This window comes from Antedon bifida, chromosome 4 (assembly GCF_963402885.1).
Source record: "Antedon bifida chromosome 4, ecAntBifi1.1, whole genome shotgun sequence".
In the NCBI taxonomy this organism is placed as follows: Eukaryota; Metazoa; Echinodermata; class Crinoidea; order Comatulida; family Antedonidae; genus Antedon; species Antedon bifida.
The window spans coordinates 9665290-9807562 of NC_136229.1; the positions used below are offsets into that span (position 1 = coordinate 9665290).

Consider the following 142273-nt stretch of genomic DNA (forward strand, 5'->3'; position numbering starts at 1 on the left):
AAAATTTCAAACGCCGTTTACGCGCGCACTTTCTAATGTTACAAAATTAGGTAGCGATAAAACAGTTTATAATAACAATAGGTGATCATTTTATTCTAAATGATCACCTAATTATAGTAATAGTATCTTCGGTGATGATGTCATGGATCCAGCAGCCATTTATCTCTCGCGACAGACTGGGAATTCCAGTAGAATAATGTTGTCTCTACGTTCCAGGCAGCATACTTGATTACGTCACCTCTGTAGTTATTGTGACAGAAACAGATACTGTTGGATTTAAAACCTAACAAGTAACACAATTGTATAAATGTGCTTTATTACTACCGAACAGAAGAGAGTTACGGTCGTATTTTGGATCTAGAAACCATCAAAAGTGTATTAAGGTGGGGAGTGAGGAAACACCTCCCAATATCCCTGCATGCACACAGTAACAACTTTTGGAATATGAAGAGATGTTTCATTTGTTATTACTTTGCTTTATTGACTATGTGCATTGAATCTTATAAACAATATTGTATTGAATTTTTTTAATCTTAGGAACACACATACATTTGTAGTCTTTCCTCCCATTAGGTCCCCTCCCCTCCTCCAAAAAAAACCAAACAAATTAATAAAAAAAACACACAAACAAGGAAAAAAAAACACAAAACCAACAAAATAACGACGATATCTATGTTTTATTGGTTCAGTTTAATCATATGACAAGAAACAGTGTAATTTAATTCAATCTCTTATTTTGGAATCTCTAATCCATAGAAAATACACTTAATTACGTATAAATTACCAAACTTATGATTCACATAGATATAATTATATATATTTATAATTATTTATTTATATCCATTAATAAATTATTTCACTTATTAAATTTAATTTGATTTAATTTTATATATTTGAATGAAATGAAGATTTAAATATTTACTTAATTTATTATAATTTAAATAAAAACAATCGAATTCTATAATCACTTACGACCTAGTATGCTTTATTTATTTTTTGTTTTATAGAATTGATGACTTTATCAATTATTCTCTTTATTTTACTCTCTTTTGGCTTTCCCAAACATCAGTTTTTCCATACTAGCAAATGGTCCTTCCACAAGTATTGACATTACAAAGGCTGCAGCGTACGATAGCACAATGTTCGAAATGTAGAAAATAGACTGAAACACAAGCAATACAAAATCAGGAATAAAAACCGGGCATCGTAACATTGATTGAACATGCGCACACTTATTTTTTGACACAAAGGCTCGATATTGGCGTGTTGTGACTCGAATATCATGTACAGTAAGGTATAGTATGCAATATGTGTTTATTTTACGAAAATCCAAGTGGGAGAGATATTGAGAAGAATAGTTAGTAAAAAAAAGGGCAACGACAAATTGCTTTTTTAAAAAAATGTTTGTCAGTGTTGAGATATGAATAGGGTGTGGTTCATGAAATCTTTAATCTTCTTTACGGAAAAACGCCTATTGCTGAACTATGATTTAGATGCATAACTGTGCCTAATTTTTGTCAACAAATACGGTAACACATCAATGTTTTTCAGTTTAGGTCTACTATATTATTAAGATGAATCAGAAAATAATAATCAGTGCGTAGTTTCGATAAAGTTCCAAACAATAACTATTTGAAGCCAATTTGCAACTTGTTATTGGCATTTAGGACAATCTGTGTATCATAACGTTCTAAGATAAAAACAAAAGTATACTTTTGTTCTTCAGCTTGAGTCTTATTATTACCTAAACTAGTATTATACTTACAAGATTAGGAATTGTCAAATGCATTTCAGTCTTCCAGGTAAGTATAACGGCGTATATAACGATAGGATGAAAGAGGTAAGCACCAAATGAAAGCCGTGCTAGTGGTGACCAAACACCCCACGATAGTAGATTATTTACAAAGCCTCGAATAAAAAATGAGAGTGTAATCAGATTTAGCTACATTGATCTAATATACCAGTATACTTGTCTTAGGCTTATTGAAATATTAGAACAGATTTGCTATGCTTACTCGGACCATGGACCTATAAATTAGATTTATAGGACCATGCTCGGAAAAGGGCTGAACGTATTATTTTCTCAGCATAGTAATAAACAAAACGCGTAATTTAAGTGGCAGAACGTTGTGAATTACGATTTGGTTGGACGAAAATCAATTTCTGGTCAGGGAATAATAATAAAACTCCCAAAAGTTATTTTTAAACATTTGGCCTAATTAGGTAAAGTAGGTTAATTTTGATTTTGATACATTTGTTAATATTTAAAATTGAGGTCAAAAATTAAAATATTTGTGGAATAATAATTATATACTTGAAAATTCCTACCTCCATAACCGGTAACACATGCAAAGATCACCCATGCTACTGCTACCGACCAAGCGAATCGTGATAAAGTATTGTAAACAACTGCAGATGCTTGTGGAAGCTGTTCACCCTTGTGCGAATTCCACAGTCCATATACCACAGCAAGGCCGGTGGCAATGGCTGCGCACCAGCCTAGAAGAATAGCTACCTGCAACAAAAAAAGACTCGACTCGTCATTTATCTTGCAAAGGCAATTTACGGTACTGAACGAAAACATGAATGAATAAGTAACATTGACTCAGCTGGTGCAGTGCAGTGCAGTATTTTCACAATTTCTACAAATCTCATGATTCATCACAAGAACTCCAATGAAAAAAGACATGCCTTAGATAGATAATTTGTTTATAACTGCTCCTAAATGTTTTCAAATGTTGCGAAACAACGCACACGTCTACCAGATACACTTGTATCATTTTCAGCGAAATAAACAGCTTACAGTATCGATTCTGCTGACAGCAGCATACATCCCATGTGAACTACTGTAGCGTCGCCCTACACTACATACGTTTCCTTTTTTGTTATAATGACGTGTTTCTGCTAGCCCGATTGATTCATTCAATACTAATCAAATAAATGAACTTTCCCTTATTCTAAAGACAAGTTTTCTTCACTGATTTGTTTGGAAATTCTGTATACAATTTGTGTTGGATAACAAAAAATACCTTTGGAATTCTCAGCTTCTTTTTATCAATTTTGTACAAGATGTAACCAAGAGAAACGCCAACCAAATAAGCTGGAATCCGACAGTAAGGCTTTCCGTAGATTCTGTCGCCATCCGGGTACTCCGACTCATATGTTCGATTGTTGTATTTGCTATGGGAATTAAAAATGTATACTGAATTAGGGCCTCGGTGTATAGTGATGGTTTGCAATCATTCTTGTTTTCATCTGAATTATTATATAAAATTGTTTGTGTTGAATTGGACCTCGATTAAACAATTATGGCGAATGGTTAGGAATCAAACGGCATATACAAAAAAATAAAACAGCATAAAACAGCTTTCTATCTAAAGACTCATTCTGTTCTATGAATCAGAAGTTTGTTCCGTATATTAATTTGGACAAAATAACAAAAATTGTTATGACCAATTATGACAGCACCTCTGTAAACACTAATAAAACTAGTTTGGTAGTGATATGACATCATCGTGTCCTTTATGGTCACATCAATTTTTTGGACATACAGTTTGATAGTGTAGATAGAGCAGGTTTGAAACAGAGCAGCACTAATTTTGTTTTAATTTTACAGCTGAAGTACGGTTTTCCAGTTCTGCTGTTTGATGAGATATCGTGACACACATAATGCTTTGCATCTCCGAACTTTCCAACGCCTTTTTTATAGATTAACCTTTTATAGCAATTAGCATTGCTATAAGTATCTCGAATTTTCGGTTATTACATAATTAGTAAATTATCATTAATTTAACATGAGTTTCTTTTCTCTTCTTGTTTAGGCTCCTATGTGCTTTAAATTTCCATAAATGATTTTACGTTATTCTATAACCTAACTGTTGTAATTTATGTTTTAAATTAAATATTGATCTAAAAATACATACGCATTGTCCCAAGAACCATCCGCTGGTAAACCCCAATACTTAGTGATAGAAGCAGTGGCAGCAAATGACAATACACATAAGCTAGATATGGAGGCAAATCCCGCCTTCCAATTCCTGTAAATAGTATATATAAATAGTTAAATTACAAAAGATAAATTAAAAAATTCAGCTCTGTTATATAATTATTAGTATGTCCATGTCGTGACGACGGAACTAACATATACAAATGTTTCTTTGTATCATCTAACCCCACATATATGTTAGGAAAACTAGGAAAATACTTTCTTCCACGTATATATAATACTTATCGCAATTTAAAGAACATTTTTCGGAAATCATAACTGGTATCATTTGATATAAAATTCAACATTTAATTTAAACAATTAGGCTCTAGGACCCAATATTCAAAATACTAAAGCCACGGAGTACTATCCAGAAGTTACAATACCACGAATCAGAAGTTGGGAAAATCATGTCAGACAGATATTCTATTTGAATACTTACTTCCATAATAGTAAGAATATCAAAGGACTGATTGCGAAAAACTGCATATCATTAGCAAGGTACCAACTCCATGACAAGCACTAATAACGGTAAATATAAATTTAGTTAGTTAGTATTATTGTAATCGTTGTTCATTGGTAATTATATTATAGTCATACGTGGATGTTACATTTAAAGAAACATAAGAAAGTTAGAAGTTGTCAAACCATAGTTGAAGTTACGTAATCGCGCTTTATTACAAAGAATATAGCCTTTGCGCATGTGCTGATGAAAAGCGCGCAAGTTTATACGTGGGTTACTTGGTTACGTATGTTTACTGCGTATGTTATATTATTTCACATTTCACTTTTCTCTTTTGATGAACAAACGTATTGCTATAATTATCTATTTGCTAAAAATGCTCTGCTGTAGGGAGAACGCTACTACTGTCCACTTGGTAAGTTGATAGTTAAATTATTGTTAATGTAGTTCCAGATGAGATATTATTTATTCAAAAATTAACGGTAATTAGTCGTTCAAAAAGAAACATTTGATGCTAGCCCTGGGTGCCGAGAGATCCTCTCTTGTTTTCTTTCGTTGCTCAGTGAGAACATCTGCGCGCTCGCGATACTTGTTTACGCGAAGCCCTTTCTCTTTTATGTAACTAAGAGGCCTAGGTCTTCGTCTGGGAATGTGAATCTACAGATAGTTATAATAAAAACAAACACATTTTTAATTATTTGTAATAATAAAAATTTTTTTTTCAGCCAAACAAAAAATAAAGGAAAGATAATAATAGAATTAGGCCTAGAGCCAAGCTAGCTAATTAAGTAAAAACATAAGACCGGCTAATAATAATAAACTGCTTTCGCGTTGTTGCTACGCATTGACAAATATCTTTTTTTGATAATTTAAAAGTACAGATCATGCAATTTTTTAGAATAATTTCCAATGAATTATACTATCATTCTTTACTTGGTTCAAGATTATTTAAAAGTCGATTAATAAAATATTGATAATGTCACATTGATAATTTCGTATTGATTGAACGTAACATGGATGGATGGCAAAATATAAGAAAGTTGACGTCACATTACTCTCACAAAACGACGATTAGCTTGAGCGCGCGCGCATGATGCACCGATTGACAACGCGCATTTGTTACCTGGTTACGTCGTTTGTTTACTCTGCATTATTATTTTTATTGCTGATGAAACAAACTTATCTTGTTGTTTATGAATCTTTTGCTACTGAATAATGCTCTGTTGCACAAACAATTCCGCAAATGTCCACTTGGTAAGTTAATAATAATTAAATATATTTAATGCAGTACCAGAGCAGATATTAATATAATTGATAAATTAACGGTATTTTCGACTATAAGTCAAGTTTGAGGCTAGCTAGGCCCGACAGTTGTCTCTATTTACTAGCTCTTATCACGGAAGGCGCAGAATCTCAGAGCGGCGCACTTGATTTTGTTACGCGAAATCCTTGCGCAAATGGTGTTGGATTAGATTAGACTACGATTAGGAACGTAGCCTAGGCTAAACCTGCTGCTGGTGTTTTTAAACAATAAATAATAGGCCGCCCTAGCCTAATTTTCAAATTGGTGTGAATTATTATTGTAATATTTATATATTTTCAACCAAGAAACACTAGAGGCCTAGCCTAGTAGGCCTCTATAGCCTACCCTATAATAATATCATCACATTTGTTTGTGCGTTGCTATACGACGAGTCGAGTGAAAGATTTTAACAAAACTACTACTAGGCCTATGACTATGTACGTACAGCCGAACCTGCTTTCTTTGCCATTTGTATAAATATTTGTTTATGGTCATATTCGCCTATATTGGCTAGATATTTTCAGATCAAAACTAAACAACACTACTGGTAAACTATCTTTATTTTGTATAAATATATTTAATTCATAATTGTTTGTTTGATTGTTCTGATTTTGAGTGAATTGTTAATTTTGTTTTGTTTCTTGTAGTTGTATAGTAATTGAAGCTTTTCTTTTGTTGTGTTTGAACGTTTAAGATATATTAATACGCATTATCTTTAATTGTCATTGAATATAGTGTAGTTACATAATAGTAATAAAGTATTACTTTTTACTGCATTTTCTATTGTTGTTGTAATAAACTAAACTTTGTGTTGCTGTGTATATTTATATTTGTGTGTTTATTGTTATATTTTTCTTTTTCTCTTTAATGTTACTGTTTTAATAATAATCATAATTATCCAAGTGTATTTGTTTTGGTTTAATACAACTAACAAAACTATAATTGTCAATGTTGTGTTTGTTATTTGTTGTATGTTTTCATAATTAAACTTACATAACAGTTTGTATTTGATTTTTTCTTAATTGGTGATAAAGCATTTATTTCAAGTAACTAATGATAAACTGAATCTTACATTTTTAATAAAGTATTCTTATAATTAAAACTATTTAAATTAAATTTAAATAGTATTATTGGTCTTATTGTTTGAATGAATTGTTTGTTTATTATGTACAATGATATTAATTAACTAGTTTATTATACGTAAACAGCGGATTACTAAACGCTTAAATTGATTAAACTTGATTAAATGATGAGTTATAAATTAATTTTATAGGTGATACCAGTGGCCCCTGCACCTGCCACCAGCGCTACAGATGTACCTGCCACCAGCGCTACAGATGTACCTGCCACCAACACTGCATTTGCCACCAACTTTGCTGCTGCTTTGGCAGCTATTGGTCATGGTTACGACCAAGAGTTGACTTTGGCAACTGCAAGTGAAGCTGAAAAAAGGCTTAAAATGTTCTACGATGGATATGCTCAAAAGGTATGAACAAATAATAATAATTAGGCCTAACAATTTCCTCTCAGAATGTTTATAATTTTCTTATGCCTGGTAAGTATTATCAATAACTTTATATTTTCTTTGCATTATAGTCAAGTGCTCTCACAAGCATTGACACAACGAGTACGCTGACTAATCCATACCTAATGAAAGGAGTTGATAACAAGGAGAATAAAAAGAAGAAGAAGAAGCAGCAAGAAAAGGACGAAAAGAAAGAAAAGAAAGAGGTGGATAAGAAGGAAAAGAAAGATGATGAGAAGAAGCAGAAGAAAGAGGTGGAGAAGAAGGAAAAGAATGAGAAGAAGGAAAAGAAAGATGAGAAGAAGAAGGAAAAGAAAGAAAAAAAGAAAGAAGAGAAAGTGCAGAATAACACGGTAATTAATAATTATATTAATAGAGTATTAGGCCCTATTAACATAATTATTACTTATTCATTTATTATAATATCAATTTAATTACAGTTGAAAATAACTGAAGTGGCAGGCCATATTATTAATGTGATACCAATCGAAAAATTTGATGAGGAGGAGGAAAACGAAGAAGAAGATGAGAGGGGAGGGAAGGAGGAAAAGAACAAAAAAGAGGAGAGGAAAGCAAAGAAGAAAGACAAGAAGGAAAAGAAAGATGAGGAGATTAGCGAAAATAAAGAAAAAAAGAAAGAACAAAAAAACACGGTAATTAGTACTGTACTACTCTGGCTTTCATTAATTTTCTATAGTAATTTCATTACATATGAACATAACCATTGTTTTTATTACTTATTAAAGTCTGAAGCAGCAAACATTATAATTACTGTTACACCAATCCAACGATTTTGTGAGGAGGAGGAAGACGAGGAGGAAATTGAAGAGGAGAAGAATGGAAAGAACAAAAAAGAAGAGAGGAAAGAAAAAAAGGAGAAAGAAAAAGAGAAGAAGGAAAAGAAAGACGAAGAAAAGAAGGAGAAGAAAGAGAAAGAAAAAGGACAAAAGAACACTGTAATTATTACTATTATTAGTACTACTTTGGCTTTTATAATTGGTAATTTAATTACAGATGAACATAACCATTTTGTTTACTTATTAAAGTCCGAATCAGCAGACAATATCATTACCTTAACACCAATCCAAAGGTTTGTTGAGGAGGAGGAAGACGAGGAAGAAGAGAAGGTGAAAAAAGGAAAGAACAAAAAAGAAGAGAAGAAAGAAAAAAAGAAGAAAGAAAAAGAAAGGAAAAAAGAGAAGAAGGAAAAAAAAAGACAAGGAGAAGAAGAAAAAGAAAGAAAAAAAGAAAGAACAGAAGAAGGAAAAGATGGAGAAGAAGATAGAGGAAAAGAATAGGAAAAAAGAAATGAAGAAGCAAAAGGGGAAGAAAAAAGAGGGAAAAGGTATGATGATAGTATTATTCATCTCTTAAATCAATTATAGTTATGATTTTTATAGTGAATAACAATATTAATAGAAATTACATAACTTACAACTAAAATATTTAATTATCAATGCTATTCAGATTCTAAACAAGAGTCGGATGGACAATCATCTACTGCACAACCTGGCCGAGAAGGAGCAGCACGTAATGCATGGGTAGGGAACGAGGAAGTGAAGGAGATTGTATTACCAAAAACTAATTTCTTCAATGCATTAAGAGGAAAACTAGGATTTAAAGACAACAAAACCAACACTATCGAATTTACAGTAAGTATACAATAAAAAAAGTTGTTGATATAGAACTTATTGATTTAAAATGATGACCTAATTAATGGTAAAAATAATGTTGCTTATTATACAGTTTTGTTTTACTTATTCTATTTAGGCTGACTTTGATGATATATTTAATGAAGAGGAGACCCGCCATGTAGTCTTAAAACCTCCTACAACACCTGTAAACCAAAGAGACACGGTGGGCAACTTCATTCTAGGGGTAGATCTAGCTATCCCTGGAATGTTCTAAGTTTTTAGTTAAGGTGAGACATCTTGAAGTTGTGAAAAATGAATGTTAAATTGTTATGACTTTAATTGGTCAGTAGTATTGATATTATCTTATTTTGAAAGTTTAGAGGTTGATAACGACTAATTTTAAAAAGTTGTATTTGCTTATCTTTGCAGGAATGGTTTTTGTGTGGCTTAATGGCGGTTGGTTTGTGGGGGGAGATAAGTGTGTTTATTTTCGGTAGGTGAATTTTGAAATTATTCAATGACTCTTTTTTTCAACTTTTGACATATTTGTTGTATTGTTGTGCGGTTTGCAACATGGTTTATGTTATTTGTTTTGGGGTATGACTGCTGGGTTTGGTGGTGTTTTTATTAACTTACTTTTGCTGAAATAGGGATGTGAAACATTGCAAATTATATGAAGGAAATTACATCTAATTGGAGAGAGTAAAAAAGGTGTCTTTAATATCATAACATGCCATAGAAGGCATAATGCAGAATTAGGCATATTGGCAATGGTTTTTTAAGGTATTAATGCAGACATGTACAACATCATGCAGTGCATATCATCATCATGTTAGTTAACAACTATACAAATCTGTTTTACCATGTGAACTTAAGATAGTACAACATTAGTATATTTTATAAAAAAAAGAAATCTCATCATTGTATGGGTCATAGTGGCAAATCGTAGGCAGTCTGTGACGACAAAGGTTATTTGCCATTGCGGATGAATGCACTGAGAAGAGCTACCATCCATCAGTGGGTGTGCCCATATGGAAGCGAATGGTCTATAACCCAATGTGCAGGCATGCGCAGTGTCAATCCGATGTCATCACAGACTGTTTGCTTTTTGCTATGAATTCGCTACGGTACATCTTTGAATTTGACATACAATGATGGGGTTAAAATCTTGCAGAGTTCAAACTGAGATTGCCTTTCTGACTTATGGTACTGGTACTTAACATCAACGTGACGTACTGTGCACAAACAGTGAAAAAAATACATGTAGGCCTATTTATTGCCAAACTTGAAATAGAAAGAGTTTTAAAACATCAACTAAATTCGAACGAAAATTAACTAATAAAACAATCATCATTGTTTTTCTGCTTAATAACATGTAATCAAATAACATCAATTGATGTCTTATAGACAGTTTGTCCTTTTGCTCTGAGCTCTCTTACCGAATGATTTGCTTTTTTTCACACCCCTACTAAGCAATTGTGTGTTGATAACTGACCATTAAGCCCATCGGCCTGCTCATTCATTTAATGTGATTTATGTGAATTTCCAAGCTTCTTGTCTCGGATATTGTCGGAGGGAGATTAATCGATAATTTGTTGTGCTAAACTGAAACATGCCGTTATATTCATACGAGTTAAACCCACTTTACCTTATTTATATATTTAAAGCCACACGTCATTGAATAAATTATTATATATTTTATTTGAAAGTGTCCGTATTTCGTTAGTGTTTTTAGTACCATTATGTATATGAGAATACGCCTACTTAGAGACGTATGACATAGGACAGACCGACATACCGTAGATTGACAGACAGACCAGCATAACCGACATAAATTCTAGTAGATTTGAAGTAGAAAACAATAGATCCTGTGACGAGAATGATCTTGCCTGAAATGGAGCTTTTAATTATAAATTAATTACCACAAAAACAAACAAAAAACTAATTTATAAAACACATGAATAATTGTTATGTGTGAGTTTTAATTAATTTAATTAATGTAATAATGTACATTGTTGGATGTCAACAAAATAAATATTTCACAAACATAAGCAACATAGCGTTTTTGTTTATTTATTTTTTTTGCATTAGCTGTTTCAAATATTTTCCCATGTATGTAGGGAATAGTTTATATTGATATGTCTGAAACTACAACGTAATTTTTTTTTCAGAAGGGTTAGAAAACTATAGTGTCAAATTCCTAATCAATTTCAATTTTTAATAGTATATGTACGAAGGGCACGGCTACATGTTGGTGAGTGTTTTTGCAGCAGCTATATCATTTTCGATTACCGCGTGAAAACTCTTTCCATGGTCCTCCGTCACATCATGAATATTCATGTTTGGTTTCTGCCTTAACCTAATTAATAGGAAAAAAATAATGTAGACCGGATCCCAGTCCGGAGAAAAATCCGTGCTATTTACGTTTCCAGGGCTCACATACGCACGTATTGCACGACGGAATCCGTGGCCTTGGGTCAGCTGTACATAGGGAATAAGCTCAACACTGATTGGTCAGAGCGAAAAATCCGTACGATTTAAAAGAAGAAATGGCTCTCAGATCCATTGCTCCAAATCCGTGCGCCGGATCAAATCCGTGCGGTGTGCGTTAGTGTGAACGCTTCTATTCTTTAACACTAAACCCATTTCCACGATTTTTTCTCCGGCCACCGAACCGGAATCCGCGCTCAGTGTGAACGTAGCTTAACTCTAGTAAGTGTGGACACAGCTAAAGGCCGGTGCACACTGAATATAACACACGAGGCGACACGCGGCAAGCGTCAAATCGAAGCAACAAGATGCCCAAGAAGCAACTCAAACGAATTCACCGCGTTGAAGTTAAGTTAAAACAAACTGACGCCTAAACGTCTATACACTGACATCGTTTGTCGCGTCAAAATTGTTCAGTACGGTGTGCACCGGCCTTAATGAGAAATTCTTACCTGCTCACCGAGATTTCCTGGAAAGGGTACAAGGTTGTTAATGTACAGCAGATTTGTCCACCAGTATTTCTCACAAGCATAGTGCATATATTCAGCAAATCCAATCATTGACAAACCCTTTCCAAAGTACACGAACAGATTTGCGTGTATCGCAATCGCAATCATGTATAAAGGTGTTATTCTCCAATATCGATGGAAATAAAACAAAGCCCAATTCATACGACCGTTGGTTTTATTCAAATGTTTGAAAGTGTGATAGGTAAGAAGAAGACCACTGAAAAAATAAAACAACATACCGCGAATTATTGAAAGATGTGAAATATCAATTTTAATTATTATTTTACTATTTTTTACCAAAAAAAGTAGAACAGTGATTTCTATTGTAAAAATGGATAATAAATTACGTCTAACTGTCTTACAGAAAACAGGCTAATCATTATGTATTGTTTTTCTTCATTAAATAATAATTCTTGATAAACAATTATGTGACTTTTTGAAATGGCAAAATCAACAAACAATTTGTTAAACTACCGGTATTTTTTAAACGCACAAGATGTCAGTAATTAATTGGCAGGCGGAATGGGTATTTAAATCTGATGGCGCTAGTAACAATCCGTTATGCTTGAATAAATACTAATGAATGACGTAAAATGCATAAATGTGTGTCCATGACGAGTACGGATTATAGTCCGGACGTGTGCATCATGCTATTGCTACCATGTTGTACATAAAACTGATTGGTTTTATTTCGTTTTTTAAACTAACTTACCTTAGGACAAAAAATGAGTCAACAGAAAATGACGCATTCGTAATTGCTTGAAAGGTAAATGATTGTCCAATCATTCTGTCAATGTACGCATAATCATCTAAAAATGATAAATTAAATTGCTCATTTACTTACAAAGTACTTAAAATTACAAATGAAAAACAAAACCAAAGTTAGATATGAAAACAACATGTTCAATTTAGTAAACGCTCCATTTCATTTAATGGCGTACTGAAAAATAAGACGATGATTCTGGAGTAAATTTGATTTTTACTTTTATTAAGCTATGTTTATACTATCAAACTAGTTTGATGAAAGGTGTGATGTGCCCAAATATGGTAGTGATAACCCCAAACATGGTAGTGATATGACATCATCATGTACGCACGCTTACAGTGTGGCCATACAACACAACATAAATTGAATTTGCCAATCAAACACACAATATAAATAATGTAATGTTTTAGAGTATTTGCAACTTACTGATTTGCATACATTACCAAAATGTGGTCATGACATTTATGTTATATATAACTAAATTATAACAATGAAAAACCTAAATAATAATTATAATAATGATGGTAGGTCTATAACAAAATAAACAATCTGTTTTTTAACTTACCTATGTGGCCTAATATAAAGAGAAGTGAATGTCCAAGAATCACCCACCACATACTTAAGACTCGGATACCGTTTAAGCAATTTAACTGTCCTCCAGAATTACTGACATTTAAAACTTTTGTTCCATTTGTTGTTGCAGAGAAACACATCAAGAATTTGGTAATGAACTCTAAAAAAAAATAATACAACAAATTGTATATATTTTCAAAGCCTGGACTTACGCTTTGGATTGTACAATTATATCCTTGTCTTTTATATTTGTTTGTATTTGACAGAAATGTTAATAAGTAAAATAAAAGGGCATACTTTCACATGACGTGTTTTGACGTAATGCAGGTTGAACAACTTCCATGCGTATAGCCGTAGTGTCATCAACTTTTCGGTCATCTGAAAGCGTTTCTGAATCAGTGCCAATACCAGAAGATGTCTCACTGCTGCGATGCTTGTAGTCGTCGTCAAGCTCAAACCCATCTTTAGCCTTCACTATTTCTTCTGATTCTTTCGGTAAATCGTCGTCTTTTGTGTAAGCATGATTTGTAATAGGCTGAGCGTTAGGGTTTGGTTTTCCTGTTGGTAGTTGAGGTTCTTGTTGAAACCACCCTCTTCCCATTTCGAAACTTGTTCCAACAATCACAAGAGCAGCTAGAACTGATATGATTGTCCTTAGAGATATATAATATTGCTTTATAATTATATAGATTTGAGTATATGGACTGCAAACTTGTGTATTTGTATTATACACAAAACAAATGTGTGTAAGTGGATCTCTATGGAGATTGGATTCATTGGTTATTAGTCATCTTAAGATTAAAGCTAAATTGAGGAATAAAATGGCGAATTTAATTTGGTTTATTTTAGTCCATTCAATCTGTCCTGTACGTGCCATACACTACTTAGTATATGTAACAGAAGATAAAAAATCAAGATAAAGCCTAAAGTACAGAAATATACAAAGGCACGATATAAATATACAGTACTGTATATAAATAAGACTTTTTTAATTTAGAACAATCTCTGATAAAGAGAAACCGTTGTCCTGTCAATATAAATGTCGTCTATATTGCCCTCGTTCGTTTCACGGAAAAGTGTCCCCTTAATAGAGAATCCCATTGAATGGTGGTGTCACAAATGATCACTTCTATTTAAGACATTAGTATATACAGCAACTTACATTGATACAATTGCACCAGCCGACCAAGGAACCGTGTCAATACATTCGTAATATCCGTTCTTCTTTATCTCCAACAAATCCGGCAAAGGACGCTCGTCGATTACTGAAAAGGTATACAAAGAATATAATAATTATATTTGATTATTTTTCTCCAGCACCAATTATGGTTACATTTTCAATTAAAAAGTATACATTTTAAACCTCACTACTATTGTACCATTCAAGTTTATGCTTATACAGTATTTTAGATTTATATAAAATGCATATATTCTACATCTGAATTTATGGATTATTTTAGGTGTATTTAACTTACCGGCTATCGTAAGAAGTCTGACATCTGCTTTGCTACATGATGCTGGGACACAGATTGCCGTCTTTGTAGGCTAAAATAAAAATGAAGATTAAAAAAGGCTTGAATGAATATTGGTATCAAAGTCTTTAAAAACACTGTTTTCGTGTAGGCCTTTACAATTGAAAACAGTTAACGATTGTCTCGACAAGAGGATTCATACTTCATCCAGAAGTACAAAATATAACGTAAGAACTAGTTATTTAGTACACGAGCATGAGTATTCAATCTTTCGAATTCATTTAAAATCGTGTTTTACAGTAAAAACATTTTGAACAGTAGGCCCGATAACAGTATGAATTAGGGCGTGCAACCTTTGTTTTGTATCTGGTCTGCTAATGTATTGTTTCCATGGTTAGTCAGATAAATTGTGATGTAACACCTTTATGCATTGTCAATATCATAATTAGAAATATTCTTTACAACTTACGACATAAAAAGGAATACCAATGGCACACTGCTTGGTCTTAAATGGTGCATTGGCATATTCATACACATTAGTACACAGTTCATAGTTGCCCCAATTAGCAAAGTTAAACCTGTAGAGATTCCTCATAAAATCTCGGTCACCATTAGAGTAATACACTAAAATAAAATGAAACAGGATATGCTTAACGAACATTGTGTGTAAGTCGTTTATTTTATATAATGTATTGTTTTGTAAGGCTACATTAGTTCTATTTTCAAGCTGAAAGTCCACGAAGTTACATTCTGTATGCCTATGCCTACTGTAGCAATAGTAACAGATACAGAAGGTAATGGCCACTCTAGACATTTTAAATACCATAATTAAGACTGTCATAAAAACGAATTAGGGGAAGATACTGGTAAATTAAAATTGTGGCGGTATATTATCATGAATCATATGTATTCTACTTGCATTCTTGAGCTTAGCTTATCAAATTATCAATTTGATAAGATAATTTCAAATCGTAAGAGTTACGGTATCTAGTATAAACTAAATAGGTAAAATCACAGGGAATCATCCCAATAACTGATAACTGAACTGATTTGTATTCACTCGTATAAAATAATACAATATCAATTACCGGTAAATTAAATATTTCTGGTCCATAGAAAATAAAGATTTTGTATAAATTAACAAATTAAAACAAGATGTATGGGTTACTAGTACAGCAAGTATATAACAAGTACCGAAAGCAAGAAGAAGCTTGTAGATCACCGGTTTAAATACAAAAAAATAAATGATAAAATAAGCCTAGGCCTAGGTTCTTACTTCTGTTTGCATAATCTTCGTCATTCTGTTTATCTTCAATGTAAGTCAGAAAATTGTCTTTACACTCTTCCGATACACCTTTTGCATTCTTGATGGCGTCTATGTAATCTGGCGCGAGTAGCCTTGCTAAAATATCTTTCAAAATACCAGTCATGTGGGTGACATTTCTCTCAACTTGTCCGATGTCCAATCTACCGAAATCCTTAAACATCTGTCTTGCCTCCGGTGGCAAGAAAGCAATTTCAGCCGTGGACACGGTATACGTTGGTAGGGCCAACATACAGGCTACAAATAGTAGCAGATAGCTGCTGTTTCCAACCATTCTTTAAAATGGATAAAAACAGCCAAGACTAATAGTTCGCCGCAGATGATGAGCGACCGATCCCGTTGAATGCGGTATTCAAAATGATCGCTGGAAACGTAAAGCCTCATATAAAACTTCAGAAGAATGTTTGTCTTTGTCAAAATAAACTAATAGATTATCAAACAGATTGTATGCTACATGGTGTTTGTGATGATCGGTCATAAGGTTATTACTGTACCGTTTTACCAATATCATAATCATTATTGATAAGATAACACAACCGTAATCATTATGCAATTAGAATTAGGGATTCACTGCTTATAACGGTATCAAGCACAATGTCAAATATTAACTGGGGTCGTGCACCAACTGTTATTAACACAGTGCTATATGTGCAATGGATTTAACCAAAACAACAAGTTGTTATCGCCACCCCCCGGATGTATAATTCACATTTATAATTTTGTTAGTGATATCATCAATATCATCAACCAATAAATTGATATATAGAACAGAATATGTCTGATCTATCTATACAGTATATCAATTTTAAAATATTATTTGTTAACTCACATATACTTTATGACTACTGGACATTTAAGGTCAAGAATGAAACAAACAAATTAACAAATATGGATGAACAATATATAAATATGTAACACTATAATAAACATGCACAAAACAAAATACAGTGTATAAGCATGGAGCTATAACATTTTAGTATAAGCCGCCCTGGCCTACTGATAAAGTTGAGGACATTTGCGACAATGAGAACATAACTATGAATGTTGAACTCAATTGGAAACAAACATTTCAGATTCAATATTCATGTCAGACACCATTCCAGCTCAGTTTTAAATTCAGTTTCTTCCCTGTACAATCCCGGTCATGTTGGTAACCATGTATATGGATGCGTGCAGTAACCAGTAGCAAACAAACAAACGTAAAAACGCTTATCTAAATATTAATTACCTCTTTTATTGCATTTCATTTAAGGAGACAACAAGTCATTTCAATATGACAGAGGGAGCAAAGTCTGTATTTCTTATTAAAAAACATACATTAGGTGCACTTGATTTATAATAAGCGCAGCAACTTTATTTGTGTGATATATCATAGGCGACAGACAGTTGCCTCTCCAAATACTGAATAACTCTCTGAAGACTGGAACTCTCCCAAAACTAGACTTTTCTTTTTAATTAAAAACTCTTTCCGAATTTTTGGAAGATATATTAGGCCAGCCTAAGTGTGTATTGTATTGTGAGTGTTGGCTGCATTAAATTGTAGTATTAAACATTTCGATACAACCAGATTAGCTGTGTGAATCATACACTAATAATAATATAATGGTAGAACAAAATTAAACATTTTCGACATCAGAATATCTCTGTGAAAATACTATTGTTTTGGGGTAAATATGATTTTTCAAAGTGTCAAAGGTCCTTCTGTATCAATAGCGACATACAGTTGATGGTCATGCGAATAACAGATTGTGTCGTTGGTCGTGTCAATACGTGTTTAATAAGTATTTCCAAGATCATACACTAATAATATGTTGACATCATAACCCGTCAAGATTAACATCAAATATTTTTACAGAACAGTCCCTACTACAGCTAGCAAGTTGAAGCCAGTTCTTGCTTCCATCATCGTTCAGAACCTTGTGTCCAGCTCGTCCCACCTTAGGTCTCCATCGTAAGCGTTTGACAGTAAGTGAATGGCACAAGCTGCATAAGTAATTAATTACATATGTTTAAAAAAAGTGAATGAAATGTAATGTTTTTAAAAGTAAGAGCAATAAAGATGGATGTGTGGTGTTAAGTTTAAAGAAAGAGTGAACAAGCGATCTCATTTAATAAAACATTTAGATCAGGGCACAATTGTAGAATAGTAAGAGGAATGCTTGGGAATGAAATGGAAAACTTTTCAAATATAATAGAGAGATAGTGGTGGTTAGTAATGACTTTTAATGGCAAACAAATTAACTTGAAAGTGGTATTAGTGAGTGCATAAAATTGAGGGAAAACTTATTGCATTAAATTTATATATGCATTATATATAAGAATTAAATAGTATTATAAAAATTGTTTAGTATGGTTAATGAAATTTATTAGATTACCTTTGGTTGAAATCCAAGCAGAGTGTCCATTCCATTGTTTTCAGATGCCATTTGTACAGTTTTATTAATCCCAATTCAGTACCAATACTTAATATATAACTGAATTAAAAATAGAAAGAAAATAAATATTATAACTAAATAGAATCATCATTAGTATTTATCAGTCAATAATTATTTTATTTCAGAATACATTTGATCAAATATTTAAATAGCAACAAATAGCCACAATACCTTCCATCTTGAGCAAAGACAGGGGCAAATGCAACGGCAGTAGCTGAATCCTTGATGTCAAGAGGTACAGAACATGCTTTATAGTCACCAAGGCAACTTTCAGTTGTAGGAGGAGGGCCTTTTCCCCATACTATTACCTTTATAAAATACAATATAAAATACTCTTTTTCAGAAGTGTTGTGTCTTTTTTGCAAGCCAGCTCATTGGCTGATTGGTTAGTACTTTAGCTTTCAGACTGGTGGATTTTTTAGTTAGAGATTATTTTAGGGTAAAGTTTGATACTGTATCCTATAACACAGGGTGTGTGGCGCAGTGTGTTGGACGTTGGAAAACTGATCATGAAATCATGGGTTCGAATCTAACGCTCGTCACATTGCTTGTATTCATGAGCAAGACACGTGACTTTACTTACGTTTGGCTCTCTCCACTCAGTTGTACAAATGGGTACCTAGCTAGGTCACTACACAACTTTGCGCTGATTACTAGCTGCATTATGTGAGTATGTTTCCATACGTATTTGATCCAAAAATGACTTGGTTAATAATATTATGTATGGCGCTTAGAGGTTTCACAAATATATTTATTTGAGATTTTGGATTTATAAATCCAGGATATTATTATTATTAATAATATTCAAATAAAAATAAAGCATGACCTTAATAAATACAAATTCATTTCATACCTTCTTATCTCTTGAAGCAGTAACAAAAAATAGGTCATCATGTGACCAGGAACACGCCCAGATGATACGGCCATGTATCATTGTCTTTTTATCTGTAAATGCAATCCTACTGTACAATGGGCCATCTTGTGGGGAATCTTGGTTACGCTTGAACAGTGACCACGTTCTGTCACGTGATACAGATAGCAAGAGGTTGCCATTGTGAGAGAAAGCAAGCTGTGTAATAGTTAATGAATGTGAGTGGAGTTGGCACTGTTTCTTCCATGTAGAGGTATCCCATAATATGATAGCAGCATGTTCAGGTCTTGTAGCCTGAATTAGTAAATGCATGGAGATAATACAAATTCAGATCAAAACATCTTTATTAAACGACAGTTATAAACATACATACATGTTTCAGGAAACACTTCTGTCTTCAGTGGGAAGTTATATTACATGGTGCGTTTATTTTTAAACATTATAAACATTTGCAACGGTATTTAAATGAAGTTATTCATAAATGAATATTTATTCAAAAACGTTATAGTGTAGTAAGCTGCTATGAAAATTAATTGAAAAGAGATTCATGCTCATAAGAACATAAATACTTAAATTTATGAGTATTTATTTAATCCCAATTCCTGATCTAGTTATACATGTGTTGGGCCCAAAAGCCCAGTCTGAACATATTAGGTTGGCAGATTAGAGGCTATTAGCTGGTAGTACTTCCATTGCCACCTCAACCTTTTCTAGAGGACTTTTTGGCCATAATCTGCCCAGCTATATAGTATACAGGCTAGCTGATTATCAGTTAGAAACAACATCATAAATCTCCCCTTTTTCAACTACTCATAATGTATCTTCCTATGTAATTTCCTGAACCCTGAACTACATTGTGCCATTTAGGCCTGGAATTAGTTTTAAACCAGCAATTGTAAAAAAAAATATTTTACCTTGCAGGCAGAAGCCACCAATGTCCCTGCTGGATGGCTGGCTAGACAGAATATTTCAAATCCATGTCCATACAGCTTTTGTGTTTCAGGCCAGAGGCTATTTTGCAGTAGATGTTCCTCAGTTGGAGGTTCTAGAAATATAGAAATATGTTTAAAGTCTAAAATACCACAATTCAAACATTTTTATTGCAAAATAAGCGAGTATAAATTAATATCATCATAATAATAATATTTTCCCAGTATCATAGGAATATTTGGTAATACAACATCTAATTTGTATCACATGTAGTGCCTCTATCATGTAGGGTTAGGTTAAAGGTTAATGTCATAAATCATAATAAATGATCTTAGTTGATACATGTGAAAAACATACAGTATTACCAAATATTCCTATAATACTGGAGAAAACTAAGGACCAAGAAGGGAAGGAAAATTATATAATAAATTAACTCACTCTTTAAGTTGACAGATGAGAAGTATATCTCTGTATACAGCTCACTGGGATGGTTAATTTCTCTGTCTGATTCTGGTGCCGTGGATTCACCTTTGTATACAGCCTTGTTAGAAAGACCAAGAGCAGGAACGCTGGCACCCATTGGAGCATTTGTAGCAGACTATAAAAGACAACAAGATTAAAGGCTAAAAATATACCGTCATAAAAAATTTCAAAAATAACGTAAAATGCAGGGCCCCAATGGAAACCAGTTTTTAACTGTTTGGGCTACCTGGGTAAATAAATGTAATAACTAAATAAATATAAATAAATAAAGGAACATGCCAATTTTACACTCATTGTAATGGATATAACCGTTAAAAAAATTTAAAACATCATTATATTTAGGCTTCTTAGTGGCAAATCTACTGGTTTTAGACTGTTCACAACACGATATGAATGTATATGCTTTGAAACTATTGGGAGTTCAAAATATTTTGTTTACACACTGTATTATATTTATAACGAATTTACCTTTTCAAATTCATCTGCTGAAAGCTCAATCTTTGATAAATGTGAGAAATTCCTTAGAAAATTCATTGGTGCATCAAATACACGAACAACCTTAAAAAATTAGAAATAAAGCTACATTTTCCAAAAACTATGCATTACGTAGCAGACCTCCCAATTTATTAATCGCAGGAGTTTCCTAATAATGTGTTGCTTTGCTTACTTTCTCATCAGCACCCGATACAAATCTATTGCTAGAAACCATTGACAAACACTGCATATCGTAGCCATGTACTTGAGGGCGTGCTAACTCATGCCAACTGATCTGAGATAAGAAGACAAATGCAAGTGAAAAGACTGTACATATTATATTTTCAGATCTTAGATATGGCTATACATACATACATTATGGTAGGTAATGTACAGTATATGTAGCACAGTATTGGTCTAGATTTTGACTATTACAGGAAATCGACAATTTACCTATGCAGTCTAAACAGGTCATGCTAATCTTTACCTGGCTCAGCCCGGTATCACAAGGTAGAGGGTATCGCCTGGTAGGGATTTATGATATAAATGATGTCAAGTACATGTTATTAAGATGCTTTAAGGCCCATTTACACTAGGACGATAACGATTGACGATAAATAGATAAGCATGCATTTTTCTTACATTAAACAAAAGACATTAGAAAGGTTTTCGTTCTAGAGCTATAGGATAATCATTTATGCTGTCTTTGATAAAAATGATATTTTTTAAAACTCAACCAAATGTTGTCATGATTAATAAAAACTATAAAATCGTTGTATTGTCACGATATTATTGGGTATAAAAACTTAGATTTCTTTTGTTTTATAATGATAAGTACATGCTTATCTATTTATCGTCGATCGTTATCGTTTTAGTGTAAATGGGCCATTAGTTGTAAATTTAACTTATATATATATATTTTTCTTTCCAGAAACAAGTTAAAATCAGTTCAAATATTGTTAAACATTTCATTCGTCACAACGTGTCAACAAAACATCACTTATCACAGAGGGCGGTCATGAGTTTTGGAAAAAACAACATATTTTGACAATTTGTTATATTATTTAAAAAAAATTAAATTAATTAAATATCACAATAACATTAAATATTATGTTAGCATGTACTTGATAACATTTTATCTCATAAAACCCTACCGGGTGATACCGGGTGAAGATTAGCATGACATCTCTAAACTACATAATTAATAAACACACTACATTGTGTATCTAGCTTGTTTATTTAAAAATATTTACCTTCAAAATCTAAAAGATATATGTTTCATGTATTGCATGACTAATAGTCAGTCAATTGTGTGTAACAATGTAACTGAAAAAATAAACATGGGCAATATACACAGGTGAGCGGTAATGGTAACCGGTAATAGTAACCGGAAAACAAATATATAGAGTCTATGTTATTTCTTATGAACATTTACACAAAACGCTGGAGCGGCCGGGCGGTTCAGATCAGGATGGATACAGATTTTATGTGGGACAAGTATTTTACTTACCGATACTGCTCATGTGTGCAAATTGGCCTTAATATGTGTAGCGTTGCAATTATTAGAAAAATCAAATGTTAATCAGTGCAATCTAATTTGTATTGTAGCAGATTTTAAATCTCTTATTTGTATTTATTGGATAGTTTTTTTTCTCTTTTATTGGGATCACCCACTTTTATTTCTTGGATAAAAAATCCATATTTTTATAAAACATCAATAATTAATACAGTGGAATACTGTTTAATATGAACGGTAAAATATATAAAAATAATAAAATAAACGATACATTATCTTATACATCAATTATAACTTTATATAGTAAATTTATACTTTATCTTTATATTTTATTTTCTTCATCTTTTATGGGATATATTTAATTTTCTATAGTTATCTAACATTACGTATTTAAAGTGTGTCATACATAAAAACAAAAATAACTTACTAAATTATCTTGTACCCATGGTGCATGTAATCTAGTAGTCTGGTCTGAACCAACACTCAGTAAAAAGTTTCCATTCTGAGAATCCCAATCAAGATCTTCAACTGACCCAAAATGACCACTAACAACCACACCTGGTGACCATTTATTATCACACTATGGGAAAAAAAGTATTCATTTTTATTATCTATATATTAATGCTACTAAATTATTCGTGTAATTTTACGTATCTCCTCCGAAACCACTGAATGGTAAGTGCTCATATGTGGCACACTGATGTTTCTTGATGGGTCGAACATGATAGGCTATATCACTTTTCTGCATTTTAAGGATAAAAACTAAAAAATTAACAGTAATTTGACATTACGTCACTATGCAACCTCCTTGATTGTGTACCGCCATGGCCGGATCTACAAATACCATGCCAACCCGCCAAATAAAAACAGTCTTTAGTCTCGGCAGCCGGCCAACCATATTGACTGATCGTGTCGTTGAAGTTTGAATTAATTACACCTATCCTTTGAACAGAATGAATTTTGTAAATCACGGCTAGCTCAGTGAGTAAAACGTCGTGGCCATTGATATAAATGCTTAGTACGTGCTTAGTGTAGTTTAATTCCACAAAATGTGTAAAAGTGTAAATAATAAGTATCACCACTTCAAGTAAAAATAATATAAGACCACAATTAAATTATAAAAGTGACAACTCAACCACACAAAAAAAACAAAATGGCAAAAACCATTAAAAAAATGTAAATGACTAAAAAGAAAGACAAACAAAAAAAAACAAATCCAAATGGTTTGGTTGATATATTGTTGAAAAAAAACCAAATTATCACCACAATTACAGAAAACAGAAAAGTGTTTAGGTAGTGTTTCCACAGCAACATCCACTTTTTTATTCTATCATGTCACTCAGTCATCCATCACTGGTTTACTTACTTCTAAACCTTCCTTGTGCCAAAGATGGAATGCTCCTTGGAATCCATGCCCTAGTATTGCATCACCACTAGGACTAAACTGGCATCCATACAGGCCTAGAGTATTCCCTCCAACCTCACCAACACGTACCTGTACACAAAGCAGTGTACAAAAAAATATGAAAGGAAACATTTTTATTATCCACATTCAACAGCAAGTACAGTAAGTTGCCCATTAAACAGGGTGAATAAACTAAACTAAGTCTCACTTGGGAGTGGAATATGGCAAAATTACAACCCTGGTACTGTAGTGAAATACCCCTCCGTAAAATGGTCCAGTCCACCGAGTGACCCGAGGTCATGTATGTCGTCCTGAGGAGACCAGCGCTCTCTTGAGATTTGGACGATATAGAATACACACCGTGTTCAATATCAAGACATACATAGCATACTGTATACTATACTATACATACTATTGGCAATTGTTGGGCAATGAACTCCCAAGAGACCAGCCCACAACGACAGGTAAGCCACACTACTTTCTGCTAGTTTGGTTATATTCTCGGCCGTTTTACAACATTGGCGCTGCGAGCAAAAACGTAATCGATTTCCTGAGACACCTGTGGGCGGATTCCGTACATTCCATTGATCTCATTTGCATATCGTTTTGTGTTTAGCAACTGTGATACATTTTAATTACTATTGTTTTTTAGAAATAGACTTTATTTTAAAGCTTGTTTTATTATGATATATTTTACCACTACATTTTACGTATACTCTTTGTACATTGGGATACATTTCTGTGTGTGTAAAATAGGTATAATCACCGTAGTCAATATACAATTTGAATCCCTATTGATATAACACTCTGATTTACTTTAAATTATTATTATTATTATAGTGTATTTAATTAAATAAATAATATGCCTCCAAAAGCTAGACTTATTTCTATAAATTTCTGTGACGTTACAGACCTACTCCTGGTGCCTGGTATAGGTGCTGCACGTGCCCAGAAATTGATAGATTGGAGAGGCCGTTATGGGAATATCACCCCGGGGACTCCACGATTCACCGTGAGCCTCGGGGAGATGAACGGGACTTACTTCCCTGCCAGCCCGGGACCGGGACACGAATTGAGACCACCTACACTTTCGGAGGTTCCACTACGTTCCGAGGTTGGGGAAGGACGCCCTCTTTACGATGGCAATGGTTCAACATCTAACCCGTTTTTATGTAGCCCGGAGGGAGTTGTCCCATCCAATACGCCCGGTCAATACTCCTATGTAGATTCTTGGGGGGAACCAGAATATCGGGACACCCCTCCTACACTTTCATCTCACGGTACACAGGTAACATCTACTGTTAGTCCTGGAATTACGCCAGTGTATTCCAGGGCCCAGGCTACTCTTCAGGCTGAACAGTCTAATATGGGGGGTAACACTCCCGTGGTTACTGCTAGCACCACATCAGCGTATACCCGGCCGCACACTCCCGTCTCTCATAGGTCCCAATACTATAACAGAGGGGGTGTCACAAGTGATTTAATTTTTGTTCCATTGTACCGTATGAGGGGGTCATTCATGCGTAGCGGCCTCTTATTGGATGATGGGTTGGTATATAAAGTGTGTGCGGGGGTCACCCACCAGCAAGGCGGTCATCTAGAGAGGTACCTCAGAGACGCCATGTTGACTGGGCTTATGAAAACAATGACCGTACGTATTACGACGGCAGCGAGAGTGAGGGGGAATATACCCAACCATCATTTCACACCGAACACGATGAATTCTTAGCGTCTTTTAGAGAGTTCTTATGAACCACCAAGCGCAGGGCCCCTAGACGACAACAACCACATTTTAGGTCAAAGGACATTCCTAAAAATCTGTCGTTTAGCGGGAGGGACAATTGGGTTTTATTTAAGCAGCGTTTCCTCAACTATGCTGACGAATATGGCCTCAGTGATAGGGGAATGCGCGATGCTTTTCAATGGTGCGTTACAGGTATTGCGGCAGATTAATTCATTAACCTAACTCATATGAACTGAGATTTATCTTTCAGGCATATTATAGGAGCTTTCGACGAGCGCTTCAAGGCTGAGGAATTACCTGAGGTCTTGCAAGTGAAGTTGGAGGCGGCCAGTCAAGAGGAAGGTGGATCAATTGAGGATTGGAGCGACCGAGTACTCACCCTAACGAGGAAAGCTTTCCGTGAACTTCCTAAAGACTGGATTCATCGGAGAGCAGTCGTGAAATTCTGCGTGGGTTGTCTCGATGCCGAGGCCGGTCAGTATATCCTACACCAGAACCATACTACTTTGGTGAGAGCACTGGCAGCCTACGAAAAATACATTGGCTATAGGGAACTTTGCATTCGGGGAAGGAAGGGGCGACCAAGAGAGCAGGTGAGGCTGCATGTACGTTTCGCAGCCGTGCCTGACCAACGACATCACAGGTCGCCACCCTCATATGCAATAGAATCTTCTGAAAGTGGGGAGGAGGTAGAGGTCCGACAGGTTGGTAAGTTTGGAAAGGGTTGGACTCGCCCCGCGAGCCCCGAGAAACCGGTCTTCCCTGGGCCTGTGGATAGGAAGGATCAACACGATCGCAAGATTCCTCCACGGGCGACTCCACCCTGCACCGAGACCAGGATGGAAGCGGTCGAACGACAAGTGGGGCAACTGAACACGAACGTCGACCAGTTGACGACCAACGTCGGCCATTTGATGACCAGGTTCGACAGTCTATTAACGGCCTTGCATCCAACACCTACATCACCGGGTAGACGGTACTCAACCTCGCCCCCGAGAGTGTGTTTTGAGTGTCGAGAGCCAGGTCATTTCAGGAAGGACTGTCCTAAGTTAGCCCGACAAGTTCGACAAATTGAGTCGGAAGGTGACCAGTCGTCAAACTAGACCAGGTTGGAAGCGCAGCCCAGCTTCCCAACCTGTCACCTCGTCCGGGCTCAGGTCTTGTGAAAGGTAACAAAAGTAAATATAATGGTAATAATAATCATGGTAAAAATAATAATAGTAATGTCAATAACCGTGATAATAGTGATAACAATAATAGAAATATTAGTCACAATAACACGGATCAAGATAATACTAATAATTCTTTCATTATTATGAGTAATTTTTCAGAGACGACGCTGCAACCAGACCTGCTTCCAGGTAGCGAAGATCCACCCGTGGACACTACTTCGACGACCAACGAACCGTTGGAACCTCAGGGTGCTGCGGGGTGAACTCAGCCAGTGGAAGCAGCGGACGAAACTGAAAGACCAATCGTTATCAACAGAGTACGATCCAACCGAGCCTTATACACCACAGTCTACGTAAATCAGACTGAAGTAACAGCTGTTGTGGACACGGCTGCGGACCGGACAATACTCTCAGATAACGTATATTCTCGTTTGGTTCCTAAACCACCTATTGTGGCCAAGCTTAACTTTACCCTAGCGGGTAGAGGGACATCGATGCCCGGTTACAAGGTGGGACCTATTCATTTTAGGCTAGGGTCGGAATCCTACACTAAATTTTTCTATGTAGCACCGATTCACGACTGCTCTCCGATGAATCCAGTCTTTAGGAAGTTCACGGAAAGCTTTCCTCGTTAAGGTAAGTACCCGGTCGCTCCAATCCTCAATTGATTCACCTTCCTGTTAGGAATGCTAACCTTAAACTAAAACCCAAAAAGTGTGTTTTTTTTCAGAGAAAGGTAGAGTCTCTTGGACGTGTCGTCGGTGACAACTCCCTAACAGTTTCCGACACGGATGTAGAAGCCGTCCAGAACTGGCCTACGCCAACCAACCTGCGAGAAGTACAACAGTTTCTTGGTCTGGCTAACTATCACCGAGAATTCATCAACTCCTTCGTCAACCTGGCTGTCCCGTTGTACCGTCTGACTGAGAAGGGGGTCCAATTTGTGTGGGGAGAGGACCAGCAGATCGCTTTCGAATCTCTCAAGAACGCATTGGTTCAACCTCCTGTCCTGACGTTGCCAAACATCCGGGATGAATTCATACTAGATGTGGACGAATCAGACCACGCATCTACTGCGGATGCAAGAGGGTAAGGAACGAGTAATCGCCTACGCTAGCATCCGGCTCACCGCCGAACAACGCAACTACTGCACAACCCGTAAGGAGTTGCTGGCCATTGTGTATATGATCAGGCACTTCCGCCACTACCTGCTGGGCCAGCCTTTCCGGGTAAGAACCGACCACAGCAGTCTAACTTGGCTCCTTAATTTCAAGGGTCCCCAAGGACAACTAGCTCGTTGGATGGAGGAGCTCAGCCAGTACACCATGGTAGTCGAGCATCGGCAGGGTAGATTACACACCAATGCTGACGCACTTTCCCGTCTTGGGGGATGAGAGCGCGGCGCCATCACTCCGGACGACCTGCCCTGTGAAGGTTGTACCTACTACCGTAGGACACACACAAAATGGGCACGGTTCCGGGAGGATGTCGACGTCATACCCATCTCCCAGATTTGACAGGCGAATAGAGGAGTGGGTAGTGAGGGGTTTGTGTGGGACCCGGTTGGCCGAGCGACCTTGGAAGTAACCCGGGCCCCCAATGGATTAACTAATATTTGTATTTTACAGGATGGAGATATGGTCACATCGATTCAGCCGGAGACACCGACCGCCCGATGTTGGGGGTACTCTGTCAGCGAACTCCAGGACCAACAACGCAAGGATGCTGATCTCCAGCCTATCCTGCGGTGGTTGGAGCGCAAAGACGACCCCTCAACTAATGAGCTGTTCCTTTTCAGCCCGAGCACAAAGTTCTTTTGGTTGAATCGACCGTCTTCATCTGTCCGACGACGGCATTCTGTTCCTGAAACACAAAACGTCTGGCGAGCGCCTTTTGGTACTGCCAAGGAACTTGCAGCTAGTCGCCTTGCGACTACACCACGACCTCCCTTCGGCCGGACACCAAGGCATCGCCCGAACCTGTTTGCGTCTTAAGGAAAAGTTCTTTTGGTATGGTATGTCCAGGGATATCGAAAGGTATGTAGCCAACTGTGAAGTGTGTAGCCGCAATAAGAAAACCGGCCGTAAAGCCCGGTACCCTTTAACAAACATTCATGCAGGTACACCCATGGAACGGGTACATATCGAATTCCTTGGGCCCTTGCCTAAAACCAACATGGGCAATGTATACATTCTCATGATGGTGGACCAATTCACTAAATGGGTTGAAGCTAGCCCACTTCCTTGTCAGACAGCGGTGACGGCCCGAGCCGTGGTAGGGAATTTCTTCTCCCGGTTCGGTATGCCTTTGGAACTCCACTCTGATCAGGGGAGTAATTTTGAAAGTGAATTATTTAGTTCTTTATGTTAAGTTTTACGTGCCCTGTCGGTCGAGTAGCAGGAGGAAACCTGGCGACGGCTACTCGCATCTGAACCTACCCCAGCACCAACGGCGGAGGTCAGCGGAGACACGACCGGTGTAGATACTGCCCTCAAGTCAACGCCGGAACCACCACCATCACTCCCAACATGCTGATGCTCGGACGAGAGATCAACCTTCCTGCCGATCTCATGTTTACAGCTAGCGACCCTCCAACTGCACGGGCACCCGATAGCTACGTGGCCGCTCTTACACAGTCAACAACAGTCAGCGACGCATGAAGAGAGACTACGACTTCCGTGTCCTCTCACGCCCCTACAACCGTGGGGATAAGGTATATGTGCTAGATAATAGCCAACCGAAGGGTAAATGCAAGAAGCTGTGTCCTCCTTGGAAGGGACCCGGCATCATCATCCAAGTTATCTCTCCGGGACTGTTCCGGGTCAAGCTGAGGAACAAAGTGATGGGTTTGAACCACGACAAGCTCAAGCCCTGTCACGACCGGCAGCTCCCTGGGTGGATAACTAACTATCATGTATCTCTTTCAGATCCGAGCGATGAGAACGTCGACGATACGCCTGGAACGCTATACTGTTCCTGCCAGAAACCCTGAGCTGGGTCATTCATGATTCAGTGCGACTACTGCGACGTTTGGTACCATGGCGCCTGCGTGAATGTCTCACCTTTAGACGCTCTGAACATCGACCGCTACAAATGCGCTAACTGCAGAGACTGAGAAGTCCAAGCTGAAGCGATTGTAGGGTACCGTTATTTAATTATCTTGTGTTTTTGTATCTCCATAGGTTGATTTCGGCGCAACAGACATCCGTTTAACACAACGGCAAGTCGATGGACGGTGGCGTGCCCTGTCGGTCGAGTAGCAGGAGGAAACCTGGCGACGGCTACTCGCATCTGAACCTACCCCAGCACCAACGGCGGAGGTCAGCGGAGACACGACCGGTGTAGATACTGCCCTCGAGTCAACGCCGGAACCACCACCATCCAGCGCGCCGACCGAGGATTCACACCCACGACGTAAAAACCCGTGCGTGTTTCCAGGATGTGAATTCGAGGCTGTGCACAACATGAGGAGGCACGTGTGGTCCCACCACCTCCCCTCATGTTTTAAATTACCATCAACTCCGCAGAAGACACAGACCAAGCTCTGCCTGCTGCGGAAGTACGCCGTCGAAATACTGGGTAGGCCGGAGTACACTTTGGACAACCTGGTCACCCATCTGAATGCTGAAGGGGCTGTTGGTCCTGTGATGGGTTTGTCACACGGAAGTGAGCCCTCTAGAGTAAAAGAGAGGAGATGAATAAAGATGGACGACAACTACAACGTGTTTTGTTATGTTCTTATTGTTGGTTTCAGCCTAACGAGCGAGCCCGTAACAAATTGGGGGTCATCCGTGAACAAAGTGCGGAATTGTAGTTGTAGATCGAACTGATGGTAATTTTTGTTGATTATTCTAAGCTGGTTTTAGGTTTAGAGGCGTTTTATAACGAACGAGGTTTGGCGGTCGTCGAGCCAGTACACTGTGTTGTTGTTTTAGGCTTGTGTAGGCTTACCTGTGATACTAGAAGTCGGTTTGGCTTTGATTTTAGGGGTCTAGTTATTGAGACCATGGCGCACGGTAGGTTTAATACTGTGTGGGCTTGGCAGGTAATTTATTACTGGTGCCTTAATTATCGTCATATTGGTTATTATTTTAACCTGTGTTTTTGTTTGTTTGTTTCAAATCGAAACTATGTCAGAAAGTGATTTTGACGAGGAATTTTTGGATAGCATGTCCATTGAGGTGGTAGCTCAGCTATCAGGGGAGCGTTTGCGACTCCTAGGTACTAGGGTTGGAGCATCTATAAATGATTCCATGAATAAATATGACTTGATAAATGTGATTGGAAATCATGTTGGTTTAATTACTCATGAATCCGTAAAAACTGCGGGGAATGAGGTCGAGTTGGCTAGAATTGAGTTGGAACGTGAAAAATTAATTTTTGAAAGAAGAAAAATAGAGATGCAAACTCAAAGGGAAATGGAGAAAGAAAAACATGAATTTGAGTTAAGGAAATTAGAATTAGCTAACCAAATGGGTCACACCACACAGGTTTCTACACCTAATGATTCAGAGATTACTCAGAATATTAAATGGGTTCCCAAGTTTAATGAGGACGAGGTAGAGACATATTTTTTAGCTTTTGAGAAAATTGCTAATAGATTAAAGTGGCCTGCTAGACACTGGACTGTGTTGTTACAAACTGCTCTTGTGGGTAAAGCCCAAGAGGTATTTTCTGCATTGGCTGATGATCAATGTGAAAGCTATGATGCGGTTAAAACTGCTGTTTTGTCAGCTTATGAGTTAGTTCCAGAGGTGTATCGTCAGAAATTTAGGAACTTAGGTAAACCTTATGATCAAACGTTTACAGAATCTGCACGTAAGAAGCAGATTCTTTTTGATAGATGGTGTAGTTCGGAAGGAGTAAACGGTGAATTTGGAAAGCTTCGCGAGCTTATGTTAGTTGAGGAGTTTAAATCTTGTTCCCCTACTGAAGTTCGTACACATCTAGAGGAGCAGAAAGTTGATAATTTAATGAAAGTGGCTTCTGTTGCCGATAATTATGTGCTCACGCACAAGGTGGTGGATACCAAATCGGTTTCAAAATCTGTTGATGATTCTAAGGTCCAAAGTCAGAAAACTACAGTTAATAGTAGTAGTAAATTTGTCAGAACTTGTTTTTACTGCAAGAAAAAGGGTCATATAAAGGCAGATTGCTGGCTGTTTCAAAGTTAAAGGGGATAATAAGAAACCCCAATCACTTCCAAACACGTTGGTTAATACAGTCCCGTTGAAAGTGACAGCGAGTCATGACGTTGATGAAAGTGAGAAGTTGATCCAATCTTCAGATCCGGAAAAAGTGCGAAAGCTATTTAAGCCTTTCCTCTCTACTGGTTCTGTAGCATTGATCAACGATGTGAATCTGAGTAAAGTTCGTGTCTTAAGAGACACAGGGGCGTCACAATCCCTGATATTAGAATCGGCATTGTCATTTTCGGACGAGTCTTCTGCTGGAGCAAGTGTGCTCATTCAAGGTGTTGAAGGGGTTATAAGGAAGTCCCACTTCATGTAATTCGAATTGAAACAGATATTGTTAGCGGACATTTTGTTATCGGTGTCGTTCCGAGTCTTCCAGTATGGGGTGTCACACTCCTTTTGGGGAATGATTTGGCCGGAGACAGAGTGACAGTAGAACCGGTTGTGTGCAAGAGTCCTGTTGAAGACGAAAGCACGGTGTGTTTAGAGAAAGAGTTATCACATGTGTTTCCATCATGTGCGGTAACGCGATCTATGGCAAATAAAACCATAGATGAGGATGAGAGTATTGACTTATGTGATAGTTTTTACGGAGACATTACAGATCGCGTTTCCCAAGAGGCTGTCTGCTCAGGTCCCGAGTTACACACTGCCCAGGCTGAACAACAGCACCCAAAAGTGTGTGATTTCGGTCCGACAGTTCTCAATCGGTCTAGGTTAGTGGAAGAGCAGAGTAATGATCCTGATTTGTTGTCATTTGGTCAGCAAGCTCTTTCTGTAGAGGAAATGTCTATTGTTCCTGTTTGTTATTTTATAAAGGATGGCATACTTATGCGTAAGTGGAGGCCACCAGATATTCCAAGTAGTGAAGTTTGGAATGAGATTCACCAGATTGTTATTCCTAGGGGATACCGTCAGGATATTATTGGTATTGCGCATGATGATCCTCTTTTAGGTCATTTAGGTGTCAATAAAACGGTAGACAAAATTCTCAGGCATTTCTTTTGGCCAGGGCTTAGAAAAGATGTGTCTAACTATTGTAAATCCTGTCATGCGTGTCAGGTAGTGGGGAAGCCTAATCAAAAGGTTCCAGTAGCCCCACTTAAGCCTATTCCTGCATTCGGTGAACCATTTTCAAGGGTTATTGTTGATTGTGTGGGACCACTACCACGTACTAAAAATGGAAATGAGTATCTATTAACAATAATGTGTGCATCAAGTAGGTTTCCAGAAGCGATTCCTCTTAGGCGTATTACAGCTAAGAATGTTGTTAAAGCATTGGTAAAATTCTTTACATGGGTAGGATTGCCTAAAGCTGTTCAGTCCGATCAAGGATCAAATTTCATGTCAAAGATATTTAAACAAGTCTTAGAGCAGTTAGGTGTTGCCCATATAAGTTCAAGTGCTTACCATCCACAGTCTCAAGGGGCACTTGAGAGATTTCATCAAACACTTAAGAATATGCTTAAAACCTATTGTTTTCAATGTGAAAAGGAATGGGATGAGGGAGTTCCCTTATTGTTATTCGCTGTTCGTGAAACAGTGCAAGAGTCCTTAGGGTTTAGCCCATTTGAGTTGGTGTATGGTCATTCTTAAAATAGTCAAAGAAAGGCTGTTAGGGAATGCAGAAAAGTCTGTATCGATACTAGATTATGTGTCTGAATTTCGTGATCGATTAAATCGTGCTCGTGAGATGGCTAGAAAGAATCTTGTGAAGGCTCAGGGTAAAATGAAGAGATTGTTTGATAGGAAATCAGAAAAGAGAAGCTTTAGTTCAGGTGATGAAGTTTTAGTTATGTTGCCTCTTCCCAGTCAACCATTATCTGCAAGATTTGCTGGTCCTTACAAAGTATTAGAAAGAGTAGGAGAAGTTGACTATGTGTTAGATACTCCAGATAGGCGTAAGAAGAAGCGACTGTGTCATATAAACATGTTGAAACCATACACAGCGAGAAATAATAGTGATACCTGTACGTCAACACCAGTTACGTGTGTTGTTGAAGAGAATTCTGAAGAGTTTGGGGATCCTGATACATGTGTTAAGTTCAGTAATTCAGATGTCCTTGCAAACATTGAAGAGAAAGTTGGTCATTTATCTCGTGATCGTAAGGTTGAAATTGTTAGTCTGATATTTGGAAATCTGCAGTTGTTTTCGGATGTTCCTGGTCGAACGAACTTAGTGGAGCATGATGTTAAGACAGCTGATTGTTTACCAATAAAACAAAATCCATATAGAGCAAATCCGTTCAAGATGAAGATACTACAAAATGAGATTGATTACATGATTAAGAATGATATCATCGAGCCTAGTTGCAGTGCTTGTAGTTCTCCATGTATATTAGTTCCGAAGCCAGATAAATCGTATCGTTTTTGTACTGATTATCGGAAGGTTAATGCCAAATCTACTACAGATTCATATCCCATACCGAGGATAGACGACTGTATTGATCGTGTGGGTAGTGCTAAGTTTGTCAGTAAATTTGATCTTCTAAAGGGTTACTGGCAAATTCCTTTAACAGAGCGTGCGAAAGAAGTGTCAGCTTTTGTAACTCCCATGGGTCTTTATCAGTATAAGGTCATGCCTTTCGGTTTAAAAAACGCACCAGCCACGTTCCAGAGATTGGTTAATGGTATAATTTCAGGGTTGGAGGGCTGTGAAGCTTATATAGATGATTTGGTTGTTTATAGTGATACATGGGATGTTCATGTGCAGAGAATTAAGGCATTGTTTGAGAGGTTGACCGCTGCAAAGTTGACAGTAAATTTGGTGAAAAGCGAGTTTTCCTGTGCTGAAATTGTGTTCTTAGGTCATAAAGTTGGTTGCGGAAAAGTGAAACCATTAAGTGCTAAGATTAAGGCAGTCTGTGATTTCCCAGTTCCAAAGAGTAAACAGGAGTTAATGCGGTTCCTGGGAATGGCTGGGTTTTATCGACGTTTTTGCAGAAGTTTCTCAACGCTTGTAGCTCCATTAACGAATCTGTTGAAAAAGAATGCGAGCTTTGTGTGGTTGGAGGAATGCAGTGATGCGTTCAATAAAGTTAAAGCAATGATATCAAACGAACCGGTGTTGATGGCTCCACAATTTGATAAACAGTTCTCGTTAATGATTGATGCCAGTGATGTTGGTTCTGGTGCTGTGTTGGCGCAAACAGATGAGAATGGTGTTTACAAGCCTGTGTGTTTCTACTCGAGAAAATTCAACCAGCATGAAAAGCGTTATTCTACTGAGAAGGAGACATTAGCTTTGATGTCAGCGTTAAAGCACTTTGAGGTGTATCTTGGATCCACTCCGTTTCCAATTGTAGTTTGGACTGACCACAACCCATTAACGTTCTTGGCAAGAATGAAGGACAAGAATCAACGCTTGTTGAGATGGAGTTTAGCAGTTCAAGAAATGAATCTTGAAATTCATCATATCAGAGGAAAAGACAATGTTGTAGCTGACGCTTTGTCAAGAGTTTAGATAAAACATGTATGAAATGATTTTAAAAGTTTTGTTAATTTTAAAAGTGTTTATTTAATTATAATATGTTAGTTGTGATAGAGTGATGCATTAATGGCATACACGGATTTAAAGTACAGTAATTAGAACATGTGGAATTTTAAAGAAGCAGTTGAGGTAAATTCATATCAACGACCTGTTAAAATAACTATAAGAAAAGATTTAAGATGTTATATACAGTTACAGTATAAGTTTAATCATATCAAACTTTCTTTAAGTGGGGGTGTGATGGGTTTGTCACACGGAAGTGAGCCCTCTAGAGTAAAAGAGAGGAGATGAATAAAGATGGACGACAACTACAACGTGTTTTGTTATGTTCTTATTGTTGGTTTCAGCCTAACGAGCGAGCCCGTAACAGTCCGCATCATCGACCAGAAGACACTAGAGATGATGTTCAAGCTACAAGCGTCGATCGAAGCGGCAACCATCCAGCGGCCCTAATCCACTGGCGTTACATGGTAGCGATGGCCCAGCGGATGAATCACACCAAGATGAGCCAGCTAGCCGCCGAAGCTGAGGCCGAGAATCCCCTCGCCCAGCCCACCTCTGCCGAAGCCGACTGAAGGCCTTGGTGCGCTCCGGCGCTACCCGGGTGCTCGGGGAGATTGACTTGGACCACTCCGTTCCGGTAGCTGACTGGTTTAGGCAGGAAGAGATGCTGCGTTGCCTTCTGGCACAGGCTTTCTCACCTCGACACCATCTGACGATTTGCCTGCACCTAAGAGGCAGCCGCAACGACCCGACGGCGGAGACGTGTTATCAAAACTGCCTCAACATCCTGCAGATAGCACGGATTCCGAGATGCGTACGCATTCTACTGCATAATTTCTCATCGACTGTGCTAATGGCCGATAGGTTTAGGCGCATTTTCCCCCTGACCTATTTCAGCTTTACACGGTCGGTGGAGAGTTTCAACGAAGAGCAAAAGGAAGCGTGCAGGCACATTTTTCGAACGGATGACCGCCGCCTATTGCTGGAATCAGATGGGCCTCACTTCGCTCCCCCGGGGCAACGAGAGGGTGCACCACATCTGTTCCATCCCACCGCAGAGGCAGTTGGAAAGATCTTGGGCCAAGATGCCGAGCAAGTTTTAGACTTGACCCGGAAGAATGGCCAAGATCTGTTCCTTATGGTGTAGAGCCGACCATTCCGGCGGCCTACCAGAAGTTTTAAGTTATTCTATTATGTTATTTTTCTAAGGTGCTAGGAGATGCACTGGTTTCAGTTATTTTAGAGTTAACCAGAAGTTATTGTTTTATTTTACAGCATGACCACCCGAGCATCGGCCCTGGCCTTATAAAATCGGGGGAAGTGTAGTGAAATACCCCTCCGTAAAATGGTCCAGTCCACCGAGTGACCCGAGGTCATGTGTGTCGTCCTGAGGAGACCAGTGCTCTCTTGAGATTTGGACGATATAGAATACACACGGAATATAGACACCGCACATCGGAAGTATACTGAGTGTTTTACCGTGTTCAATATCAAGACATCAAAGCATACTGTAGTATTTACTATTGGCAATTGTTGGGCAATGAACTCCCAAGAGACCAGCCAACGACAGGTAATCCACACTACTTTCTGCTAGTTTGGTTATATTCTCGGCCATTTTACAACAGTACTACTGTAGGTCAGGATTAAAAGGCAAACATTTAAATATTTCACTTTTGATGTTTATTTTTATATATCTACATACCTGTATTTTTTGTAAATCCAAGCAATTCACTTTTGCCTTATCTTAATGTAGATATTGATTAATTTATATTGAAAGTGGGAAGTGTTTTGGATTAAAGCAAGGCTATGTGTACGGATTATGGATGGTACCCACTGGTGTCTTCTACTAAACATTTCAGGAAGCCAATTGGCCAACCAAAAGTAACTGATCGTAACTAGAGGTTACTCTTTGATCTGGCCAAGCTCAGTGTCCTGGGGCGGATTGCAATATAAAGACTTTGTCTCCCCTCGCGAAAGTCTTAGTTAAGCCTCTCAGCAAAGTCGATTTCAATATAGCGGTCTTAACTGAGACTTTATTAGTAAAGAATTTCAAACAATCAAACCAGCCTATAGTTACCGACAAATGAGGGCGCTATACCAACAAGTGCAACAAAGCCATATATATAAAGAGTTACGACATTGGATTATAGTCACGTGATATGCAGATAAATTTTTGTCAAACTTGTCTCCGTTAATGCATGTAAAGTATAGGAGCAAGAAAATACTTTAAACTTTTTCTTATATTTAAAAAAATGTAATTGCACATTTTACTGTGAAATATCGATGTGCACAGCGTACAGAAGTACTTGCAGCAAAGAATACTGCGCGCGCGTGCGCTAGTACATTATAAAGTTCGATTGATTGATTTTGGAACGAAACATCCAATACCTACGTCCTATTAATAACAATTATGTAATATTTTCAATCCATAATGCATGCTTTGATGACTAAATAAAAATATAAAGTGTCGTGGATATATTTGTTAATATATTGAATAGGGTATGAACAATATTAAAATAATAAAGGCGAATTATTACAAATAAAATGATGAACGAGTCTCTGAAAGTTTGTGTCAAAAACACACAGAGAGCCATATACTGTATAAAAATGGGGGTGAAATTGTGTGTTTTTTGTATTGGTTCATGCTTTGATGTATCCTGACTTGCATGTAGGCTCTAGCATTTATTCTTTTGTTATTATAGACACAATATATATATGTTACCAAATTAATACCATTAAAAAAATTAAATGCTAAAATAAAAACGGAATATAAGCGTTATTTCATAGACAAAAAAATTCTAAAAATAACACATGAACTACAGGAAAACGCTATGCAAAATAGACCCGCGCGCCCTCAGCGTGCGAATTCTTTGACACAAAAATGGCTTCTAATTTTCAATGTCGTAACTCTTTATATATATGGCTCTGAAGTGCAAATAGAGTTACGTAAATACTAGGAGATTTTAGCAAATAATTAAAAATATTGGCAACAAATTTGTATGTAATTTGATAGTAAGTATTGGTTAATTAATACATTAATACATTCTTAAAGTTTACAAACAAATATTTCAAAAAAATAAATTTTAAATATGCTCCTATATGCAGTCTTTTTCTTAGTCAAAATAGTGTAGCGCTAGGGCCGCGTATGGACAATATGCGTACAGCTTGTTGGTGCGGTTGTGGACCGCTAATAGTAATTGATGGTCAGGTAGGTGTGGGCCTATAAGATTTTATCTATTGAAACAATTGGTAGATAAAAATAATAATAATACACATGTCTTATAGTTCAATACCCCTTTTCTACACTAGTATCATAAAATCAATTCACAGCAGTATTTAAAGAAGTTAGTTTCGCCATGATATTACTAGCTAGCCTAGGAGCGCTCGCGTCGCGCGGTTAGCGTAAGCCTGCCTGGAGGAGGCTTAGAATCTAAGACCACGGCACTGAAATTCTAAGGCTAAGACTTCTTATTGCAATGGTCTTAAATCTAAGACCATCGTTGCTAAGGGTTTCATCTTGGGCTTAAGTCTAAGACCACGGTTAAGACCTTTATTGCAATCCACCCCTGTTGTTAGATTGCCTTGATTTAACCAAGCAACAGCTCCATTAACAGGCATGTACAGTATATTTCTTAGTTATTTAATAAAACAATTATTTATAATCCTTACACTGTCCATCCAAATTCCTGAATCAGTATCAAGTTTCCAGATGATCATTGTTTTGTCCATCGACGCAGACACTAAATGCATAGGTTGGTGGCGCACTCCATCTTTATAATTAGATTGAAAGCAATAAATATATGAATGAATAGCCTATGAGGCTATTATAGCAGCATAATTGTAATTTGAGGGGTTTTCTGAATAAATACGTTATTGTCACGATTTACAGTAAATGTATTACATTATATTATTAGAAATGAATCCCGATTAAAGGAAACATGTTACTATGCATTTGTCAATATGGAGTTTTCAGTTTGTGATGACGGACACATGTTAATCAACTATGCGCATCTGGGATATTTGGACACATTTCCCTGCTCTCTACTTTGACACAGATGATGATGATTTCTAGGTCCACACGACAAACTGATGACACATTGATTGACCTGACCTATGAAAGGTCGTTGGTCTTCAAATTTAAAGCTCCCTAATACCTTGAAATTCCGCAGACCTCCAGTGGATATCATACACCCAGTTTTCATGGCCTACCAGCACAGATTCCAATGATACCATGAACTCTTTGGTCTTGTCTAAAAAAATGTTAAAAAACACTTTTTTCAAATACATACATTGTTTGAAGGTTTGCATGACGAAATCAATACGATGATATAAAGTTTGCGGTACACCATGTATATTAGTCTTAAAAAGAATTGTTGAGTTTCTTGACGTTTCTATTGTTTATGAGAAACAATGCTCTTGTATTGCTAGTTTCAATCCCTCCCACTGTAAAGCTTGCTATTGTTTTAGCTTTTACACCAATCCCACTCAATTTCACTTATATTCCAAGTTTTCTGGTCTTTCTGCATTCTCACTCCCGAGGATGACCAAAGTATATTGATCAAAACGTCGAGAAACTCAACAGTTCTAATATACACGGTGTACAAACTCAGAACAATACCATAACGCTAAAATGTTTAGTGAAAATATAATTGATTTATATCATTATCGATAACATCACCATCCTACATTGATGAGCTTATCACACCATATTGTCCTCCTACCCAAAATAACCATAATGTTTCAAAACTGGCCATTGTTTTTATGGCAAGAGATCATTTATTTCTTCTTCTGCTCGTGGCAACATCAACATCTTTATACTTCTTATATTGGTATGATTGGATAGACATGCCTTTTTACTTGAGTTCCTGTGAATTCTGTTCCGGCGAGCTCTCATATGGGAGTGGGGTAAATGGTTCCTTCTTCTTCATTTTTGTCTTAAGATATTTATTGGATCATTTTTGTGTGTAAAGCACTTAAATTAAATTTGAATTAGGTGCTATATAAGACTACCATTATTATTAACACACTTATCTTCGATTTGTATTTTAAATATATACCTTGACAAGTAACAGAGAATCTGTTTCCCTGTATTTTTATTTTTTCATTTTGCTTTTGTAAAGTGTCATCTTTTTCAGGCGATATCCTCCACAGACGAATAAAACAATCTTGCCCACAACTAGCCAACAATAAATCACCTTCATCTAAAAAATATTTTGAAATTTGGTAGTGCTTTTTTATACAATGTTTTCATAGTAGTCCTTCATTTTCAGAAATCAAAGACTATGCAGCTATTAAGTCTAACAGTTCTACATATAGCCAAAGGTGATCTGGAGACTATAATAAGGACTTTTAGATTTTCATGTCGACTGTGAATAGTCGACAGCTACCCGATTACGTCATTTTTATGATATGCGCATGCTCTAGGCGTCTGGTATGTCGACTGGCAAATTGGGTCTAGGTCTTATCACTAGGATGCCAGCCTTCTTCTTCTGCCAGGATCTTGGCTGGGCCTAAGCTACACACTTAGCCGGGCCTAAACTACACACTTAGCCTGGCCTAAGCCTGTGTACTTCCACCGGCCCAGCACGGTGGAATAGCACCATGGATGAGTGCTACTTCAGAGATTACAAGGTCAGATCCTAAGGTCATACCATCGTGTGCACATTCACTCAATCTAAAAGTCCCTACTATATTCAGGAGAACCAACTTCAGACGCTTTCTTAGGACACAAGTTAGTAATACAACCTACCTGTAGTAACCACTTGTACAGCTCTTACCCAGTCTTCATGTCCTCGCATTGTATTTACTAAAACAAATTGTGCATTATTCTCAACATACAACAGTATGTTACAGTCATCATCACCAACTGCTAGGATTGGAGCTGTAAACAAATTTAGAGAAAAATGTGTGACGATATTAAATTGGTATTATCATATAGCTGGCAATACAAAGGCTAACAACAACAAGATATACCCTTAAAGGGGGATTCTGGGTTTAAAATTGCTTTTAAATATCGTTTATTTATTAAATAAAAAATATTATAACAATATAGACATGTCAGAATGAAGAAGTAATAACGAGAAATTAAAAAATTAAATTTCATATACATTTTAGGGTAAATTCATGGAAAGTCTGTTTTTCAGCAGCTTAGGGAAGCTCATTAATATTCATGAGATATTCACAAAGGCACGTCATCAGTGGATTCCAAACTCGCGACGTCATGTACGTTGTGTTTGTCAACTAATTTACATCTCTCTCCCCTGTCAAACCACGACCACCCGATCATTGTGAAATACATTTTTTGTAGATTTTCTAAGCTAGGCCTAAAGTTTAATAATAACAGTAGTAGCATATATTTATTTGACATTTAATGAAATACAAAATTTAGTACAGATTACTCCATGGTACAGATTATATATAGATTGTATACAGTTATACTATTTTTATACCTCGAATAGTTCAGATCGTATTATCGGCTTCAAGTACTAAATCATTTTTTGTCATGGGTGAGAGCCATTCTGACTAGGGATTCCATGCCACGATGGCTACCCTACGTTTTAAAACATTGGGGCCCATCATGGGCCTAGCTAGCCTACTACTAAACGATTGGCCCATAAATAACAAAACTCAGTGGATCCAAACCCATCCTATCAACCAAACTCCTAAACAATCTAAACCTACAACGTTCTACAAAATCGGCTGTAAATATTGAGGCAAAACAAGGTCCGATCGCCGTCCGCACGTATGGTGTCCCGATCGTCTAAGTAGGCCTAAAATAGGCCTAGTTTACTCTCCAAAAAAGCGGATACTGCATCAAGCAAGTAGACCAGGTAGTAGGAAGGAGACCTGGCCGATCCGGCCCAGTTAAAAATTGAGCTAGCTAGTGTAGTAGACCCTATGCGAATTGATACTACCAGGCCTTTTACTATAGGCTACACTTGTTAAAATTAGCAATACTTATGTTTACAAATATTCCAACTCTCTCATTCGAGCTATGTTATCTATACCATTCCGGTAGGTCGAGTCGACCTTCAATCAAATACTGTACATCGTTTATGTTGTGATTATAAACGGGGTATACTCGACCCGACCAGTTTGGTATTGTATACTGTATCTGCTTATCACGTGACGATGCCAAGCATGGGGGGGAGAGAGCACGTGTATCATCGTCTCGCTCTCCTCGCTCAGCAGGAATGTATACGTTACGCTTCATTGATTTTGAAGGCTTTCCCTAAGTCAGTGCGAAAATCGGCAAACGTAAAGTGCAAACATATCTAAGTTTTCACTGTTTTGATAAATGTTCATAGAAAATTGACTTCATAAATGGGAAGACCGACTAAAATTACATCAGATAAGTATAATTTTACAAAAGTAATTGATATGGTTAATGATAACGAGTCGTCGGAAGATTGACCATTTCACAAATTTCCTATTCTGTAACACAGTGTCATATCGCCGTAGCTGCACTTGTAATCTGGCCTCATTTCACAGCCTTCGTTCTGCTTCACTGGGCGCTTATATAAATTGAAACTTTTACCGTTCAAGAGACAAACAAATATATTTTACATTTTTTACTATTCATTTTAAACCCGGAACCCCCCTTTAATTTGGTGTCCTCTTATTGGGGATGTCCCAATGAATATAGGTGTTTCAAAAGAGGGTTTTTTTTCATATAATATAACTGCATCTTACTGTTTGTATTTGGTAATTCACTCCAACCTAAACATAAAGCAAAGCCTTTATGACGAGATATAGTCTGTAGAAGTTTAAATTCATTTCCATCTTGTTCCCTTTCCCATATCTTGATGGTCGAATCAGTTGATGTTGATGCGATCAAAGTTCTAGGGGTAGACGATGGGTCCTGCTCATCTGAAGGTAGATAAATGGCGTCAACTATGGTCACTATCCCATCATGGCCTTCTAATGTTGATATAACATTATACTGTGAAAATAAATCATTTCCATCAAAATAATTATTATTAAGTACTGTAGTAACAAGTATTTTGATTGTTTTTTATTACTATTTGAAGTTACAGAAGACATAGCCACCAATCACACAGATATTTTCTAAGATTTAATAGAAAACTAAAAATTTAACTGAAATCAATAAAATGATTTTTTAAACTTTACTTTTAGAGATTTGTTTGTATTATTTTAAGGGTGTTTGGTGTGAATGGTTAGTAATGATGAATTTGAAATTATTTTTAATAAGAGAGGAAGGGATGGGGATAAAATAAAGATAATTAATAATAAAGTGCTGACGTTAATTTAATTCGATATTCAGATTTAGCCTTTATGTTCTCTTTGTTTCAGACTTTATTCTGGTACTATTTTAATTAATTTATAATACCTGGTTTCTCTTTACTTTCCAAACTTTTACAGTTTTGTCTGAAGAAGCTGATATTAACTCATCCACACAGTCTGTCTGTCTGACCTGTGGTTTTTGTTGTATCCATTTTACAGAGTTTACTCGATCAGTGTGACCGTGTAAAACTGATATCACTTTCCCTGTTGTAAATTTTGACTGCAATTAAAACAATGTGTTGTAGTAAATTTTTAATAAATTGTACAAAAAAAATGGTCTTACTTACTGTACTAAATACTGGCCGATACCTCACAAAAGTCTAGAGGGCAAAAAGGGTTTAGGCCAACTGGCAACTTTACTTTTGGTAAATTTAGACACATTAGTAAATAAACAGAAATACGAAAAAGTGTTTAGTAGGTTTCGTGTGGTACCAGGGGGTAACATGTGTTAATGTTATAATGACCCCACTAGCCAACAAACTTTTTATTTTTACCAAGTAGTAGGCCATGGCCTGAATTCGATCCAACCCGGCCCTAAACCGTCTCGGCCAAAGTCAAGTCGGCCCCTAGTCACATCGGCCCCAAGTCAAGTCGGCCCCACGTCAACTCGGCCTCAAGTCAACTCAGCCATAAGTCATTTCGGCCTCACGTTCAACTCGGCCAAAAACTAATCGGTCAACTCGGCCCCAATAAAGTATGGAACGCAAAAAGCGAAGCGAATTGATAAAAGAATAAAATAATTTTAAATATATTATTTTTTATAAAAAACATTTTTATTTTACTGTTATCTAATACGTTATGGCTAAAGATACGGTACCGTATTCATACTTTTAAAAACTAAAGGTACGGTAATTATAGAGGGCGCTATGTAATGTGGATGTTAATCAAATAGGTTATTGCATTGGTTTTCTGCAAGCCAGCTGTGTAGCCTAGTGGGCATGTGATGAGGCTTTGGCTTAAGGGGTTGGAGGTTCGATACTCTTCTTGACGTCTTTTTTTTATTTTTTTTTTAGTTTTTAATTTAAGAGAGATTATTTAGAGGGTTAGGTTTTTAATATTTAGGAAGGAGTTTAATATTTAGGAACGAGTTTTATATTTAGGAACGAATTTTATATTTAGGTACGAGTTTTAGGAATGCAATTAGGAATGTACTTTTAGCAAACGGAAGTGCCCTCTATAATTACCGTATCTTTAGTTTTTAAAAGCATGGATACGGTACCGTATCTTTAGCAACGGCGTATCTAATAATATCTATTTAGGCCTAATATATCTAAGAATATTTCGATTCATTCTGGAAACATCCTTGTAAATGTATCAAAATATATAACCTAGGCCTAGGCCTAAACTAACAAATACATACTGAAACTATACATCACAACTATTAATATTGAATTTTCCGTTTTATTTTGTCTAGGCCTATGTTGTGGCCTAACCTTACTAATCCTGCCATTAATATTTACTATTACCACTTTTAGCGTTCCATACTTTAATGTGGCCGAGTTGACCGATTAGTTTTTGGCCGAGTTGACGTGAGGCCGAGATGACTCGAGGCCGAGTTGACGTGGGGCCGACTTGACGTGGGGCCGAGACGGTTTAGGACCGAGTTAACCTGCACCCCCATAATGGCCTACATCTACATAATATATACACAATCAGTGAAACAGTGTTCCTGTTGCTGTTAAATTCTGGATTTTAAATTTCTAATGTAACAATTTAATTTAATTATACAAAGTACAATTAAGTTCAATACTAAACTTTACTTTACGATCTCTTGGAAACGGCCTTAACTAGAGGACGGTTATTTTAAGCCGTAGGAGGCATCATAGCCTAATAGGCCTTAAGGCCTAGTTCAAATTCCTCAGAATCCAGGCAATAATTACACCACCACGTACGTAATCAATGAATGATCAATCTACAAAGAAACATGTTTTGATGGGCCTACAAACTAGGTTAACAATATGTCGTAGATTATGATGAGATACACTTACCCCTGGGTCATATAGAATGATATTTATATTCGAACCATAAGCTACAACATTTTGACGGCCCCAATTCACACAATGCGGCACACGATTACATCCAGCAGCCACATAACATGTTTCAACACATTTGGCAATGGAGGCTGCCATTTTGTTTAATCTCACATAGGACTATTGGGGGCAGCAGATACAATATGGAACCACGAAATAAAGAAATTGTCACTCTAAATTTGCTGTTGTTGAATATGCCATTTTAATGTAACATAATAGTTATTCACTTTGACCAAAAACTGGATCGAAAAAAAATATATCTTCCTGAAAAAATTGTAATTTAAAGCAAAAATAAAAACCTAAATTGTTTGTCAGAAATGGTTTTTAGTTAAAATTAACCGTTTCTTTTGTCTTTTTATAAGGAAATACATATTTTTGTTGATTTTTCTCTACAGAAGTGAATAACTTTATTAAAACTGCAAAATGGCCTAATAAAAATTGTATTAATCTCTATTTTGCATGGGGGTCATACATATTTAAGGATAGTAGCCTACCCTTTATAAAATAGGAGTGTACGTTGAATAGGGAACCTTATAATAATAGGGTTAAAAGAAAAGTGTCCTCTACTGTAGGAGTGTCCCTTGAATAGGAGTGTCCCCCGAAAGAAGGCGTTTTTAAAGGAGGAGGTTTTTGTCGTTGCTGGTTTAAATTCATCTCCCTAAATCTAACGTGAGCATGGTTAAAAGATAATTGAGCCGGGCCTAGGGCCAATCAAAGCGGGTGTTTAAAACAAAATAAGATTTGGCTGGACCAAACTTAAAGTTCAAATGTGTGGAAAACATTGCATATAGAGTGTAGGTGCAGAAGAAACACTTAATCAGCTTAATAATTTAGCTGGTAGAAAAATGTAAACTATAAGAAGTGTATTATAAGAAATTTGCATTTTTCCAAAACTATTAAACTTATCACGCATTCATATAATACTAGTGTTATAGTATAGGCCTAGTAGGAAGTCGAATATGGCCTAATAATATCATATATGGCAACAGTCTGTTTCTGTAGTGTTTACCAACAAAGCAATACAAAAGACTGTGCAATAACAATTGAGAAACATTTTCTTCTACAAAACACCATAACGCTACACAAATATGGGTATGGAAACAATCATTCCTATTACAATAGCCTGTTGTCCGAAATTCAGTGCCCCAAAATGTGATATATAGTCCTTGTATTCTGGTTTACTATTAATCGTGTGTTTTCGTTGTTTTTATCAATAGTTAAAGCTATGATATAACTATCGGTAGTTAAAGTAGCCTACTATAGTGTTTATGTTGATGATTACGAAGTAAACACACCCTTACTCCCGGCCCACACCAGGAATAGAAATAAAATTAAATATTTAATTTAAATAAATGTTATTAAAACTTAGCAGATTTCTCTTAATTTTAAGGTTAAGTGTTTCCCTTAGCCTGAGTGTGAATGGTGAATATACAGCTACAGGGGTCGATATTTAGTCGATATTCTTATGTCTGCTATTCAAAATATTTTTGTCTTTGTTTTTATATAAGAAGGCGTAATTACATATAATAATACTACAATAAGAGTAGCATTTTGTGTCAATTGTGTCAAGCGTGTGATGTATATACCGTGTGTTCTTATATTTCAACTGAGTATAGCCGATTTGTAATTAATTTGATTTGTTTGTTATCAGTTTAAAAAAGATTGATCATCAACTTCTCGTGCCTAATACAGTACTTCTTATTAAATAAAGCTAATAAAGAATTTAAAGAAGGTATGTCTAATGCTTAGGCCTATCCTTGTAATCAAAGATTTTTAAATTCATAGATTTATATTTTTATAGATAATAATATTTATAAGAATAACGAAAGAGTAATGATAATGTGTGAATCAAATAGAAAAATAATTTTCAATATTATATTAACCATCAAATATTGATTTTGCCCTGTAAAAGTATGAAATTAAATTCTTCATTTTTTTGCAGCTTCAGAGATTTCAACAACATAGTCGATTACAACAGCTAGACACTGAAAAGTATACTTAAAATACAAACATCTTACATTGTAAATATTATTTCAATGTATAGCCTAATATACAGTATGTTTGTGATGAAATAAATTAAATTATAACTTCTAATCATTGATGTTTTAAGTAGCCCACCCCGTTATACTAAATAAAACGTTGAAATCTATAGTTTGTGGTGACAGGTCCATTAAAACACAATTTACAACATTACAAGTAGAGAGATTTTTAAAGTTGAAATCATTTCCAAATGAAATTAGCAGGTAAACGTTATTAAATCACACATTAACTGAAGTAGGTAGCAATATTCAGATGCGATTGTTTTTATTTCAAGAAAATTGTAAAGAAGCAACTCGTTATGGCAACCTGTGGGAAGAGCAATATACGCAGGAGTGCCAATTGAACACATAAACTAATTGAATTTAGCTGACTTAGCAAATGTGAAGTGCCCAACACAAGGATACGGACAGTAAGTTCCCCCGCTGAACCATTGTCACGCCGCACAGCTGTCGCCTACCCTGGTCAACAGGTATACAACAAGTGGAGATAAGTATACAATTTGACGCATGTAATACAACAGCGAACCCTTAAATTGAAACTCAAAATCACAGAGGCGATAATTGTACAATAGATACACGAGCGAAAAGTTGTAACCGATTAATTAATAGGATATTAAGCTTAAGTTTTGATTTTGGTAGAACTACGGCTAGATTACTGGGAATATTTTTGTAGTGTTTCGCTCAGGGACCAGAAATGGTTTGCCGCTTGGTCTTAGAATGCTATTTAGCAATTCTAATATTTTCAATAGCCAAAGCACAAACGTGAGTAAAATTAGTAATATTTTAATTTAAAATAATTAAATTATATAGTTTTTAGTTTAACTTGTTTTTTTTTCATTTTGCGTAATGATCTGTTTTCCTCCACCATTTTCTCCTTTTTTCATCCTATTTATATCCGTCATTCACAAATTCGATCACCCATACATCTACTACATTTACTATTGTATTATGTCATCAAAATCATTCATTAATTCTTTCTTTATTCAATCATTCATTCGTTCTTACTTTCTTCCTTCCTTCCACTCATTCATTGCCACCATTTATTAATTTAGTTCACTCGCTCAATCAGGCATGCATTCATTCATTCTTACATTATACCATTTTTAGTCGTTTATCCTTTCATTCATTCGTTTCTTTCATATATCTTTGTGCATTCACTCATTCAATTTATCAATAAACGATGATTTTCAAAGATTATCAGAACATCATTTAAGTTCCGTAATATAGAAATTGTACAACATAAAATTGCTCATTATCATTATGAATTATTATTTCCTTAATAGTATATTCACATTCATATTCATATTCACTGGTTCTAATCATTGTCATTAGTTATTATTATTATTCGTTTGAATTGATTCCATTCTTATTACAATTCATTTCCTATTGAAATTATCAAGCATATTATTTCTGAAATCATTATAATATATTGCAATATCTATTGTAACTTATCATAATTGTTTTCATTTTGATGTTCAAAAGAAAATGAAAAGTATATCGTTCTATCATTGCAAACCGCCTGGCTAAAACCACAGATAACTAACTATTTGTTGCTATTCCCTTTTGTAGGACACATTTTTGCGATGAAATTCTGAAGGGTACACAACAAATAGAATCATCGCCTCGTTTGAACTTAACCGTCAACTGTGCTACCGTGCAGGCGTTTGAGAAAAATGGATTCCAATTAGATATTGATGCCTACGAGGCAAACGTTCAAACTGAAGATTGTCCAATTTTCAAGTAAGTTATACTATTATTATATAGGTCTAGGGTACGCTTTTTTAAATGCTAAAATCACATGCAGGTTAAGTAGCCTACAACGAACAAAAACAAAGAGCACAAATAGGCTGGAATGTTTATATAAGAGCAGGAACAATCACGTAACTATGCCTATTAAAAAAAAAGTTGTTGCATCGTAAAGTTTACCGAATACTCAATCTATTAAAGTAAGGTGTCCTTTCTCTTCACAATTTGTTGCAAAATACGGAATAGTTATGTGCAAAATTACTTTTAAGTTTAATGAAACATATTTTATTTTTTATCCGATGCCAATATTTTTAATGTCAATAATTCTGATAATATTTGTAATTGTCATTTGATCAAACCATTGTTATTAATATTAAATAATTAATAACCGTATAATGAAAATAGTTTAGAAATAAAACATTTTAAGGTTAAAAGAAAGAAATAAATAAATTAATAACATAAATAAATAGATTATATATAATTCATGTCTTCCAAAAAAAAAATTAATAAATAAATATTAAAAACTGTATTCTATGGCTACTGGTTAAATTGAGTCATTTAAAAAAAAAAATATTTATAATTGATTCCAAATTCCTTCACTTCACTGGCTAGTGTTGCCCGAAAGCTCTGCTAACTTTTCTGGCTGTTTTACTTTATCGTTTTGATTTAGCTTTTCGCTTTTTTTTTGTATCTCCATTGAGATCCAGTCACTGATACCCACAGCATTGTCATTTTTTCAGTAATTTGCCTTTGGATTTATAATTGATTCCATATACATTTGTTTCAAACCAGTATAAATGCCATATGAAAGAAAGTTAACATGTTCCAATTAGACTGTACATGTTAATATAGGCCTACAAATAAACAATATTAGTGTGATTTCATATTGTAATATTTCTAATGGAAAGGTCCTTATTGAAGACATGTAAAATATTTACGTTTATATCGGCATATAGACAACTTTGCTATCAGAATAATTCGATTGATTAATTTGAAGCAATATTCATTATTTATTCCGAAAATTATCACTTGTTGATGAGGTGAGACTTAAATTGAATCATAGTAAATGATTTTATTATTTTTGTAAAATTGAATAACTTTATTAAAACCACACATTTACCTATATTCAAAATTTGATTGTATTCATCTTATTATTTCATGTTTTGATGGACAATGCATCTGTTCCTGTGTTTATCATATTCCTAATGATGTTCGATCGATCACGTTGTTTTGGAGTTTTATTTTTGTACAGGCCTATTGATATGAATCTATACGTCATTATAATGGTTTCCAAAATCTAATATTCCTATTTTTAAAAGCCATGGTTTTTATTTGAGCTATTTACTTAGGTAAGTAAATACTTACCGCACACCTTAAGGTGTTACTATTGTGGTAAACAATTAGAGATAATCCATGCTGCTTTGTTTTCAGACAAACGTTCTTTTAAACAAAAGGTTCATGTATATTATTGGCACAACCTGTTCATTATGACGCAAAAACACATGCTCATATGTTGAAAATTTCCTAAATCTGTCTTTCAAAAAGTTGGATATATATAATTATGTCAAACACTATGCGCACTGTATAGGCTAATTCATGCATTTCCTTGTTCAATACCAATTATAGCTAATACCGTCAGTGTATTTATTTTACACATCCCTGAACATTTCGCGTCATGGTAATTTTCGTGTAAAATTCGAAATATTTTGGAATATTAATCCATTGTTGATCAAACCATTGACCAAAAATTCGATCGAAAAAAAGTATTTACCTGCTAAAACCGTAATAAAAAAAATCGGAGCCCATTGTCTGTCTGGTTAAATTTAATAATTTTTTTAAATAAGTGAAATCTTGTTTTTTCATTTAAAATATGTAGAAGTCTCTTGTTTTAATGTTTTTTTGGGAAAATACAAGTTTATTAAATAATAGACATTACAGTTGTTTAAGCATTGACAACGTCGACAAAATAAAAACAATGGTACTGTATAAAAATAATTTTCAGATGGTCCTATAATAATCTTTACAATCGCAAGATGGTTAATACATATTACAGTTGGATCTAATGTGAAACATTCAAATTTTAATGAATATGATATTGTTATATAATCTGAGCTGTATATAAAACTATATAATAATCCACAGACAGTCAGATATTGTATTCCTGCCTTTGTTACCCATTCTATTATTTATAGCGTAACCGAATACCATATTCCCCCATATATATTATCAACCAAGAAATTTGAAACGGATTCGTTATCGCAGCTGCTGTGGAAAAAACTATACATCCAATGCCATGGAAACTGGATGTTTACGTAACCATAGTATTGTCTGTATTTGTGAATGTAACAAGAGTAAATAGATATTTCCAAATATCGTATCATTTTAATACATTTTAAGTTATGGAATAAAACCGAGGAATATTCTAATAGCGTAATTAAAACTACACACCTATATTTTGATTTATATGTAGCAACTGAACCACAAATAATTTATATATACATACATCATTTGTAAGTTATATCAATGCAATAGAATAGCTGAAGCCAAACTAATTATAAAGGGCAGTAATAACAACATGCAATTTCAAATGTAAAATAATTCTTTCGATTTTTTTATTTTTGTAACATTTATTTCTTGTTGTAAAAACGCTAATAGTAAATACGAGAGACTTAACTTAAAAGTGTGATTAGTAGTGTACGTTTATTTGGCCTTATTTATAGCCTGAATGTTTAGGCCTAACTCAAAATGATACTGTATCTTTTATTATTTTATTAATAGTCACATGTCACAGAGGCCTATATCATATCTGTAAATTGCACATGGTTTACAAAGTGATATAAAACAACATACACACAGGAAAAAACCACTCAAGAAGTAGGAATAGGCCTACTGCCGCAAAGAAATTAAGAATTAAGGAGCTCGATAAAAAAAAGGCATGGGACTATAATATAAGCAAATCACTTAGTTTTCATCTTATTGTGAATTTGAATTTGTTAGCATTCTACCATGGCATTCAAATCTAAAAAGTGGAATAATATGTGCAGTTCTGGTACGGCACTGATCCACTCTTCTATCAAATAAACGGTTAAGACGGTTAAAAGGTGACTGAGCTGCCACCACCATTGTGTTTTAAGAATCATATTACATTGTTTTTACATTTTTTAGGCCTGCCATCTACGAATATGTCGAGGTATTCGATTTTGTCAAGACATGTTGCGAAGGGTATCAAGGCGAACTATGTACAATACGTAAGTACATATAAAAAATGAAATCTTATTCCATATAAGTTATTTATTAAGTCTTATTAATACATTAATAATATTGTCAGTAAAAATAATAATGACTAATGATCGGGATGATAATAATATTCTGATCATTCATTATTGTATATGACTATTACGTTAATTTTCTTACATATATCAAATTATATCATAAAAAAATAAATAACAACAAATATCAAAATGTCAGTATACTTCTACTTTCTGATTTTTATTTCTATTCTGTTTGTTAAATATAGCAATATGCTCATTGCCATGTGAGAATGGAGGTATTTGTCTAGAGCCTAACAAGTGTGATTGTCCAACCAACTTTTTCGGAGACCAGTGTAACTTACTGGAACGTAAGTAGAAAACATGACTTGATATGTTTCTTGACCCACTATGTCAATGTTGACTCGTCCCAGGAATTTGTAGACTTTTTGTAAAATGTAACCATTCTGAGAAAGCTACCTGCCCAACCTTTATTTTTCTGAATTCTCTTAAGCTCTGTCTATACTATCAAACTTTAATACGTGCCCATACATGGAAATGACGATGTCATATCACTACCATATTTGGACATATCACTACCATTTGGGCGCGGAACACTTTTTCGTCAAAATAGTTTGATAGCGTAGACAGAGCTTAAAACATAACACTATTTTATATTAACACAGATTTTATTTAATTTTATAACAATACATGTATATGGTTTTAAACATATCATATTATCTTTTTCTTGTTTTAGCTGAAAACGTGACAAGCACAACAGAGAGCTTACTCCCATTCGCGACATGTGTGTTTTGGGGAACCGAACATTTCCGAACATTTGACGGTCTTCGATATAACTTCCTCGGAGGTTGTGAATACATCTTAGCGGCTGATATCGATGAAACGTGGAGTGTGCTAGTGCGGAATATTGACTGTACCGACCCACTCTTGTGTAGAAAGGTGAGTAAATGCAACAGCAGGCATAACAATTCCTGCCATTTCCGCCTAATATCATGTTATACGGTGCCATGTAAATACATTTTCAAAAACATTTGTTTTATATCTGTTGGTGTTAGGTACTTACAATATGAAAACAAGTTTTAATACGATTGTACATCACAAACAATTCAGTTTTTTTACTGCCGTTTGTGATTTTAATAAATCAAATGAAATATAATTGGTCGAACGCTAGTGCTTTAAAACAACATATTTTATGAGAAATATCAAATAAATTCTCTCTTTCTTTCCAACATACAATTTTAATATTTATGAATATATAAATCAATATATATAATAATAGTAACCACAAACAAATATGGATTAAACAATGAAGTTTTTATTTACCAAATTCAGGTATTCGACATCATCCAAAAACAATTGTTATATATGTATATATATTTAAGATATTTGTTTCTTATTAGCTTTTCTTATTGATCAACATAATGTAAGCTTCTCAAAAAAATTCATCTGGTTTCAAATGGATATTTAAAAAATAACAACTGGTTTAACAAAAAAGTTAACATTTATTTTTTAAATAATGTAAGCTCTTTGATTATATTTTAGCGTTTGATGATTCAACTTGGACTGGTAGATAGTCTTATTATAGATGGTGATTCGATTAACTTCAATGGCGAGGAGGTTACACAATTACCGTTTGCTGCTAAAGGTAACATACAATCATTATTATGCAAATTATATTAACAAACATTTCACTGATGAATGTAGTAAAAGATTATCTCAATGTAAAGTATATCACTTTCCATTTATATTATTAATAAAAGTAATACCAGTAATAATGTTTTATGTATACAAAATTTGTGCCCATTTATTTCAATATAGGTGCCAGTATTTGGAAAGACGGTGATTTTCATTTCTTGGAGACTGGCATAAATATACGAGCAAAATGGGACAATGAGTTCAGGATATACATTACGCTAGAACAACAGCTCCAAGGCCTCACAGAGGGTCTGTGTGGAAACTATAATGGGGATCAGTCAGGTAAGATTGAACTTCGAAGATGGAAGTTGGCAGTGGTGATGATGATGACAAAGATGATGATGACGATGATGATGACGATCTATTAGGTTGATATGATCATGATGATGCTGACAATTTTAATGATAGTTATATCATATCATTTATTTCAACAAATAAAAATATTGCCCGAACAGAATGTTAAACAATGAGGCAGGATTAACCAAATGTTATTTAAAAAACAGGCTCTCCATTCATTCATAATATTCATGTTGATTTTAAAAATACCGATTATATTGATAATGTTTCTATGTCGACGAATAAGAAGTGCTTATGATATAGATGTTGATTTTATGATGTTATGAAGTACAAGCTTCAGAATAAATCATGAACGTATGACCGTGATTACGGTATGAAATGACGATGACGAAAGACGCTGGTGTCAACACTTATAATGACGACTGGGATACCGTTTGCTAATTACAAACGTAAACTGTATAGTTATTACCAAAAGGGCGATTTTGAATCACAATACATCCATAATGATGTTAATGCTGACCATATTAAATATTTATTTGGTAGCTAGAAACATAACTATATACAGTAACAATATGTTTCGATAGACCTCTTACCTTCATCAGTTTATGAACTTGATAAGTACATGGTCATGTGTTTGTTCTACTCTTACCTAATTTGTACTCGAACCCACGACCCGAGTCCCACCCGAGAATTTCTTCGAACGTATTCTCAATGGACTTAGTATAAAGTACAAACTACGTCAGAGTAGGGCAAACATTTGACCAATTACTCAACACCCTGACGCAAAGCTACTCCATAGTAGTTACAAACAATTACAGTCCTCTTAATACAGTTACAGTTATGATTACAATCAAAAACGTTTTCTTCGATGTATGGTTATTGTTATTATAAATAATATTTTAATTGTATACTATTCTCACCAGACGATATGACAATGAGGAACGGACTACAGACGCGTTTTACGTCATCACTTGGTAACTCATGGAAGTCTCTCTCATTTAGAGAGGTAAGCGTACAAGAATAATTATCCTTTCGAAAAACAATGTGTAGCAATGCTAAATATATATATTCGTGTATTTCTACTAACATTTGACATGTTGGCACTATTATTAGGTATGTAACGATGTACCCGATATTGAGCATCCATGTTTCACCTATCCTGAACTTGCTGATTACGCCAGGATGGAATGCAACAACCTTAGGCGAGATATATTTGCACCATGTCATGAACATGTGAGTATATTCATTGTCTTTTTGTTGACTGTATGTCATGAGGAGATTTCCCGAATGATCGAAATAAAAACGGTACTGGTTTTGGTCTACTAGCGTTCCTGCTCCCAACCCATCCAAAAATAATAATTAGACCTTAGGGTTAACATTGTATTTCAAAAGTAGTTTTTTTTTAATTTCATTACTGTAACGTTTATTTTCCGCTTTGTCAGTTAAATGTCTACCGTAATCTAGGAAATGTATGAATAACATTGCTCATAATAACTAATTTGGTTCGCTAGCCAACATGTATGCGTTCAGTCACATGTGATACTTGTAGGCCTAGTATAGGCAGTTTAATCTAATAAAGTATTATATAGATATTGACTGCTTAGAGGTGTATTATAACATTTGAGATTTCTACTATCGCCTTTAAATCTGCCTTGCCGTATTTTCTTTCAAATTGAGCTCTCTCTTGATCACTTACTGCTGGAGTATTGGCGCATTACAAATTCGTATTACTATTATTATTAGTATTTACATAGGCTATGTAATGATAATAATAATTTGACACATATTTTATTAAAGGTTGATCCAAGTTTCTATCACGATAACTGTATGCGTGACTTGTGTTCATTGGGCATCGAATCTGAATCGTCTCTTTGTAACGTCTTGACGTCATACGCAAGAGAATGTTCCAGCAACAATGTAGCGTTACAGTGGAGATCTGAAGACTTTTGTCGTAAGTTTCACTTTAAAGTATGTTAAGTGACGTATTTTATTGCAAAACTCTGCCTACACATCGTCGTGGCCAAAAAAGGGTTCTCCACAAAGTTTTCGGCAAGTTGTCAACTGTTATTAGGCCGGCTAAATATTTTATTGCAAATCTCTGTCGACATCGTCGTGGTCAAAAAAAGGGTTCTCCACAAATTGTTGTCGACGAGTTGTTGTGTTCACTATAGGGTGAACGTGTTTAATTTTAAGGAAAATATTTTTTCATAGTCAGCAAAATTTGTGTAATATTTAATTTTTCTTGTGCATGTGTCGGGTCATTGAATGGCTTTGTATTTATAATTTTAGCAATATGCCTACTATTTGAAATTATTTATTATTATAGCTAAAACATGTCCCGGTAAGCAAGTATACACCGAATGCAAGTCTAGTTGTAAAAACACATGCGCTTCAGCAAACTACAATCTTGAGCAGTACTGCCCTACCACGTGTCTTCCCGGTTGCCAATGTCCAGAAGGAACGTATCTGGAAGAGGGTGAATGTATAGAGAGGGAGTTGTGTCCATGTATATATAACAGGGAAAAGTACTACAATGGATCTTCTATTATGCAGGAGTGTAATCAATGGTAAGTCATCTTATAGCTATATAGTATAATACATATAATATAAACACTTTGTAAGTATGTAAGACATGTTTTATTAACTTGTTGTTTCACGGAGGTGTCACTTTCAATGCATACAATACAAGATATGCTCGCGACAATCAATTAGGCCTAGGTAAACTCCTTTCAGTAGCGCAGTAGGCCTATACTTTCAGATGGTACACATACATTGGTATTTAATTATCGCCTTGTACTTGTTCTGACTTCCAAGATGTTCATATTATGAGTGACTATACTCTATACACTTAGCACCAGGATGTATAAAACATTATGGTTTGAAACTCTAAACTCATCGTGAGAATATTAGAATGAACAGACTTAAGTTTGGAGTACACTCCGTGTAAACTTTACCACAAACCTAACTGTGTATTCGCCAAGCAAACCTTTAAACCATATACCTCTTCATAGAATGCTGTAAATCAACACTTCTACCCTTTTACAATCTATTTCAAAATGGCTTATTATTTACTTTCTTTATTTCAGTACTTGTCTGAATGGCAAGTGGTCATGTGAATCTGAAATATGTACTGGATCTTGCTCAATCACTGGAGCAGGTCATATCACCACAATAGATAAGAAGGACTACACTTTCCACGGATTGTGCTCATACATGCTTCTCGAGGTAAGATACTTCATTACGGCATAAAACCAATAATTGTTATATCTATTTCTCACGAAAGCGTGGTTCCAACTAGCGACGCAACGTAACGCAATCTACGACGTATTGACGCACTGTGCTGTATTGCGTAATCACAAGTGGGAACCGACAACGCAACAGTGCTGCAAACATCGCAGGTTTGATTTCACGCAGGAGGGGGCATTATTGAAAGGGCATTTTCTTACGTTGCGTAGGTTGCGTTACGTTTCGTCGCTAGTGGGAACCAAGCTTTAAAGACGCAATGGCGTAGATGCAACGCAAGCTAGTTGACCAATCGCAAGCTACAGTTTGGATGATCCTATGTGTGTGAATTGTCAAGTTGCGCTTGTTCTTGCGTTGATCTCTGTGGGAACCAAGCTTTAGGTTTTTTATAATAATTTTATAATTTTACATTCGTCTTAAGCGTATATGCATCGATATATTTCGTCCTAAATATATGTAGTTGCATTTTAAGTACAACATTCGATGATGTTCTTCTAATTTTTATCCTTTAAAGGAATTTATAAGCAAGAAGTTTCACGTGTCAGCTAAATTTGAGGATTGCGGTAGTGACGGATCACTGGTGTGTATCAACTCATTGTCGCTAACTGTTGACGATACAATACTCAAGCTTGGTCCAGGATACCAGGTCTCAGTCAACGGAGAAGTCGCTTCGTTGCCGTATAAGAACACCGATATGCACGTACACTTTGGCTCTTCAATGTTCATTATTGTGGAAACTTTCGGGCTAACAGTAACTTACGATGGAGGAAGACGAGTTTACCTAAATGTTAACCCTGTCTATATGTACTCTGTAAGTTGAGATTTTTGCTTTTGTAATTATAAGTTTGTAGATTATAGTATTGCTTTACATCTCATAGCAAAGATGTAAACTTATCTGTAGCCGAAGCTAAAAAGTTTAGACCTTCGATTATGAATTTGATTAGGCTATTACACATTCGATAACAGTTATAACTTTATAAAAAATATTATACTTTTAGGTCCGTGGTCTTTGTGGAACCTACGACGGTGTTGAAGAGAACGACTTCACTACACGTGATATGGACATCGAGGCCAGTGTTGCTCTCTTTGCCGCTGGTTACGTTCTTGAGAATGAAGACTGTCCAGAGCTTGTTGACCGTTTGACGTATGAATCATGTAGTATCAACGCCCGTAATGTAATCAGAGCTGAGAACGATTGTAGCTTTCTAAAGTCTTCAGTTTTCGAAGCTTGTCATGGTTTGGTTGAGGTTGATCTTTACTATGATAACTGTATGCATGACGTATGTGGTGGGAATGACCATGACGTAGATCTATGTGGATCAATAGCGTCTTATGCTAGAGAATGTGCTCTTGCCGGTAAACCAGTACAGGACTGGAGGCTCCATGAGGACCTCAGCGAAAGCAATTGTGGTAATTTGAAAACATGCTTCCTTTATTCGAAATATGCTGTTGAAATTCTTGCTTAATTCATTCACATTAATAAACGCATATAATTATTGTACTTATATCTAATATTCGTAGAAATGACATGTTCTGTTGGCGGACAAGAGTACCAAGAGTGTGGCAATGCTTGTGAACATTCATGCGCAGATCTTACATACAAATCAGATTGTTCATACAAACAATGTGTGGCTGGTTGCAACTGTCAAGAAGGCAAAGTATTAGACTCCACTGGACAGTGCGTACCGCATCACGCATGTAGCTGCGTATATAATGGGAAGACATATCCATCAAGGAGTGTAATCGAACACCCATGCCAGAATTGGTACGTATCGTTAATCATATATTTAACTCAAGAATAGCAAATTAGAACATTTAACCTGTGCAAGGTATCTAGATATCACATCACTTAAGATACCACTAACCTTTTTAGAAGAAGGTAACAAACAAGATATGTTCGTTTGTTAAAAGTTACAATACAATTACTATACAAACCATGTTGTTCCTGTCGGGCCGTTCCAAATTTCATGTGTGGACACAGCATTTGGGTCGTCGACCGGTCTGCAGTCATTAGCTGTTGTCGATTGACGCACTGTAGTACATTTGACATTATGATTATTTGAGGCTAAATAATAATAAGAACATCTGCGAAAGAGGAAAATATACAATTATGAATGTTGGCCTACTTAATATAATTTACAACAACGATTTTCTTTATTAAAATTATTTTATAGCACGTGTCTGAACGGAACATTCGAATGCGACTACAATGATTGTGACGTAGATGTAGTATGTCCAAAAAATCAAGTTTTCCAGCAATTCACAACTCAATGTCCAAAGACGTGTGAAAACTTTAACTTGGAACCCACCTGCAGATTATCATACACACCTGGTTGCACCTGTCCAGAAGGCCTTGTCCTTGATGTAAGTATCATGAGGAGGAATGATAGAATGATGTCAATATTTGATAATTGATATTTTTGATATTAGAGATTTATTTTATGTGTGAAGGTTTGAAACATTTAATACCGCTTTTTGGTATGTTCTGGCTTTGTTGGAATGGCAACAGGAGCATTCTGTCTCGTTTGTCATTTAATACTAAAATACAACTGTGTTGTTACTATTTGCCGAAATAAAATAATAAGTAAAAAAAGTATACAAAGTAAATATATATGTTGTAAAAGAAGATGATGATCTTTCAAAATATTTGTGTGACCCATAACCTAAGATAACTGTCTGAGGGGCAGTACAGGTATAAACTAAACAGATTTGAACATGTGACCTGTCAGTTATAGGAAAATCGTCTATGGATATTACAATATTACCATTATGTATTCATATATTTAAAAACATACTTACATTTTATAGGATGATATATGCGTTGAACCACATAAATGTTCATGTAGGCATAACGGTTTGAGATATGAAAATGGAGAAAAAATAAGAAAAGATTGCAATGAATGGTAAGTTTTTCTTGTATTTAATATTGATTTGAACTGATTTATTTATCACAATTTATCAATCACCTTTACGAACAATCGACCATTCCATTTTGTCACTCCAACGATCATTCCTCTGTAATGAAAACTGATCAGAATAAGAATTTTGAGTTGTGACTTGATACTGTCCATTGTTGATGATTTTCTAATGTTTATTGTTACCAGAGCGAAGATTCAACAATACTGAAAGACCAAAATCTACCCAAATTAAACAAATTTTGCTTCTCAGAATGTTAAAATTCGACTACACACTACACTACCTTTTTTTCATTTAGCATTATTATTTTTACTTTCGTCATTAATATGCTAATGTATTGGTTTGTTCAACAGCGTTTGCGGTGGACGTCACTGGGATTGTACAAAACATAAATGTTCAGGTAAATACTACTTTACTGATATGCTAAAACCTGTGTTTTTTATTTTTGTTTATATCATAAAACTAATGCTACTAATGAAGGATTCTATTCATATTGTTTTTTCTTTCTTTATTTTAGGAACATGTATTGCCACTGGTGATCCTCATTACATCACATTTGACGGCAAAAAATACTCCTTTATGGGTAATTGTCGATATGTATTGGCAAAAGAGGTAGACAATGCATTTATTGTTACTGCTGAAAACGTACCATGTGGTGCTGCAGGTGTTACTTGCACAAAGTCAGTCCACGCCACTATCGGGTCCGTTACAGTTGACCTTCTTAGAGGAAGAGAGGTTATGGTGAATGACCTAGGCGTACAGCTACCAAAGGTTTACAATAGTCTGAGGTTGGACTACTCTGGAATGTACGTTATTTTGCGTTCAGATATTGGTTTGGATATCATGTGGGATGGAGGTAGGTTCTTTATTCTTATTGATCAGTTTTAAAAAGTGCATACTGTATTGTCGCTAACCTAACACCTAACCTAGCCTTTGTTTGAATGGAAACATTTGAAGAGTAATGGTAGTATACACAGCCAACACAGCAAAATACATCACTGCACTTTGAATGTACACTGCTGTTTTAGGCAGACAAATAGAACAAGAACATTATCTTATTACTGATTTATTTCAAACCCGTCCAATATTACAAAGCAATTAAGAAACTAACCACATTATAAAGATATTGTTGTTTCTGGGATCAAAACTAGAAGAACAACAAAGAAGTAGTAATATACACATTCTCACTCCTGAGGACGATCAAAGCATATTGTACGAAACGTCGACAAACTCAACAGTTCTTTTCAGAACTAGTATGCGTGGTGTACCGCAAACTTTATATCAACATAGAAGTAGTAAACCTGATGACTCTCCTGTCCACATGAGACATTCGATTTAATATAAACGGAAAGGTTATGAAAATAAACATTTACGTTTAGGTGTTTTAAGCCTATGAAGGAAAAATAAACTTGTTAGAGTGTATTACCATTTCATAATTTATTTTCAGCTACAAGACTGTACATTACAATTCAACCCGAGTATAACGGTAAAGTAGAAGGTCTATGTGGTAACTACGATGGAATTGCCCACAATGATTTCCTTAGCCAGGACGGTGTTATTGAAGCTAGGGCTGATAACTTTGCTAATTCATGGAAGGTTTCAGAGAATATGTGCATTGATGTGAATTCCGATATTATCCCTGACCCTTGTGAGGTAGGTCGGGAACTTATGGCTTTTTCGTGTAATGCGATAAGATAAGATACGATAATAAGATTTATAAAGTGCACATATCCACAAAGTGCTCAAGGCGCTTGTGAAAACCATGACAAATACTAAACTTGATACAGATTTGTAGGCGCGAGACAATTAACTATTACGTATTTTTTCTGGAAAACGTATTTTCAAAAGTATACTGACAGAAAGCTGTATCCAATTGTTAAGCTCATTTAAACATTTTTTTGTTGTTGTGAAAACGCGGGTTTGTTTCATATATTTATATAAACTATTACGCCTACTAAATAAGTTTATTTAATTTTCTCGTGTATCTTTTTATGGATATCATTTTTGTTTTGTAGGTAAATCGCAACAGGCTCACTTGGGCCCAAAAGAGTTGTGATATCATGAGACATGACCTCTTTCAACCGTGCCATACCGCAGTCGATCCAGAAATATTCATTAGATGGTGTGAATACGATGCATGCGCGTAAGTATAATATCATTATAATTATTATATGGAAAGTGAAAAGACCGGTACAATCATATCACATCTGATTCATTAACATAGAAAACCAAACTAAAACACATACATCGTAAATGAATTAGATTATAAACATGTAGTAAAGTTTTACACAATTTGTGCTGACAGTTTCACATGTCTTGTTATGTATTGCACGTTTGTCCTGACTTCATGTTGTTTGTAGGCCTAATGTTGTTTGTAGGCCTAATGTTACTGAACTAATTAGTGACCGGCAAACGAGCTTCGCTCTTATGGTTATCCACCCAAATAAGTTGTTTATCTTCTAGATTCAGTAATTGGAATGGTAAAATAAATTGAAACTGAAAACTGAAAGAAGTGTCATATTTCCAGAGCCATACATATATATGGCTCTGCATATTTCAATTGTAGTGCGCCCTCTATATCGACACACGTTTTGGTTGTTGTAAATTTGAAGCTAGATATTTCTGTTGATATTAATCATTTTATCCTCAAAATGCATTCATAGTCTACACATTTACACAATGTGTAAATATTCAATGTTTACTTTTAGAACGAACGGAACGAATCTGTCATACCTTTTGAAACCTTGTTTTGTAGTGCGCCCTCTATATCGACACACGTTTTAGTTTCAATGGATTAATATGCCTTGTAAAATGTATGTCTCTTTTATGATTATTGAACATTTTCACGAAATATATTCACAATTTTAAACCTAAACAAATCTTTGCTTTTAGCTGTACGTTTGGCGGAGATTGTGAATGTTTGTGTACGGCTATTGCTGCATATGCTGAACAGTGTAACAAACATGGTATTTACATTAGATGGAGATCACAGGATCTATGTCGTAAGTTTGAATGTGCTTGGTTATTGTTTTTTTTTTATTAGCAACCAAAGGGTTATAACAAACAAAGATGATATGTAGGCCCACTATTTTCTGATCAGTAAGATCACATGGAATCTATACGTTAGGCTTATTATCAGAGGTCTATTATCTTCTTTTATAATTGATATTTATAATTATAACTAAATATCAGTATAATGTTCAAGATCAAAGAGTGCCAATAAATTTGGTACCGGTATAGGCGTCCTATTGTATACTGACTTAACTACAATGTTTATATTCATAAATAAACACCTACTTATCTATAGCTATGCAATGTGATTACGGTACAACATACATGGCATGTGGGCCTGTGTGTCAGGAGAAGTGTGACGAAAGACATCCAATCCCAGAGGAGTATTGTACTGGATGTGTTGAGGGTTGTTTCTGCCCAAGTGGAATGATACTACGAGGTAAGCAAGCTTATTGGAAACATGCAAAGTGATTTCCTAAAGAAGCAATCATAATGTTATATAGAATTGAAATAACTACGTTCATTCCGACATCACTGAATAGATTAGCAATGCAACACGAGCGCTTCATTCTCGGTGTCAAACATCCATTGTATACTTTTTATTTTTTCCCATTATTATATCCATAATCAAACATTCTAAAAAAAAAAAAACAATTAACCAACCAAGTTCCGCGAGATAGTTTAAAGAAACAAATGGTTTAAGTCTACTATACTGAATATATTACTTACTTACAATTGAGTATATTATTACAATGCATACAATTTATTATGACTGCAAAAAACACAAGTATTTCATTGAATTATGCTTTTAAATTGCCAGGCCAAGAATGTGTTCCTGCTGAAGAATGCCCATGTGAACACAACAATGTTATTTATCCCACCGGAAGTTCATTTTCAATCAATTGTAAAAACTGGTAAGTAGGCCTAGGCCTAATTATCTCCGACATGATCATGTGTGTATAATGACAATAGAACTTAAACTCAGAATTTCATAAATCAAGTGAATTGCTTTGCTTTAGTTTTTAACACTATAGGTTTATTAATTAATTGTTTGTTTTTTTCCCAAATTAAATATTTACAGCACTTGCATGAATGGCAACATAACATGTCTTGGAGATCCATGTTTCGGTAAGTTGGACTTGGATTCTGTGGAATGTTCATACAATAAGATAAGCTTTTAGTATGTGACTTTGATAGAAAACAGAATACCTTTTTCTAATCATTCTCCATTATTGTTGAAACAATTATTTGCTTCAGTATTTGTACGTGTATATACTATGGTTCATATTATATTTGTTATTGTAGGAATCGAGACATGTGCTCCTGATGAGTTCAGTTGTGACAATGGTAAATGCATCCCTGTTGAATGGACTTGTGATGCTGCTGAAGATTGTGGGGATTCTAGTGATGAAACTGATTGCGGTAAGGTTACTTTTGATCAAAAACAATATTTTAATGACGTCTGGATCAATAAGAACAATAATTAACATCATTTCAATCGCTGAGCTCGCCTTTCCAAGATAAGAACTCACACTTTTATCTTATGTCTGGCTGCGAAAAATACCAACAGTACTGTACTATGTACATATATTCAACCCATTTGATCTTTGCGATTGTATTGCTCCTACTCATCATGACGTCATTTGATTGGACGTGTGGACATAATTGATATTGTTATCAAAATCAGCATAAATGTTTATTCTTTAGTTAGTTCTAGGATGAACATTTCTTTTGTTTTATGTAGGAAAAATGTATGTTACAGATACAGATTCCTTTTATTATCCTATATAATGGAAATTAAAGTGCTCATATCTTGGCTTGCCTAAAATAAAATTTATTTCCCTTATATTTAATATAAGGGAAAAAATAGTAAGAGACAACTTTTATTTAATCAAGGAAGATTCCGGTATTATTATATAGACCTACACAGAAACAATACCCAACGTAATAGAAACACCATTATATGTGCAGGCTTTATGTACCTTTTTTAAAGGAGACATAGTTGTAGTCAGTAATTGGCTTATTGAATACGGTAGAACCCATCATTTGGGACACCTGATACAATGGACAACCCTAAGCGGACACTTTTTCATGAAACGAACTATAAGCATTATAATTATCTTTTAACATTAAGGACAACCTCTATTCAGTGAAAATGTTAATGTAAATGTTTTACTGTTTCCCACACCCCCTCCTCCCGAAAATTACTAGTGTAGTCCTACCAAAGAGGTTTGAATTATATTAATGTGTAATTGTAATGATTAATGTAATGTTAATATTTGACTTTGTTGTTTTTTAGTCTACAACTGTACAGTTAATGAATTCACGTGTAGAAATGGACATTGCATAAACATTAATTTCAAATGCGATGGAATGCCGGATTGTACAGATGAATCAGATGAGTTCCAATGTGGTAAGTTGTGTCATTGTGTTCTTTTTTCCCAAATCATGACAAATAAGATGAACCTACTTTAAACTTTAAATATATTCACTTTTGCCAAACAAAAATAAAGACACGACAATGATTTTGTTTAAAAAGACAAAATAACAGTTTCTAACCAGAAACCTATTAACTGTAAGACAATTAGCTTGAATACTTTTCATTTCCCATCTAATTTGTGTTATTTAAAAGTTAAACACCATTATGTGAAATTTAAATGGCCTAGGCCTATTTAAAATAATCATTATATCTATCTAAAAGAAACTAAATAAATGTGATTTTGAAACAGTTTAATTAGACCAATATTAATTAACTGTACACAATTATTATTATTCATAAAGGGACGTACAGTTATAGGATTAGGGTTAGGTTTAGGGCGCTGTACAGTTAAGTTTTATAGCGCCCTCTTTAGGGTTACTTTTATTGAAACTTGAGACCAAAACAAAAAGTTTTGTTTAGTGCCAAAATATGTCAGATTTTATTTACTTTATAGTGAGTATCTGTGCTATAAAATAGTAATTTAGGTTTTGGCCGGAACATTTAGTACTGTTTTAATAAAGTATGTACTTATTACACAATTTTTACAAATGTAAAGATGTAAATAAACATCTAATTACTTCACTTTCTTGGCTAGGCCTGAGTTAAACTAGAGAGTCGTCAAAGTTGAGACTTCCTCCTCCGCCGATAGAGTGAATTTTCGTAGCTACTGAGCTATTTTAGGCTAGGCCTAGGGTATTAAATCGGAACACGCTAATCAACAGCGGTCGAATGTGACCCTGAGTCTAGTCAGATACAATATGGTACAGTAGATTATATCCTAGAGGAGTATTATTATTAATTGACATGTCATTTGTGGTGTTGTTATTTATATATGTTTGTAGTGTAAAACATTCTTTCAATCTGATTTCAGGTCCCAATACATGTGATGACGACACAGAATTCCTGTGTAGCAATGGTGTATGTATTCCACATACGTTTGTTTGCGACGGTGAACATGATTGTGGATTCGGCGACAATTCTGATGAAGAGTCATGCGGTAAGTGCTAGGAGATTTAGCAGTATATAGTCTTGCTGCCAAATGATTAGGTGCAAATGTTTATTATTATATTATTTCAGCTTCATCAAAATGAAACTGTTACTAACCTCAACAATATTTATTCTTAGATTTCCGTGGACAAAACATACTGTAACATATCATACCACTCATCCAGCCATTAAGCTCTATCAAATACACGACAGAATGCAAGTAATTTGACCAATTAGAAGCAAACATGTGCATGTGATTGGTCAAATTGCTTGTGTTTCACATATTTTGTGCCCAATTTATTTAGTTTGGTTTATGTAGTTTATACTACCTACAAAATACATCATTCTTTAGAGACGCAGTAAATTTTTACTTACTAATATAATATGTTTTGTTTTTCTCTTTTGTAGAAGAACCAACCTGTGCACCCACTGAATTTAGCTGTAACACGCAAGGCACCTGCATTCCACTGCCACAGCTCTGTGATAAGCACGATGACTGTGGAGATGGTAGTGATGAGATTGGCTGTGATGGTAAGTAGTAATCACTCAAAAAAGGAATTGTCCTTGTACAGTATTGTCATTTTGAATTTGGTTCAATTCATATGTACTGTACTGTTTTTGCCAGTGTCAAATCTGTACCATGTTAAATGGCATTAGGATACAAGAAAATGTTCTTCATCTGTTAATGTGTCTTAAATTATTAAGATTATTATCTGTGGAGAGTCTAATTATTATGTACCATAATTTTACGTACATTATATTTATTGTGAGGATAGTCTAAAATGTTAAATTGTAAAAACATTTTAGGTTACATTAAGGAATTCTAAATACTGTATTAACTTACTCTGCTATCTTATGCAGATTTCTATAATATGGTACTGTACTGTACTTGTGTGAGTGACTAGCTTTTGATTATTGTTTATCTAATTCTAAACAACACTGTCATAATGATTGGTCAACTATTGTTAATTAATTTAAATAACAAAAAGCATTGTTGTTATATACATCAGGTTCCAAGTTTCTATAATTTGCTTCTAAAAATATGTTATGCAGCAAACTTCATGATTTTTATATTTTATTGGAATTTCAAAATGATATCACAACCACCATCTATATTATGCCATGTTACCATTTTCATATTACAAATTGTTCACATCAAATTATTAATATTTTTGAATAGGTTCCTGTCCTGATGAGTGTACTTGTTATGTTGACTGTGATGGCAACTTTGTAGATGGTGAATGTGAAAGTGATTACCCAATGTGCGCTAGTTGCTTTTGTGATGACAACGCAGTAAAGGCCGAGGATGGTGGAATGTGCCTGGTTCACCCTCAAGACTGCTTCAAGAGTATGTATACCATAGCTTATTCTCACAGAATCTAAAGCATTATTTACATGTAGTGATCCTACAGATGGAATGTAGGACAATAACCACCCATTATGGACTGTACCATTGTTAGAGTTGGGGGTGTATGACAATGTTAGGTGATGATGCAGGGAACATTTTTGCCATTGTAACATAGTCAAATTCTACAAAATTCCTACTGTACCTACATATTTATTAATGGTATAGCCAGAAACGCAATACAAAACAATGTTTCCTACTACAAATTCAGATTGATCAGTTGTTTTGGCTAATCACATTTTCTTAATGAAAATTTACCTGTAATAAGTAATATTTTATTGTCTCTATCTTTAATTTTTATGAATTATAAAAGTAATGATCTATGAGAGTGAGCCGACACACACATTATTTAAACTGTTTTAACCTATTTTCAACATTATTTAGATGTTTTCATTTTATAAACTCACTATTATTACCCAATATTTGGGATTATGATTTTTTGTGTTGTTGGCAAAATTGGACACATTGCACTATATAATAATAATAATATTCCGTTTCTTTTTTTTTTAGTCAACTTTCCTAATATCAAACTTTCTGAAAACTGCAAACTCTCTGAAAACTAGAATATTCTTGAGATTGTCCAAAAGTTCACAAATGTGCTTTACCATTACAAACACATTTAGAATACCAAACATTAGGCCAGCCCAAGGATGTTTAGTATTGGTAGATTTGACTGTAGTACGAACAAAATCGGCTCCTTTTGTACTTCACATGAGATTTCTAGTTTTCAAGTCAAGTCCTACTGTAGAGTCTGTTAATATGACTATTTTATGTTTTTTTTTTTTTTTTTTGATCACAGCGACCACACCCTACATTGGTTGTGATTTGAATGAATGGCAGTGTTTGGAATTCCATGAGTGTATACCAATCGAGGAAAGATGTGACGGCATTTACGATTGCTTTGATCAGAGTGATGAACAGTCCTGTTCTTCGGTTAAACCACTCACGAAAGTTCGTAAGTATTTAGATAAGTTACTAGATTGATTAAAGTGGGTAATGTGTGATTAAGAGTTGATTAACCCATTTTTACTCAGTACTTTAAAACTATCAATGTTTTTACTGAGGTGACACTGTATGAATAACATATTTTCAACATATCTAAATAATATTTAATCTTTTTTCCTATAGTTGTTTGTGATCAAGATATCCCTGTTGCTGATTCCGTACCTGACTTTGTCTTAGTGGACAGTGCAGGACCTGGCTGGAGTCCAACTGAGGATGGTCCCATGCTTGACATCCCACTAGAATATCTGAGCACAGTCACAGGATTGGTTGTAATGGGTGGGGGACAAGGAAGCAATGCATATGTGGAGAATATACAGATTATGTACCTAACAGAAGATGGTAATATTCCATCTGTCATAATCAGTGAGACACAACAAAATGTAAGTTTAAATTTACATGCTCTGTCTACACTATCACATTTTATGTGACGAAAACATGCGATGGACACAATGACCTCATATCACTACCATATTTGGGCACATCATACTTTGTTTGTCAAACTAGTTTGATAGTGTAGACAGAACTTTAAATAAAGAATTTCACTTTTATACTTGTGTAAATTTAGTGCACCTTCTGAAATATGGAAACATTTTTTCACCAATTATTTTTCTCAGTTTATTAAAACAGCTCCACTCCTAAAGACTTTTGTACAGTATATGTTGCGAACAGGATTGGCACCTTTCTTCACTGTGTACACTATCAAACTAGTTGACAAAAAAAGTATGACGTACCCAAATATGGTAGTGATGACATCATCATGTCCATATATGGGCACATTTGAGGAGCTTTAAGGAGGGTGAATTATGGTTATCCTTAGAAATTTGTCTAAAAAAAAAAAACAGCAACAAATAAAAATTAATGCTTTTAACTGTAGGGTGAAGGCAGTTTTATGTCTCAAATCAGGTAAAATTAATATTAAAACAAATTCTTTTTTTCTAGTTCTTTGCTGCTAATTTCGATGATTCAACACCAGTGCTCATTGAGTTTCCTGTTCCTCAACGAACAGCAAAGCTTATGATTCGAGTTCTTCAGCAAGTTACTCCAGTTGAACTTAAAATCAAAGTTATTGGCTGTGAACAAGTTGGTAAGTATCATGCAAGCATTCGTAACAAACAAAATATTTAGATGTGATATTTTGATTTGTTCCAGACGGAAAAATAAAATATTGTAAGGAAATATAAAGGAGTTTAAGACAATTTAAAATAAAAACAATCTATATCATCAATTCTGTACTAAAATCAGATATATGATAACAGTATTGTATTTATTTCTAAGTACGTAGAAAAGAAAAAAAAAATGAAATCAAATTATGGAAACAAATCCAAAGGCAAGTTACTGAAAAAATGACAATGCTGTGGGTATCAAATAAAATAAGCAAAAAGCTAAATCAAAACAGCCACAAAAATTTGCAGAGCAACAATAGTCTTTCATCAGTAGAATTGACAATATAAAGCAGACAAACGCTGCCTGAGTGGTCAGGAATAAAAGAAATAAAAACAAAGGAGGCACATGCTGGTGAATAGCGGGTGGAAAGTAAGAGTAGAAAACAATGAAAATATCTTGCTAGATATAAACAATTTCGCAACGGAGAACTATAAAACAACGCAAATACATAATTTGATATGTATTTAATTTTCTTTTTTTTTCAGGACAATTTACTACACCTATACCAACTACAGCTGTACTTGCTACAACAGGTAACAAATCACCCTTTTTATTACATATAAAGATATTGTTGATATTATTTATTTGTTTTGTATATCTCAGAGCAAACATAATGTTCCACATAATGTATATGTATATTTTATATGCAAATGACAATAAATAGATGTTTTCCACTGATGAATGAATGACATAGTTTTTCTACTATATTCTAATCTAATATTAAAAATTTATTTATTTTTTAAAATTAATAATAAAAATTAAATCTGTTTTATTCCCAGGATATTGTAGCAAGACTCTAGACTTTGATGCACCAGATAAGTTACATTTTGTCAGTGCACCAGACGCCGATGGTATTTATGGCTGGGCACCCAGTATTCTAGATAACTCTGTAGAATTAATATTTGCGGAACCAGTTCGAATCACAGGCCTAAATATTCTTGGTGGTGGATCTAACACTGGCGAGTTCTCTGAACGTCTCCAGATTTCTTCTATTGAGATTGGAAGTGACAGAGAGGTTTATGTAATGGATGACAGTGGTTTTCTTCCAAAGGTACATTTACTATTATTATTTGCTTTTCTATATAAATTATAATATTTCATCTGAAATATTTTAAAATTATGTCGTCCTGAACTACATGACAAAATCTAGTGCCGTTTTCCCCATTTGGTTAATAGCTATGTTATGTTGTCAAATTATTTATTATTAATGTCATTCTATACAATATGCAATTATTATTTCACAATAACTGCAGTACAGCTGACTCAAAGAGACTCAACCCTTGCTCATTGAACCTATATATTTTAATTTAGAGTTATTCTGATTGACGTATCAGAATCGGTTATGATCGAATGGACTTAAACCTAATTTTTCAGCAATTGTTTAAAGAAATTGGTTAAATTTTTATTTTAGGAAGGAGAGAATTCAATATTATTTAAAGATTTTCTTTGCATTTAAGTTATTTGAAGGAAATGTTGATGACACAAATGTAGCTGTCTTGACTTTACCTGATGTTATCATTACCGAAAAGCTGATTATTCACGTTGGTCTGCAAGAGAGGCTTGCACGTCTACGAGTTCAAGTTCTTGGATGTTATGAACGAGGTAAGTTTACTGCAGCTAAAGATATTCTTAAATCATCATGCAGTAGAACTAAACTCAATTCATGCAAAGTGTGTCAACCTATTTCTCACAAATGTCATCATGCTTCAGGTTCACTTAAGTTACTTTAAATGCTTCATTTAGCTTGAATAACTTGGGTAGTAAAAGTAAAAAAAGAGGAAAAAGAGAACAGTTTGACCAACAAATGTCAATAAAAATATCTTTATTTTTATCCTTTTGATTAACTTTCTGTATATAAGTTAACCAAAGTGTGTATGTTTCTCCAAGCTGTATGTGTCACTGACATTGTTACTGAGATTAGATGCAATTACAGTATCCATTGCAAAAGTGACCAAAACCTAACATTCAAAATGTAAATAAGAAGATAGAAGTGCTACATGGGATTTGGGGTCATAAGAGTAAAAACAATACTATAAACTAAATGTTTGTTTTCATTAGATTTTCTTTTTTCCAATCTTCCAATGTCTTATTTAGACTATACAGTCTATACAGGTAGGTATCTCACTCATAGACTACCAACACCACTATTGGTTTGTGTAATTTAGCAATCTCACAGTTTACAGTATATATATTATTAAATGTGGTTGTATCTTTTAGTTACTACAACAGCTCAACCACAGAGCACACAGCCACATATTGTGACTGTCACTCCAACAGGACCTGTTGGCTCAACCACAATCCCTGCTGCACCAAGCACCGAACAACCAGAACAAACAACACCACGTAAGTAACAATGTAAAGTAATTATGGTAGTTTATTTTAATTTAATCAAACAATTTAAGGGAATGTCTGGCTAATATAAACCTAGGTTCTAGACCGTGATTCTGCTTAGCAATGGTGAAGATATAAATATTTTTGCACATATGGCGTTTCATATGTATACTTGAGATGGAATTACCTTGGACAAAATTGTCAAAACGTGATTGTCTGCTGGTGACGCTTGCCACTAATACTAACAAAATGAAAAAGACAACAACTAGAGACTTGGACAAGACTAGGCCGAGACTTGCATATACATACACATAGTGTGTGAGTTTTCTGAATAATACAGTAGTCTGTAACAACTATGTTACTATCCTTATGGAAGTTACAGTAATAATAACATAATTGTGAACAGTTCAGTTTTCTTTTATTAAATACACTACTTCTATATAGTCTTTTCTATTACATACATATTTATTTTTTAGATGTCTGCCAGAAGATCTTACCTCTTGATTTGCCAGAAGAATCCAAGCTGCCATTTGAAAGCTCACCAGATGCAGAAGGTGTTTATGGTTGGGCTCCAGCAAGTGATGAGTTAACGCTCCTGAAAGTTGACCTTTTGGAACCAATGATTGTGACTGGTTTAAATATTGTGGGAGGAGGTGATGGAACTAATGCATTTGTGGAGAGTTTAGCTATTATGTATGTTTCACCATCAATGCCTGGAGTAAACTTACCAGTTAGCTCACCAGAAGGACAATTGGTAATTATTGTATAACTAATTAATGTTTATTATTAAGCCTACTACTTATGTAGACAAATTAATAAACTGGAGAAAACTAGTAAATAGTTAGACACTAATTGTTGTCAGATGGAAAATAAAATTTAATCCAACCCCATTTTGCAGTAATTTGATATTAACTATATTAAACAATTACATTTTTGTAGAGTTACCCTGGAAATGATGATGCTTCTACTGTAAAAACAGTGATTTTGTCAACACCAGTGTATGCATCATCATTGACTATCAGAGTTATCAATACCGATAATAAAAACATCAGACTAAGACTTCAAGTACTGGGTTGTGAACACGAGGGTTAGTTAATCTTTACTTTCTTTTCAATGAATTAACAAAGATTTTTATAGAATACTATATGTGCTTATTGTGAATGAATGTGTTTGTCTCTTTTTATCATATTAACCATATACCATACATTTAAAACAAGGAATTACATTGTCTTATGGTTTAACACAATGTTTATACAAATGCTGTTGATTTTTATGCATTATTTTTATAAAACCTCAAAATTTAAGATAAAGTGTCTTTAATATAATAGCTGTTGTATTGATTTTATTCATACCATACATTATATATTGAGACTTAACATAATGAAATTCAACTTAAAAATTTTGTTAGATTGAGGAAAATAATCTCACTCATAATATTGGCTTTACCAGACTGACCCGGGTATAAGCACTTATGAAGTGACAGCTTTTTTGTACGAAACTGATTCACCCTTCAATCTTGACCAACTTCCCATGTTAATGTTTTCTCATAATCCTAGATAACAGTGCATCGATACTCTATGTTTAACTAATTTATTCAATACTGACACTTTTTTTCCCTGAACTTATTGTGTTTAATTTGTAAAAATCTTTAGTAACAACATCTGTACCAAGAACAACATCAAGTGCAGTACAAACTGAAGGACCAACAACTCCACGTAAATATTTTAAAATATTTATATAATAATAGTTCTGAAATCCTAAACACAATATTTATTACAAAATGCTGTTTTGGGAATCTTAAAAACAATGCAATATACTTTCTATGGTGGTTATATCGCAGACGTATTTGACTTCTTGGGTCATTCTATTTTCAATTGTATACTTTTATCTTTGTCATGTACATATCATTTATTTAAAGATTTTCAATGGGCAGTTTAGATATTTCTTCTTGAAGAGAAAAAAGAATAACATATGTCTTTGTAATACATTTTTAAAAAGACACTTTGATATCTAAATCTGTTTAATTGTTGTATTTATATTTTTTCCAGATGTTTGTAAAGAGATTATTCCACTCGATTTGCCAGAAGACTCCAAGCTGCCATTTGATAGCTCACCAGATGCAGAAGGTGTTTATGGTTGGGCTCCAGCAAGTGATGAGTTAAACCTCTTGAAGGTGAACCTTTTGGAACCAATGATTGTGACTGGTTTAAATATTTTGGGAGGAGGTGCAGATTCTGATGAATTTGTGGAGAGTTTAGTTATTATGTATGTTTCACCATCAATGCCTGGAGTAAACTTACCAGTTAGCTCACCAGAAGGACAATTGGTAATTATTGTATAATTAATTAATGTTTATTATTAAGCCTACTACTTATGTAGACAAATGTCCATGGACAAATTAATAAACTGCAGAAAACTAGTAAATAGTTAAACATTTAATTGTTGTCAGATGGAAAATAAAATTTAATCCAACCCCATTTTGCAGTAATTTGATATTAACTATATTAAACAATTTAATTTTTGTAGAGTTACCCTGGAAATGATGATGCTTCAACTGTAAAAACAGTGATTTTGTCAACACCAGTGTATGCATCATCATTGACTATCAGAGTTATCAATACCGATAATAAAAACATCAGACTAAGACTTCAAGTACTGGGTTGTGAACACGAGGGTTAGTTAATCTTTACTTTCTTTTCAATGAAGTACTGTTATAAAGATTTTTATAGAATACTATATGGGCCTTTTGTGAATGAATGTGTTTTTCTCTTTTTATCATAATAACCGTATACTGTACATTTAAAACAAGGGATTATCTTGTTTTATGGTTTAACACAATATTTATACAAATGCTGTTGATTTAATATTTTTAAAGTAATTATGCATTATTTTTTTAAAACCTCAAAAATTTAACATAAAGTGTCCTTAATATAATAGCTGTTGTATTGATGTTATTCATACCATACATTATATATTGAGACTTAATATAATGAAATTCAATTTTTAAAATTGTGTTAGATTGAGGAAAATGATACTCTATTATGTTTAACTAATTTATTCAATACTGACACCTTTTTTCCCTGAACTTATTGTGTTTAATTTTTAAATCTTTAGTAACAACATCTGTACCAAGAACAACATCAAGTGCAGTACAAACTGAAGGACCAACAACTCCACGTAAATATTTTAACATATTTATATAATACTGTATAATAGTTCTGAAATCCTAAACACAATATTTAGTAAAATTAATTTTTGTATATATATTTTTTTCCAGATGTTTGTAAAGAGATCATTCCACTCGATTTGCCAGAAGATTCCAAGCTGCCATTTGATAGTTCACCAGATGCAGAAGGTGTTTATGGTTGGGCCCCAGCAAGTGATGAGTTAAACCTCTTGAAGGTGGACCTTTTGGAACCAATGATTGTGACTGGTTTAAATATTTTGGGAGGAGGTGCAGATTCTGATGCATTTGTGGAGAGTTTAGTTATTATGTATGTTTCACCATCAATGCCTGGAATAAACCAACAAGTTAGCTCACCGGAAGGACAATTGGTAATTATTATAATTTCTTTCTTTTGTGTAGTAGATTAATATTATATTTCTTCAATTATTGTTTTACGTTAACATATACAACACATAGTAATAAGTTAGTTTTACTCATGTTTTTGCAGAGTTACCCTGGAAATGATGATGCTTCAACCGTCAAAACTGTTATGTTATCAGAACCAGTATATGCGTTATCATTGACTCTCAGAGTTTTCAATAACGATAATAATAACATCAGACTAAGACTTGAGGTTCTTGGTTGTGCACATGAAGGTAATTTGTTTGATTTAATATACTTTTCCAATAACCTGAAAAACATTAGTATAAGTGAACTTTTGGATAGATACATACGCTGCATACAGAAACAATATTTATTTATTTATTCAGGTATAATATAAAGAATTTACAAAAAGCAGACATAAGTCTGAAAATACTGTAGTACAAAGATTGAAACATTAAAATGATGGACCAAAAATAGACAAATTCACAGCAAAGCTACACAAAAATTCAACATACAAAAAAAAACATATATATATATATAATAAAAAAAACATTAAAATGTAACAATATTGCAAGGTTACTAATTATACTGTAAAGCAAACAAACATTGTTTGGAGGAACAAGTACCAATTTACTCTTTTATTTTATTCTATGTTTAAATAGAATAGCGTAACAAATCTTTAAGAAGAGATTAATGAACAGGTTTCTAATAGAAATAGAAAGCTGTGAGCCTAGATTACAAAATATGCTGTAATTAGAAAAAGAGAGGTCTGTTTAGTTTCTAAGAGTTTTTAAAATGTGTTCTTTAGGAACAACAGTAAGACCTGTTATGACTACACTACCGAACATCCAGGTGACTACTGGGGCAGAACTAACAACTCCACGTAAGTGCTATTTTTATCTATATCTCCGGTCATATTTTAAAGCACTACTAATAAGAAATATACTAAATTGAAAAAATAATCCTATTATTATTCATTATTTATAAAGCGCCTTTTCAGAATATCAAAGCGCTTTACAGAGAGATTAACAGAAACCATAAAGAAAAAAAAAATGTAATTAGTGCTTGCTATTTCTGTCTATTCTGGATTTTCACTTCAAATATGTGGGGTTTTTTTTCAGATGTTTGTAAAGAGGTCATTCCACTCGATTTGCCAGAAGACTCCAAGCTGCCATTTGATAGCTCACCAGATGCAGAAGGTGTTTATGGTTGGGCTCCAGCAAGTGATGTAAACCTCTTGAAGGTTGACCTTTTGGAACCAATGATTGTGACTGGTTTAAATATTTTGGGAGGAGGTGCAGATTCTGATGAATTTGTGGAGAGTTTAGTTATTATGTATGTTTCACCATCAATGCCTGGAATAAACCAACAAGTTACCTCACCAGAAGGACAATTGGTAATTATTATAATTCCATTGCTTTATGAAATAGATTAATAATTTAATTATATGATTTACTTTCTTTATGTGTTACATACACACAATCTAATGAATACATTTTACTTCTGTTGTTTTAGAGTTACCCTGGAAATGATGATGCTTCAACTGTCAAAACTGTTATGTTATCAGAACCAGTATATGCGTCATCATTGACTCTCAGAGTTTTCAATACCGATAATAATAACATCAGACTAAGACTTGAGGTTCTTGGTTGTGCACATGAAGGTAAGTTATTTATTACTCTGTCTATTTCATACAGTATCTACACAATTCTACACAAGACATTATTTTCAGAATAAATACCTCTCAAAGGTATAATAAAACTGTCTTGTGAACTATGTTGTAACATACAGTAGTGCTATTAATAAAACCGGTAGATAATCAATTTGGTTATACATTTCATTCAGGAACAACAGTCAGACCTGCCACGATTGAACCTATTAAAAGTACAACAGGTCCAGCTGCACCTAGTACTAAAGGACCAGCTGCTCCTAGTACTACAGGACCAGCTCCTGGTACAACAGGACCAGCTTCTGGGACTACAGGTGCAGCTCTTAGTACCACAGGACCACCAGAGATTCCAACCACCATAGCAGGTGCTCCAAGCACGGCACAACCTGTAGGCTCAACCACACCACGTAAGTATTTTGATTTTGCTGGTTTTATAGCAAGTAAAATGTATTGAATAATTTAACTGTTGAGCTTTCACCAACATTAAATGATGTTACAAACTGATTGCTCCATTAGATGTCTGCCAGGAAATCCTTCCGCTCGATTTGCCAGAAGACTCCATGCTGCCATTTGAAAGCTCACCAGATGCAGAAGGTGTTTATGGTTGGGCTCCAGCAAGTGCAGGTTTCGACCTCTTGAAAGTTGACCTTTTGGAACCAATGATTGTGACTGGTTTAAATATTTTGGGAGGAGGAGATGGAACTAATGCATTTGTGGAGAATTTCTTAGTTATGTATGTTTCGCCATCAAAGCCTGGAGAAGCTTTGCAAGTCAGCCCACCAGAAGGACAATCGGTAATTTTTTTTTCTTTAATAAATTAACGATAAGCATAAGTTGAAGTTAAAATACACTTTTTTATGAAGGTTACATTCAGCAGTGGATTGCAGTCATAGGATAAAAGTATTCATTAACAAGATTTAGCATCGGCATATTAGTATTCACTAATATCATGTAGGAAATAATGGAAAAGGACTTTATTGTGAGGTGGCTGCTTAACAAAGGCAACTTTAGTTTTCTTAATATATTTTTTCATTCTATTATTTTAGAGTTACCCTGGTAATGATGATGATTCCACTGTTAAAACCGTCATTTTGTCAACACCTGTTGTGGCAACCTCGCTGACAATTCGAATCTTAAATACAAATAATAAAGATGTAAGGCTAAGGCTTCAAGTTCTTGGCTGTGAACATGAAGGTAATTTATTTTTTTTACTTTACATTTGAGCTGTTTTAATTTCATCTTTTATTTTAACAAAATAAAATACATGCATATATGTTTCGGGAAGCACTTCCCATCATCAGTGTAAAGATATATTACACGATGCGTTTATTTATACTGATTATTTTTTTTTAAAAGATGTTAAGAAAATGAATTTAAATTGTTCAATATTTATAGGTACAACTTCAGCAAAACCAGAGGTAACTACACCAGCAGAAGGAACAACTCCCAGAAATCCAGTAGTGACCTCTATGAAACCAAAAACTCCAAATGCAACACCACATGTACCAGTAACATCAGTCACTCCAAGTAAATTATTGTTTATATTAATTTTTTAAAGTTTGTGGTTTTACTTGTTGTACTCTGCCTAGTATTCACTAATTTGCTTCATTTAAAAAATGTATCTAAATAGATAGTACTAATCAAAACAATTGATATTAGAATATGATATTTAACAACATAAGGTCTGCACCCTGTGTAACATTGCACAAGGACTATTATATATATACAGCTAACTCCCTTTAAGCTAATAAAAGTAAAAGAAAACAAATGAAATAAAGCTCTAAATTACTCATATTTGTGTAATATATAGGTGTATGTGACAAGCCATTAGAGTTATCCGCTGACACAGATCCTAAGCTGTTAATTGATAGTTCTCCAGACCAGTCAGGCATATACGGATGGACACCTGTAAATGGGGACACACTAGTTTCACTAGAACTTGCATCTCCTGAGACTGTAACTGCTATAATATTGATGGGAGGAGGAGCCAACTCTATTGCCTTTGTGGAAATGTTCACCATGATGTACAGCACACCAGATGCACCAGGGGCACTTCATACTATTCCTGGGGTAAATGCAGTAGTTGACTTTACTCACTATTGATTGCAATGTTAATGAACATAAAAGATGTGAATGTGTGAGAAATACATGCATTCTATTCTAATAAAGAAATTAAAATTAACCACTGCTACACAAGAATTAAAGGCTCATTTTATAACACCTTGACACTCACATTTGGAATCAGCCTGCTTTTCAAAATCTATAATTCAAATTATTAATTAATTCAAACTACTCAATGAAAATAATATATATAATAAGATGCTTGCAAAGGCAGATATCAATTTTTTTATTGGAAACTGTTTGGTGTAATTCCTAAATTCAGTATATCAAATCATTATGTTGAGCAACACACATTTTTTATTGGATACTCAGATGGGTCTTTAACCCATGATATTCAAATTTCCAGTCTTGTTATTCTTACCTCTAGACTACTAAGTTTGTGATTACTTTAGTATTCTAATGCACATCACAGTATGGCAAAACATCTGACCAATTAACATAGCTCTCTGATGCAAACATAATTGGTAGTACAGTAGTACTTATTACCTATAATTCTTTTTATTACTTATAGGAAATTGTCTTAACTATTCATTATATGTTTTATTAGTTATTTACTGGAAACACAGATGGTAACACACCTGTCACTGTATCCTTACCGAGTCCAGTGTATGCATCAGTGATCATGATTCGAATTATCAACATTGAACAGGTTATACGGCTTAGAGTACAGCTACTTGGATGTTCAGGTAAAACAACATTATCCCCATTGTTTTTAGACATTCACTCTTTACTGAAATCTTTTATATTTAAATAAAATATCTACAACTATTAAAGGAAATGTATACCTTTAATTCAATGAAATAATATGATGACGACATAATCATATGTACATCAAAAGGTTATGTAGTTCCTACATTACTAATTTGCCATTATTTATTGCAATTACCTTTGGTTCCACAACATAAAAAAATACATGGCCTAATTTATTTTATTTAAATTTCAGGTCCAACAACTGCACCACCACAAGGTATGTAACATTTTTCAAATATTAATTAAATGTTGACTTTCTGTAAATTTATATTTTTACTTCATACTTTTTTAGTTTGAAATGTTTTTCTATATCCATGAAAATATAATATGCCTCACTGTAAGGAACGTTGGTGTTTGCAAAGCTGAGATAGATTATGACTAAGTTTGAAATCTGCAGCTATAACATTTTAGAATATGTATTTTATTTCAATTGCTATTTAATGTAACTAATACCTGTAATACCTAATCATTACTAATTTACTTATTCAGTTTGCCAAGAAGCCCTACCATTCCAGACAATCAATCCAGAAGCATATCTTGATGGCACACCAGATGCTAACAACGTTTATGGATGGACTCCAACAGATGTACCTTTCATTGTTGCACAATTGGCTACAGAATCTTACGTAACAGCTATCCTTATACAGGGTGGTGGACCATCTTCAAATGCGTTTGTTGAGAAATTTGAAGTTATGTACGTAGATGAAGAAGGTGATGCTTTGAAAGTACCACCTCCTGAAGGTCTGCAGGTAGGTTTGACTTTGTATTGTATAAGGGACAAGTTTAAAATGTTTTTAAAGACCCCTTCCCTGCAATTTTGGACGTTTTTTGGAAAATAATACATATATATCACTTTAAAAACATTAAACCATGTCATTCCTTGTCTTAAATGTACGTTTTATGGTAAATTATGATAAAAAGTGAGAAACAATGCACTACCTAAGTAGCTCGCGGCGATCGACCTCTCGTGGACGGTCTTAGGCCTAGCCTAGCTAGGCTTAGTTTTGTAGGCCTAGCTGGTAAACATCGGTAACGTACAAACATCGTACGCCAGCTATATACCTAGCCTGACGTTGTATAGTTGCTGCATTAATTGTCTTTCTATTTTTGCCAGACTCCGTTGATACAAATTGGGGAAAACCCGGTATTTTCGCTGAAAAGTTAGGAGTCTTCCATTTGTTTTGGTCTCACGATCGATCGAAAAGTGGGCGAATTACAGGTGAAAAACAAAAATATCAATCCGCGCGCAATGCATTTTGGGATTTATAGCGGGCCGCTATAATTATTAGAATCGACTTATTTTTCACATTTTTAACCGTTTAAAGACGAAAAAAGTTATCGCAATAGGACCATACAGTATTATTTTTACATTAAATATAGTTTGTGATCTTAAATTAGATCTAAAAAACGTAGGGAAGGGGGCTTTAAAACCAAAAAATAAGTATTATCTTCACAGGACTGAAAATGTAACATTTTTTTTGTAACATATTATTACTTTTATTCTCCTGTGATAGGTTAATCTAGGTTCACTATTAACTTAATTTTAGAACCCCTGTAAAATCTCAAACCTCAAGAGACAATCATTTTTCATTGTTTAGTCCAGAACCAGTTGATCCAGGTTTCAAGAATACCGGATCAAAGATAGTTCAGGACTGCCCTTAGTCCAGAACTAAAGTTAGTCCCTTTTCAAGAATACAGGCCTAAATGTTTTGCTTTATGTGTTGTTCTATATAGTATTACCCTGGAAACTCAGATGATAGTACTGTTCAACTTGTACAGTTAACAGAGTCAGTGCTTACATCAAGTATTATCATTCAACCAGTAAATGAACTATTTGAAGTGAGACTCAGAATGCAACCACTTGGATGTGATAAGGAAGGTTAGAACTAATTTCAAACATTAATGTATGAATTGTCCAACCAATATTTCTTTTATTTTATTTGACCAAACAAAAAACCAATATGAACAGGTAGGAAAAACAAAAGCGACCTAGGCCTCTGTGAGTCAGTAATTTCTCTAACTGAATGTTTAATATTAATGATAATATAAAATAGACCATAATTAAGATATATTATTATTAATAATATTACTGCTTTTAGACTCAATAATATATAATAAGATAAGATAAAGATCTTATATAAATCAATATAACAAAAATAGTCCAGTTCAGTCTTCTCTTATTTAAATATTGTTTCACTAGTTTAACATTTAGTTTGACTTTAATTTGTTTTCGAGCTTTCCTTTAAACCAATTATTAATTTAGTATTAATTTATATATATTTTTAGGTCATTAAAACTAAATAAATATTTACAGCTTTAGTGTTGTGTAACATATACATGTCATGTTTTCTTATTTCCTTATAAAGGACAAACTACTGTAGTTTTTTCAACAACATCTGGTCCACCCAGTCAGACCACTTCTGGTATTCCAAGCGTGTTTACTACACCTATGCTGACTGAACCAATGACCACACCTGGTGGTCCAAGTCTTACAACAACTGGTCAGCCAAGTGTTTTTACGACCAAACTTCAGACAACTAAAAAGGTCACACCAACACATAATTGGAAGACAACCATGGCACCAGGAACAACAGCTGCACCAGAGACAACAGAATTTAAGAAATTAACAACACAATATTGTAAGTTTATTCTTGCAAATAATCTAAACAAATGTTCTCCCATTTATCATTGAATATTAGTCATTCCATGTTTCTTTGCTCTCTTCTTCCTGTCTTACCCAATATTTTCCTCAATCCGATCCTCCTGTTTCCTGTTTTCGATGAATTAAAAAAATGACATCATCCCAGACGTGCACTAAAGTATTTCTCTACAAATACAAAAGATATTAAATTATCTTTTTAACCAAATGATAGATATTTTTGTTTGTTTCAACTAAAATTGTATTTCTATTTTAGCTTGTGATAGTGTCATTGATCTTGGACCAAACAATCCACAGGAAGTAAACTTTGACTCTGAGCAAAATGAAGATGGGACATATGGCTGGAGCCCAGCAAGACCAGAGTATCCAGTTCTTCTCATTTCTTTACCAGAGGTTATGGAGATAACTGGAGTCATAATTCTTGGAGGCGGACCAGGCTCGAATGCATATCCAGAGGAGTTCCAAATATCGTACTTGCCTCCAAATTCTGACAAATATGCTTCCATAGCATCTGATGCTAGTTCACCTCAGACAAAGGTTTGAGAACAATTATCATTATATTTTAAATTCCTAGTTTATTATATGTATGTTATATTATTTTTGTGTTTTGGATGTATATGCTTATACATGGAGCTTTTTATTGCAACTAAACAATTATTATAATCAATCATTTTTTAAATTTTTAATGAATACGATTATAAAAATATAATAATTATAACAATCAGATAGATAGATAATACAAGTGTAACTCCAAGTAAAGAAACATAATTAAGAGCTTGGCTCTTCCAACTGTCAACTCTCCCAATAACAGACACCTTTGTGCAGACCTAACATGTCTGGGTTTCTGGGAAATCTGATATTCAGAATGTGTTTTTAATGGTAAAAACGAGTTTGGGACCTTTTGTACCTCAAGAAAAATCTGGTTTTGGGAGATGTTCTGGTTTTCAGAGAGTTTGGTATTGAGAGGGTTGATTGTATATATACATATTTTCAAAAGTGTTACCAAAAGCATGCAAATTATGTTAAAATTATTTTTTAATTTACCACTACAGACTTTTGAAGGCAACACCAATGACATGGACCCGATAAGCATTTCTATTCCTGAATATCTAGGAAGCATTTATACCAATGCCATTGCCTTTCAAATTTTTAACACAAATGTTGATATACGTCTTCGAATTCAGTTGCTTGGGTGTGATTACACAGGTATTTTAATGTCATTAAGTAATTAATTATTGGGATATAAATTATACAGATACTACTATACATATATGAATGTTTATGAGTGCAGTGGTACAATTTCATGAGGTGACAGATGAAAGGTTATATTTTCAGAAGACGGGGCTGAGTGAAAATTCTTTTTACATGAAATGTAGTTTGTGAAAAATAATGTCTTTAACATTTTTCTTTTTTTCTGAAGTATGATTGCTCTTCTCGTATTTATTTTTTTGTTTAATATTGACTACAAGAATGTTGCCATCTCACACTTTTATTTTGTAAATATTTTTAGTTACTACTCCAAGGATGACAACATCTCACGCACCAACAACCATCATGTCGACTACTGTAGCTGTAACACATGGTTCCACGACACCTATGACAGTAAAGACACTAGGTAAGAAATCTGCGATAAGAACATTTGCAAGTACATGGCAGCAATGCAGGATGAACATTCTTTCTGCTTTCCATGATTGTGAATTGTAAATTTATAGTCATTCTGTTTTTCAATCCAGAAGGTTCCTTTTATTGTTGGTGACAATACAGTGTTATAAAAGTTGGATTTTTATATACATTATTCAATAAAATATGGATCAATTATTAAATAGAATAAATTCTCCAATTTTATATTCATGTCGAATGGCTGTTCGTATTTAAGAATAATGGCATACTCTCACCCATAGACTACCAGCACCACTGTTGGTTTCTGTTTTTTTGTATGTTCCTTATCGTAGTACATTCATAGCTGAATGCATATTTCAACATTTACTTATAATTATATTAAAATCATGAAATGGCATCTTAAAATCCTATACAGGTCCTTGTTCTGAGATAATAGAGCTTTCAGAAGATTCTGACCCCCGTCTCGGTTTTGTCAGTCAACCTGATCAGAATGGAATCTATGGCTGGACATCTTCTCCCGTTGAGCCCAAGTTACTTATTGATTTAGACGGCCCAGCCTTGGTAACCGCATTGAATCTAATGGGAGGTGGATCTGGTAGCAATGAATACTTGGAAGCATTCACACTACAATACAGACGTCCAGGTCAAGTTGATTTACTAAATGTCCAAACTGCAGATGGATCAAGTGTATGTGATTTTATTACCATATTTCCTTTAAACTTGGGTTGAAGGGATGATAATTTTTATTTGATTGGTTTATACTAGTACAAGCAATGATTAATATGTAATAACATAATGACTTCTTTTGCGCGTGTTTCAAGATGAAATACTGTATGTTCAAATGATTCAAACAACACTATAAAGTTATATTATATTATATAACAATTAAATATTTCATAAAAAGTTAAAATGATTTTTAACAAGATTCTAGATTTTAAATATTTTACCCCTTTCGAGAAAATTAAAACTTAATAATCACAGTCCCCTAACAATGATTATATAAGACATAAATTACAAGTTGTTTTTTTTTTAAATATATATAATAGGTGTTTATTGGAAATGTAGATGAATTGAATTCTGTTACCATTACATTACTCGAACCAGGCATTGAAGCTGCATCCCTAGTTATTACTCCTGTTGAAAGTAGTCTTAAGCCACGTGTACGCATTCAAGTATTGGGCTGTTACTTAGACCGTAAGTATTAATTTGATAATTTATTTTTATTAATTGGTATGAAAATTGTTTAAGGGTCACAACAAAAGTATTGTTTTGTAAAACTGATTAAATATTATTATTACTAAAATCAAGATTCAAATTTGATTCCCAACCAACCAATGCTTTCACATTTTAATTATTGATTTGTAAAATATATATATATATATTCAAATTTGCAGTAACAACATCAATTCCAACAACATCAACTCCAGCACTTGGAACAGGAACACCATTTTCTGGACAGACAACTGGAGCTGCACCAGGTACAACAGGAATCCCACCACTTGGCACACTAACACCCTTTCCAGAAGGACAAACAACTGTAGCTGCATCAAGCACAAAAGCACCAGGTACAACTGCCAGAGTATCAGGATCAACAACAGGAGTTCCACCACTAGGGACACTAACACCCTTCCCAGAAGGACAGACAACTGGAGCTGTACCTAGTACAAAAGCACCAGGTACAACTGCCGGAGTATCAGGATCAACAACAGGAGTTCCACCACTAGGCACACTAACACCCTTCCCAGAAGGACAGACAACTGGAGCTGTACCTAGTACAAAAGCCCCAGGTACAACTGCCGGAATATCAAAATCAACAACAGGAGTTTCACCACTTGGCACACTAACACCCTTTCCAGAAGGACAGACAACTGGAGCTGTACCAAGTACAAAAGCACCAGGCACAACTGCTGGAATATCAAGATCAACAACAGGAGTTCCACCACTAGGCACACTAACACCCTTCCCAGAAGGGCAGACAACTGGAGCTGTACCTAGTACAAAAGCCCCAGGTACAACTGCTGGAGTATCAAAATCAACAACAGGAGTTCCACCACTAGGCACACTAACACCCTTCCCAGAAGGACAAACAACTGTAGTTGCATCAAGCACAAAAGCACCAGGTACAACTGCCAGAGTATCAGGATCAACAACAGGAGTTCCACCACTAGGCACACTAACACCCTTCCCAGAAGGACAGACAACTGGAGCTGTACCTAGTACAAAAGCACCAGGTACAACTGCCAGAGTATCAGGATCAACAACAGGAGTTCCACCACTGGGCACACTAACACCCTTCCCAGAAGGACAGACAACTGGAGCTGTACCTAGTACAAAAGCCCCAAGTACAACTGCCGGAATATCAAAATCAACAACAGGAGTTCCACCACTTGGCACACTAACACCCTTCCCAGAAGGACAGACAACTGGAGCTGTACCTAGTACAAAAGCCCCAAGTACAACTGCCGGAATATCAAAATCAACAACAGGAGTTCCACCACTTGGCACACTAACACCCTTCCCAGAAGGACAGACAACTGGAGCTGTACCTAGTACAAAAGCACCAGGCACAACTGCCAGAGTATCAGGATCAACAACAGGAGTTCCACCACTTGGCACACTAACACCCTTCCCAGAAGGACAGACAACTGGAGCTGTACCTAGTACAAACGCTCCAGGTACAACTGCCAGATTATCTGGATCAACAACAGGAGTTCCACCACTTGGCACACTAACACCCTTCCCAGAAGGACAGACAACTGGAGCTGTACCTAGTACAAAAGCACCAGGTACAACTGCCGGAGTATCTGGATCAACAACAGGAGTTCCACCACTAGGCACACTAACACCCTTCCCAGAAGGACAGACAACTGGAGCTGTACCTAGTACAAAAGCACCAGGTACAACTGCCAGAGTATCAGAATCAACAACAGGAGTTCCACCACTTGGCACACTAACACCCTTCCCAGAAGGACAGACAACTGGAGCTGTACCTAGTACAAAGGCACCAGGTACAACTGCCGGAGTATCTGGATCAACAACAGGAGTTCCACCACTTGGTACACTAACACCATTCCCAGAAGGACAGACAACTGGAGCTGTACCTAGTACAAAGGCCCCAAGTACAACTGCTGGAATATCAACAACAGGAGTTCCACCACTTGGCACACTAACACCCTTCCCAGAAGGACAAACAACTGTAGTTGCATCAAGCACAAAAGCACCAGGTACAACTGCCAGAGTATCAGGATCAACAACAGGAGTTCCACCACTTGGCACTCTAACACCCTTCCCAGAAGGACAGACAACTGGAGCTGTACCAAGCACAAAAGCACCAGGTACAACTGCTGGAATATCAAGATCAACAACAGGAGTTCCACCACTTGGCACAATAACACCCTTCCCAGAAGGACAAACAACTGTAGTTGCATCAAGCACAAAAGCACCAGGTACAACTGCCAGAGTATCAGGATCAACAACAGGAGTTCCACCACTTGGCACAATAACACCCTTCCCAGAAGGACAAACAACTGTGCCAAGCACAAAAGTACCAGCTACAACTTCTAGTGTATCAACCACTAGAGAACAAGGTAATTAGCTTTATGGCAAATACCATTTTAAACGATTGAATGGACATAAAATAGATAAAGACTATATTAATTGTTACCTATTTTCTTTCTTTTTCATTTTAGATTTGACAACTAGCATTTTGTCAGGAGAACGTACTACTTTGCCAGCTAAGACGTTTAAACCACCAACCACAATAGAAAGTTACCAAACTACAACGAAAGGTAATTAAGATCCAGTTTTCTAACAATTGAAAGCTCTCAAATAATTTATTACCATGTAAAATGTATTCTACAAACCTTTCTGCAAACCAGAATTAGCCTATTGTAGTGAGAGTTTAGTTCAGTATTGAAACAGTAAAGATGTAAAGACATTCATCTTCCCCACATGTTCCCCAACCTGATATAACTCGAAAATAAATCCAATCCATGTATGGAGTAATTTGATTTTGATTAGTTTAAGTTTATTTACAAAAAATGTTAGTCAAATGATAAAATAAACAGCTTTTATCATTTCTAGTTCGTCCATTAAAAAACACTCTGTAAAATGGACTTTTGTTCGCTAAATATTTTCTTAAAAAGCTCAATATTTTCTTATATCCAGAATTACTATTCAAAATGTTTTATCATGTCATTATTTCTAGTTTGTTACATGGATTTGGATCAAGTTGAACAGTTGGCTACAACCAGAACAACTTCTGATAATGTAGAAAATCCAGATAGTACCAAACTTGACAGCGATCAACCATGGTATCCAAGTGGACTTGCTGAAGAACCAAATCCATATGTAGATATTGTGTTTGATGAGTCAGTCAGTGTGAAAGCAATTCATATACAAGGACATAATCAAAACTCTGTATCTAGACTTAAATTGTATTACAAAGAGGCTAATTCAAACACAATGGCTTTATGGAATAATTTAATAACAGTTCCAGATCAGATTGATAATTCTAGTCCATTAACACTTACACTTCCTGAAGAATTCCCTGTAATACATTTTATGAGGGTTAAAATTGATTCATATGATGGTGTACCAACATTAAGAATTGGTTTGTTTGGCTGCTTACAAACGATTACAACAGTGCAACCAACAGTGAAAGTATCTACTACTGCAACAGCACAAAGTACTACTGTAGTACCATTGGCTTCAACTACAACAGGATTGGTATCAGTTGCATTAACTACACCTCTGCAGCCAATAACCACTACTGCAGCAGCACCAAGTACGAGAGGACCAGCTGCTACTACTACAGAACAAGTACATACAACAGGGCAAATCTCAGTTGCATCAACTACACCTGTGCAGCCAATAACCACTACTGCAGCAGCACCAAGTACGAGAGGACCAGTCAGTACTACAGAAAAAGTTATAACAAGACCAGTATCAGTTGCATCAACTACACCTCTGCAGCCAATAACCACTACTGCAGCAGCACCAACTACGAGAGGGCCAGCTGCTACAACTACAGAGAATGTTCAGACAACAGGACCAGTATCAGTTGCATCAACTACACTTTTGCAGCCAATAACCACTATTGCAGCAGCACCAAGTACGAGAGGACCAATCAGTACTACAGAAAAAGTTCTAACAAGACCAGTATCAGTTGCATCAACTACACCTCTGCAGCCAATAACCACTACTGCAGCAGCACCAACTACGAGAGGGCCAGCTGCTACAACTACAGAGAATGTTCAGACAACAGGGCCAGTATCAGTTGCATCAACTACACTTTTGCAGCCAATAACCACTATTGCAGCAGCACCAAGTACAAGAGGACCAGCCACTACTACAGAAAAAGGTCTGAGAACAGGACCAGTATCAGTTGCATCAACTACACCTCTGCAACATGTATCTACTACAGCGGTTGCACCAAGTACACAAGGACCAGCTGCTACTACTACAGAAAAAGTACAGACAACAGGGCAAGTCTCAGTTGCATCAACTACACCTCTGCAGCCAATAACCACTACTGCAGCTGCACCAAGTACGAGAGGACCAGCCACAACTACAGAAAAAGGTCTGACAACAGGACCAATATCAGTTGCATCAACTACACTTATGCAGCCAATAACCACTATTGCAGCAGCACCAACTACGAGAAGGCCAGCTCCTACTACTACAGGACAAGTTCAGACAACAGGACCAGTATCAGTTGCATCAACTACACCTATGCAGCCAATAACCACTATTGCAGCAGCACCAACTACGAGAGGGCCAGCTGCTACTACTACAGGACAAGTTCAGACAACAGGACCAGTATCAGTTGCATCAACTACACATCTGCAACATCTATCTACTACAGCAGTTGCACCAAGTACACAAGGACCAGCTGCTACTACTACAGAAAAAATACAGACAACAGGGCAAGTCTCCGTTGCATTAACTACACCTCTGCAGCCAATAAGCACCACTGTAGCAGCACCAAGTACAAGAGTACCAGCTTCTACTACAGAAAATGGTCAGACAACAGGACCAGCATCAGTTGAATCAACTACACCTATGCAGCCAATAACCACTATTGCTGCAGCACCAACTACAAAAGGACCAGCTGCTACTACTGCAGGAAAAGTTCAGACAACAGGACCAGTGTCGGTTGTATCAACTACACCTCCGCAACATGTATCTACTACAGTAGTAGCACCAAGTACTAGAGTACCAGCTACTACTACAGGACCAGTACCAAGTACAACTGAACCAGTACCAAGTACAACTGAACTGACAACAACACCTAGAGTTGTGATGACAACTGGCCCAGGTAATCAACAGTTTCTAACAAAATGTAATGTTAAATTATGTATTGTTTTTTGTTCAACCAGTTAATAAATATAATGTATGAATTAAATATTGTATATAATTTTTTTACCTGATTAGTATGTGAAATGAACTTGGATGAGGTTGAAGAGTTACAAACTACCAGAAGTACTTCTGATGAGGTAGCAAACCCAGACAGTACCAAGATTGACAATGATAACCCATGGTATCCAAGTAATCTAGAAGAAGAAGCTAAACCTTATGTAGATATTGCATTCAGTGTACCTGTAAGTGTAACTGCTCTTCAGATTCAAGGAGATGGTGACAATTCGGTTTCCACACTGAGATTGTACTACAAAGAACCTAATTCTGAACAGCTGACATCGTGGAATAAATTAATCATTGTTCAAGACCAACCTGATAACTCAGTTTTGCTGAATGCACTTCTTCCTGAAGATTTTCCAGCCATTGAGCTTCTACGAGTTGAAATGTATAACTACGAAGATGCTAATCCGACACTAAGAATTGGAGTATTTGGATGTTTACATGAAGTGACAACAGCTTTACCAGCAGTATCTACAACAGGTTCGGTAATATCTACAACTTCTGCAGCACCAAGCACTACTGAGTCAGAAGCACCAACAACAGCTCCACTTGGAACTATGACTCCATTTTCTAAAAAATCAACCACTGCACCAGCTCCAAGTACAAAGAGACCAATAACTACACCAGAAGTACAAATGACAACTGGCCCAGGTAATTTAACATTTTAGAATGATATCATTAAAATAACAAAATGCAAACTCACTTTTATAATATAATGTGTTTTTTACTGGCTACTTTATTTTTATTCAGTATGTAAAATGAACTTGGATGAGGTTGAACAACTGACAACAACCAGAAATACCTCTGACAATGTAAACAACCCAGACAGTACCAAACTGAACAGCGAGGAACCATGGTATCCAAGTAATCTAGAGGATGAACCCAATCCATTTGTAGATATTGAGTTTGAAACACCTGTCAGTGTTAGAGCCCTTCAAGTACAAGGAAATGGTCCTGATGCTGTAACAACTGTGCTATTATTCTACAAGGAACCCAATGATTTAGTACTGACTAGATGGGAAAAAGTTTTAACAGTTCCATATTTTGAGGATAATTCAATACCAGTGGCATTTGAACTTCCAGAAGACTTCCCAGTTGTTGAAGCAATTAGAGTTCAGATTTCTACATATAATAATGATTCTGTGCCAACATTACGAGTTGGAGTATTTGGATGTTTACATGAAATGACAACAGTTTTACCAGCTGAATCTACAACCGTTTCAGTAATATCAACAACGTCTGCAGCACCAAGCACTACTGAGTCAGAAGAATCAACAACTGCCCCACTTGGAACCATGACTCCATTTTCTAAAAAATCAACCACTGCACCTGCTCCAAGTACAAAGAGACCAATAACTACACCAGAAGTACAAATGACAACTGGTCCAGGTAATTTAACATTTTGAAATCATATCATTGAAGCGGCAAGGGTGTGCAAACACGCATTTACCTTGTGACATGATTTTACTGTTTTATTTTTTTTTTCAGTATGTGAAATGAACTTGGATGAGGTTGAAGAGTTACAAACTACCAGAAGTACTTCTGATGAGGTAGCAAACCCAGACAGTACCAAGATTGACAATGATAACCCATGGTATCCAAGTAATCTAGAAGAAGAAGCTAAACCTTATGTAGATATTGCATTCAGTGTACCTGTAAGTGTAACTGCTCTTCAGATTCAAGGAGATGGTGACAATTCGGTTTCCACACTGAGATTGTACTACAAAGAACCTAATTCTGAACAGCTGACATCGTGGAATAAATTAATCATTGTTCAAGACCAACCTGATAACTCAGTTTTGCTGAATGCACTTCTTCCTGAAGATTTTCCAGCCATTGAGCTTCTACGAGTTGAAATGTATAACTACGAAGATGCTAATCCGACACTAAGAATTGGAGTATTTGGATGTTTACATGAAGTGACAACAGCTTTACCAGCAGTATCTACAACAGGTTCGGTAATATCTACAACTTCTGCAGCACCAAGCACTACTGAGTCAGAAGCACCAACAACAGCTCCACTTGGAACTATGACTCCATTTTCTAAAAAATCAACCACTGCACCAGCTCCAAGTACAAAGAGACCAATAACTACACCAGAAGTACAAATGACAACTGGCCCAGGTAATTTAACATTTTAGAATGATATCATTAAAATAACAAAATGCAAACTCACTTTTATAATATAATGTGTTTTTTACTGGCTACTTTATTTTTATTCAGTATGTAAAATGAACTTGGATGAGGTTGAACAACTGACAACAACCAGAAGTACCTCTGACAATGTAAACAACCCAGACAGTACCAAACTGAACAGCGAGGAACCATGGTATCCAAGTAATCTAGAAGATGAACCCAATCCATTTGTAGATATTGAGTTTGAAACACCTGTCAGTGTTAGAGCCCTTCAAGTACAAGGAAATGGTCCTGATGCTGTAACAACTGTGCTATTATTCTACAAGGAACCCAATGATTTAGTACTGACTAGATGGGAAAAAGTTTTAACAGTTCCATATTTTGAGGATAATTCAATACCAGTGGCATTTGAACTTCCAGAAGACTTCCCAGTTGTTGAAGCAATTAGAGTTCAGATTTCTACATATAATAATGATTCTGTGCCAACATTACGAGTTGGAGTATTTGGATGTTTACATGAAATGACAACAGTTTTACCAGCTGAATCTACAACCGTTTCAGTAATATCAACAACGTCTGCAGCACCAAGCACTACTGAGTCAGAAGAATCAACAACTGCCCCACTTGGAACCATGACTCCATTTTCTAAAAAATCAACCACTGCACCTGCTCCAAGTACAAAGAGACCAATAACTACACCAGAAGTACAAATGACAACTGGTCCAGGTAATTTAACATTTTGAAATCATATCATTGAAGCGGCAAGGGTGTGCAAACACGCATTTACCTTGTGACATGATTTTACTGTTTTATTTTTTTTTTCAGTATGTGAAATGAACTTGGATGAGGTTGAAGAGTTACAAACTACCAGAAGTACTTCTGATGAGGTAGCAAACCCAGACAGTACCAAGATTGACAATGATAACCCATGGTATCCAAGTAATCTAGAAGAAGAAGCTAAACCTTATGTAGATATTGCATTCAGTGTACCTGTAAGTGTAACTGCTCTTCAGATTCAAGGAGATGGTGACAATTCGGTTTCCACACTGAGATTGTACTACAAAGAACCTAATTCTGAACAGCTGACATCGTGGAATAAATTAATCATTGTTCAAGACCAACCTGATAACTCAGTTTTGCTGAATGCACTTCTTCCTGAAGATTTTCCAGCCATTGAGCTTCTACGAGTTGAAATGTATAACTACGAAGATGCTAATCCGACACTAAGAATTGGAGTATTTGGATGTTTACATGAAGTGACAACAGCTTTACCAGCAGTATCTACAACAGGTTCGGTAATATCTACAACTTCTGCAGCACCAAGCACTACTGAGTCAGAAGCACCAACAACAGCTCCACTTGGAACTATGACTCCATTTTCTAAAAAATCAACCACTGCACCAGCTCCAAGTACAAAGAGACCAATAACTACACCAGAAGTACAAATGACAACTGGCCCAGGTAATTTAACATTTTAGAATGATATCATTAAAATAACAAAATGCAAACTCACTTTTATAATATAATGTGTTTTTTACTGGCTACTTTATTTTTATTCAGTATGTAAAATGAACTTGGATGAGGTTGAACAACTGACAACAACCAGAAATACCTCTGACAATGTAAACAACCCAGACAGTACCAAACTGAACAGCGAGGAACCATGGTATCCAAGTAATCTAGAGGATGAACCCAATCCATTTGTAGATATTGAGTTTGAAACACCTGTCAGTGTTAGAGCCCTTCAAGTACAAGGAAATGGTCCTGATGCTGTAACAACTGTGCTATTATTCTACAAGGAACCCAATGATTTAGTACTGACTAGATGGGAAAAAGTTTTAACAGTTCCATATTTTGAGGATAATTCAATACCAGTGGCATTTGAACTTCCAGAAGACTTCCCAGTTGTTGAAGCAATTAGAGTTCAGATTTCTACATATAATAATGATTCTGTGCCAACATTACGAGTTGGAGTATTTGGATGTTTACATGAAATGACAACAGTTTTACCAGCTGAATCTACAACCGTTTCAGTAATATCAACAACGTCTGCAGCACCAAGCACTACTGAGTCAGAAGAATCAACAACTGCCCCACTTGGAACCATGACTCCATTTTCTAAAAAATCAACCACTGCACCTGCTCCAAGTACAAAGAGACCAATAACTACACCAGAAGTACAAATGACAACTGGTCCAGGTAATTTAACATTTTGAAATCATATCATTGAAGCGGCAAGGGTGTGCAAACACGCATTTACCTTGTGACATGATTTTTACTGTTTTATTTTTTTTTTCAGTATGTGAAATGAACTTGGATGAGGTTGAAGAGTTACAAACTACCAGAAGTACTTCTGATGAGGTAGCAAACCCAGACAGTACCAAGATTGACAATGATAACCCATGGTATCCAAGTAATCTAGAAGAAGAAGCTAAACCTTATGTAGATATTGCATTCAGTGTACCTGTAAGTGTAACTGCTCTTCAGATTCAAGGAGATGGTGACAATTCGGTTTCCACACTGAGATTGTACTACAAAGAACCTAATTCTGAACAGCTGACATCGTGGAATAAATTAATCATTGTTCAAGACCAACCTGATAACTCAGTTTTGCTGAATGCACTTCTTCCTGAAGATTTTCCAGCCATTGAGCTTCTACGAGTTGAAATGTATAACTACGAAGATGCTAATCCGACACTAAGAATTGGAGTATTTGGATGTTTACATGAAGTGACAACAGCTTTACCAGCAGTATCTACAACAGGTTCGGTAATATCTACAACTTCTGCAGCACCAAGCACTACTGAGTCAGAAGCACCAACAACAGCTCCACTTGGAACTATGACTCCATTTTCTAAAAAATCAACCACTGCACCAGCTCCAAGTACAAAGAGACCAATAACTACACCAGAAGTACAAATGACAACTGGCCCAGGTAATTTAACATTTTAGAATGATATCATTAAAATAACAAAATGCAAACTCACTTTTATAATATAATGTGTTTTTTACTGGCTACTTTATTTTTATTCAGTATGTAAAATGAACTTGGATGAGGTTGAACAACTGACAACAACCAGAAGTACCTCTGACAATGTAAACAACCCAGACAGTACCAAACTGAACAGCGAGGAACCATGGTATCCAAGTAATCTAGAAGATGAACCCAATCCATTTGTAGATATTGAGTTTGAAACACCTGTCAGTGTTAGAGCCCTTCAAGTACAAGGAAATGGTCCTGATGCTGTAACAACTGTGCTATTATTCTACAAGGAACCCAATGATTTAGTACTGACTAGATGGGAAAAAGTTTTAACAGTTCCATATTTTGAGGATAATTCAATACCAGTGGCATTTGAACTTCCAGAAGACTTCCCAGTTGTTGAAGCAATTAGAGTTCAGATTTCTACATATAATAATGATTCTGTGCCAACATTACGAGTTGGAGTATTTGGATGTTTACATGAAATGACAACAGTTTTACCAGCTGAATCTACAACCGTTTCAGTAATATCAACAACGTCTGCAGCACCAAGCACTACTGAGTCAGAAGAATCAACAACTGCCCCACTTGGAACCATGACTCCATTTTCTAAAAAATCAACCACTGCACCTGCTCCAAGTACAAAGAGACCAATAACTACACCAGAAGTACAAATGACAACTGGTCCAGGTAATTTAACATTTTGAAATCATATCATTGATGCGGCAAGGGTGTGCAAACACGCATTTACCTTGTGACGTGATTTTTACTGTTTTATTTTTTTTTTCAGTATGTGAAATGAACTTGGATGAGGTTGAAGAGTTACAAACTACCAGAAGTACTTCTGATGAGGTAGCAAATCCAGACAGTACCAAGATTGACAATGATAACCCATGGTATCCAAGTAATCTAGAAGAAGAAGCTAAACCTTATGTAGATATTGCATTCAGTGTACCTGTAAGTGTAACTGCTCTTCAGATTCAAGGAGATGGTGACAATTCGGTTTCCACACTGAGATTGTACTACAAAGAACCTAATTCTGAACAGCTGACATCGTGGAATAAATTAATCATTGTTCAAGACCAACCTGATAACTCAGTTTTGCTAAATGCACTTCTTCCTGAAGATTTTCCAGCCATTGAGCTTCTACGAGTTGAAATGTATAACTACGAAGATGCTAATCCGACACTAAGAATTGGAGTATTTGGATGTTTACATGAAGTGACAACAGCTTTACCAGCAGTATCTACAACAGGTTCGGTAATATCTACAACTTCTGCAGCACCAAGCACTACTGAGTCAGAAGCACCAACAACAGCTCCACTTGGAACTATGACTCCATTTTCTAAAAAATCAACCACTGCACCAGCTCCAAGTACAAAGAGACCAATAACTACACCAGAAGTACAAATGACAACTGGCCCAGGTAATTTAACATTTTAGAATGATATCATTAAAATAACAAAATGCAAACTCACTTTTATAATATAATGTGTTTTTTACTGGCTACTTTATTTTTATTCAGTATGTAAAATGAACTTGGATGAGGTTGAACAACTGACAACAACCAGAAGTACCTCTGACAATGTAAACAACCCAGACAGTACCAAACTGAACAGCGAGGAACCATGGTATCCAAGTAATCTAGAAGATGAACCCAATCCATTTGTAGATATTGAGTTTGAAACACCTGTCAGTGTTAGAGCCCTTCAAGTACAAGGAAATGGTCCTGATGCTGTAACTACTGTGCTATTATTCTACAAGGAACCCAATGATTTAGTACTGACTAGATGGGAAAAAGTTTTAACAGTTCCATATTTTGAGGATAATTCAATACCAGTGGCATTTGAACTTCCAGAAGACTTCCCAGTTGTTGAAGCAATTAGAGTTCAGATTTCTACATATAATAATGATTCTGTGCCAACATTACGAGTAGGAGTATTTGGATGTTTACATGAAATGACAACAGTTTTACCAGCTGAATCTACAACCGTTTCAGTAATATCAACAACGTCTGCAGCACCAAGCACTACTGAGTCAGAAGAATCAACAACTGCCCCACTTGGAACCATGACTCCATTTTCTAAAAAATCAACCACTGCACCTGCTCCAAGTACAAAGAGACCAATAACTACACCAGAAGTACAAATGACAACTGGTCCAGGTAATTTAACATTTTGAAATCATATCATTGAAGCGGCAAGGGTGTGCAAACACGCATTTACCTTGTGACATGATTTTTACTGTTTTATTTTTTTTTTTCAGTATGTGAAATGAACTTGGATGAGGTTGAAGAGTTACAAACTACCAGAAGTACTTCTGATGAGGTAGCAAACCCAGACAGTACCAAGATTGACAATGATAACCCATGGTATCCAAGTAATCTAGAAGAAGAAGCTAAACCTTATGTAGATATTGCATTCAGTGTACCTGTAAGTGTAACTGCTCTTCAGATTCAAGGAGATGGTGACAATTCGGTTTCCACACTGAGATTGTACTACAAAGAACCTAATTCTGAACAGCTGACATCGTGGAATAAATTAATCATTGTTCAAGACCAACCTGATAACTCAGTTTTGCTGAATGCACTTCTTCCTGAAGATTTTCCAGCCATTGAGCTTCTACGAGTTGAAATGTATAACTACGAAGATGCTAATCCGACACTAAGAATTGGAGTATTTGGATGTTTACATGAAGTGACAACAGCTTTACCAGCAGTATCTACAACAGGTTCGGTAATATCTACAACTTCTGCAGCACCAAGCACTACTGAGTCAGAAGCACCAACAACAGCTCCACTTGGAACTATGACTCCATTTTCTAAAAAATCAACCACTGCACCAGCTCCAAGTACAAAGAGACCAATAACTACACCAGAAGTACAAATGACAACTGGCCCAGGTAATTTAACATTTTAGAATGATATCATTAAAATAACAAAATGCAAACTCACTTTTATAATATAATGTGTTTTTTACTGGCTACTTTATTTTTATTCAGTATGTAAAATGAACTTGGATGAGGTTGAACAACTGACAACAACCAGAAGTACCTCTGACAATGTAAACAACCCAGACAGTACCAAACTGAACAGCGAGGAACCATGGTATCCAAGTAATCTAGAAGATGAACCCAATCCATTTGTAGATATTGAGTTTGAAACACCTGTCAGTGTTAGAGCCCTTCAAGTACAAGGAAATGGTCCTGATGCTGTAACAACTGTGCTATTATTCTACAAGGAACCCAATGATTTAGTACTGACTAGATGGGAAAAAGTTTTAACAGTTCCATATTTTGAGGATAATTCAATACCAGTGGCATTTGAACTTCCAGAAGACTTCCCAGTTGTTGAAGCAATTAGAGTTCAGATTTCTACATATAATAATGATTCTGTGCCAACATTACGAGTAGGAGTATTTGGATGTTTACATGAAATGACAACAGTTTTACCAGCTGAATCTACAACCGTTTCAGTAATATCAACAACGTCTGCAGCACCAAGCACTACTGAGTCAGAAGAATCAACAACTGCCCCACTTGGAACCATGACTCCATTTTCTAAAAAATCAACCACTGCACCTGCTCCAAGTACAAAGAGACCAATAACTACACCAGAAGTACAAATGACAACTGGTCCAGGTAATTTAACATTTTGAAATCATATCATTGAAGCGGCAAGGGTGTGCAAACACGCATTTACCTTGTGACATGATTTTTACTGTTTTATTTTTTTTTTTCAGTATGTGAAATGAACTTGGATGAGGTTGAAGAGTTACAAACTACCAGAAGTACTTCTGATGAGGTAGCAAACCCAGACAGTACCAAGATTGACAATGATAACCCATGGTATCCAAGTAATCTAGAAGAAGAAGCTAAACCTTATGTAGATATTGCATTCAGTGTACCTGTAAGTGTAACTGCTCTTCAGATTCAAGGAGATGGTGACAATTCGGTTTCCACACTGAGATTGTACTACAAAGAACCTAATTCTGAACAGCTGACATCGTGGAATAAATTAATCATTGTTCAAGACCAACCTGATAACTCAGTTTTGCTGAATGCACTTCTTCCTGAAGATTTTCCAGCCATTGAGCTTCTACGAGTTGAAATGTATAACTACGAAGATGCTAATCCGACACTAAGAATTGGAGTATTTGGATGTTTACATGAAGTGACAACAGCTTTACCAGCAGTATCTACAACAGGTTCGGTAATATCTACAACTTCTGCAGCACCAAGCACTACTGAGTCAGAAGCACCAACAACAGCTCCACTTGGAACTATGACTCCATTTTCTAAAAAATCAACCACTGCACCAGCTCCAAGTACAAAGAGACCAATAACTACACCAGAAGTACAAATGACAACTGGCCCAGGTAATTTAACATTTTAGAATGATATCATTAAAATAACAAAATGCAAACTCACTTTTATAATATAATGTGTTTTTTACTGGCTACTTTATTTTTATTCAGTATGTAAAATGAACTTGGATGAGGTTGAACAACTGACAACAACCAGAAGTACCTCTGACAATGTAAACAACCCAGACAGTACCAAACTGAACAGCGAGGAACCATGGTATCCAAGTAATCTAGAAGATGAACCCAATCCATTTGTAGATATTGAGTTTGAAACACCTGTCAGTGTTAGAGCCCTTCAAGTACAAGGAAATGGTCCTGATGCTGTAACAACTGTGCTATTATTCTACAAGGAACCCAATGATTTAGTACTGACTAGATGGGAAAAAGTTTTAACAGTTCCATATTTTGAGGATAATTCAATACCAGTGGCATTTGAACTTCCAGAAGACTTCCCAGTTGTTGAAGCAATTAGAGTTCAGATTTCTACATATAATAATGATTCTGTGCCAACATTACGAGTTGGAGTATTTGGATGTTTACATGAAATGACAACAGTTTTACCAGCTGAATCTACAACCGTTTCAGTAATATCAACAACGTCTGCAGCACCAAGCACTACTGAGTCAGAAGAATCAACAACTGCCCCACTTGGAACCATGACTCCATTTTCTAAAAAATCAACCACTGCACCTGCTCCAAGTACAAAGAGACCAATAACTACACCAGAAGTACAAATGACAACTGGTCCAGGTAATTTAACATTTTGAAATCATATCATTGATGCGGCAAGGGTGTGCAAACACGCATTTACCTTGTGACGTGATTTTTACTGTTTTATTTTTTTTTTCAGTATGTGAAATGAACTTGGATGAGGTTGAAGAGTTACAAACTACCAGAAGTACTTCTGATGAGGTAGCAAATCCAGACAGTACCAAGATTGACAATGATAACCCATGGTATCCAAGTAATCTAGAAGAAGAAGCTAAACCTTATGTAGATATTGCATTCAGTGTACCTGTAAGTGTAACTGCTCTTCAGATTCAAGGAGATGGTGACAATTCGGTTTCCACACTGAGATTGTACTACAAAGAACCTAATTCTGAACAGCTGACATCGTGGAATAAATTAATCATTGTTCAAGACCAACCTGATAACTCAGTTTTGCTGAATGCACTTCTTCCTGAAGATTTTCCAGCCATTGAGCTTCTAAGAGTTGAAATGTATAACTACGAAGATGCTAATCCGACACTAAGAATTGGAGTATTTGGATGTTTACATGAAGTGACAACAGCTTTACCTGCAGTATCTACAACCGTTTCAGTAATATCTACAACTTCTGCAGCACCAAGCACTACTGAGTCAGAAGCACCAACAACAGCTCCACTTGGAACTATGACTCCATTTTCTAAAAAGTCAACCACTGCACCAGTTCCAAGTACAAAGAGACCAATAACGAAACCACAAGTACAAATGACAACTGGCCCAGGTAATTTAACTTTTTAGAATGATATCATTAAAATAACAAAATGCAAACTCACTTTTATAATATGATGTGTTTTTTACTGGCTACTTTATTTTTATTCAGTATGTAAAATGAACTTGGATGAGGTTGAACAACTGACAACCACCAGAAGTACCTCTGACAATGTAAACAACCCAGACAGTACCAAACTGAACAGCGAGGAACCATGGTATCCAAGTAATCTAGAGGATGAACCCAATCCATTTGTAGATATTGAGTTTGAAACACCTGTCAGTGTTAGAGCCCTTCAAGTACAAGGAAATGGTCCTGATGCTGTAACAACTGTGCTATTATTCTACAAGGAACCCAATGATTTAGTACTGACTAGATGGGAAAAAGTTTTAACAGTTCCATATTTTGATGATAATTCAATACCAGTGGCATTTGAACTTCCAGAAGACTTCCCAGTTGTTGAAGCAATTAGAGTTCAGATTTCTACATATAATAATGATTCTGTGCCAACATTACGAGTTGGTGTATTTGGATGTTTACATGATGTCACAACAGTATTGCCCACAGAAGTTACAACATCAGTAATATCTGCAGCGCCAGGAACAACAGCAGTGCTTGCAATGACAACTCTGTCTCAAAAAGCAACAACTGCTAGTTCAAGGCCAGAAACTACTCTACAACCTGTGATTACAACTAGTTCAGGTAATAAAGTGACATATTAAAATATTCAATCAATTGTGATCATTTTTAAAATTTAAATATTTTTATTGACTGTTTTATCCTCATAAACTGATTTTGTTAAAACTTACAGAGATTAAAACCACAATAGGACAAGTTGCAACATCATCCCCTCAACAGTCTACCACTGCAGCAGCTCCAAGTACTAAAGGGCCTGGAGTTCCTTCAACAACATTATCGGTTTTAGCAACTACAGAACAAGGTGAACAGATATATATTAATGTATTTTCTATTATTCTGAGAGTGCTTTGAAGTTTGTGGCAATGTAGCATGGAGTTGTCACTTTACTGATTTGATTGCTGCAACCAGTTCACAAATTGATTGGTTTCCCACAAATCTTATTTTCACCTTTCGCAGCCATCTTGATTTTTTCTTATTACTTTCAAGTAAAAGTAAAAGAATTTTGATAGCTGCATGTACTCTTTCACACCACATATCGCATTCTTCAAGGTACCCACAATGCTGTCTCATTCCCACTTGCTCTGGATTCCAATTATTCAGGAAATATTGAAGCCAAAATCCGTATAATGTACATGTGCGGAAATGTGATATGGTGCTCTATTTAAAAGTTTTGTGTTGTTAAAGGGAAGATAAATGGAAAATTGTTTTTTTTACAGTAAATAAAATACAGTATATAATAAGCTAGTATGAGCGAAATAATACATGAATATTTGTTTACTTGTATGTGATCCAGTTTAGATATTGTTATTTATAGAATATTTTGTTTTTTGTTTACAGAAGTTCAAACCACAACACAGTCTACAACAGAAGCAGTGCCAGTTGGAACCTCTACTGCATTACCTCAACAGTCTACCACTGCCTCAGCAAGTACTAAAGGACCTGGAGTTCCTTCAACTACACTATCCATTTTGCCTACTACAAAACTTGGTAAAACTAAATAGTGTATATTTATACTACAAGTATTCCCAACTTTCATAAATAGTGTAAATTGATAATACAGATTTGTAATGCAGTCTAATACCCTGCTTGTTACAGCTTTTTATATAACATGTTATAATTTGTAACAGATGTAATCTTCTAAGATATTGTATAAGTTTTACATACATCCGGACCCTTTGCAATGCTTTGAACATTATTCTGATAGGGTATGGCATGTGGATTTTACATTTATTAAATTACTATTTCAGAACTAAAGACCACTACTGTGGGAGCTACAACGAGACTGTCTTCAGTTCATACTACAACTCCATTCCATCAACGTACAACAACAATGGCAGCTTCTTCAAGTACAAGAAATACAGGTTTACCAGCAACAACTCAAGAATCTGTAGCAACATCTGTCTCTGGTAATTATTATTACGTTTATTTATTATATTTTGAATTTGAATTATTATATTTTTCATTCACTTTTATTCCCATTTAAAACGAACGAAATATTTAAAATCTAATGGTGTAAAAGCTACTTAAAATATTATTTTCCCCAACAGGAGCTACAACAGGAGTAATATCTACAACTTCTGCAGCACTAGGAACAACAGAATCTGAAGCACCAACAACCGCAGTGCTTGCAACTACGAGTTCTCAAAGACCAACTACTGCAGTTGCACCAAGTACTAAGCCAATTACTACTCCAAAAGAAGTGGTAACAACTAGTCCAGGTAATACAACTGTCAATAATTATTTTTTCAATGATACTAGACTATAACTAGTGACTAAAGGTTTTGATATCATTTCCATTAATAATTTACAATTATTTTTCAATCAATCAGGAGCATCAACAACTGCAGCTGCCCCAAGTACAAGACCAGTTACTACTCCAAAAGAAGTGGTAACAACTAGTCTAGGTAATATAACTTTTAAAGCTATTTTAATATGTTTTTGTCAATATAGATAAATGCCAAACTAAAGGTTTTAGTATCATTTCTAACATCAACATTATTTTTCAGAAGCTACAACATCAGTAATATCAACAACGTCTGTAGCACCAGGAACAACAAAAGCATCAACAACAGTAGCTCTTGCAACAACAATTCCACTGTCGCATAGATCAACCACTGCAGCTGCTCCAACTACAAGACCAGTAACTACTTCAGAAGCTGTGATGACAACTAGTGCAGGTAAGGTTTAATTTTTACTATTATACTTTTTCAGAAATATATTGCACAGCCAAACCAATGTTTTAATGTCATTTCCACAATCAATATTATTTTTGATTCAGTATGTGAAATGAACTTGGATGAGGTTGAACAACTGACAACCACCAGAAGTACTTCTGACAATGTAAACAACCCAGACAGTACCAAACTCAACAGCGAGGAACCATGGTATCCAAGTAATCTACAGGAAGAACCCAATCCATTTGTAGATATTGAGTTTGAAACACCTGTCAGTGTTAGAGCCCTTCAAGTACAAGGAAATGGTCCTGATGCTGTAACAACTGTGCTATTATTCTACAAGGAACCCAATGATTTAGTACTGACTAGATGGGAAAAAGTATTAACAGTTCCATACTTTGAAGATAATTCAATACCAGTGGCATTTGAACTTCCAGAAGACTTCCCTGTTGTTGAAGCAATTAGAGTTCAGATTTCTTTGTATGATGATTCTGTGCCAACATTACGAGTTGGCGTATTTGGATGTCTTCATGAAGTCACAACAGTTTTGCCCACAGAAGCTACAACATCAGTAATATCAACAACGTCTGTAGCACCAGGAACAACAAAAGCATCAACAACAGTAGCTCTTGCAACAACAATTCCACTGTCGCATAGATCAACCACTGCAGCTGCTCCAACTACAAGACCAGTAACTACTTCAGAAGCTGTGATGACAACTAGTGCAGGTAAGGTTTAATTTTTACTATTATACTTTTTCAGAAATATATTGCACAGCCAAACCAATGTTTTAATGTCATTTCCACAATCAATATTATTTTTGATTCAGTATGTGAAATGAACTTGGATGAGGTTGAACAACTGACAACCACCAGAAGTACTTCTGACAATGTAAACAACCCAGACAGTACCAAACTCAACAGCGAGGAACCATGGTATCCAAGTAATCTACAGGAAGAACCCAATCCATTTGTAGATATTGAGTTTGAAACACCTGTCAGTGTTAGAGCCCTTCAAGTACAAGGAAATGGTCCTGATGCTGTAACAACTGTGCTATTATTCTACAAGGAACCCAATGATTTAGTACTGACTAGATGGGAAAAAGTATTAACAGTTCCATACTTTGAAGATAATTCAATACCAGTGGCATTTGAACTTCCAGAAGACTTCCCTGTTGTTGAAGCAATTAGAGTTCAGATTTCTTTGTATGATGATTCTGTGCCAACATTACGAGTTGGCGTATTTGGATGTCTTCATGAAGTCACAACAGTTTTGCCCACAGAAGCTACAACATCAGTAATATCAACAACGTCTGTAGCACCAGGAACAACAAAAGCATCAACAACAGTAGCTCTTGCAACAACAATTCCACTGTCGCATAGATCAACCACTGCAGCTGCTCCAACTACAAGACCAGTAACTACTTCAGAAGCTTTGATGACAACTAGTCATGGTAATAAAACATGTTCAATTGTGCTAATACCTGCCCAATTTTTAGATTCTCTAAATAAGAGTTAATATTGTTAATAGAATAGTTTAAAGCTAACTATTGCTAAATTGTGGCTTTTGCGTTTCTTTTTTTGTTTTAGCCTGCAGAGATAATATTGGAATGAATGTTGGTGTTGAAACAACACGGAGTACATCGGATAATCAATCACCATCTCTCACCGAAATCAATAGCATTAATCCTTGGTCACCAAATATCTTTGGTGTAGAGAATGCATGGCTAGAATTTACATTTACTGATAATGTTAAACCAGCTAGCATAGTGATTCAAGGAGAAGGTGACAATGTTGTAACACGTTTCCGTGTTGACCTTAGAAGAGTCGGTGCTGCAGATTTCACAGAATCTCAACAAGTAATGCTTTTAATTCAGTTAATACCTAAACCTATGCCACCACCCCCTACCCCCTGCATAAAAGGTGACAAATTGAATAAATTTGTTTGACAAACATTTCTACGCATGCTTACATTATACATACTGTCATCGTTATTTAATTAATTATTTTCTATTAATATAATGTATACTTCTTTTAGGTATTTGATATTGTACCGACTGCAGATAATAGTGGTAAAATAGAAACATTTATGCCAAATCTGCCTTTGGTAACTGGACTGCGAATTGTAATATTGGATTATGTTGGAACACCTACACTCAGAGCTACAGTCTATGGATGTCATTTAGAAGGTGAAATATTTATATCCTTATTTACATAAACTCAAATTAAGCATGCAGAATTTTATCTATTCGCTTTTAATCAATTTTATTATCTGCTAATGAAATGTTTTATATCATGTAGTCTCGCAGTGTAGCAAAGTAAGAAAGTACCTTATATAATGTTAGTAAAAGTCTTTTTTCAGTTTTATATTCTTAGATTTATTATTTATAGTATGGTACCTTTAGTTCCAATTTCTCTCTCTCCAAACTAAACAAAATATCTTTAACTAAAATGTCTGCTTTTTTAAATTTTTTGAAGCCTAAACAGATAATTTTGTTAGGAAATGTCCAGTTTCATAAGAAATTATTTCTTTATAAACTGTGCTTCATGTGTCTGTTTTGTTTGGTAATTTTATTAAATTACACTTGTTTTATAGCAACAACAACTCCACGAATAATTCAGGCAACTACAGGCATTCTTTCTGGTGAAAGAACAACCAAACCTCTACCAACATTTAAGCCACCCACAGAAGCTCCAAGACAGACTACTGGTCCAGCTCAGCCTTCAACAACACCTGTTAAAGGGCAGACGACAACCGTTGGAACAACCACAACTGCACGAATAATTCAGGCAACTACAGGCATTCTTTCTGGTGAAAGGACAACCAAACCTCTACCAACATTTAAGCCACCCACAGAAGCTACAAGTCAGACTACTGGTCCAGCTCAGCCATCAACAACACCTGTTGTAGAGCAGACGACAACAGTTGGAGCAACCACAACTGCACGAATAATTCAGGCAACTACAGGCATTCTTTCTGGTGAAAGAACAACCAAACCTCTACCTACATTTAAGCCACCCACAGAAGCTCCAAGACAGACTACTGGTCCAGCTCAGCCTTCAACAACACCTGTTAAAGGGCAGACGACAACAGTTGGAGCACACACAACTGCACAAATAATTCAGGCAACTACAGGCATTCTTTCTGGTGAAAGAACAACCAAACCTCTACCAACATTTAAGCCACCCACAGAATCTCCGAGTCAGACTACTGGTCCAGCTCAGCCATCAACAACACCTGTTGTAGAGCAGACGACAACAGTTGGAGCAACCACAACCGCACAAATAATTCAGGCAACTACAGGCATTCTTTCAGGTGAAAGAACAACCAAACCTCTACCTACATTTGAGCCACCTATTGCTACAGCAACTCCGAAAAGTGGTCCAGTAGAATTTACACCTGGAGTACCAAGTACTACGGTAGCACCAGGGATGACAACTACAAGTGTGGTATCAATTATGCCACAAACAACTGGTCCACCTCCATCTATATCTACTACCAAACCAGAGACAACTGGCCATGTATGCCGAGAAGTATTACCACTTTCCGAGGATACTCCACCAGAGTTATATTTTGATAGTGAAATGATTAATGGCGCATATGGCTGGCAACCAGTTGATTCTGAATCTTTGACCATTAATTTGATATCAGAAATGATGGTTACTGGTATTAATGTACTTGGCGGAGGACCAGAAACAGATTTATATGCAAAAACAATTGTGATCTATTATACCAATGAAGAAGTCATTGTGCCTCAGGTGTTTACTCAAAATAATGACCAGGTAAATTTACTATGACAAAGTTTGTGAAATTTGATGAAGTTAAATCCTATAAGATATATATTTTTTAATTATTAGCTTTATTCCATAATTTAGTGGTGACAACATGGACTACATTTTTAAAGCAGCCATATGTTAAGAAATGTTAGCAGAAAGTTAAATACTCTAATCTTTTTGCAGATAATATCAGCCAACACTGACAGTGTGACTCCAAAAACCATTATCTTTGATACAAGAGTTGAAGCTAAGACTTTGATTATTCGAATTCTTGACATTGAACCAGAGAAGTTGCGCCTACGTGTAGAAGTCCTTGGTTGTCATAAAGGTAGGTTTCCTTTAACTCGTTTACTGCACACTGTCTTCACATGATTTACTATTTGTCTTTTCAGTGTTCTTGGTTTTGGTAGGTCTCTCCATACTCTTCTAACTTTTAAATTTTAGATATTTGGACTTTGAATTTGTTTTATTTTGTTAATTCCAATTATTTATGTTTTAAAGCAACAACATCAATTCCAGTTGTAACCGAAGCACCTACGGCTGTCCCCACCACACCCATTGTAACAACACGTGGTGCACCTCCAGCTAGCACCACATTAAGATCGACGACAACGCAAAGAATAACAACCAATAGACCTTTGGTGACACTAACCTCACTACCAGGAGCAACAACTAAAAAAAGTAATTTTATAAAACATTTTAATTGATTTTGTTTTTAAATTATTGAATGTATTGGAATGTAATGTATTTTAATAATAAATACCTTCTTTTCAAACAATTACACATTTATGTTTACATTACATTATAAGTATTACATACAAAATACATATATCAATTTATTTATTGATATCTGTATATAATTTAACTTTGCTAAGGTACTACACCTCAGATGCCAACAGTTAGTCCAACTGGTGTATGGACAATTGCAGGATCAACATCCAGCATTGAGTTAACAACAGCTCATGTTACAACTGTTGCTGGCCAGGCCACAACTACAGCTAAACAGGCTACAACTATAGCAAGACAGGCTACAACCACATCTGGTCAGGCTACAACTACTGCTGGTAAGGCAACGACTCTTGCTAAACTTCCTACTACCATTGCTGGACAGGCTACTACCACTGCTCGTCAGTCTACTACTGTTGCAGGAATTGCTACTACCATTGCTGGACAGGCTACTACCACTGCTCGTCAGTCTACTACTGTTGCAGGAATTGCTACTACCATTGCTGGACAGGCTACTACCACTGCTCGTCAGTCTACTACTGTTGCAGGAATTGCTACTACCATTGCTGGACAGGCTACTACCACTGCTCGTCAGACTACTACTGTTGCAGGAAGAGGTACAACCATTGCTGGACAGGCTACTTCCACTGCTCGTCAGTCTACTACTGTTGCTGGAAGAGTTACAACCACAGTTGGTCAGGCTACAACTGTTGCTGGTCAGACAACTACAGTTGCAGGAATTTCTACAACAATTGCTGCTGTTACTGAACGAGCTACAACCACTGCTGGTCATGGTACAACTGCAGCAAGCAATGTCACATCAACCACTGAACAGTCTACAACCACATATAGCCAAACCACTGGGATGCTAATGACATCATCAATCCCAGGTAATTATATATTAACAATACTGAAATTATGAATATTACTGTAAAGAATCAATTAATTAATATATTAATATAGAGTTTAACCTGAGGTGTAAACGTAAATAATAGTTTTGACTATATAACAATAATAGAAATGTGTATTCTTTTTTTTCGATAATTCCAAACAATTTTTTAACCAAGCCTTGTTTCAATGTCTAGCTTGTACTGAAGTTGTACCGATGCTAGATGCTCCACCAAGCCTAAGCTTTGACAGTGAACCAGATGTGAATGGAGTTTACGGCTACATAGAATCATCTGGAGGAATTCTTACTGTAAACCTTAATGGTACCTATAGAATCACAGGATTTAACATCTTAGGAGGTGGCCTAGGATCAGATGCTTATGTTGATAATATGCTTGTGTACTATTTACCAGAAGACTCGGACACACCAATTAGCGTTAGCAGCCAGGTAGGATAATATATAATTATTATATAAAAAACAATGTTTCCATATTGACATCTGCTTCTCTATTATTACATATGTAAATTGCCTTATGGATAAAAATAAACTTTTTTAATATTATAAATTACATAAGAAATTAATTCGGTTTTGGAAGATTCCATTCCCTGCACGATTAGTTTGATGTTTTACATAGGGCTGAGCAGAGACTTACTGATTCATCATCTTCCGTACAGATAGATTATATGAACTGTTATTTTAGGGCTGAATTTCATTGTACAAGCATTATGCGACTATTGTCCAGATCAAATTATTATTTATTTCGTGTGTTTGTTTATCTAAACGCATTTTAGCACTACAGTAATTTTTTTTTCTTACAGCTTATTACTGTGAGTGATAGCGATAGTGCACTGATCACCATTGACTTCAGTAACAACTCAAACATTCTGAGTGATTCATTTGTCACTTCACAACTTTCATTCAGAATATTTAATTCAGAGAATGAAGTACGCTTACGATTGGAAGTTTTGGGATGCGAAGAAGGTATAATATTTTGAAATAAAATAATACTAACTTTATATATCTAATTACTACTAAACGTGTATTTCTAAAGAACTGGACATTTTGACAAACTGAACAAACCATACTATATTTGTTGGCAGGGAAGAAAAACTATTGTTTTGTAATAATGTTTGTCCATATAGTGCTATTTTTTATTGTGGAAATTATCTTTTTTTGTAGAAGTTTGTAAAGAAAACCTGGACTATTTAGAGAGTGGTCGTGAGTTATCTGACGGTCAGAACAGTAGCAAATCTGCTCTTGATGATGCCCAACCTTGGTACTCTGCCAATGGCGAGTCTCCTCTGTATGTGATTGTCAATTTCATAACACCAGTTCGCATTACTGCTTTCATCACCCAAGGAAATCAGGATGACGTTGTAACAATGATGGCACTAGACTATATGCCAGAAGGTGAAAGCACATACAGAAGTCTAAATCAGGTAAAGGCTATTTATTTTGTTGATTTATTCAGTATTTACACATCAATTGGAAATTTAAACAATTTATCTTCACAAAATCTATTTGATTCTAACTAAAGAAAGTTAAATATATTGATATTTAATTTAATTTCATGAGATCCTTAATACCTGTACTGTATAGACAATTGTCATTATTCTCTCAAAAGGGAATTGGAACAGTCCAGACGCTGTAACCATATAAATGTCTTCAACACATGTATCAAAATAACATACCTAATTTCAACACAAGTATAAACTGACCAAAATGTGTGACATGACAACAATTGTATATATCTTAGAGTTAATGGTACACCAAACAATATCTATTATTGCAGCATAGGGGCATGTGCTATTTTGAATCTAACTTGAATTATATCTGAATAATAAACTAACCAATTTGTAATTACAACATGATGATCTTAACATTTACAGAACTTTGAAGTAATTCCATCAGAAGACAACTCTGTAACCACAGAGCATTATCTGCTGGTACAACTGCCAGCTGTGACATCAATCAGAATCAACATCATTGACTGGACAAACAAGAACTCAAGTTCACCAACACTCCGTCTGTCTCTGTTGGGATGTATGGAAGCTGCAGGTATGTATATTCTCTTGGCTAAACGCATTAAGACATTATTGCATACAAATTGTATGCATACATATATACATTTATAACATGCCCAAATATATCCCGCTTGCTTCTCATATTTGCTGGATTGGAAGGTGATATGTTTCACTGTATGTTGAGATGCACACAGATTGTTAAAGATACATAATATAAAACATATAATGAAAAAGATCTAGTGATTTTGATTATGTTAAGGCCAACTCAGCATCGTACGACGAGGACTGATGAAACGTCTTGAAACCTGGCGAATCATCTGGAGATAGCGCCGGGGTATGTTTTAGGTCGTCGGAGGAACTTTGGACATGTTTCATTTTCTCCCAATGAGATGACTCGTTGGGCCTTGTCGTATGACGCTGTCTGAGTTGGCCTTAGTTTTAGTAAATTTAATCATCTTGCTTTTTTTTATCAGTAACAACTACTGCTTTCCCAGCATTCAATGCTACTACAACTGCTGAAGGTAATCCACATATTCTTTCCTAATTAATACACTACTAAATATTCTAAAATCAAAATATTATTTTATTATTGCCTTGGGCCTCATTTTATACTTAATGTGTGTAATTATTTTATCATTTTTTAGCATGCTATAATGTAATTGACTTCGCTGAGGACACACCTTCTAACCTGAACTTTAACAGTCTACCTAATGAAGACAATTCATTTGGTTGGTCTGGAGCAGACAACATTGAGATAGAGCTTTCCGAAATGGTGACAGTTAGCGCTCTCAACATTGTTGGAGGTGGAATTGGTACTAACCAATACGTTGAAGAGCTCTTGGTTTATTACTATCCAGTTGGTAGCAATAGTCCTACTGCCATTCCAGAGGTAAAGGAATTGGTTAATAATTATGTATTGGTTTATATTTACACTATTAAAGATAAATAAATATCTTGTTATGGCTTATACCCGCAATATTGCAATGACATATACGGCAACTATATTCATTCAACTTTTAACATCAATATCCAAGATATTACAAATTACCAGCAATAAACCGTATTATGCCTCAGTGACCTAATCATGTCAAACCTGGTGTACTGTTGCTTTAACCTCATAATTATTCAGACCTGACCTGACAATGTCTTCTTATGGAACCTTACAATGTCTAAATTCTATAAGTCTATTTTGTGAGATTGATTAAACAATGTTACTTTGTTTTATAGCGATTTACTGGTAATGACGATGATTCAACTCCAACAATGATTGAATTGCCAACACCAGTTGTGACATCACGACTCTTGCTGCGTTTCTTCAACATCAATCGAGAAGTCCGTCTTAGGCTTCAGGTACTTGGATGTGCTGCTCAAGGTAAGAAATCTCATATGCTAAAAGTATGTTGAAACATCTTTAATGGCAAGTTGATGTCAGTTATGTTGTAATTTGTTATGTACTAATTATCTTTTTTTATTTTTCACTTGTAGTTACAACATTGCTTCCAACTTCAGCTTCAATTTCTACTGTATCACCAACCACAGGAGTTACACCAACAACTTTTGTAACAAATGCCATGCTTAAGAGCACACTGCAGGTTCCAGTAACTCCAAGAGTTGGTAGGCTCACAACTATCATTCCTCCAGGTATGTGTATTTTCAAATCCTAAGAACAAGTTTTTTAACTTGTTTCTGTGTAGATGTTTTGACTTGGATGGAATAATTGAATTTCAATTAAACCATTAGTATCAATGTTTCAATAAAATATACATTGCACTTTTTGGTTTGTTCCACCACTAAATACAATAACCATAGAATATACAATATCATAGCATAGAAATAACCTGAATAACAACTAAGTAATATGTTTGTTCCCTTTGCAATCACAGTTTGTAGTGAAATCTTGGAAACTGGCCCAGAAACACCAGAAAGTGTGTCATTCACAAGTCCAGCTGATGAGTTTGGTATCTATGGATGGGCACCAAGTGGTAACAGTACATCTCTCACGATAACATTGGATGTGCCTAAACAAGTTTCTGGCCTCAATATCCGTGGAGGTGGATCTGATACAGACCTGTATGCCAAACGTATCCGTGTTTACTATAAGACCCCTGGATCTGATGAGAGGTTGATGGTTTCAGAACCAGAAGATCAAGTCGTAAGTGATGCATTGAATTTTAACAACTTTATAATAAACCAAGGAGGTTTAAACTAGCAGACACCGATATCAATTTCCTCACAAATTATAAAATGTTTACTGTAATAAATCTAGTGTTTATACGTTGCATTAACCATAAAGATAACATACACTACATCAATAAACATATACAAAAGTAGCATGCCATGTCGTTTCATTATTAGTTGACCAAATATATTTTGTGACTCTTTACAGGGATATGAGGCAAATGTAAATGATATAGTACCAAAGACAATCGCTTTCAAAGAGGTCATCTATGCTAGCGAGGTCATCATTGCGTTTTTGCAGAGTGATCTTGAGAATATCCGAGTTAGAGTAGAACTGATTGGCTGTGACTATGAAGGTATGAATTGACCATTTAACAACCATAATTAAGATCTGTCTACACTATCAAACTGTATGTGACCAAAAAATGTGATGTGCCCATATATGGACATGATAATGTCATATCGCTACCATATTTAAGCATATCATAACCATATTTGGTACCATACTTTTTTGTCAAATAAGATTGATAGTGTAGACAGAGCTTTTGTATACACTATGGCTTGTTTGTTTAAGTCTGTACATTTTGATTGATGCATGCTCTAACACAGGCAGATAATCTTTTTTATTAACCAGGTACAACGATTGTCACCTTACCAAGAATATTTACTACACTTCGACCAACCACAGCATTACCAGGTTGGACAACATGGTCACCATGGTCAGAGTGCTCATCAGAGTGTGGTATTGGAGAGATTGTGCGTAGCAGAACATGCATGATACCACCATCTCAGGGTGAATGTGAGGGTGGCATTGAGGCAGGTGTTGAGACTGAAGAATGTAATTCAGGACCATGTCCATGTAAGAACAGTTATTATTTATTAAACAATATATCTTAAAGTTTGTTATTAAATGTATTATTGTGCAAATGTTGTGCAGTGTTAAAGTTATTAGCCAAACAATTATAAGAAATAGCGCATTTACCCTCAATTTTCTAGATAAATAACTATGTTGTAATATTTAAAAAATACATGACATCTTCAAAAATATAGTTTATTTCGTGAGATCCCTACCTGGATAGACTCTAAATCTTCCATTATTCCCAAATATGAAAACCCCTTATAAGGAAAATAGAATATTGCAACTGGAAAAATAATTTTAATTTTTTCTTTATCAAATTTGCAGCTGAGTGTGATGAGAACCTCAGTCAAGTTGACGGCCTCATCGTCACTCGTACAACATCTGATAACGCCCCTGTCGAGAACACTCTCTTGTACACGGAGCAACAATGGACACCAAATGTTGCAGAGGGTCAGTTACCAACGATCACAGCACATTTTAGTACCCCAGTCACACTAAGGACTTTGAAGATCATAGGCAAAGTAAAGGAACTGTCAATGGAATACATACCAGAAGATAGTGAAGACTTCATATACTTTCCAGAGGTTTGCAATATGTTTTTTTAATACAATATTAGTGGTCCTTTAGGATTCAACAAAGTGACCCCTTTATGTAGAAATTATAGGGGTTAATGGGGCTTCCCAAAGGAGGCATTCTATTGTATTTCAAAATAATAATGATAGTAGTAGTTTATAATAATAATAATAACAGTTTTCAGTCTTTCATTCTGTCTTGTATTTTTTTCAACTACATTTACCACCATAAAATGTTGCTGAATAAAATATGTTTTATGAAAACTTTAGTTGAAAATATATTATTTAAAGAATAGGAAATGCATGCTTTCACACATTTTATTCACTTAGTATTATTATTATTAATATTATTTAATTTCATTTTAGGCGTTACAAATACCAGCTGATGGCTATGACGTACTACAAACATTCTTGCTACCTGAATCGTTAGGAGAAGTTAAAGCAGTGAAACTTGCTATAATATCATGGCCTGAGGGTGAAACACCATACATGAAAGTTGAATACTTTGGTTGTTTCCATAGTAAGTATATTTATCTATATGTTATAATGGTAAGGGAGGAGAAACATCCAGTGATAAAAAGTGCATAAAGATAATATGATAAGAAAATGTTGAGTGAACATTAACCACTTGGGCTTTTCTCGGGTATAAGTTTAATTGCATAGCAATAGGAATAGGTTATATGCTTGCATATGCTCACATAGTTCTTTAATATCATTGTATATAAATATTGGAATTCTATACTGGCAATTAATTAATTAGTTACAAATTGAACCAAACATATTATATCCTAAATACATTACCTTGGAAACAAAAGTAAAATCTAAATAAGCTGTCACAAAGATTGTTTTTGTCTTATCAGAAAATAATGTATTATTATTTTTTGTATGTGATGTATTTTAAATGTTGCAGTTTGTGAATCTGGTGACCCAGAATGCTCAGTAGACTGTTCGTATGGTGATTGGACTCCATGGACAGAATGTAGTAAATCATGTGGTGTTGGTGGACAAGAGCGATCACGTTCTTACAATCCTCCTGAAAACGGTGGCAAAGAATGTGATTCTCCAATAATAATAAGTGAAACTCAATCCTGCAACACAGATGCTTGCCCAAGTATGTATAAATGATATATGATTCTTCAATATACTGTGTGTACATGAATGTGGTATTTCGGTACTATTTTCAGTATGGTCCAATTATAGTAAGAGCTAAGAAGTTGCCAGTCTGTTACAACACATTGCATATGGTACACGGGTTACCATGCCATAATAATTTGTCAAATATGTTTGTTAGTATTGTTTATTATCCATTATAGAAAATATCAAAAACTATATCTACAGTATGAATTTTCCCACATAATTAATGAATGCCAACTGGGAGCATATTCTCACATAGTAGTCAATTAACAGCCAGGTCTTCATGGGATGTGTTTTATTTTTTATGTTTATAAGCAGTAGGCCTATGTTGTATTTTAACAAAAGTGAGGTCATGACCAACATCAGATAATAATACATTCTCTACAAATTGTGTTTTTCTAGTACCTGGTGAGTGGTCTTCATGGACACCATGGTCCAACTGCACAGCAGAATGTGAAGGTGGTGAGATGTCCCGAAAGCGAACCTGTTCAAACCCACCTCCAAAGAATGGAGGTCAATATTGTAATGGATCCAGTGAGGAGACTAAGACCTGTAATGTTGCACCTTGTGGTAGGTTCTATTTTTACTGCTCTGTTTTATTGCTTTTATTTAGGTTCGAGACTGTACGCTACATATACTAATTTTCATCATGAAGGCATTACATTATTCTGTACGTTTGTAGTAGGTTATACTTTAAAATGGGTGTAAATTTTTTACAACAAGCTTAGTAACTAATCTAATGATACTGCTTTCACTTTACTACAAAGCGGTTCTCTTTTTTACAATATTCAAATCTGATTTTTAATGTGATTTCAACTTACAATTTTAGAGGAGGAATGCCAATCTCCCATGGTGTATGACCCAATATGTGCTAACCGTTGCCCTAGTCGCTGTGACCAGCTGAAACAGGGTATGGAGTGCAGCGACGAGGAAGACTGTGAGCCTGGTTGCAGATGCCCAGATGGCATGCTGGCAGATGATAATGGTAACTGTGTCCAGCAAAGTCAGTGTGAATGTTTGGATGAGAATAATGAACTGTGGCCTGTTGGAGCTACAGAGAAAATTGATTGCAACAATTGGTATGTGAATGTGTATTCATTCATTCAGTTTTTACGGGAGGTGGCCGCTTATGGGAGGTACCAAAAGCCACTAATTAGATAGGGAGAACAAACAAGCTTTAAGGGAGATGGTCGCTTAAAGAGGTTCAATTGTACCTACTATTCATTCTGAAATATATCATAATATAAAAATAAATCTTTTAGTAGAATAGAATTTGATAAATCAATGAATAATTCATCTATGGTAAATTTGGATTCTTTTATAATACTATTGAATTAAAACATTGTTCTAATAAAAATATCACCTGTAGTTATATCCCGAATACTTTCCAAAATTATCATGTTAATAATATTAAAGTAATATAACAATGTTTATTTGTCTGATAAACCAAGTCCATTACTTCAAAATCTGAGTTAACTTAATACATTTTTTTTTTATATTAACCTCTAGTACATGTATGAATGGTCGAATTGAATGTACTGAAGAACTGTGCGCCGTTGATTGTGAGTGGAGCTCATGGTCAGTGTGGTCTGAATGTACGCAAGAATGTGGAGACGAAACTAAATACAGATACAGGTAAGGAAATAGTATATGTAAGGGCATGTGGGGCAGTGTGTTGGACGTTGGACTATGGATCGTGGGGTTTGAATACAAGGACTTCTAATTGTATAACCATAAAAGAGTATGACAAAATAGCTAGTAACTGAATAATTAATATTTAAATGTCAACATTTCTAGATCTGGTAACAACCCGCCAGCCTCCAATGGAGGAAAGGAATGTGAGGGAGATAATCAAGAAAGTGAGTCATGTGACCTGGAAGATTGCCCTGTGTATTGCATACATGAAGGAGTTATCTATCAAGGAGATGAAGTTGTGGAAACCAAATGCTCTGAATGGTAACATTTCTTTTTTATTGTATTTTGTGAGCCCTAACTTAGAGGCATGTTTGTCCTGTGAACATGGTTGCCACATATGACTAAATTGAGAATAATAATAGCCTTAATAATGTAAAATATAAAAAAACAGAATGAATGAAACATTTAAAAGGCTTGTTAAAGTCTAATGCTAGACTCTCCTAAATCAGCAATCCTATTTTAAACCGTATTAAATGTAGAGTAAACATAATAATCAAATGTTTTCCTTTTTCCAACAGTGTTTGCCGAAATGGATTTATGGAATGCACAAGAACATGTACTTGTAAGTTTGAAATATCTAATATATACAATTAGGTTGTACGTTCTAGTTACTAGTTTAATAGAAACTTGAGGAATATAATACAATTATTTGATTATTCTAAGTTAGTTAAACTTATATATTATATAATTGTTTGCAGATGTTCCACCTGAGTGGTCTCGCTGGTCAAGCTGTAGCGTAACATGTGGTGAAGGAAGCATTGTTCGTACACGTAGCTGCAATGAAACTGAGGTTGGAATTGTGTGCTTAAATGGAACAGCATCTGAAACCGAAAACTGTACCATGTCCCCATGTCCAGGTACAGTATATTGGAATTTGTAACCCTGCTAACCATCTTTTCAACACTTGCAGTACCCAACCCATTTACTATAACTGTCTATGAATTGACTTTGACGCTTTACCTGCACCCAATCCCAGTATAGCTTCATTTTTTGAGCTGCAAATGGATCAATGCCCCAAGTAAAGACAGAGCTTCCAACCAATTAAAGGTTTCTCTCCAGTAAAGAAGCAATCCAATACCAACAATTGTTTTTATCTATCTACTTCCTACAGTTAATGGTGAATGGTGTGAATGGAAACCTTGGTCTAACTGTTCTGAAGAATGTGGTATGGGTGAGATCATACGCCAACGAGAGTGTGGCTGTCCAGAACCACAGTATGGTGGAGAAGACTGCGATGGTGATGATAAACAGACTGAGATTTGCCATGAGAAGTCTTGTCCAGGTACCGTATACAGATATCATGATTTTGTCCTAGTTAGTTTAGTATAGCAGAGGTATACTGCACAGATGATGATGACCCAGGATAGAATTATCACGCTCATAAATAACAGATTATTCAATAGAACTTCTTTATATAGGAAGATATCTTATGTGTTTTTATACTATGTTTTATTTGATACGTATAGTTGATTGTGAATGGCTTGAGTGGGAAACATGGTCTGAATGCACCAAAGAGTGTGGAACTGAAGAGCAGTTCTCAACCAGACAGAGGCTTCCAGAACAAAATAGTGGAGAACCATGTGTTGGAGCAGTAACAAAGACTAGGATGTGTGAAATACCTGCCTGTCCAGGTAAGGGATTATCAATCCATGTGGCATTTGGTGTAAATTCAAATGTACCTTGTCATCCCCATAGAATAATAGAACAGTCTGTACATACCATAAGCCCTATCCATTCATAACAGTAAAAACTAAACTGCAGTATTATTTTATTATAAGAAATATTATAATATGAAATTATGATGTGATTTTCTTTACTCTTATAATAGTTTGCGAAGAACCACTTGTATTCCGAGACTGCTTGAACGAGTGTGAACTTAGCTGTGTTGATCTCAGCTCTACTTCTGAATGTGCTAATGACAATGCAGAATGTGTTTATGGATGTGGCTGCCCAGAGGTTAGTTGTAACTACAGTAGTTCATGAACACTGTTTAGGCCTAGACATAGAATAGCTAGGCTTCAGGCTACTGTCGCAGAATATTCTAATGTGCATGTGGTTGGTATACTGCATCGTCAACATCTTAAAATATGAAACAGATATGCTCATGCTCTTAATAAGTTTGTAATAGACTTCGATATGAAAGGTGCCTAATTATTTATTAGCTAGTCTGTTTTATTAGTAGGTAACTCTACTTATGCTATGGTATTTTAATAGGAAATTTGAATCATTCATTGCATATACAATATAAACACATTTTATTGTTTACTGCAGGGTACTGTAATGCAAGATGGCGAATGTGTTAAACCAGAAGAGTGTAGATGTGTTGTAGACATTCAAGATATATACAACCAACTGCCATCTATAACTACACCATCAGGATCCAATCCGTTGTCTGGTTATGAAGTCGAGGCCGGAATGAACATAACACTTGACTGTGCCTACTGGTAAGAATTGTCTACTATAAATTCAGAAGTATAAATAGATTCTAATTTTATATTACGGTATCCATGAGTTTCAAGCTGGTGAGTGTTAGCTTATATGAAAGCAACTTGTCTGTGAACAAGTCTGTCTACCTTGTCATCTGCCAATTTCCAGGTCCATGACAGTTTACTTCCTCCATACTGTACTTCTCTTAGTAAAACAAGTATCCAGTTTAAACACAGCCTACATCTCGTTCTTTTCAATCCATATAATTTTAAATGCTGATCAAAATGTTCTTATCAAATGGATGACCTTTTTTATTTCCTTATAGTTTGACATGATTTTTCCCTTTACAAGTGTTTATGATTTAAATTAAAAACTTACACTTTTATAAGCATTTATCATACCAGACTAATATGACTCACTTATCAATATTAATTAAGAAGGCTATTCATTTATAATTAATAATAATTTACTTTGTCTAGTTCTAAGTATCAATGGTTTCTTTTATAAATATTTGATTTTTTTTGTTATTAGTGAATGCGAATCAGGAGATCTTAAATGCTCAGAAATAGAATGCAAAGGTAATTTATTTTGTTTTTTGTTAATCATAATAATATAATCTAATAAAACATAATAATAAAACAATAATATAAACATCTATTATGTTTTTGATTGTTGTATGTTTTTCCATTTCCTTCTGTTTAGTAAAATAATTATCATTATCCTATTATTTCCTATCTAGTTCCAGGAGGATGGAGTAACTGGGAGCCATGGAGTGATTGTAGCGTCTCCTGTGGAACAGAACCTGGCACCGTGGTGCGATACAGGTCTTGCACCAACCCCTCACCAAACCCACCAGTTGAAGATGGTGGTATTGGCTGTGAAGGTATTCCAATGCAAACATCTCAGTGTCCAGCAAGAAGCCCTTGTCCAAGTGAGTATTTAAGTCATTGTAGTAGTTGTTATACAGATACTGTAAAAACTTAATTAATTAATTTACATTGATAAAGTACTATTATAATAATGCCTAATAATGCACTTGTCCATGATCAAGTCACTTACCATGTTTCTGGAGCCCCATAAGCCTCTTTTCCACTAGCGATTATGTTCGCACGAATCAAACATTCCTGAGTATTGATTGGCCGCGGATTTTTTCATGTCACAAAAAGTAGATGCAAATTTTAGTATGCATGCGCATTAATAAACAATTTGATTTGGATGAATACATTTTTATAGTTGGCTTATGCCTTGTCCTGGCAACCAAACATGGCTCTCACTTTCCATGATATGATGACATCAGTAATAGTTATTATATATAGATATGTTTATCAAAATGGTGTTTGTTTTTAAACAGTTGATTGTGTGTTCGCTGAATGGAATCCATGGTCCCCTTGTAGTGAAGCATGTAATGGCGGACACCGCAGTAGATGGCGCAGTATTGAACAGTTTAATTTGTTCGGTGGTAAGCCATGTAATGGCGTACTCAGTGTAATTGAACATTGTAATACACACCTTTGTCCAGGTAAGCATGCCACAATATGAAACAGTTAAATGTAATATTGATGTAATAAATGTATACCATTTCATCATTGTATCCTTTTGTATTTTGTTAACTAAAACCCATATGTATTTGATTAAGTATTGTAACTAATCATGTCATTAATTATTTCTTAGGTGAGGATTGTGAATCAAGGGGAATGGTATTTGATTTCTGCGCTAATGAATGCCAGACTTCATGCTTGGAGAAATCGCAAGGCATTGAATGTGTCCAAGAAGACTTTTGTCTTTCTGGATGTAAATGCCCTGAAGGAGAGTACATGCAAGATGGCTTCTGTGTGCCTGTAGAAGAATGCTATTGTAATATGGATATGACAATTCTCCAAAAGGTCATTGAAGAAAACAAAGAAGTCACACCTGTAGTCCCGTCAAAACCAAAATCAGAGGAGTATTTCATCTTTGAATTCCCAGGTTAGTTTCTTATAGAAAATTTCCTACAGAAAAATGTGTATAACCACCACAAATTCAAAAGCCATGAAAAAACAACATTAACTGTCGGTGATACTGTTAACTAATTACCATGAAAGAAATATGTATGTAATTTAATCAATAACAGCAAACCATATGTTGACATTAAATAAATACTGTAAAGAAAGCTTTAAAAATTACATTTAAATTAGAAATAACTATTATAGTTCGAGTTCGAATAAGGTTTGTAAAAGAAAACTTTAGTGGAAACGTGTATCCTCACCACCTTTGACAACTACAAAGCACATTTCAGTTCATTCTTCAATGTATTATCATATTATCTTCTCCAGAGGACTGTCTTGAACCCTTGGACATGCCAGCTGATATCCCAGAGGAAATTCTTCCAGAAGGAGAAGGCTGGTCTGGTGAATTCATAACAATCACCTATGAAGAGGAGAAGTTTATAACCAAATTAGCAATTTCTGGAGCAGGTCCTTCAACAAATGCTTACGTGGAAAGATTAGTAATTGTCTACAAGGAGACAAACACTGATAATTTACAAACATTACGTGGACAAGATGGAAGACCTCTTGTAAGTTGTTTATGTATGAGATGAGAATTATGTGATTGTTTGTAATATATTCAATATATTTTTTAGTCAACATGAGGAAAACCATCAATTCAGCTATTTTGGTGAATAAAGAATTATGAAAAAAACATCATCAGTAAACAAAGTTTTCACAATTATGATATAAGTTCAGGAATGTTTTGCTCAATGTGCAGATTACATTAGACCACAGGCATCCTTGTTGTATGTTTAAACTTGATGGGACTGCAAAACCTCAAGTATTGAGGAACAACACTAATTTAGAATTGTATATATGCATTTATACAATAAAGATATAAGTTTAGGTTGGTGCCTTGTTAGTACTTGCATACAGTATTTTAAAAGGTTTGCTAATTGTGTATTCCATAGATTTTCAATGCCAATGTAGACGATTCAACTACTGTTGAAGTTCCACTACCTCTTGGTGGCCTAAGAGCTCAGTCCATCTCAATCGTACCACTAGTCAGCCCAGATCACCCAGCCAAGCTTAGAATGAGCATACTTGGATGCACATACACAGGTAACAATATGTTAACATTTTGTTAACATTTTATTATAATCTACAATGTCTTTGATTGTTTCCAGTATAATGTAGTAACTGTAGACTGATTATTGACATTTACAACATTATTTTACAGAACAGATAATCTTACTGGTTATACTGTAATAGTATGCTATTATTCGTTAAATAAATGTGTTACTGTAATAATATTAAAGGTGCATGCATAAGTCAAGACATGTGGACATAATTACTAAGAAACAACTTACAACACCAGTTAAGGAGTGGAAAATTACTTACAATAAACAGTGTAACTAATATTTTTAATGTGAACTTTATCAAATTACTTTAATGATTGCAGGACAAGAACCACCAGCTTTGACTCCTGTACCTGTTGGCGGTGTAACAAATCGACCAGCACCAAGCCCAACAACTAGTCTACCACTACCAGTGCCAACTGGTTCAGGCCCTGAAGGAGTATTCTTACCAGGCGAGATGTTACATTTCAACTGTTTGAATTGGTAGGTGAAATGACATGTAAATATATATATATATAAATTAGGCCTCCGTCCCTTTAATATTACATAAAAATGTATGAGAATGTGTGATTAATTAAAGAATGTTCTATTTCCCTTAGTACTTGCGAGGATGGTGCCCTCAATTGCGTAGATGACGACTGCGCTTACATGACAGAATGGTCAGAGTGGACAATTTGTTCTGCCACATGCAATGCTGGAGTTCAAATGCGTGAGCGTATCTGCATTGGAGAATCTGCTGATAACCCTTGCCCTGGAGAAGAAATGGAAGAACGACACTGCAATATCAATCCATGCCCAGGTACGAAAGTGTTATGTATTGTTTATTAGAAAGATACCAACAGAATGTTTTCTGCTGCGCACATAGTTCTTGTTGTTTTTACCCTTGTTGTAATAAGTAATCTCTTTGTAAATGTTATGTACAAAATTCAAGCTCTGCTCATACACAACCAACCTACCATACAGTAGTAGTAGTGTCTGCTGCATTATAAGAAAGGGTAAACAAGTGGTTACAGTAGTTTCAGAATTAAAGAATTTTATAATTATAGTAGTCAGAATTATTGTCCAAACTACCTCTATATTAAATTTATTCCCTGACTTTTATATTATTAATTATATTTTAGTCGACTGTATCTACTCCGAGTGGTCAGATTGGAGCGAGTGTCCAGTCACATGTGATAGTGGTGAGATGCACAAATCTCGTGAGATCTTGATACCAGATATGTTCAATGGTGTTCCGTGCACAGAACCACTTACAGCAACTAAACACTGTAACATGGACCCATGTAGTAAGTTATATTTCATTATAATGATGAAAAATCATAGTATTATTTATTATTTTTATTGTTGTTGATGATGATGAATAACTAAATATGTAAATATAAACTAAATACTACTCTTTGGCACACTATACCTATGGCAATAGTTACAATATGAGTACATTGGATGCATATATAGTAACAATATAAATACATATATTTTTTCTTCTCTAGCCATATGTGAAGCCCCATTGGTTGAGTCTGATTGTGCAAATATCTGTCCAACAACATGTGGTGACATGCATGATGGCAACAGTTGTCAACAAGAAGAATGTGTACCTGGCTGCAGGTGCCCAGCTGGAATGGTAAGAATTTTATACATACTGGTATTCATTGTCAGTTAATTGCACAGACAAACCAAAGTTAAGCAGTGTTGTGCCCGGATGGGAGACCGTTTGAGAATATCACGTGCTGTATAAACCAGGAGAGATGGTGTAATGGTAAAGCAATTGGACATGTGATAGGCATGGATTTAAGCCTGTCTGTGTCATATTGATTGTATCCTTAGGCAAGATATTTGTCTCATTGTCCAGTTCTTCAGATTGGAGGTAAATCCATCTTTGGTCCCGTGTACATACAGTGCATGTTAAATAATGTGTGTGAACCCTATTTAGAAAGTGTATGGGATTGTCTCCCAGTGTGCTGATGTTGGGTAGGCGCTGCACTACTGGCTTCTGTGGGTCCATAAACGGCCTAATCCAAATTTCCTCAGTGTAATTCCACTTAAGACAGAGGACGAAAATAAATACTTTTCAATTTTTACTTTGTTTTAGGTATTACAAGATGGAGAATGTGTTGAACCAACCGAATGCCGTTGTGTTGTTGACCCATCTGTGTTTGGTGGAAATCCTTTGACATTGCTTGACGAAGAATACGTACCAGGAACGGTCATCCAACATAAATGTAACAACTGTACATGCGAGATGGGTGGATTTGTTTGCGGAGATGAAGATTGTGATGGTATGTGATAATTATCTAAAATCAAAAATTAAAATCATTTGATAATTTCCTATTGACAGAGATGTTACATAATTTTATGACTAGACTATATATACAATGCTTTACAATTTCTTATCACTTATTATATAAACATGCATTTATAAAACTGCATACTCCAAAATTATATTTAGTGACCATTGACTATGCTGAGTAGCTATTATATTTTAAAATGATAAAAATACTATATTACACACTTATTTTTACTATAACTGAGCAGATTAATTATTGTGTGTATAAGACTTATAAACAACCCATGATTACCTCTATTTCACTGTTTGTATTGACACCATACCCGATTGCTAATAATTTTGATTTATTTAATCTTTGTAGTTGATTGTGGTTGGAGCGAATGGTCTGATTGGTCTGAATGTTCCACCAATTGTGGATCTGGAAGGAGAGCTGCCACACGCACACCCAATAACCCAGCAAGACAATATGGTGGTGAAGAGTGCCACGGAGAAGACATCAAAGAAGAGGAATGTTATGCTGGAGACTGCAGTACGTATATTCATAACATTTTTGGCACCTTCTCTAAATCAGATATCTTTAAGCTCCTTCTGCTAAATTCAGAACAAGGCTTCAGTCCAGTGTTATCTAAAAACAAATCCTGTTTCATTAGTTTCTTAAGCTCTGTCCACATTATCATACTTTATGTGACAAAAAAATGTGATATGTCCATAAATGTACATGATGATGTCATATCAAATTTGGGCACATCACACATTTTTTGTCCAACTACTTTGATAGTGTAAACAGAAGTTTACTCTACATTTGTTAAATTATTACTTATCCTATAGGATAGTCTCTTTAATGTACTGTACAGTATACATATTAAAAACCGTGTCTATTTTAATAACCACAGTATGCGAAGACAATGAGGTATTCAATCGCTACACCAAAGACTGCATGATTCAGTCCTGTCGCAATTATGCCTCCAATGAGGAACCAGAATGTGATGGTGAAACATACGAGGCCTGTATCTGCGATGTCGGCTATTATCTGAATGAAGACGGAGAATGTGTTCCACCACACGAGTGTGAGTGCGTACATGAAGGCACCGTCCATGAAGCTGGTGACATCTGGAAGACAGACAACTGCACAGAGTGCTCTTGCAAGAATGGAGAGGTGGAATGCTACAGCTACTGTGAAGTACCTCTATGTGAAAGCGTAAGTAAAAAAATAAAATGAACCAAAGCACACAAAATGATGTATGTGGTCTACATTTTCCGCATAAGTTGATTATATTTATTAATAGTGAAAGCTCTTATTTTGACCAACTTCAATCTAAAAATGTACATGTTTATTTTTTATTTAATGTATATTTACAAGAAGAAAATATGATAATTATAATTTACATTATAAACGTGTTAAAATGCATGTCAACAAATTCAAACACCTTAATATTATAAATCCAGAATATGATAATTTGACTAGTAACTTCAATGTATCAATATTCATAAAAAAACATTGCATAATAAACAAACAGTACACCGTTTTTTGATGGCTTTTATATGACTTTCAATTATGTTTGAATTGTATGAACAATCTTATAAATAGTATGTGAATACATTTATGCTTATGTATATACTATGTTTAATTTTAAATAGGGATATGAACTGGTTGTTAAAGAAGGTGAATGCTGTCCTGTATGTGAGAAAACATATGGTAAGCAAGTGTTCAAACTATATCCTCTTACAGCATTTCTGACTAAAGGACTGTCTACACTACCAAACTTTATGTGCTGTGTCCATATATGGACATGATGACATCATATCACTACCATATTTGGGCACATCACACTGTTTTGTCCTAGGTCATCGCAAATCAATTGATTCCTATTTATTTAGACATGCATGTCTGTGGTTGGAAATTTACAATGGCGATGAACCGATAAGTTAACATGCATAATAAATAGTAAATGTGTATAATATTGAAGTATATGTAAATATATTTTATAGTGTGTGAATATATAAACCAAGGTAAATAGAAATGTCTCAATTATTTTCTTTTCAAATTGTTTACCAATATTTTATTTTCTTTGTTAGAACCTGAAGATTCATGCCATTTAGCGATCGAGCCACGTAATGTTACCAACAGCCGTGGATGCCGCGCAAATGATGTCAGCATTCCCGTATGTGTTGGACGATGTCAAATGAGCAATGAGATCATTTTAGACGCACCAAATACATCTGGTTGCCGTTGCTGCCAAGGTTACATAGATGCACCATTACGTGATGATGATGGCAATGAACGACCAACCTATGACATCATCAAGTTGACGTGTCCTAATGGAGAACTTGAGGATGGTGCCATCCCATTGTACACTGGTTGTACATGTGATCACCCATGTCAAAGTGGTAAGTTGATATTCATGCAAATATTGCTATCAGTCTTAAAACAGTCTTCATGCGAAAATAAGAATTCAAAGATCCAACATTACTTACACATGGCCCATATAAAATAAATGGTTGCAAAATCAAAATCTTGGAATTAGTAACAATTATTTGTTGCCAAAATTATGTTCATACATGGTCCAAAATTGGAGTTGACATCAGTTTTGTTTCAAAAAGAGTAACCTAATGTGTTTTGCTGTACTCTTCATTTGGCACTCATATACTTTGGGTGGCCATTACATGTAACCAAACCAGTTAATACTAATAGCAACCATGGTGTATGTCAGACAGATGATGTCAAGGTCTCTCCCATGTGGTTGTCCTCTGTTTAAAAAGATTGGCAATAACCGGCCTAGTCTCAACTTTTTTTTAAAGCAATAATCAATCTACATAAACTTCATTCAAGAAACTTAATTCTTCATTGTTTACTTTTTCAATAAATTTAAAATTTATAATGTTTTGTTTTGTCTTGTAGGTCCATGAACACATCGCAACGAGTAACCATGTTATACCATCCTATAGTAACCATCACAAGACTTTTATAAATAGAAGCATTTTTAGAACACAGCCCTAATTCCTCAAACACTATACCTTTAAAATGAATGTTAATGTCAAATGTCACGTATGTAATGACTCACCAAACCATGTGTGATGTTATTCAACCAAAAAACTATAAAAAAAAAACTCAACTCAAAATAAAAAAAACGTTTGTGAATAAATATAAAGTAGGCTTTAAATTTAAATATTACAACAAATAATTATCTTCTGCCGATAGTGCAATCAGTTTGTGTTTACATGTATGCATTGTGCAATATTAATACGACACAAGAAAAGTAAATCATTTACAACTCAATTAATATATGTACAGATAGGCATATGTAAATGAAATATATTATAAGCATAACATAAATAATTATATAATTGATAATATAGAGGTATCATTATATTTGATACTGTTGGTCAGTGCCCACTTTGTTCCGTCCTAGCATAATAAATACATATATTGAGATATATAATAATGTTGTGTGTTGTGTCATGTGTTCTACTTCGTCAAGGAATTGTATTAAGAATGAATGAAAAAAAAATCATCATTTTAATGTTTTATATTTTTCCAACTAGATGAGTGGAAATAGACTTTTCAGTCAAACAAATTGCAACAGTTTGTTTTTTTGCTGAAATATGCTCAACTATATGTAGATATTATCATATCCAAAATCTACCCTGATCTGCCCATTATAAATTACCTAATTTGCATAAAATCAAAATGGCTGCCATTTTACAACTTTGATCCCAATTATCTCTTAAACCATAAAGAATTTGGTGTAAGAATGTATTGAACACAAATATAAACATGACCCCAAAGATTCAGAATAATATATTTGATTTGTCTTTGGGGTCAAGGTCAAAGGTCATTTCAGTTTGACATCTAAATTATGCTAATTATCTCTTAATCCATTAGGTATTTTGAATAAGAATGTATAAGTACAAATATAAATGTGACCCTAAAGATTTAAAATAATGTATTTAATTTGTCTTTGGGGTCAAGGTCAAAGGTCATTCCAGTATGGCCTTTAAAATATGCTAATTATCTCTTAATCCATTAGGTATTTTGAATAAGAATGTATAAGTACAAATATAAACATGACCCTTAAGATTCAGAATAGCACATTTGATTTTTCATCTTACCCTGGGGTCACTGGGTCAAAGGTCACAATATAAAAAAATTCAAATTATCCTTTAAATCAATTTCCATAGTAGTCTTACTACTACTAAAAACATAGCATATACAGTACAGACATTGCAGCAGATTGATGTCTGCACACTGCGCCCACACCCCTCCCACCCAGAGATTACTAGGTCAATTTTGAAAATAATTGTTTATTTATAAATATTATAACTACTAAATTTACATAGTATCAGTAGGTCATTTACTTTATACCATACAGTATAGCTTATTTTGACATTTACTTTTACATTTAGGCATACCTACTTTAGTAGACCTACGAAGCTTAAACCTTACATTTCTGAAACATTGGTCACAAAAATATCTAAATAATTCTTGGGTCGGACTCGATCGTCAATGGAGTTACTTTTTAAGATGTTTTTGCCATACTCTGGACAATTCTCGCTTCACTGAGAATTCAGTAAAATTACGTCAGAGTAGACCAATAAACTTAGCTTTCTGATAATTAGTAATTTAAATTATCATCTATAATTTTTTTTTAAATCAAATTATCTACAATTAAACTAAGCAACAACAGTTGCAAAGAACTAGTTTGGTAAAGTATACTTTAGTAAGTATAAAAATGACTTACTGTCTTACTGTATTTATTACAATTCTGGATTGAAGCATCATTTTGCTAATAAAAGTATTAATAAATACTGTTACTTAATCCTAATATATACTGATACTTTGAAATGTTTGTGTTTAGATAAATTTTAACATACACAAAGGGTATTTAAATATGAATACAAACTACACTTGTTTTTAATGGCTGGATTTTTAAAAATTTTCATCCATCTCAAACTTAAAAATTTAAGGTGTTACGAAAGATTCAATTTTTTTTTTATGTACAGTATCTCTCTATATTTTTTGTATTTGTGTCATTTGAGAGCAGAGGACTCGTTCTTATACTAAAGTAAACTATTTTTTAGTTCACATAGTCTCTGTATTCCTAATACACAGAATATGTCATCTTTCACTACTACAACTTAACTTTTCCCAATGTTAGGGTCAGGTTTTACTGTTTCAAGTGGTCGGTTACTGTTTTAACCACATGACCTCCATTTTCACAGTTACAAATTTTGTAAGGGTAAAGGTGTTTCCACACTTTCCCATAATTTCAGTTTAAACACTTCACACAACCAGCCAGGATTGACAGTTTTTGTGTGACATATTTTAGCATAGTGTACTATAATCTAAAAAAAATTCCTTACAATTAAAACACCTTTCCTAATAGTCTGATCCCTGAAGTTAACTCAAATGAGCTTTTCAAAATAGATATGATTTGTTCATAGGTACATCATCCAAATTGAAATGAATTCACTTTATAATTAGAGTATTTTATATTGTAAGATAATGACATTTTATCTTGACCCAATACAAATAAAATGCAAATCATAAGAACATATTACTGTATATTTCTATTAAATACATTCTTGTTCAAAATACCTGATGTTTTTAGAGATAATGAGCATATTTTATATGACATAATTAGATGACATTTGACTTTGACCCTATACAACTCAATTGCATCTTTCTGAATATTTAGGGTCATATTTATATTAAATACATTCTTGTTAAAAATACCTGATGTTTTGCGAGATAATTAGCATATTTTATATGGCATAATTAGATGACATTTGACTTTGACCCCATATACAACTCAATTGCATCATTCTGAATATTTAGGGTCATATTTATATTAAATACATTCTTGTTAAAAATACCTGATGTTTTGAGAGTTATTTTCAAATTTTATATAGTGTAATTAGATGACCTTTTGAACCTTGAACCCTAATACAACTCAATTACTGTACATTATTCTAAACCATTAGGGTCATGTTTAGGCCTATATTTGTACTTATAGTTAAACATTCTTATTCAAAATACCTAATGGATTACGAGATAATTAGCATATTTTAGAGGCCATACTGGAATGACCTTTGACCTTGACCCCAAAGACAAATTAAATACATTATTTTAAATCTTTAGGGTCACATTTATATTTGTACTTATACATTCTTATTCAAAATACCTAATGGATTAAGAGATAATTAGCATATTTTAGATGTCAAACTGGAATGACCTTTGACCTTGACCCCAAAGACAAATCAAATATATTATTCTGAATCTTTGGGGTCATGTTTATATTTGTGTTCAATACATTCTTACACCAAATTCTTTATGGTTTAAGAGATAATTGGGATCAAAGTTGTAAAATGGCAGCCATTTTGATTTTATGCAAATTAGGTAATTTATAATGGGCAGATCAGGGTAGATTTTGGATATCATAATATCTACATATAGTTGAGCATATTTCAGCAAAAAAACAAACTGTTACAATTTGTTTGACTCAACACCTATTTTTCATCTATTTCCACTCATCTAATTAAGATTAAAAATCATGTACTAATATATGGATATAACCTGGTATTACAATACTATTCATATAGCGCCCTCAACATTGCTACTGACGTAACTTTTCAGTTGGGCCTAATTTCCATTCATAATTACTTAAAACAAGAATTAGTATAGGAAATCAACACAAACCGGAATTGATTTGTGTGTTTATAAGCTCAAAATTTAAGAGCATACTGAATCTTCAAAATGTAATCGATTATCGATTATGTTTCTATAGATTTTGTGGTATGCTCTTGATGACAACATTTCGAAATATTTCAAAAAATATTAGTTATGTTATTATAAATGTATAATGTAATGTTATGCCTACTGTTAGATATCAGTTTTACTGTGTATTAATAATGAGACCGGAATACCAACGTTATTTAACCAATCGCTATTGTAATCCGGTTACCTCTGTTTGACAAAATAAGTGTGATGTGCTCAAATATGGTAGTGATATGACATCAGCGTGTACATTATAGGCACATCACATTTTTTTGTTATATAACGTTTGATAGTGTAGGTAGAGCTTCTAAAAAAGTCGCTTCTTGAAAATCAAGTTTTAAACAGTTACCGATTATCCTTGATTATTAGGCCCTACTTTCAGTTTGTTCAATAGGCCAACGTTACCAAGATGCAATCAGGCGTCCGTTTGTTTCGAATTGTATGCAAATATGGATATTGGCCTACTGTTACACCTTTGTGATTTCTATAAATACAATATTATACACACGCGGCTAATTGATGTTAATACGAAAACATCACAAGGGCATTGTGCTTTTTTTAAGGCACGGTAGCCGTTTTGTGACATGAATCCTATCGAACAAATAACATACCATCATAATTATCAGTCAAATCTTTTTGATATTATACCTGTTGCGTATTATATTATTATCAGAAAATACTAAAGCGGTTATTTTACTCAATTTGATCGTGGTCTGTGTTTGCTACTATTTTTCATTATTTTACAACTAGACGGATACCCAACCATTCTCTAAATGGGCTGTGATGGTTGTTACGTAGAATAGGCCTCTCTTTCTGTGTTTTTTTTGTGTGTTTTCCATGTAAGATGTGTATAATGTAAAGTGTTCATTATAAATTAGCATTTAGTTCAAAGGTGCTATCTATAATCATGTAGTAATACTCCATGCTATAATCAACACGAACTTGCCGCCTGGCATTCTTATTTACAGGTCTACCCGCGTCAAGCCTAGACTAATCTCTTAATTAACAATAAATAAAACAATCACAGAATAATCTGTCAGTGGTGTAGCCTAGATCCGTGGCGGTACCAGGAAATTTACTGACCAGTGTGACAATGATGGTACCGATTACAATAGGGTCATTATGGTTGAGCTGAAGTGACAGACTGGTTGCAGAACAATACCGTAAACATACTCATTCTAGGAATATTTAAGAACTTGGCTATGTTTCTAAGGAGTATTTATCATATGAATCACATAATTCATGATATAGAATATGAGTAAAACGATTGTTGATAGAAAGATGCCTACATTTATTATTTTTTTTATTTTATTCAATCGAAACCAACAGCGATAATCACCGCCACTAACAGGTTTGATACAAACAAAGCCAGGACTGTTTAAAGCACCTTGATTGGTCCTAACATTGATCAAGGGCTTCTCTCGTCCAGTGCCCACCTTGACCAGAGGTCTGAGGCAGATACTAGATGCAGGGGCTGCCATAAGAGTCAGCAGTGCTGATTTCAAATGCCTAACGGGACCCCAGCTCTGTATACAGCACCCGCTATTCCCAGATGGTCTCCCATCCAAGCTCTAACCAGGCCCAACTTCGCTTAAATTCCGGTGTTTCAACGTGGTAAAGCCGTATATAATATCAGTACCGTATTGTAAGAATTACCGAACGGAATTGGTTCCGATATATTTAGAATGTGTTTTTGTTTTGTATGTGTATTATTCATTTGATGCGTGTTTCCCTACTAAGTAACACCAATAAAACAAAATGCACTGTACAGTCAGGGCTATAAAATTCTATAGCTTTTGTTATCCTATTCTATACAATTTGTAGAAGTTTATTTTCCTCCAATCAATACAAGCATATTTTTAGACGATTAGTCATCGTTATTGAAAGAATGAATTATAATTAGTAGGCTATACAATTAATTCCAATTATTTCTATTACAATGTTAAAAGATCTGTAGCGGTGGTATTAATCAATCCAGCTTCATTGCGAGGTGCCGTTTCAAGAAGAGGCCCTGGGCGTCATTTGATATAACATAATGCAATATCTATAAACAATTTATTTAAAAGTGCTCGGGAAGAGCGTCGTAAAGCGTCTGTTTAGGTTGTGATTAGGTAAAATTAATATTTAATTCGGTGAACGGTAAAACATGGACTTGTCCTATGGTAACAACAGTAGGCCTACAGTATGGACAACACATTTACTGATCACTGTCGGAAAAAACAAACAAAAACGTGTGAGCGCCGAGCGGATGAAAGTTGATATCCGTAGAAAAACATATGAATAGCGCTAAAACCACATAGACAGTGACTTTGAATATAAAGAGGATTTATGTTCATCAATATTCTGTACGTATTTGTTACAAGCTATTTTCAATACTATTGTGTAAACCTAGTTACAATACTATATAACAGCCACGGTTGTCCATCGATTGTTTGATACTTTACACATCACTAATTTGCAATGTAAACTTGGGCGCCTAGCCGGCGCCCGCCGCTATTTACCTACTAATTAGCCTACGCTGCTAAGACCCGCCTTTATCTCCGCCTACCCAATACTACTGAACTGTACACAGTCAAGCAAAGTCAGTCAACCGTTTAGTGAGTGTACTTAAGTGCTCCCAGTAAGGACCACCAATTGCCTACTGTGTATGGCAGAGAGAACATTTTTTATCAACATCAGTTGCCTGATTGTAAAAGGATATTAAGCAGGCATTCTGTCTCGGTATACTCAACAAAATTAAGTTGTAACAGGAAGTGAAGCTCAGTGTGTGTTTGACGTGGAATTAAAAACACTATTTTGTAGACTCTTCTTTATTCAGTGATTTACTTTTGAAAACTTCACAACATTGATCGTTGACGTTGGTTGGGACTTCAATATGATTTTACATATACCTTGGGAGTTTGCGGTTCTATCGCTACTTTCCTTCATCATTGCGAAAGTTGAAGGTAAGTTTGTAATACATTTACTTATTATTATGTGGATTATTAAATGCATCATTATTACTGTATTTAGGCATAATATGACAGCAAAAATGTACAAATTACTAAAAATGACCTTATTTATTAACGCCTGGACTAACAATTCAAACATTTATGCTAAACCTAAAATATAATTTTACATTATTTTAACTTAGATTTAAATATTTCAAATTGTATTGTAACCAACAACAATTTAATATGATCTAAATTATAAAGTTACAGTTTGTTTACAATGAAAGCGACCCATCCTTACAAGCTTAGCTATACAAACATGAGTCGCTTATTTACCATGCCAGTTTTTACACCGTGGGCATGGCGAGGGTTATAGATGAGATCCTTTTCAACTTTGTATAGGGCCTACAGTAGGATTTTATATTTGAAGGGTACAGTTATTTCTCCATGGTATACCTCATCATATGCCATATGTATTTTGGTGCCACACCATTATTATGCAATCTAATCAATTGTTAAAAGTTAAATAAACAAATAATTGTGACTGTATAGATAAAGTCAACAACACTCAACAAACCTCAATTATTTCATTAATTAATTACTAATTAGTTTATTTATTTAAACTGTTTATTTTGTATATTCTCCTTTGTAATAACCAGGCCTGGTAATAACATTACGCCCCAAATGATTTGCTAAAGTAAATTATCTTGTTTTCGATACGACTCTTTGTAAATTTCAGATTCTTCTTGTTGTATGATCGAATAGATAAATAAAACGTCGAACAACATGTTTCCATCATAAACGATACAATTACAGTTTCTTTTCTTAAAAGAGTTAGAGTATAAACATCGGAGTACTACTCAAACGTTTCAATATCTATCAAAAATCAATTAACTTTTAAACTTCTTAAATTAAAAGCTAAAACAATTATTTGTGTGTCCATCTCTTCATTCGTGTGTATACCCTTGTTTTAAACTGCTATATTGTGTTCAGTAAACCAGATACCAAATAATCATTCCTAGTTTAGGTTGTTCATATTGTTTTTTAACTGATTCGAATAGAATAAACTCTTCCCTGATTCGATTAATAATATGGGTGTATGTCTATAAGTTTCTGTATTCTAGTAGGTTTTTAGTAGTAGTTTAAAAAATAAAATCTACCATATAGGCGAGAAAGAAAGAAAGCATTACAATTAGTTACTGATGGTGGCGCCTGGTTTCCTTCATGTCGTGGGTTTAGTTTGTTTTACAAATTTAGCTTGGCATTTTAATCGTCGACATCAACGATTATAAAATCCACCAACTTCTATCTGCATGGTAATTAACCAAAAGTAAATTAATCGACGGTATGATAAGTGAACTGCTTCCAACCACACGGGATTTACGGCTTGACGTCCTTTCCGAAGGACGAAATAATTAATGTTAAATTCTTTGTTAGTGGACTACCAGTATAATAGAACCAGAGAATATCTGAAGATGGGTATAGATTATCTTAATTATTAATTATTCGAATGTAAGTGATTGTAATAACCTGGCACATTAACACAACGATTGAAAGACTTTTTAGTTTATGTTTTCATTGTTGAAGGAATATAATAGGCCTACAGTATATTTTTGGAAGGTATAAAGTTCATCGAGAAACGAAAAGTTACCGGTACCTTATGTTTCATTTCTTTGAAAACCTTTGGGCACAACGTTTTTGCGAACCGTGTAATATAGTATGATAATCAGCACAAACGAATAAAAAAGTACAGTATGTTGGAAAAGTTGCCAGCTTGGCCGTGCTTTAACATTGGCGATAATTAGCGGATATCTTAACGTTAATGGACTCATCTTGAACAAGAAGCTAACCTTGTCATGTCATGATTCATCAATGGCATTCTCATTTAAAGAACATGTTTCTCCATTAAATGTCGCTTATCAAAACTGATTAAAATCTAGGCGGCAAGGATTATTGTATAATTTGGGAAGCATCCGAGAATCTAGCGACACGCTCCCCACCCAGGGGACATTATAACCCTCAAAGATAACTTACATTAAAGTAGGCCTACAAAAAACAGTTGTTGGGGGAAAATGATACATGTGAGTTTGTTTCCTGAGTACACAGTAGACGCCTGCCACTGACCAATAGAATTTGAAGGAATACCCCTTCCCAAATTCTAACCAATCAAATTAACTTATTATCAATTACACAGCTGGTCACTTCTTGTCTACTTTCTTCATTGAGCGTTCATTGAAGACATAATTCTGTCTAACTTTAATTGATCTAAATTACTAATTTATGATACTCTTGCGAACAGTTTTCACATATTTCTAAACTACAATTATATTGTATGTTTAGGCCTAATGTATTTATGATGTAAAGACTTACGAACTGCTCATTACGGTTATTGAGATAAGTATTATAAATATACAGTATCTATTGGAATCGTTTCTATTGAGTAAGAGAATAATCGTTATTTTGAATAAATGGTATTTCCTTGCCACACAGACGAAAACACCAATCCGATCTCGACCGTAATATCCTATATATATACACGAGTTTAAAACAGTTTTTAGCTGCAATTTCTCCATGGTTGAGTTATGTTTCACCAAGGCTTTTTAGTGTAAAGCGTAATGAATAGTCGTAATGAAAACCAACATACCAAGAAAATGAAAATGAGAAATCCAGAACTTTAAACACAAACATTTTTACTGGACCTCTAGCGTCCTTCGGCCCGAGGCCGTACTATTGATGGATGGACAAAAAAAACCATTGGCCAAATTATGTAAAAATCATAAGGGTCTGAGAATACCAAAATACCTTGTTAATACCTCTGTACTTGCGTTGGTTTTTCATTTTATACAATATATTATCGAGTCTTACTTTAAAGATAAAGAAATACTTAATGTGTATTAAGCTCTGTCTACACTTATCAAACTAGTTTGACAAAAAAGTGTGATGTGTCGAAATATGGTAGTGATATAACCAAATATGGTAGTGGTATGGCATCAACATGTCCAGTGTAAACTGCTTTATGCAGATCCTAGCCATAAATTATAATACTGAAATTATAATTCTAATACGATGACTAAATAAATGTGAATTGAATTGAATATGGGCACATCACATTTTGTGTTACATAACGTTTGATAGTGTAGACATAGCTTTAGTCTTTTGTGGCTTATTATGATCGATTAGTCGTTTTCTGTATAACGATAATGACTGTTTAGATCATTATTGACCTGTCCACACAGCCTTTTGATGATAATGAGGTAAAATTAGACAATAGTAGACATTATAATCGACCTTTAGTAATCTCTAATGAATGGTCTTGGCGATGGTTGGACTGAGAATACGCCAGACACGTTGTTTTTGTTGGCTAATCTATTTAGTGACTTCAGTTGTAATGTACGCTTCTCGTCGAATTAATTCGGGCATTGATACCACCACCGACAACACACCAAATCCAGCTTCTAACTTTAACTACCGTACATTATGAACCCATGTACAGAAATAAAGTCTGGGAGAATGGGCTAGATCTTGAAACTAATAAATCAGTTGATATTGGCCTACCTAATTGGTATAGCCCTTTCTCTGGTGTTTTATCTTACCCAAAGTGGATAATGGAGCTAAATTAGTAAGTAATTACTAATAAGTATCGATATATCTATATATAATATAATAACGGAATTACTTGACTTATAAACAATAATTCCTTCATTTATTACCGATATAGGACATACAAATAATAGAAATTTTGGATTAATTAAACTGTAAAGCTAAATAAAACGACAATATTTAGCTACTGGATTTGTGAACATTCTAAATTCATGATGTTCACCCGTGGAGACTGGAGACAATAATCGCGTTACAATAAACTCTCTCGTGTAATTTTGATACCGTTATAATTCCGATGAGGTATTGATATCCCTGTGTTAATTTGAGCACTGTTTATCTTATTTTATATTAGTTTATTTTATTTATATAAGTGAGATTGAAGCAATGAGTTACGACATATTTGATTGCCAAAGAATTCGGATTCAGATTGTAAATCTTATCTCCTGCTATTATGGCCTATGTTTTATATATTGTTCAGAAAGTACTCTTGACCATGCACGAAAAGTATACCTACCAGGCTCGTTTACCCTGTGAGAAATTAGCCCTAGCACCCGGCCCTCCAGGACCCATCCCCTTAGTTGATGTTGATGAATATCACTGAGAGGTTGAGGCAGCTTTTTAGAAAACGTACCATTATAATATATATTACCCCAGATGATGATCTCCATTAGGCCTAAACTTTTCTAGAACCTCAGTGCAGTGACCTACACCTATCGGTAAGTATGTAGGCTAAAATAATGTCGTTTATGTTTTATAATATAAGCCTGTAAACGTTACGGTTGACGTAACTTTTTTTTTTTATAATCTTAGTTCAGATGGTTTAATTTCGTAGTTCAACGGAATTAAACGTGTTTTCACACAAGTGGAAAATCACAATATTTTACATGCAGACATATTTTTGCACGTAGCATAACGACATTTTAAATTAAATGCGCGTGTGGACATAGAATTACAAGTGACTGTAACGCCATACGATTAATACAGTGGTCAATTAGAAGTCCAGTAAACTTAATTAAAAATCGAATACCGTATTAGGTATACATTGTGATCATCAG

General features: G+C 35.1%; 5 protein-coding genes and 1 long non-coding RNA gene across 6 annotated transcripts in view; 4 read left to right on the forward strand and 2 right to left on the reverse strand.

The window, feature by feature from the left end:
* Positions 1–930: 930 nt before the first annotated feature.
* On the reverse strand, positions 931–16318 carry LOC144839167 (nose resistant to fluoxetine protein 6-like). The gene is made up of 14 exons (XM_078694482.1): positions 15997–16318; positions 15190–15344; positions 14724–14793; positions 14411–14513; positions 13546–13901; positions 13241–13408; positions 12622–12718; positions 11853–12126; positions 4428–4507; positions 3924–4037; positions 3030–3180; positions 2329–2515; positions 1766–1908; positions 931–1162 (listed from the first exon to the last, which is right to left on the reverse strand). Exons 1-14 carry the CDS (start codon positions 16316–16318, stop codon positions 1040–1042), a joined length of 2343 nt encoding a protein of 780 aa, XP_078550608.1. The 3' UTR covers positions 931–1039.
* Positions 16319–16916: 598 nt separating this feature from the next.
* LOC144839463 (elongator complex protein 2-like) lies at positions 16917–46195 on the reverse strand. The gene is made up of 17 exons (XM_078694827.1): positions 46055–46195; positions 44113–44286; positions 43455–43704; positions 41512–41643; positions 40820–40963; positions 39917–40012; positions 39432–39532; positions 24120–24248; positions 23181–23333; positions 21431–21532; positions 21232–21321; positions 20719–20878; positions 20265–20395; positions 19333–19644; positions 18651–18787; positions 18420–18518; positions 16917–18027 (listed from the first exon to the last, which is right to left on the reverse strand). Exons 1-17 carry the CDS (start codon positions 46193–46195, stop codon positions 17862–17864), a joined length of 2517 nt encoding a protein of 838 aa, XP_078550953.1. The 3' UTR covers positions 16917–17861.
* Positions 46196–48829: 2634 nt separating this feature from the next.
* LOC144839168 (SCO-spondin-like) lies at positions 48830–67269 on the forward strand. Its single transcript, XM_078694483.1, has 28 exons — positions 48830–48897; positions 49705–49875; positions 53047–53129; positions 53399–53500; positions 53887–54089; positions 54693–54795; positions 54969–55127; positions 56066–56148; positions 56256–56375; positions 56940–57093; positions 57469–57709; positions 58229–58367; positions 58900–59196; positions 59384–59795; positions 59907–60150; positions 60560–60749; positions 61194–61288; positions 61655–61701; positions 61819–62157; positions 62749–62954; positions 63317–63444; positions 64194–64303; positions 64609–64752; positions 65134–65227; positions 65395–65441; positions 65619–65735; positions 66613–66726; positions 67247–67269. The coding sequence occupies exons 1-28, from the start codon at positions 48830–48832 to the stop codon at positions 67267–67269; spliced, it is 4233 nt and encodes a 1410-aa protein (XP_078550609.1).
* Positions 67270–67709: 440 nt separating this feature from the next.
* On the forward strand, positions 67710–69032 carry LOC144840538 (uncharacterized). The gene is made up of 3 exons (XR_013611934.1): positions 67710–67789; positions 68188–68310; positions 68960–69032. It is a non-coding gene; the product is annotated as an uncharacterized LOC144840538 (long non-coding RNA).
* A 34517-nt stretch (positions 69033–103549) lies between these two features.
* LOC144839170 (uncharacterized) lies at positions 103550–131317 on the forward strand. The gene is made up of 55 exons (XM_078694484.1): positions 103550–104132; positions 104242–104370; positions 104907–105056; positions 105317–105475; positions 105629–105787; positions 105899–105973; positions 106076–106246; positions 106348–106971; positions 107073–107696; positions 107833–108101; positions 108281–108431; positions 108839–110025; positions 110203–110347; positions 110521–110700; positions 110895–111635; positions 111831–112081; positions 112453–112578; positions 112777–113073; positions 113524–113692; positions 114132–114179; positions 114303–114547; positions 114886–115030; positions 115144–115299; positions 115542–115810; positions 116045–116192; positions 116471–116695; positions 117020–117279; positions 117634–117787; positions 118178–118378; positions 118804–118971; positions 119231–119480; positions 119911–120036; positions 120199–120357; positions 120615–120658; positions 120795–120953; positions 121208–121378; positions 121563–121727; positions 121925–122052; positions 122368–122540; positions 123055–123101; positions 123263–123454; positions 123875–124042; positions 124195–124488; positions 124836–125077; positions 125462–125612; positions 125953–126112; positions 126229–126428; positions 126751–126915; positions 127120–127250; positions 127719–127905; positions 128275–128442; positions 128807–129111; positions 129552–129609; positions 129990–130301; positions 130813–131317. The coding sequence occupies exons 1-55, from the start codon at positions 103550–103552 to the stop codon at positions 130818–130820; spliced, it is 12372 nt and encodes a 4123-aa protein (XP_078550610.1). The 3' UTR covers positions 130821–131317.
* A 5944-nt stretch (positions 131318–137261) lies between these two features.
* The window catches only part of LOC144840083 (BMP and activin membrane-bound inhibitor homolog), a 21657-nt gene continuing 16645 nt past the window's right edge, over positions 137262–142273 (forward strand). The window contains exon 1 of the mRNA XM_078695747.1: positions 137262–137633. Coding sequence (XP_078551873.1) covers positions 137564–137633 — 70 coding nt within the window. The 5' untranslated portion in view covers positions 137262–137563. The remainder of the gene's footprint in view (positions 137634–142273) is intronic.

Excerpts from the sequence above, each read along its gene's own strand:
- LOC144839167 (XM_078694482.1), bottom strand. The coding sequence starts at position 16,318 with ATGGTTGGAAACAGCAGCTATCTGCTACTATTTGTAGCCTGTATGTTG. Across the intron at positions 13,409-13,545 it reads TCAAAACACGTCATGTGAAA|AGTTCATTACCAAATTCTTG; the intron begins GTATGCCCTTTT and ends ATTTTTTTTTAG. Across the intron at positions 3,181-3,923 it reads GATGGTTCTTGGGACAATGC|CAAATACAACAATCGAACAT; the intron begins GTATGTATTTTT and ends TAATTCCCATAG.
- LOC144839170 (XM_078694484.1), top strand. The coding sequence starts at position 103,550 with ATGAACTTGGATGAGGTTGAACAACTGACAACCACCAGAAGTACCTCT. Across the intron at positions 108,102-108,280 it reads ATTTCACAGAATCTCAACAA|GTATTTGATATTGTACCGAC; the intron begins GTAATGCTTTTA and ends TACTTCTTTTAG. Across the intron at positions 108,432-108,838 it reads CTATGGATGTCATTTAGAAG|CAACAACAACTCCACGAATA; the intron begins GTGAAATATTTA and ends CTTGTTTTATAG.
- LOC144839463 (XM_078694827.1), bottom strand. The coding sequence starts at position 46,195 with ATGGCAGCCTCCATTGCCAAATGTGTTGAAACATGTTATGTGGCTGCT. Across the intron at positions 40,964-41,511 it reads TGTACAAGTGGTTACTACAG|ATGAAGGTGATTTATTGTTG; the intron begins GTAGGTTGTATT and ends AATATTTTTTAG. Across the intron at positions 19,645-20,264 it reads TGGTGGCTTCTGCCTGCAAG|GCTACAAGACCTGAACATGC; the intron begins GTAAAATATTTT and ends TTACTAATTCAG.
- LOC144839168 (XM_078694483.1), top strand. The coding sequence starts at position 48,830 with ATGGTTTGCCGCTTGGTCTTAGAATGCTATTTAGCAATTCTAATATTT. Across the intron at positions 61,702-61,818 it reads TACAAAACATAAATGTTCAG|GAACATGTATTGCCACTGGT; the intron begins GTAAATACTACT and ends TCTTTATTTTAG. Across the intron at positions 63,445-64,193 it reads TGTGAATACGATGCATGCGC|CTGTACGTTTGGCGGAGATT; the intron begins GTAAGTATAATA and ends CTTTGCTTTTAG.